The sequence below is a fragment of the Pangasianodon hypophthalmus genome, chromosome 22, assembly GCF_027358585.1.
Source record: "Pangasianodon hypophthalmus isolate fPanHyp1 chromosome 22, fPanHyp1.pri, whole genome shotgun sequence".
Classification (NCBI taxonomy): Eukaryota; Metazoa; Chordata; class Actinopteri; order Siluriformes; family Pangasiidae; genus Pangasianodon; species Pangasianodon hypophthalmus.
The window spans coordinates 16,879,845-17,024,023 of NC_069731.1; the positions used below are offsets into that span (position 1 = coordinate 16,879,845).

At 40.0% G+C, this 144,179-nt stretch overlaps 3 protein-coding genes and 1 long non-coding RNA gene across 5 annotated transcripts in view; 2 read left to right on the forward strand and 2 right to left on the reverse strand.

The window, feature by feature from the left end:
* Nucleotides 1-2,253: 2,253 nt before the first annotated feature.
* Nucleotides 2,254-49,416, forward strand: LOC113541353 (solute carrier organic anion transporter family member 5A1). Of its 2 annotated transcripts, XM_026938283.3 has the most exons (10): nucleotides 2,254-2,383; nucleotides 2,895-4,288; nucleotides 30,807-30,939; nucleotides 31,029-31,246; nucleotides 34,761-34,925; nucleotides 39,791-39,989; nucleotides 42,493-42,652; nucleotides 43,513-43,754; nucleotides 44,170-44,234; nucleotides 45,742-49,416. In XM_026938283.3, the coding sequence occupies exons 2-10, from the start codon at nucleotides 3,337-3,339 to the stop codon at nucleotides 46,173-46,175; spliced, it is 2,568 nt and encodes an 855-aa protein (XP_026794084.1). In that variant the 5' UTR covers nucleotides 2,254-2,383; nucleotides 2,895-3,336; the 3' UTR covers nucleotides 46,176-49,416. The 2 variants fall into 2 exon arrangements, with proteins under 2 accessions (XP_026794084.1, XP_053083838.1); XM_053227863.1 differs by lacking the exon at nucleotides 2,254-2,383 and having other exon boundaries at nucleotides 2,390-4,288.
* Nucleotides 49,417-50,968: 1,552 nt separating this feature from the next.
* csrnp1b (cysteine-serine-rich nuclear protein 1b) lies at nucleotides 50,969-63,377 on the reverse strand. The gene is made up of 5 exons (XM_034298006.2): nucleotides 62,979-63,377; nucleotides 56,892-57,092; nucleotides 54,906-55,165; nucleotides 54,518-54,814; nucleotides 50,969-54,257 (listed from the first exon to the last, which is right to left on the reverse strand). Exons 2-5 carry the CDS (start codon nucleotides 57,073-57,075, stop codon nucleotides 53,274-53,276), a joined length of 1,725 nt encoding a protein of 574 aa, XP_034153897.1. The 5' UTR covers nucleotides 57,076-57,092; nucleotides 62,979-63,377; the 3' UTR covers nucleotides 50,969-53,273.
* Nucleotides 63,378-63,808: 431 nt separating this feature from the next.
* LOC128317212 (uncharacterized) lies at nucleotides 63,809-66,565 on the forward strand. The gene is made up of 3 exons (XR_008300761.1): nucleotides 63,809-63,978; nucleotides 64,073-64,127; nucleotides 64,402-66,565. It is a non-coding gene; the product is annotated as an uncharacterized LOC128317212 (long non-coding RNA).
* Nucleotides 66,566-100,217: 33,652 nt separating this feature from the next.
* LOC113541039 (E3 ubiquitin-protein ligase TRIM39) overlaps nucleotides 100,218-144,179 on the reverse strand; it is a 64,726-nt gene continuing 20,764 nt past the window's right edge. The window contains exons 10-12 of the transcript XR_008300757.1: nucleotides 113,580-113,675; nucleotides 112,579-112,621; nucleotides 100,218-101,989 (exon numbers count right to left, since the gene is read on the reverse strand). The gene's annotated coding sequence lies outside the window, so the exon portion shown is untranslated. The remainder of the gene's footprint in view (nucleotides 101,990-112,578; nucleotides 112,622-113,579; nucleotides 113,676-144,179) is intronic.

A 144,179-nucleotide genomic window follows, 5' to 3' on the forward strand; every position in this document is an offset into this window, starting at 1 on the left:
AGGAAAGTCCATTTGTAGAGAATATCTTGTGTTAATCTCCTAATTAGTAAAGTGTAGGTGATGTTAGTTAAAGCAGTCTGATTAGTGTGTGTAGTGTAATGTAAAAGCTATTAAACCACGATGCACTCAGCTCTTTCCTCCAGCACATTGTAATTGAAATAAAATGATGATTACAGAGTTAAACTGCAATCCATCAGCTGCAACTAGAGGCTATTTAATCTATAGTGGTTGAGTGGCCAAGTCGGTTACCTGATCTGAACCCGAGTGAGCTGCATTTCACTTGCTAAAGACAGGACTGTGAGCAAAAAGACCTGAAGCAAGCAGGAAGGGAAAACAGCTACATTTCATTAGGGAAAAAAGCCAGCATGAATAAAGAGCATAGACTGAGCCATTGATTGAATAAGATTTGCAAGCACATACTGAATAGGCCAGTTTTATTTAAGATTTTGGCAATTCTGGATAATTACTTTAGACTTTTGAATAGGCCTTGATTCCTATATGGCTTACACCAGTGGCGTAAGCCATATAGGAATTGTTTTTTTTTGTTTTAAACTATTATTTTCTTACAGTGGTGGAAATCACAACCCACAGTTATCATAATTTTTGAGTACTTATAGTTATTAGCCTCCTAAACTCAGTCTAATCCAAACTTCAACAAGTCAAGAACAAGTAGCCTATATATAAGGTCAAGCTGGACCTAATGTGATCTCTTGATCAAAAATTCAGGAAGTAAAAAACACCATAGCTCCAATAAATAGCCAGAATATTATTGTACACATTTAAATAATGAGCTCATTCATGCAATTGTCTAATCAGCCAATCATTTGGCTGCAGCACAATTCATAAAATCATGCAGATACAGGTAAAGAGCTTCAGCTGATGTTCACATCGAACATTAGAATGAGGGAAAACATGGAATCTCAGTGACCTTGGTTTGAGTATTCCAGAAACTCCTGATCTCCTGGGATTTTCATGCACAACTGTATCTAGAGTTTATACTAAATGGTACAAAAAACAGAAAAAATAGCTCAGCAGATGGAAATGCCTTGTAGATGAGAGGTCAGAGAAAAACAGCCAGAGTGGTTTTAGATGACAGGAAAGATGTGGTAACTCAAATAACCACTTGAGTGACCGCTCTTTACAACCGTGGTGAGCAGATAAGCATATCAAAAAAACGCACCATGTTAAACCTTGAGGCAGATGAGCTCATCAGAAGACTACACTGGGTTCCACTCCTATCAGCCTCAACTGACACCTGACATTCTGCATTTTAAAGATATGTTTTCACTTGCATAAGTATGTGTGATTTTTTTTTTTAATATAGGTGAGAGTGGGATCAGTTGCAGCACTATTAATTATTCCAGTGGGCAGTATTGGCACACACTGATGATATGCTAAGCTGAGCAGCTGGCATATCAGATTTCAGGATGTAGTCAGTTGTAACGGTGTTACCAATACAAGTATTTAAGATATTGTACAAAACACAAAAGAGATTCCACTTACTTGGAAAAAAAAGTTTCCTTCCTGGAAAACTGACACAAGGACGAACCTCAAAGACCCGAGCATATCAGTTGTTTTTAATATGATCGATGTATTTGTTTCCGGCGCACACATTGTACACCGGCAGCATAAGAGATTATTTAGCTCATGATTAAATAATTAGCAAAAATATACTTATATCTCTCACAGACTTAATGAATTATGATGTTACAACTGACCACATACCAGTGGATTCAGTTGTAACATGTTGGTTCTGTGATTTAATTGTGTGTGTGTGTGTGTATGTGTGTGTGTGTGTGTGTGTGTGTGAAATTGATATTTGTTTATTATCATTTAGAATATATGTTTGAGAATATTTTACTTCTAAGATTTACAAAATAATGTGGCAAATGTTACAACTGACCCCACTCTCCCCTGTATATTCACAGAGCTTCTTTCATGTTTTATGTTTTCATAAATGACATGAAATCATGTATACACTCAGTATGAAGAAGAAGAAGAAGAAGAAGCATCCTAACAAAAACAATAGGGTTCCAGCATCTGAGGTGCTTGGACCCCTAAATATATGTTTGTTTGTTTTTTTTTGTTTTTTTTATTATTTCAAATTATTATTATTATTATTATTATTATTATTATTATTATTATTTTATTTATTTATTTATTTATTTATTTATTTATTTGGTAAAGTTATGATACTGATACTCTTGTGTGTTTGGGTAGGCTATCAGCTTGAAGTGCCTCGTTTTGGGTGATTTTTTTTTTCCTCCTGAAAAACACTACATCTCCCAGAATTCCTCAGCACTGACCGCCTCCAAATCCGCAATCTCATTCAGTAGCTCAGTAGCTGAGTGGCCGCGTCGAGGACAACAATATCTACCTCCGAGTGAGTACCGCTACACCTCTCCAGCCTTCTCCAGCCTTCTCCTTCACTGCTTCATCTCTCTTTCGACTCGTTTAACATGCTGTCTTTCAGAAATGGTCCCTGCGCGCGTGCACTCTGCTTCTTTCTTTTCACTGTTATTTCACTGCTGTAGTTTTCAGGTTCATTTGTGTCTGTAAAGTCGTGACTTGAGGTGTCACTGCGGTTTATGGGTACCGGTGTTTGTCGGGTAAATAAGCAGAATTGTTAGTGCACTCAGAATATTGACTTTTGTACGTTTTTGGTTCCATCACTTTCTTTAGGAGTCGTTCTTTTCCTCCATGCTGGACTCCTCTTTGTCTCCTCAGACTACCTTTGTTATACCTCTGGAGTGATCTGAGCACTGATAGAGCTGATAGAAGAGCTTCAGAAAGAGCTGAAGTCATATCTCATCTCACTGTTTCCTTTGTACTCTGCTGAACAGGAATGATTCCTTGTTAATTCAATTATGCCTTCTTTCCTGGTTTTGGTTTAGGAAACACAACACAACACAACACAGCACAGCACAGCATGTTGGAGAGACTCTTGACGTGGTGACAACTGGCCCGAAGAGGAGCTTTTTGGAATAAAATACCAACAGAAGCCCTTTCAGATGATGACGTGATGAATTTTAAACGTGTATATGTTTAGTAGCCTGTGATACACGGGGGGGAAAGCCAATGCCTGGACACTGCTTTAGATATGACTAAAATGTTTTTAAAATTATTCATTTAAACGTGTCCACTTTTCTTGTTAAGACAGGAGGTTTGTTTGTGCAAACATCTTTGCATGTAGATCATGCGTGAAGATTTATTGATTCTGAGCTGTTTGTGCTGTCAGGGCTGTAGATCACTTTCCAGCCTTGTGCACTTTCTTCAGGCTTTAAATCCTAAACCTGAATTACGCCTTTGATTATTCAGGCTCTGAGTTCGGTTAAAATGACTTCATCAGATAATGATGAGACTGGGAGTGACGTGTCAGAGTCTCTGGAAGTCACCAATTTCCAAAGCCAATATGGCGACTCGGGGAGTTACTACAAATCCAAAAGTTTACCAGTTCTCAACGGAGGCTGTCCAGCAGCTGACAAGGCTTTGGAACCGAAACTTCCATCTACATTCACTTCAATCCATACAGACCGAGTTGTATTTAGTGGGATGCAGGGAAAAAGTGACTCCAGCCAGCTGGACTCTCCGACCCAAACTGACTTCTCACCCTCCAGCATGTCCAGCATGGTGGGTCTAAGCGGCTCTACGCGACCCAACGGCAACAGGGCTGGAGGCAAAAAAATAGGCTTCTCTTTAGCAAGGATTGTGGGATTCCCAGCGAGGAAGTACGTCAGGGTGATTCTGGCGGACTCGAGGTGTTTCCTGTTCTGTATGTGCTACCTGACGTTCATCCAGTCGCTGATGGTTTCAGGTTATCTGAGCAGTGTGATCACCACCATCGAGAAGCGGTACAGCCTGAGGAGCTCTGAGTCAGGTCTGTTGGTGAGCTGCTTCGATATTGGAAGCCTGCTTGTTGTGGTCTTCATCAGCTACTTTGGGGGTCGGGGGCAAAGGCCGCGCTGGTTGGCCGTTGGTGGGGTTTTCATAGCTGTAGGGGCAGCTCTGTTCTCCCTTCCCCACTTCATCTCACCCTCGTACCAGATCCAGGAAGTGAACTCGTCTACAGGAAACGAGGGCCTCTGCTTGAATGGGAATGCCAGCAGCAGAGACGGCTTGGGCGTTGCGTCGTGCCCACGGGACCAGGAGGGCAAGGAGCATTCCATCTACGTAGCACTTTTCATCTGCGCCCAGATTCTGGTGGGAATGGGTTCCACACCTATCTACACCCTCGGCCCGACCTACCTGGACGACAACGTGAAGAAGGAGAATGCCTCGCTTTACCTTGGTAAGATAGTTTTCTGTTATCTACATGAGTGGGTGGTTGTACAAAAATACAAATATTCTATAGCTCATTATTAAATAAAGTCTATTTAGCTGCAATGCACAATTTCTTGCTCGATGGACATGATGTGCTGATTGCCCAAGGTGACAGAATGACAAGCAAAGGAGATTAGCAGCTGTTAATGATGCTTATCTGACCGGCAGGAGTCTGTACTTGCAGGCGTAGAGGTCATGGCAGAAACACCTTCGATGTCTCTCTGTGGGTGATTTGAGTTTTATCGTAGGAGAATGGTGAAGCAACTGGAGGCATGTTACCATCAGCAAGGATGACTCATTGCTCCTGACTGAGTAATATTCAATAACCATAAAAAAAAAAAAAAAAATAGCAAGAGTAGAATTGTGAGTGTGTTCTTGCAACAGAAACACAGTCTACACTTTGGCAAGACAAAGGCTGAATGATTTGACAGGCACTTTGGGGCATGTTGTTATAGGACAATAATTCACAATGGGCTGGAGTGATGGGGAGTTACTGTTACCACCCTGAAGTTGATTACTTAAGGAAAAAAATGAACACAGCCATTCATGCTACCCAGAAACCAAGAAGTGCAGACTTCTACCATAGTGGAAAACTTAGTGTTAAGTAATGCTTTCTTACAGATGAAGAAGAAAACAATAGACTTGCCTTGATGTTTTCTGTTGATCAGTTTTCGGCATGTATCAGACTGTGAGAACTGAGGTTCTCAAATATATCACTTCAGTGCACGTTGTTGACTGATTAGAAACTATTTTATTTTTATTTTTTTACTTTTGCACACAGAGGAGGGACCATTTTGTCCTCCAGCAATTTGATTCAGTGAAATTTAAAAGGCCATTCTTTATACTTGAGGTAACGTGGGATTACTAGTGAGGAATTTTATTTATTTATTTTCTTGTAATCAGTGTTGTTTTACTCTAAATGTATAATTTGATGCATTACAGGATAAAGATCAATTGCATTCTTTCTCTTGGTCCAAGATTAAAACGATTGTAGTTTTTTTTCCCACTGGGAACACCGAGTTCATGCGTAAGTGGCTGTACTGGATGTCAATCTGCACCCGTACTTGCTTATTTTCTCTCGCGTTTCCTTCAGCAGAAATAGGAATCGTGATGTGCCTCACTTCGCTGTTGCAACCCCCACAAAGTGATGTACAGATCAGAGCGAATAACAGCGAGATGATGACACCGTGTGTAGACACAGAAAACCTGATTTGTCCCTCATTTCATGGCACTTTCCCTTGTCCTATTAATTTAAACCCTGTTTTAATTTCCTGAAGACCTGAGGGGGAGAAAAACAGGGTTTGAATATCCATGCCAGGAGTGTATGCATGCGTTTGTGAGGCCTCAAGAGAGATAGTTTGCTAAGTTCCCTGTTCTTGCCTAGACTACACACACACACACACACACACGCACACACACGCACACACACCCACTCACATGGGCGTACAATGTGAGTGCTGTTCACAGCTGCTGCTGTTTATAATTTTAATTAATATTTTTAACTCACACACACTTGTGCTTTCACTCTTGACCACCCTTCCTAACCTTGCTGTGCATGTCTATTGAAGAAGTGTATTCAATTTTTTTTTTTATCACTTAATTTCTTAATTGAATCGTTTATTTCTTATGTTTATTTCTTTTTTCTCTCAGTATCCCGGCCTCAGTTTTGTCCAGAGCAAACGCAGATAATCCTTTTCTCAAATAAGCAGTGTGTATGAATACACATTGATTATTACCCTTATCTTTTTTTAGCCCAAATCAAGTCATGTGCATGCGCACACACACACACACACACGCGTGAAGTTCACCTCTTCCACTGCCGTTTAGCATGCAGATGAGGGTGGGCTGCATTTGCTGATAAAAAGGCAGAAACGTAATAGAATAATGTTGAACATTTTTGTCTATTGATAAAGCTTATCTCGTTTTAAGGTGCAGACGTTCTCCTCTGCTGACAGCTTGTACGATGCACAATACAGTCGGGTTCTTACCTCACTGTTGACTAAGTAAATGCATTTCCTCCTATTACTGTCTACCTGTTCGTGTTTTTTTTTTTTTCTTTAACCCAATCAAGTTCTTTACTCCAGTGGGTCTCATCCTTTTTTATGTTCAGTTCGGACTACTGAAAAATCTTACAACCCTCTTCTTCATGACTCGCCCTAAATCACACTACAGCACCTCCGTTTCTCTGTGCAGGGAATGTGAATGCGCTGAAAACCCTTTGGCTGTGTAATCTGCTACGTTACATTGCTACCTCCTAGCGTGTTCCTTTATGTAACTTTATTTTTGCAACTTTATTTGACCAGAATCAAACAAAACAACTATCTAATAGTATCACACTGCTGCACTAGTTAGCCACTCTCTCTTTCAGCAGTCTTAACAACGGGATAAATACTGGCAACATAAGAGATTTTATGGAAAGGCTGTTCTCAAAAATATCTATCTAACAACATTAATTTGGGGATTTGATATTTTTGTTTGCTGGTGAAAGGTGAGTTCTTTTTAGACGATTTTATCATACAGTGAACTTTTCAAACTGTGACCCACAAACCATACACACAGTGTTTACTCCGACTGATTTACACATCAGTGATTTTTCTTTTGTGATGTGGATATAGATTGAAGGCAGCTAAAAGAGGCAGTCTTGATTGGATTGCAGTGCCCTCTGAGAGCGAATGGGCATGTGTCTGATTCTATAAAGAGGATGAAGTACACACTCCAGTTGGCTTTGTGATTGCTTGTTCCTGAAGGTACTGGGAGTGAATCAGAGGTACATTGTGCACTTAGTTGCAGGTGGATTGTCTTGACCTCTAGGTTTAGACTTGAATCTTAGCTGTGCTGTCTTTTGTCCAGTACTGAGGCAGTGAAATGATCAGATCAAGCTGTATTCCTTTTCTAAACAAGCCCTGTTTGTGTGGATGACAGTTCTGAGCGCTTGTTGATCTCCTTGAGGAAGGTTTTGCGGTTAGTGGTTGGAGAAAAAGGCAGTGGAGGGAAGTTTATCATAGGAGTACGAGCCCTCTGGTTTATAAGGCATATACTTTATTTGTTGAGTAAGGGATATTTGATGTAAGTGGGAGGATGCATAGAAAAATAGATGGGTAATATACATAAATGGATGAATGCTGTGGATGGATAGTGATGTATGGATGAATTATTTAGGTGGTCTGGACTGATTGGATGGTGATAATGATAGATGGGTGATAATGCAGGTGGGCGAATGATTTGGATGGATGTTATTGATGATGTGAGTTAAATGGTTAACGTGGATAGATGCATGAATGAATGAATGAATGAATGAATGGATGACATGAATATATGATATGCATGATGTGGATGAATGGCTGTTGTGGATAAATAGAGGATAAAATAGCTGGTTTTGATATGAATCAATAGTAGAATGATGGTGTGGATGGATCAGTGATGTGGATGGACGGATGGATGAAGTGATTGTGAGATATGGATGATGTGGACAGAAGGATGGAGTTTGTGGGTTTTGGTAGTTTGGATAGATGAAGGATAATATGGATGGATGACTGATATGGATGAATGGTTGAGTAAACAGTTTGTTTGGTCGGAATGATGGTGTAGATGTATTCGATGGCATGAATGATAGGGACAGATGGATGACGTTGATTGATGGAAGATGTGTTTGATGCAGATGGATGAATAATGTGGACGATGAAGCTGGATTACTAGATGATAGTGATGGATGGTTGAATGTGGATAGATCAAAGGAAAAGGTGGATATATATTGTGGATGTTGTAGATGATGTAGATAGGCAGATGGTTTGGATGGATGGATGAATGATTGATGGAAAATTTGTTTTAATGGATGGAGGCTGGATGCAGCATGTGAATGGATGGATAATATGTAAGGATGGATGATGTGGAAAACATGGGTGGATGATGAGGATGGATGACATGAATGGATGGTTGATGGAAGAAAGGTTTGGATGTGGATGCATGGATGATATGGATGATATGGATGATGATGATGATGATGATGGTTGCAGGATGTGGATGGATGGGTGAGTGGATTATGTGGATAATATGGGTGGATTATTTGGATGGATGGATATGAGGGTAGATAAATGAATGTAAATGTATGATGCAGATATTTGAATGCACTTTGTGGCTTTGGGAGATGGGGTTAGATGGAGCAGAATATAGCAGGATAATTTTGATATTGGTGGATGGATGGATGATGTGGATTGATGGATTATGTGGATAATATGGATGGATGATGATGTGGCTGGAGCTTTAGAGAGCTTAAGAATAAAGTACTTTCAGGCTGTTCAGTCAATACACTGAGAGCACACGCTGCTTGCATCTGTTTAAATTTAGAAAGAGAACAGCTGCTGGATGTGTGTGTGTGTTCTCTGTTCAAGAGACTTGAGGTAGACCTTCTCTTTCTGCCAACTATGTTTGTCCCTGCTTCACCCTCTGTTTTGTCTTTATCTCCTACAGTCCCCATCTTACACTTCTTCCCAGCATTTCATTGTTATGTATTTGAAATGGCTTGGTCTCTCATTCACACTTCTGCGTACGCATACACATGCTGTTGGGCACATCTGGCCGCTCCTGGGTTTGGTTTAATGTTTCTCCACTGGTTTCTTCCAGTCCCTCATGGCGATCACATTTCCAGAACTGCCAGTGCATCTGCTGTTCTTCAGTCATGTTCTAGGTGCCACTGTTCCAGCGCCGTGGGCTTCCGCTGTCTTTTTATATCCCACAACTGAACCAGGCTACAGTTACACACATTAGTCAGCACTCGGTGGCTCTAGGGCTCTTTATGCCTCTTGCAACACTCCCCCTCTTCATTTAAACACACTGCAACGTCCTTGCTCTGCTCCGAGCGGACAGTAAATGTCAGAGAAGATTTATGGGCTGAACCACTTGATGCGAACTCTCTCCATTTTTAGAGGACCATCTTCTGTTTCGACAGGGAGCTCATTGATATGTTTGAATTTATCATTATAAATACCATTAACACTAATTTTTCACAATGGTATGTTACACCTGAGTGCTGTTCAGGAGGTTGAATTTGTTCTGACAACGTTAAGTCGTGTTAGAAACAAGACCAGAACACGTGTTACGACATTAATCCTTATTAGTGCCTGTCTGAAAGTATTATGGATAATGCATGTCAATTCAAGCATATTGCTTAGGCTTATTCAGCAAATTAACTCTAATGGAGGATCTCCGTGGGCCGTCATGATAATCAAGTTCACTCTTCATGTTCTTTACAGTTGTCCTTCTGGAAAGGATGGTTCTATGATTGTTTAGAGAATATTAGCAGAGCAGTATTGTTTTGTAAGTGCTTCAGCTAATATAAAGTTGATGACTGAAGGAACTCGCATTAGCATATCTTCCTGATGAGACCATCATTTTCTTATTGCTATGAGGCTTCAGTGAGTCTGCATGGTCTTCCTTCTTAAATCGGCGAGGAACTTATGTTTGGTTCACTGGCACACAGAGAACAGATTGCAAACATGCCACTGAATTGAACTAACCATTCTTTTTTTCGCCAACCCAAAGAAGCTTAATATAATTTTTCTGTCTAAAAGAAAATGTATTCATCAAAAAGATTGGCTTAGCACAATCTCTACCTTTTTCAGCCAAAGATCGAATTTGTGCCTAGTGATGTTTTTGGACCCTCGTTGGCTCCGTTCATTTCGGCTTCAGCCTGAAAGACGTGCATTGTTCCCCTGGACTCTGGTTCTTGTATGACAGGGTGGGCTGATGGGAGACCTGTGGAAAAATCTAAGTGAGTGACATCATTTGGGGCTGGAGAGAGAAGAGTGCATGCTTTTCATAAAATCAGTGCTTGGTATTTTCCAAGGTGGAAAACTAAACACACCTGAGATGATGCCCTGCCCTTGGCAGCCAGGGTTCCTGTTCAGTATTTTGTGTTCTGTGAGAATTTAGTTCTCCTTCTTTGGGCTAGAGTTGTTATTAAACCTCTCACTGAGCCCTGTTTTCCTGTAGGCAAGATTTCCTGACCTGTACAGTAGACACAGCCTCAAAGTCGTTTCTGAAAGTGGAATATTTGGGGGGAGCTTGAAGTAGTGTTTATAGAAGATAACAAATCAAACATGGAGTAGATAGAAGAGTCAAGTCTTATTTTTTTGTACAAAAACATTTTTCGTTTGTGTCTTTGTCAGGGAAATATATCTAATGCATTCTCAGAATGTCGTCACATGATGTCACAGACTAATTTCCATAATCACTGACATTCATTCATATTCATTTGCATATAAAAAGAAGACTTTCTGAAGACACGCAGAATAGTATAGGAAAGAATAAAATAGAGGTTTCATCGGAATATAATTTAATACATTATATTTTTAGGAAGAAGTTTTTTGTTATGGCAACACAAACTAACTATTTATATATTTGCATAGGTAATTTCTATTAGGAATGCGAGACCAAAAGAATATCTTAGCCCGTGTATTTGTGACTGGTTGTTGGGAACAACGATGATTAGTGATTGCTCATTGGGAACAATGGTGATTGGTCATTGGGAACAATGGTGATCGATGATTGGCTATTGGGAACAGTGGTGATTAGTGATTGGCTGTTGGGAAGAGTGGTGATCAGTGGTTGGTCGTTGGGAACAGTGGCGATCAGTGATTAGTTGTTGGAAACATCAGCTCGCACAAGAGCAGCTTAGTCAGGTACTACACGCTGGTGGTGAGCCTTCCGAACCTGTGCTCTCAAGTCAACTGTATAACAGCAGCTGTGTTGTGAGATGAAGAGCCGTATCGAGTTCAGGACAATCGCTAATGTCTGCTAAAAAAGTAACTATTATGTAAAGTAGCTATTTTGTGGCTAGAATCAATTCTAATAAAGTCACTAAAGGGGTGTAAAAAGTCCCCAGCAACAAAGTTGGCAGTGTTGGCTCTTCGTAGTCTTGTGCAGGCTATAATAGAGCATGGAATATAAACGTTGAATAAGATGCTCAAAACAGCTCATGCTGCGCATCAGTGGCCAAGCTGACAACTATAGCATTTGGGACAAGATGTGAAAATTTTCTGTGAAATCTTAACACATGGGGGCCGCTCTAATGCTCTATAATTCTCTGCTTAAATTCCTTCAACAATCGTATGTGCTTTAGTCAGAATCCTGCACCTCTGCTTTTTTTTTTTTTTTTTTTTTTTTTTAAGCATAGGAGTCCTGACAGCCAGAGAAGTGCTTAATCACGTCCACTTTGCATTAATTGTTTCACCCTGGATTATGACCCAACTTGTATACAAATGTTGATTAAAAAGCACACATAGAAAGCAAGTTATAGCAGTTCATGGGTTTCCCGTACTCCCAAACTGCATGGTAATAAACTGGCAGAAGGTATCGGACCCCCTTAGATGACTAAATATTACTCTTTTCGTATGCAGTGTGTACATGTAACAGTAGCTGCAAGATTATTTTTTTGTTGAAATGGAGCAGAGTTACGCAAGGATTTGTTTTAGTATTTAAACATCCTGTTTTTATTATTATTATTATTATTATTATTTAAAAATGTGTTTGACTTACAGTCTGGGAGTTGTCCTGTCCTCATACACTTGTCACAAGCACTTTGTATGATTGATAGTATGGGAGACAGAAGTATTGCAGGTGTGTGCACTTTGACCCTTACCTTCCCCCAAAATCCGTCTCCCTGCCCCTGCTCGCCGTTCGTCAGCCACTAAAAGCCTGCACCATGTGTGAAGATAAATACAGTACACCCTGTGTGTACAGATAGCACATTTAGAAAGAATGCACCAGTCCTGGCATAGGGATCATCTGTCGCTTATCCTGAATCCATGTTCATGGCAAAGGCATGCAGAACATTCAGTCGTCACCCAAACTGTTCCTGATATGGCAGAAGATTTTGTACTGGCGTCACTCTGCGTCATGTCTTTGGCCCTTTTTCTGATTAAAGCAGCCAGATAATGCATTACTGTATCTGTAAAATAATATATGGGACAGATGCCTGATGTCCCATGCAGATAATTTGCTCAGTATCTGGATCTAACAGGCAATCTTATGATGACCTGAATAGAACAAGCTTCCATTTGCTCTGAGAATGCAGCACTATTAATAATATTAACACTAATAATAGAACGTTTTGGAAAGTATTTGGGCTGTCACTGGGCCATATTGCATTTTTATATGACGGTTTACAAATATTGGGCCTCATTTATCAATTTTTTTTAATAAAGTTGTGTGTAAATGATTTTGCCAAACAGAAGTAAAAATTTGTCAGGTTTACAGAAGTTTCTGTAATACTGATTTTCTCTGTGCTCGTGTGTATGTTGATAGCTGCCAATCAGCCATAAATTGTCAAGCATATTCACAGCTTTAGTGATGCCTACAAAATACAATGCTCACAGAGAGCTGCAAACGACAGAATAACGAGTAAACAGTGAAAGAGCACCTCCAGTAATGCAGCTCAGCCATTGCAGCAAGTTGACTAATATAGACAGACAATAACGCTTCCTCCCTTTATAGGGTGCCATTTTTTTTGTCTTAATTGAATGACTCCCGTCACCTTGTTTTAATTTATGGAATTGATTTGGATTGCATTGAAGTGATTAACAACTGAGGTGTGTGTAATTGAAATAGGTATATAAGTGATTTAAAGAGATTGAAGTTGGCCGGTCAGTCGAGGTTTACATTAGTGAGTCTCCTTATATGTAAATTTACACAAATTTAGGAGCTCTTGTGGGATGCAAACTTTGAGATTGAACTTTTTTACCTTTATAGATGCTGTCATTTCAAGGTATTTAGAAAAGAATGAATAAAAATCTTCACATGAAATACTCTTGTAATCTCTTCCCTGTTATTACAGCAAAACCTAGTCCTACTCAGTGAGCAGGCAACAACGACAGGCACCTTTTTTTGATGGATGTCCTGTTTTTATTTTGTGCTGTACTGTTGTACCTCAGCCGTTGAAGAAAAAACTCATCCATGAGGCGAATAAAAGAAGGGAGATATATTACCTTTCATCTAAAAGTGTTCCTATATACACAAGCTCAGTATTGTTGCATCATACACCCACATTTCATTTTTAACATTTTGGAATTATGTATTTTGTAGTTACACCGAGGTACACTGTCACTTTTTCCAGTTAAAAACCATAGGGGATGTAAACTTTTGCACCGAGCTGTACCCTGTATCTGTCATCATGTTCTCATTCTCCAGCAATCTTATGTCAGAAGTAGGACTAATGAAATGTCTTAAACACTCTAAGTGTAATATTGATTTCATGGAGTGAGATATATAAAAGCTGGTGTATTTCCTGTTCTATGTAATCAAATATATCAGGTGTTGATAAACAGTGTTACAGTTGAAGAAGAAGCAGTATTACAACAGAATGTTGTGTAACCTGAGTGCAGTGTTCCAGTGATCACAAGCTGACCTTCAAAATGAAAATGTCAAGAGATGTCAAGCGACACGTGAAACCTGAACATCTTTTGATAGAGGCGATAGAGAGGCAAGCTTACAAGAATGAGACTCACAGAAAATAAGTGGAAGATATATTTTAAAAAATATACACACTTTTTTTTTTCTGGAAGCATTATAATAATGTGCCTTGTTTATCAGGCTGTAAATGTTTTTGTGGCCAAACCAAACAAAATATTCCAGCCAAATTTATGCTTTTCTTTTTTTTTTTGCCGGTTTTTTTAATATATTTATTTTATTTTAATTTTTTTGCAGTTTTTTCGTATTCACATTTGTTGAAAATGTCAAAAAGATGACTAAATGGTGAAAGAGCATCTCCTAAGCACAGAGTGTGCTAAATCAGTAATGCAGATCAGCCATTGCAGTGTCGATTACCATAAAAACTCAGGAGCGCTTCTAGGATGTGAACTTTTTTTTGAGCTTACTAGATTTTAATGAATACCACATTTATTGTGCAAATACTCCTGCAAATGATTTATGAATAGATTCTTTTGTATCCAGCTTGATAAATGCAGCCCATAGTTCAGAAATGTTTATAGCCTTCATTTTCACCATTATGTATAAAGTGTAACAGGTAAATGAACGCTTTATCATAATTTTCTTATGTCAAAAGATAAACCACTTCTTTTGTTTAATCACATATCGGAGGCTTTCAGTAAGAAAATTAGTGAAGCCAGATATAATGGAGAATAGATTTAGTGCACTAGCCATTTGTCTAAGTACACTATTAGCTAGGAAATTGCTTTTACAGCACTGGAAATCAGAGCGGTTCTTAATTTTTAGAAGTGACTTAGAGCTGGGGAATGTCTATAACAAATCTGCTCTGTTATTTTCAGAAAATGGAAAATGCATTAGCAAGTAGCATGTTATGTTCATGGCGTATTATTTGTTCTGTACAACTGATTTTTGTGATTCATCTTTGCAACAGCTAACTATGTAACTGAAATAGTTTTGAAAAGCAGATCAGTTGTTAAAAAAAAATGACAGCTTCTGCTGAGTTATGGCAATTTTACGCTTTTTGGTTTTAGTCTAAGGGAACCAGCTGTCCTTCTGTTCTTTGTTTTTTGTCCCATTTTCACATCCAGCTGGCATGTGATGAATTTGTGCAACTGTTTTAAGAGCTGATAACTAAGGATTAAATCTTGTATCCCAAGCAAATAGCTTCCAATTCCAGTAGTATTCTCTTTAGCATTACTGTGGCTCTATTGCATCTATCATAACTTAGATGTCTCTATTCTTCTGTAGTCAGGTGACAAAGATTGACCCTGTGAATAAGATTAGCCTGAGAGAACAACTCGCCTGAGGGACCGGAGAGAGCGAGTGGCCATGAAGGAGTACAAAGGGATTAGTGGGGTTTTCTTAATCGTTCTGCTTTGTAATGGAATTCCACCACTAAGTCCATACGTTAATTTAGATCAGAGGGTCATATGGCACACTTGGCTAACATGATTTAAACTATTACAATAAAGACCCATATAGTCCAGTCACCTAAAATTCCTTGCTTACAACGTTTTGGATAAGCAACTAACATGAGTGAATGGTGGTTACCTTTTAATGCTTAGTCATTAATTATGACTTTATGGCTTTGAATTATACAATTTTTTGATCACTGCCATAGACACTGAACAGAACAGATGTATTGGAACTTCGACAAGGATTGCTATATTTGCAGTGAATGTATTTATTTCACAGGAGCTAAACCTGTCAAAGTATAATGAAGCAGCAAAGGCTTTGCTTATAACTAACATTAGCAAAGTTAGCTAGCCCACTAAACTAACTCACATTTGTCACAGGTTCAGTATCCGAGTTAACTGTGCTAGCTAACTTTGCTAGTAACTAACATTAGCCAAGTTAACTAGCCCACTAAACTAGCTCACATTTGTCACAGGTGGGAATGAAGTGGGATTTCAGTATCCGAGTCTTAATCATACAATTTTTAGAAGTTTCTTTAAGTTCTCTGAGTAGGTTTGCTTTTCCTTCTTTGCTGGGTTTGAGTTCAAACTGGAACATTATAGTTTGCTTGTAGTGGCTGTGAAAAATAGCACATTTGAATCGGACTTCATTACCATAACCTGTTCTTCTGTGCTTATCATAAAACAGTGGCCCATTTTCTTCCCTCAAGCAGAGAAGGTCCGTTCTGTGTGAGCTCAATTTAATGAGCTCCTAACGGCAAATCTGTGCTTTGACCAGTCACTTGCCTAAGCTAAACCCATTTTATTAGCACAGCTCTGTCAAATTTCTCGACTCTGATTGGTCAGAAGGTGTTGATTAGTTTTCTGTAACTGCAGCTCTGACAGTAGTTCCCAACTGCAAGGCAAATCACAGGTTCATATTAATGCACTTGTTCAAATATGTTATTGTTTCTATTGCAAAAGCTTCCACTGATGCTCCACTTAAACAGATTTAAAAATCTGTGTAGACCTTTTTATGATATTTTCTGTGAGGAGATTTTTTGGAAGGAGTCTCCAGTGTCAGTGAGTGGTAACAGAGGTAAAGCTATAGGTTTAAAAGTTTTGGAGCATAGGAGGGCTTTCTGGTTTCTTGGTAATGTGACAAGCTGTATTTTTTGTCTTGTTAACTTCAAGAGAAGGAGAAAAAGGGAACAACCATTTCTAGCTGTAATAACTGGAACTAACTTGTTTTGTGGTCATTCCTCAACAATAAATGTAACTATAAATGGATAAAACCTGTGATGTGTTAAAGAGAGGAATAAAACACTTTGGGACGTGCTGTTCTTGGAAAATAATTAACTCTGGGGTGGTAATTATAATTCCGCTTCATGTCAGACCGCATTGCACCACATTGTCGTTGATTATTTTCCTATAACAGCACACCGTGTCATGTTTTATTCCTTACTTAACTTCAGTGTGGAGGCAATGTAGAAAGTCAGTAGTAGTAAAATACTGTAGATTTTTATTTCCAAATTTGAGAATCTAGATTATCGAAACCTTATTGGATACAAAAAAAGAAACACTGAATTGTTGTTTTTAAGCAATAAATCAAAGGCACCACCAGAGCACTGTTTGTTTGGAGACGAGAAGCTGGATCTGGGGGATGCAGGTCAAAAGGCTTTGCTGTATCTTGGGATTCTGGATTGTAAAAAGAAAGCCATAAGACATAATGGCCTTTTGCCTCAGTGTGCGGTAGTGACCTTGCAGCGCTCTGCTCCTCCCCCATACACTCCTCTGGATTAGCAAGAAGGCAGTGCAGCTCTGTAGTGCTAGGTCAAGCAGGAGCTTGTGTGTAAGTGGAGAAAAAAAGCCAGGCTTTACTACCGCAGTTGTTTATAGTCCAAGAATCCGTTCCAGCGAAGTGAAATTGCTTTCAGTATTTGCTTCTGTGGAAAATCCCTGAAATCAATAGCATCTTTTCTAGTCTCATCTTGTCTCATCTTCTGTAAATGTGTTTTCCACACTCGGTCCGTTTCAGTGCTCCAAGTGGTCTCCATGACTCAGCATTTTTTGTGCATATGTGAACACAACAAATGAACTCAGGGTGTTTTCATGTGTAGTTCTTTTTAAATGAACTATACTCAGTCCTGTTAAAGTGGACTCGAAAGGGAACTAGCTGCAAATTTCTAGTGCCACAGTGTCTATTAGATTATCTGTCATGTTGATGCCTATCACACTGACCTTATTGTGGGACCACAAGACCCCGTGGAAAGCCATTTGAGTTGATTTTCTGTTAGGTGACAGAAAACTGGAGCTATGTACGCACCCCAACCCTCAAGCTCTTTATCTATAAAGTAAAATGTAAAGCAGACTGAGACCGCTTTGTTTTCACAATGCATAAATCAAGTGGAAAATGAATCACAAACAATCCTACTCAGACCAACTCTAAGGGTTGCTGTACATAAATAGGTCTTGCTTTTGACCACAATAAGGTCATCATGTTGGGTAGCAACATGACAGGTAAAAGCTAACAGAGCCACTGTGGCACTAGCAATTATGCTATAGAGCTTACGTTGTTAGGCATCAGTAATAATGGTATTGTGTCAGTGACAGGAACAATAGTTACTTTTTAATTCTATTAGTATACAGTATGTGTGTAATAAATGTAGTGTATGCATGTATTTTATCTACCTCATTCACTCACATGAGCTAAACAGTTAGTAGCTCGATGGCATGAAGCACGAGTTGATTTCGATGGTTCAGCTTAAAAAAAAAAAAAAAGGCTTATGGTGTTTCACTTCAAATTTGTTTTGCCTGCTCTGTTTTTCATCCAAATCACAGCATTTCATGAATGATAGCATCATGTAGTGGTCTGAGAGTCCACACAGTCCTTTTGAGTCCACTTGTATTGTGAACACTGAAAGCACTGAAGCCATTTGCAGCTAGTTCCCTTTCCGGTCCACTTTAACACGACCGAGTACGGTTCATTTAAATAGAGTGAATGTGAAAAGACCCTCATTTTTCAGAGAAAAATTATTTTTTCATTTTTCCTTTTGGACTCCAGAAAACTACTCGCTTTCACTCTTGATGCCATTTGATGCCACAACTTTCTAAACTTAGTGGTCATTGGCCATGATGTTGATAGAAAGCTGTGTTAATGATAAGTATGGGTGGCCGATATGACAAAAATATTAAATCACGATGCTTGAAGGTATTTCTATGATACATGATATGTATCTCATTATATAGGTTTGCTCACAAACTGCCAGCAAAAAAGTACTTACATTTATTTAAAAAAAAAAAAAAAAAAAATCTAATCGATGACACTTTTTTAATGTCTACAAATATCCATAATTTTTTAAATATAAAAATTCTTTTAAAAAATGAACACTGAAAAGTTGAAAATAATTAAAACTCTGTAAAAATGTACTTTTAAAAATTTCTAAAAACAGTTTATATATATTAAAAAAAAAAAGATATCAGGATATCTCACCACTTAATTTCTCACATTATTGATATTATATCATCATATAGCCCAGCCTGACTGGCAAAGATAAAGATTGTGGTTTCATGCTTAAATTTTTTTTTTGTTCATCTGTACCTTAAGTATAAATTTTAGCTTGTTTTTACTCAGAAGTGGGTGAGATGAGACTGGGTCTTTCATTACCATTTGTCCTTAATTTAATTCAACTCAATTCAGTTTTATTTGTGTAGCACTTTTAATAATGGACATTGTCAAAAGCAGCTTTACAGAAATATATAAATTCAGGATATAAATTTTTAATTTATAAATTTATCCCTAATGAGCAATCCAGAAGCGACGGTGGAAAAGAAGAAAGAGGAAGAAACCTTGAGGGGAAACAGAATAGAAAGAAAAGGGAACCCACCCTCCTCATCTGGGTGACACCGGATAGTTATAGGTGAGGGAGTGGGTGAGGGAGTGGGTGAGTGGGTGATTATAAATAATTCCCTTCTATAACCGTGTACTACATGGTCAAAAATTGCAGTTGTGTATCCAGGAAATTCATTATAGTTTTCACATGAAGTCTGTATTTTGAAGTTATCAACTGTTCACTGATGGAAACAGTGCAAAACTGTTCGTGGGAATTGCAGTCCTAAAGCTATCATAGCAAGTGTAGTCCTAAGCCATCGTAGCAAAACTGTTCATATCAATTGAAGTCCAAAGCCATCTTTATGGTTTCTGATTAGTAATCTCACGTAACTTTAGGCTGTCCGTGAGGAACCATCCTCAGCAGCGGCAAGTGGTTTCCAAGTGATGGGAACTCCAACCAGAAGTAGGGCATCAGGATGGATCCGGATCACTGGTATCTCAGGAGTAGCATGTTTAGCTTGACAGAGTGAGGGAATGGGAGAGGGAATGGGTGAGGGAGTGGGTGAGGGAATGGGTGAGGGAGTGGGTGAGGGAGTGGGTGAGGGAGTGGGTGAGGGAGTGGGTGAGGGAGTGGGTGAGGGAGAGGGAGAGGGAGTGGGTGAGGGAATGGGAGAGGGAATGGGTGAGGGAGTGGGTGAGGGAGTGAGATTATTAAGTATGCTAATTGTCACGTAATGGTTAAGGGCAGTGTACATTGTGTGCAGTGTTCAAGCAGGGACTCTGGCAAGACTAGCTTTGACAGCCGAACTTACCTAGTGGAAATGGAAGGAAAGACCATGTTTGCGTTGATGTTGTATGATAACGGATTGTGCTACTTTTTATTTTATTTACAACCACTTTGGCAAATTTGGCAAATTATATAGACGAAGGCTTTTGTGTGTAGAGTGTAGATGTTAGCAGTAGCAATTGGGTGTAAAGCATGTTAGCAGATACCTTTTAAAAACATAAAATGCTTACCTTGACGTTTATGATATGAAATTACAGCGTTGCTTCAGGAAATGTGCTTTAATGACTTGTTGCTGTGGTATAAGGGGAATAAGACATTTTGTGATATGCTGTTTTTGGAAAATAATCAACTTAAGGATGGTAACAGTAACGCCACTTCACTAAATATAGAGTCATCACCCCTTTAATATTTTGTTGTTTTTTTTAAATATATATAGCAAGAAAAGTGATTTTTTAGATAGTAGATCCCAGATAATGTGCTTCCAGTGAGGGGTTGATCTGGGGAAGTATTACCATTACAGACGTGATATAATTCTACGTGACTCTATAGCAACCAAACATGATTATGGGTTGTACTCTGGTTTTTGCTAAGAGTCTCTGAGGACTGATATAAGAGCGCCTCGAGGAACCTCGAAAAGAAAGAATACTGTTTCAAAAAAGACAACTTTGACAAGAATTGCTTACCTGCTAATCCTCAAACAACTATTCCTGTTCTCTGCAATCTTCTGTAGGTGTTCACCAGTCAAACGACTTTTTGTGATTGCTGACTCATTCGCTGTGCTCGGTCCTGTGAGGGGCTTCACGTCAGCATCTAGCTTTTTTAGATTTACCCCAGAAGTTGCTGTCAGTGTTGGATGGAATGCTGTGCGTTGGCGTTGGGATCAGCAGAAATAGTGAATGGAGTCAGCATTACATTAAAAGAACCCCCTGAAGAGCAGGTATAGCACAGTCTCAGCACAATGAAACTGGGAATTTCAGCGTGGGAGTGGATCAGTTTAAGGCTGAAATCTGGTTTGCTGATTTCTCGTTCAGAATTTTTTTTCCTCTTTCCACCAAGGAACGCTTGTCATGTAGATATTTAAAAAATTGTATTGTCATCATTTAATTAGCAGGTTAAAGCAGTTTTGAGGCATCAGTATTCAGGAGAAATTTAGTCTGTACAGCAAAATGTGTAACGTTTCACAGCTTAATATTTGTTATTTATGATGCCTTTGGTGTCTCCGTCAAACTACGGAAATGTTTCCTGTCTTTGAGCACAGCCACTCATAGGCTTAGTTCTTTCTGTGTATCAACACCAGCAATAGTGTTTTAAAGAAGTTCACATTTTACTCTTGTAATTGATTGACTCTTTGGCATAGAGCCACTGCAGTGTGTTTGGAACTGTTGTCATGAATGTTTCATGTAGACAACTACAAGGGGCTTTAATTTCTTGATCAAACATTTTGTTTTCATTATTCATTTAGTGCTCACTTTGTTTTTGGTGCCAAATAAACATTGATTATATAACAATTAGTTCCGGTTCACTAATTTGATTGGTTGAACAGAGTTCCAAAAGTGCTTATATTTACTATAACCACACAGACGTTTCACTGTGTGTATCACTTCACTCGTCTGTGTTCGCCATGTAAAATTCCACGTCCTAGTTCAAAATGGTTACCTCAAGTGTAAAAATGACCTAAGAGAATCTTGATCGCCTGATGTTTATTTGAAAACATAAGTGTTATACCACATCTGCAAAAAAAAAAAGCTAAGAATCTACCTCTGGTTGGTGTTCAAGCAGCTATCAGCTAAAGCAGCGTTAGCTTGAAAGCATATATCACAGCGCAAGAGCATTCTGCCGGGGTCATTAGGTCAGCAGGGCTAAGAGAGGACAGAGTGTTATGAGATGGCAAGCTACACAAAGACTCAATAGTTAAGGGAATTTTGTCTGAACTGCCTTTAGTCATAAAACAAGAGAGCTGCTTTAAGCTGTGTTAATGTATTATGCATGATCTGTGAATAAAAAGTCATTTCAGACATTTATAGGAAGCTTGCTCTATTTACTCATTCACTTTAGAGAAGATCATTGTATGGCTTTTTCTTTTAGTTCATCTTTAGCTCTGAGTCTTATCTAATGGTTATTTTGGTCTGTACATTTTCCGTAGCCACACAGAGATGACAGTAATGCTGAAGTGTGGCTCCTGTGGAACTTTTAGCCCTTGCTACCATGCACACTTGTGTCTTTGAGGGGAAACTTTTTGGAGAATGAGCTAAGGGGTCCAAGCACCAGGAGGAGCCTTTTTGTTTTCCGTATTTCCGAGTCCAAACATCGTGTTTTTGTTAGCAATTGCTTTTTTGCTTTAAGGAATTAAGTACAAAACTTTTATTAGTGAAAATGTATGTAATCCCTTCTGATACTGAGTTACACAAAATCACAAAGATTTTTGGCTCGCCTACTGTGAAAGTGAATTCTTTCCAAACTATGGATAAATTGCCTGGTTCCATATGTCACTTTCGTGCATGTAGGTTTGCAAAATGGTTGGCACTAGGTGTTTTTCTCATTTATTACTTTCCTTTGGTACCAACACACAAGTGGCGACCAGTATTTTTGAATGCATGGTATGTCACTGTGCAGAATTACCTGTCGAAGAAGAAGCTGTTCTTGTATTAGAGGAGTTTTAGCCACTCAAGCCCCCACAAGACACTGGTTTTTCACAGTTCTCTCAGTGCAAGCATTTGCACCAGAAAGGGGAGCCACAGTGCTCCAGTCTGGTTTTATATATCAATGACCATAATAACCCTTTCCCTGGCATCATGAAACTTGAAACAGGAAGTAAAGTGACATTAGCGTGCAGAGCCAAGCGTGGATAGCTTCAACACCTGATGCAGACTGCACCACCAGTGTTATTAAGATGACCAGGGATCAGTTCTCTGGACGGCTTCCATGCTTGAAAACAGCGTTCATACTTTACCGGTCGTACAAACACAAGTGTAAAAAAACATGTGAAAGTATGAAAACAGCGTAACAATCATTGTATTAAGTATAATACTAATCTGTTATTTGGATTAGTCCCTTATCTGGCATGCATTCCTATATATGGGGCCCTTCTGAAGTTCTTCTGCTTTAGTTAAGTATGTTGACTTCCAGTATACGAGAACTGAGTTAGCTGTGGAAATCAGTAAATGGTATCTCTTTCTCTCACTCTCTGTCTCTCTCCTGTGTCAGCTACTCTGCTGTCTTTGTCTGATGGATCACTGCAGCTTTTTGGACTGGGAGGCCCCGGTGCCCACTGTGCAACTCATTAGCCTCAAAGTCACACCTGCTTGGGGGGAAACAAACTCCCCTCTGAAATGATCAGAGCTTTCTGTGCACTCATGCCTCAGGTGAGGCTTACTAATATGAGAATCTATTAGAGACATCTGACTCCTGAGTGATGAATGTGGTCTTAGGGAAGATTTCTCATCTGTTTACATCTGTGGAGTTCCCCAAGGCTCTATTCTGGGCACCATACTAATTTCACTGCTTCCCAAAACCATGGGTGGTGTTAATGGGAAGAAAATACATATGTGTTGAATAGACTTTTCAGAGTTGCTTTTTCAGATTCTGTATCTTCTTGGATTGTTGTAGAGTCTCAGAAGTTGGATTATTTGTGCTCATACTGCTTTTGCTATGAAAATGGATCAGCCAGCCTGTGAATTAAAATATCTTTCTAGATAGATCTCCACTCAGTTCCTACACAAGAGATGTAGGACTAAAAAAATGAGGCTGTGTCCGAATCTCTGATCAGATTAGACTGGAAGCATGTGACGAACAGGTTCATGGGGAATGCTGCATCAGGCCTTGCTCTGGGAAAGAGATAAGGTCGGAAGAAGCCACTGCTGTGTCAGCAAGTGGACAGGACAATACAGTTGTTCCCTGTTTCACGGACCCCTGCCTCTCCGAAATGTCACATAGTTCAATTGATCTGCAAACAGACATTCCTGTTTGGGCAACTTGCTTTAACATACCAGCATATCAGTATATTACCTTTGTTTATAAATAATACATAGCTATCTATGTATATCTATGTGTACATATACATAGATATACACAGACATATATCTATGTGTAGAGTGGAGTAGTTTATTTAATAGTAAAACTGTGCTTCTTTTTTCACACAAGTCCCATTTTAGTCTGAAACTTGTGCAATGAATAGCCTTGTATTTTGTCATAATGGTTTAAGCTGTTATTTATTTCAGGTGCTGAGTGTTTTCAGAGCTTGGGGTAGGATATTTAACTTTCATCTGTATTTTACTGCCTGTGTTTCAGGCAAAAGACAGGGCAGAAAGAAAAATGCCATGAAATGAACATACCACAAGATAGTAGTCTCTGAGGACACTAAAGGATTTTATTGGTATGCTTTGAGTCCTTCATAGATATTAATTACCTCTAGAACCGTGGACTCTAGAGTGTACAGACAGGCTCCTTTTTTTGACCTAAAATGAAAGCAATTCATCAGTTTCTCATAATTATTTTTATAATCATGGACCCAGTTTATTATGCATGGAAGGTGCTTTCACTGTCCCCTGTGGATGCCTGGCTAACCACACCATGTGTCATTAGCCAGCCTCTTGGTGACATTGGGACATAATGTACCCCTGGGTATAAATCGTGTATCCAAGCAGCAGCGCCATGTGTTTGTCTTTGCATTGCACGCGATAACCAGGCTAATGTGCTCGTGCCTGCATCTGTGAGATTTCTGCACAAATGGATGATATTGCACATGCATCCACCTCCTTCTTGTATATTTGCAACATTATTTTTCCATTAATTGCAAATAACCACTTTATTCTGATCAGGGTCCTAGGAATACTGGGTTGAGACAGGAGTACACCCTAGTTGGAATGGTAGGCCATTACAAGGGACCATGCACAGATATTCACAAACTTATTCACACCTAGGGACAAAGTATCATAGCCAGTCCAGCTACCAGCATGTTTTTGGGAAGTGGGAGGAATCTGGAGAACCCGGAGGAAACGTGGGAAGAATGTGGGCATAGACAGTAACCCGAGCTTGAACTGGAGGATCAAAATGTAAACCCTGGAGCTGTGCTACCCCAGTATTATATTTCTCCTTGTAAATGTGTTCTTTTCTCTGACCAGCACCTGTCTGCATGCATTATACCTTTAAATTTTTCCAAAATAAGAAACCTTAGTAGAAGGCTGTCCTTGTAATGCTTTCCAAATGGGACAAACATTATCTCGACTGAAAACATATCCAGTAGTGTTGCCTCCTGGCAGCCTCCTTGCCACTGAAGAAATAATTAGATTTGTACATGATGATAATGTTGCACAGTTTGAATATTGCGATATATGATAATTGGTTAAATAATATATAAATAAGGGCATGCTGACATTGTGTGATCTCGTAGAAGCCTGTGGTTTCATCGTCCTGTGGATGAAAATCACACTCTCTCTCGTGCTTTTAACTGGAGCTTCTACTCCCCTTCGCTTCACTTTTGGACCCTCTGGGGAATTTTCTTTTTCTCATAGTCGTAACTTGCGCTGCAGGTTTCATTAATTCCTGCTCTATAAAGCAATGCCTTTGCAACACTCGACCTTTGTCCATTAATTTTATGTGTCCCTGTGTCTCATGAGAAGGTCTTTTGTGTAAAGGGCCTGGATAGATGCTCATTTGGGATTCACAGCATGAGCCTTAGTGGGGATGGTGGTTGATTATGACGATCCAATGTTGCATAGCCAGCATATTTCTCACTCCAGTGCCTCTGCCGCCCTTCCTGAGGGTGTGTACGTCAGCCCAGGCTCTGGACCATGGCCAAACAGCAGGACACTTTGAAGAACCTTCAGCTATATTACCCTTTCATTGATTTATCCACGCAGAATGGTATTATCATGACAAACTGAAGCAGGTAGTACCTTTCTATAAGGAATAAAGCATGATGGGGCATGCTGTTATCGGAAAACGATCGACAACAGGGCGGCAGAAAACTGGCAGAAAACTTACTGACTTTTGCAAAGTGCTGATACTGGAGATTCCAGACTCAGACACTGGAGACTTCAATAAATGTTTTATGAACATCTCCCAAGAGAAAACTTCACCATAAAAGTTTTATTTGTTAAATAGCATTTTTTAAAATCTGTTATTACTATTATTAAACTTGGAATATGTGGCCCGTCCACCATACAAGTCCTTGTGAATGAGCTGTTACTATAGAAATAATAACATGTTGGAATGAGTGCATTAATATAAACCTATCATTTGAATTACAGGCAGAGGTGCAGTCATCATCTGCTTATTCAGATTCGATAACTCAACAACGATGCCTGTATCAGATATATGATGGGGTGTAATAGTGGCACTTTTAAGCTGTCTAGACTTTTAGTAGATATGGAATCTGTCATTTGATGAAATTACACTTAATGTAATTGTGCACCTTCAGCTTAGCCCTGGAGATAAACTGTCCAATTTGTATTGTTTGGGCATTTTTGTTTTATATAAGGGTCACAGAGACTTCCCAAATTGTGTTGGTATTGTGTTGGAGTTTTGTAACATTTATGAGGCTGCAAAATTCTCCCCGAAGCTCTATACTGCCTGACTTAATCAATAAACTTCTCTGCAGTAGCCCATTTTTTTTTTCTTGCTCATTTTATAGCTTTCATGGTTATATCTTTCTGTCTATTGCTGTAATTTCACAGCGCTGTAATGAAAATCTGTTCATCATGTAATCGAATCTTCAATTAAACTTGCTTTTATGCTTTTACACCAGCTGTCTTCGGCTATTGAGTTAGTTATGTGGATTAAACATCCTCGCAGGCGAATGCAGTGTTTTTGCTCCCTCGCTGTCATTTGAGATGGCCAGTGTTAAAATTAAGCTCTAGAGTTAAATTGCTGTTATGTAAAGAAGACCTCAGTGACCACTTTGCTCTTACAAATACTCATTATCTCTTCTTGTTCTCAATAAATTAGATTAGCATTGAAGCGTTAATGAAATGAGCCAGCAGTCCGGCTCTGGTATATTGTATGTATGAATACAGAAGTGCACTGGATTTTAAATTAAGATCAAGTTAAGGTGTGTTTTCACATGGCTTTTGAGTGAGTGAAATGGAGGAAGTTTAGACTATGTCACAACTGAGATTGTGAGCTGAGCATGTCAGTCAGTCTGATATGGTGAACACTGCTTAGTACAGAGGATAAGAGGATTTATGCTTACCCAGACTGCTCTTTGAAAATATATATTCCCTTCTTCATAATGATTTCCATTTTTAATTAGCTGCCAGATAAACCGATAAGGCTTGCATGTGGTCAAAACAGTGCATGACCCTTGTGTTTTATCATAAACAGCCCAGAGTGAATGAAATCTAATAAAGAAAGCAATGTTTGTGATTCTGCTGACTCTGGGCCGGCAGCACAATGCAAAGTTTTTAGCCTGTTTCATCAAAATCTGACTCGGTCAGAGTTTCAGCTTTCTGGACTTTGAAGTGCCATGGTGTAATGGGAGGATGAGAGAGTTCAAAGAAGCGGAGCAGTCACACAGCATCTATAGCATGTGATCTTATGAAATGAAACCGGCACGTGACAGGAAGCAAAAGAGAAAGACAGGGAGTGGATTTTCTAGTGTGGGAATTCTACCTGCTGTCTCCTCTGTTGAGGATCTGCCAAGACTTCTGATGCAGTGTGCCCAGAAGTGTGGTCATCTCTGACCAGTGGACAGATCCATAATCACGCCTCTCTGTAAATTGAATGCCATTGAAATGTCTCAGTTCAGAGAGAAAGTTATAAGCAGAAGATATCGTGATATGTCACCTTCCTCATTCTGCCTTGCCTTCTTAATTAAATATTGTAAGTCTTCTAGAATTTTTAGGCTTTTTGTCCAAAAGTACACGACTGCAAACAAAACATTCATACATTCATTAGTCGAGATGTACACAGTCATATGGGCACTGGATTTTAATGAATGAAACACTTCAGATCACATCCTGTTGTAATAGATGAGAGCACCTATCTTTATCAACGTTTAAAGGGGCAGTTTGTAATTTTTAGCACCCCCTGCTGCCTGCAGGATGAACTGTAATAGTAGTGAAAACGTTGATGTACTCCTGTTGAAACTGCATGTGTAGAGGATTGCCTTTTAGCTGTAAAGGTAGAACTTATAAAACTAGTCAGGTTCATTGGATGGTAGTATTGCAAATCATGTTTTTATTTTCAGTCTTTTAATTATAAGTAATGAAAGTACTGAAAACATGGACAAGCCTTTCCTTCTCCACAACTACTTATGCCTTGTGGGTTTGAGGACAACACGCAGAGCTAATTAAATGTAAACGGAACCCTGAAACAAAGAAACTAGTTGGATCGAGTGTGTCACAGTGCTGAGAATCACCATTTTTCTAATGTATCGTTTATATTCTAGGAATATTATAGGTCTAGAATCACTTTTAAAAGTTACAAACAGCACCTTTAAAGACAGGCAGCATGGTTGTCTATTGGGTAGCATTGCCACCTCATAGCTCCAAGGTTACTGCTTTGCACCCAGTTTTCATGGGATCCACTGTGATCTGGCAGATGATGAACAAATATACCTTTAAAGTAATATTTGAAATGAGATATATTAACAATTACTTTGTGCATTAATAATTTCAGTAATATTTATGACTCCCAATGAGGTTAACAGTGAAGTAACACATGGGTCTATGAACACTATGCAAATACAACACTTGCATACTGAAAATATGTTAATGTAGAATATAGTCTAATCCAATGCAGCTCACCTAAATGAGCATTGGGAACACCAGAGAGATCCATCTTTATAAGTGAGAAGGATGCACTGTCTGTATAAATCACAGGGAATCTGCAGAGGTGAACAGTCTTACTTATGTTAGACCATTTGTTTTTATGTAAAGCGTAAATGATTTCAAAGAACCAACTGAGCATCCTAATCCTAACAATCCCAACATTCTCACAAAGATTTTTTTAAATGACCAACATTTTTCAATGACCAACACGTGCAGTTCAGCATGCTTTTGGTCAGCTCTGCCTGCAGTTTGTGGTTGAGGACTGCAGCAACCTGGAGTGCCCTAAAATTAGGGTGAGAATTTCTTATACATCATAAATCACATGCCAGCTTATAACATGTAGGCAGAGACATAAAAGTTCAACTTATTCACACAAGCGACAAGACTGATCTAGTTGCTTTGTATGTGTGTACATTAGGGAATTTTGCATATTTAACATATATTCGGTCAACCACATGGAATTAAACAACAGATATCAGCATATCAGAGAGAAATTCTTTTCTCTTAACAATTAAATTCAGTTGAGTCAGTGCCACATATGTTTGTGTGACAAACATACTATAAAGAAGTAATGAATTCAGATCTTGACAGATTAGTTCAGAACAGTTTTAAAGAATATTAGCAAAATAAAAAATAAAAAAAAAAAAACATGCAGGGTTAAGTTGTGCATAACACAGGCTATTAGGTAATTAAAGGAAATCTTGCTTATTAAATAAAGGTTTTCAATGAATTTGTCTTGTAGCTTAATAGAAAGAAATGGGCTTTAAGCCTAGCATGTGATTTTATTGTTTACCTTTGAGAAAAATGATGGACAGAGTACCCGCTACTGCCATTATTTTCCGATTTATGATGTGCACATTCATATCGGACTGAATTGCCTTTTCAAGCTGGGCCACTGATCGTCTTTAATGTGTGTGTTGTTCCACTGCTGGATTGTAGGATCTTTCTTAACTGATTCAGCGTTGACCTGGTTGAAGTGCTGTAAGTGAGTTTGATGTTGCATAACTGATGTTGCACACCACAACACTATTGCTGTATCTGCTTCAAATAATTGCAAGAGGTGACTCTTTATTTTTGATATTTTTGCTCACTGACTTTCCAAACGTAATCAATACTTGAATAGTGAGCTCACTGTTATACTGTTTGCTATTTAATTACATTTTATTTGTATAGAGTTTTTAACAATAGACTGAAACAAAGCAGTTTTACAGGTTGTAGGAATTTGGATGTAGATTTAGATCCCTAACGAACAAGCCAGAGTCAACAGTGGTGAGGTGAAACTCTCTGAGACGACATGAGGAAGAAACCTTGAGAAGAACCAGACTCAAAAGGGAACCTTTCTTCTCCTGGGTGTCACCGGATAATGGGATTATTAATCATTACGGTAGATAGATGTAGAAGATTAAAGGTATACAGTATTAAATTGAAAGGATGTTCAGTATGAGCATATTGTGAATATTGTGAATGGATGAGTGCATGACAGTCTTTATAATTACAGCAGAAGCTCTTGGGTGTAATTTTACAGTATCCAAGTGAGATTATCCACTGAAACAATGGTTGACATAAAGTGGGATTTTGGGAAGTGGAAATATGTAGGGTGTCCATGTGGGACTGGCCACAACAGAAGGTGAGTCACAAGTGCGGAAGTAGGTTGAATCAGGCAGGCCTGAAGGGCGAGAGGTAACGGTGAATGATTAGACATGGCTAAATCTATTTTTGTGGGGTTTGGATTCAACCATCTGAATTACAAAAACTAATGAACAGGCTGAGTGGTTGCGGCTTTCTTCCTGTCTGCATATACTCATCCTTTTGATTGGCTGCATCCTTAAGGACCTGCTACTCCAGCCACATTGCATTACAGCTGTACTCACTTCTAATGAATAAAAATAAGTCAGGACAGGGCATGTGCACACACTTAAAACAGTGACAGTAGATTGACAGTGAATTGACCTTGCTTCCTTTGTCTTGACAGTAACTTTTTTTTTTTTTTTTTACCCAGAAGCACCAAACCAACCATGTTTTTTTCCAGTGAAAAACATAATGTCAATTAAAAGGGCAGTACTTAATTAGTTGGTTTTTTCTGGATTTGTGTAGAGCTAAAAGAGAGTCTTTATGTTAATGGTTAGCAAATTAATGCATGAGCAAATGAATGAGTAACTTAGTTATTAACTGAAGTGGAAAGAACATTTAAAGACTTAATTAGGATTATTATGGTGGATAAAAGGGCTAAATGGTGAATGGTAATTTTGTGTGTGTGTTCACAGCTATCATGTATGTGATGGGCGCTCTGGGTCCTGCGGCTGGGTATCTCTTAGGAGGAGTTCTCATCGGCTTTTATGTGGATCCCAAAACCATAGTTAATATTGATCAGAGTGACCCTCGCTTTGTAGGCAACTGGTAAGATTTTTCTTATTTGTATGCCCTGAGCAAAATAAGGGGCAAATATAGAAGTGAATACATTCTGAGCTCCTTTCTCTTCTTCTCAGGTGGAGCGGCTTTTTGCTGTGCGCCATTGCCATGCTGCTGGTCATTTTCCCCATGTTCACCTTCCCCAAGAAACTACCCCCTCGCCACAAAAAGAAGAAGAAGAAAAAGCTTGGGACTGATGATGATGCAACCAGTGAGGATGATGTCATGAAGGAGAAATCCAACAGCAAAGGTCAAACGGTGACCTCTTCCATGGGCTTTGGGAAGGACATCAAAGGTAAGTCTCTTTCAGGAGGATGAGCCGATGAGGCTTATCCCTGCTTTAGGTACAGAAGGTTCCTTGACTTGTCATCAGAAATCTAGTGCTTTATATGCAGTGCAGTAATGCAGAGGCTTTCCCAAAATGAAGGAAGTTCTCGTAGGAAGGGAGATTCTCAGATAAATAGCAGCCGTGTTATCTGGGAGTGAAACAGGCCGCCTGCTTTTCCTCTAAATGAGCTCCCAGGAGGCCGCCTTCGCATTGCTGAAGCACACGACACTGTTCTCTGCTCCTGTGTTAGTGCTTTTTTATTTCCGATGGCACAGCCACTTTGAAATGGGCCCCAAAGAGAGGACATAAATTGATGATCTGAGGTAAATTATGTAACCAACCAATATTTGTCTCTTATAGTTTGACTTTGAAACTCTTTGAGAAATCAACTAACTTTTGAGCACTCATTAATAGACCATATAGTCTTGAATATGCAAATTGGGGTTAGTGTATGTAATTGTGTTATGAAATGTACAAAAGCACATTCTTATTATCTGTCATTCTTATAATTCCATGCATTTTTTTTTATTTTATTTTATTTTTTTATGAACATTCAGAAATGTGACTGGAAAATTCTCTCAGAGATTGTATCAGGTTAGCTATATAAATATGGCAAAAAACATAATCATCTCATTCTGTCAGGTAAGCTCATGTTAGCCAGCTAGCTAGTATTAGCAGGAATAATTATGAACATTTATAAATATGATTTAAAGTTCTCACAGAAATGTTAGCCAGCTGTATAGCATTAGTAGTAAAGATTGTGAGCATGTATTATTTAACTTTAAAATCTATTAAGGAATCCTGTCAGGCATATACATAGTGTTATCAATTCATGAAATGACTTAAAAATCTTCTCAGAATTCCTGTCAGGTTAGCTCATGTTAGCCACTTAGCTAGCATTAGCAGTATTGTAAAAATTTATGAATATGACTTTTTTAAAATCCTGTCATGTTACCTTATGGTAGCCAGCTAAGTAGCATTAGCAGTTCAAACAATTAAGAACATTTATAAATATAGCTTAAAAATCCTCTTAGAAATCTTGTCAGGTTAGCTCATATTAGCCAGCTAGCTCTCAGTGGCAGTACATATGTAAAAAAAAAAATATCAGTATGACTTCATTGCATTCAAAGAGCTAAGATTTAACCAAATATTATGTTAACTATGTTGGTTAGTGTTAGTAGTGAAGATTCTGAACATTCAAGTTAGCTCATATAAGCTAGCTACCTAGCGTTACAAACATTTCATGAAATGACAGTCTTGACAGGATAGCTCATGTGATAGTAGATTTATCTGGGGTTTTTTTTCATGCTTATGCCTTTTCTCCTTCCTTAATATCTGAGGCATTGCATTAGCATTAAAGCAACGTGTAGATGGTCGTTTTCTGAAATTCTGAAATCTGGTGTGAACTTGTCTGCGTTGTTCTGCAGCTATTAAGAATGTGGTCTATGTACTGCACCACTGTAATTATTTCTGAACACCTCCAAAACACAATTATTAGCCTGCAGTTGGCTGTGTTTCAGTAGAAACTACTCATATTCTCACATACATTTACCACCGTCAGACCCAATTAGCATTACTGGGGCAGAAAAGCCTCAAGCTCCCTGTAAAAGTGTTTTCAGTTTAACCTCCCTCCACAGCCTACAGCATTCTCTGCCCACTTGACAACCTCGCAAAGTCCTCAAGAGCTAATTCTGTGGATTTATGATGTATTTGCAGGCTTTTTTAAAAAAAATTTTATATAAATTAATTACTAGGTAAAGCCTTCAGAAAGGCAATGCACTCTGTCTGATGGTGAGTTGGGATTCAGGAACAAATGAAAATCCTGCAGATTACCATGGTAACCGGAGGGCACAAACCTGCTAATTAGTAAGCGAGCTCGTCGACCACGATGATATGCTTCTGAAAGTGTTTAAACCTAGAGCAATGAAGCATTGCTGTTGATGAGGAGATTTATAATCATAGAACTGCTACGATGTGTTATAACTGTGTTATCATGTTGAAGATCAAACATTATCGAGTTGAACAGCACCTCAGGCTCCAACAGAACATCATTAAGGCGTGACACATCAAGTAAATTAATTATCTGTATATCCACAGTTTGTTCTGATCTAGTGTATGTTCATAAGTTGTTTATTAGAGCACAAATCAAATAACGGCCATCTACTCAAATAAAATTCCCGACACATGATCTGGGCTTGTATTCTTTCCATCATTTCTCACCGCTGAAAATATCGTGTTTCTGCTCTGTGTTATGAGTGGAGTTATTTATATGGCAGATACTAAATCATAAGATGAACAACTGCAGTAAAAGGACTGTCAGCATGAGCAGATCCCGTGCGTCCTCTCATCCTCTCACTGCTTGTGCTTTCGTGATATGCATTTGAAGTGTTCGGATTTATGTGAAATTTTAAAAAATAAGATTTGTTATTTTTAAAAAAATGTCACCATGCACCATGGTGGACTATGGTGGAAAAAATGGTATTGATCCTGTAAAAGTGATGTTTCAAGCTAAATCCCTTTTTATCAGGTTACGATTTGGGCCTTAAACATGAATATAGTTTTTAAATCCCTTTTATCACCTGCCTGCCATGTGTGTCTGCACTATTTTTATATTTAGTAATGAAGCTTATGTTTCTATTGAATTCAGTATTATATTTCTAGGGGAAATGATTTTTATTTATATTTATTTATATTCTAACTGGTCAGGAGGTGTTGATTAATTTTCTACAACAGTAGTGCAGCTGCATTCACTGGATTAAGTTAATGCTCTTGTTCTTTAATACATTATCATTTGTATAGTAATAACTCACACAGGGACTTGTATGGCTCCACATGAAGGAAATATTTAAAAAAAAAAATCCCTGTGTAATTGTTAATATGGTGAAGTTTTCCTTGAGGAGATATTTAGTATTTATGAAAGGAGCCTCTTTGTAACAGTCAGAGGAAAAGCTGCAACTTTCTCTTTTCCAACATGGAAAGCTTAGCATTAAATGTAACTATAAAAGGATAAAACATACAATATGGTGTTCTTTAATTAAGAAAAAAATTTTTACACTACCCTCTTATTTATTATTTTCCTATAATTACGTGCTGTGTTGTGTTTTATGCCTTACATAAAGCCTAAATATGTGATTGCGCTATGGTTGTTAGGTCCTGCAAGTACAAGAAACAGCATTAATAATTGGTGACTTTCCAATGTTATATTGACTCTTTTGCTTTCAATGTAAAGTGGGTGGGGTTAAGCTTAGGTAGAACTTTAAATCCCTTTCTTAACAAATTCAGAATCTTTATTTCAGCTCTTTTCGTAAAATCCAGTTTCTTAGTCTCCTGCAGTCCAGCTTGCGCATTTGATTCAGTGGAAATACTGAGAGACAGAAAAGATGAAATGCAAGTGCAAGGGGACATGAGGGAACGGATACAGCTCTGTAGAGTCGACTAATGAGGCTCAGCAGTATGCCTGACGCTCTTGTTTCTCTCGCAGAGCTCCCCAAGGCGGCCGTGAGGATCCTGAGCAACATGACCTTCCTGTTTGTGAGTCTCTCCTACACGGCCGAGAGTGCCATCGTCACCGCTTTCATCACCTTCATCCCCAAATTCATCGAGTCGCAGTTCGGGATCCCCGCCTCCAACGCCAGCATCTACACAGGTACTGGATCCTGTGACATTACCACTCAAATAACACTGTGCACTTAATTTTAATTTAAATTCTCACCACTTTTCCACCTCCTTCCATCACAGACCCCACACACTCACGACTCTGATCCCACCACAGCATGCTAATTTACACATCAGATAATCATGCACGCACATGAACAGATGCATAGGTGTGATGAGTTTCCTTTTATGGCTCTTTCCACTCAAGCCTGCGTAGGCAGAGCAGATTGCTGCCGAGTAAAAAGTGATTGTGCTGACATTACTGCATGAAATTGTACTCAAAACCCCTGGCCTGAACTGTAGCCAGTCGCTCTATTCCTTCCAAAATCACTTTCTATCTTATTATCTAAAGAGCTTACCACAGAAAGGCGTTAAGTAAATCCCTCAGAATGTTTATCTGGCCCTGACATATGGCTATGACTTAACGAAGCAGCACAGATGCTTTCTCACTCAGACCTGGTGAGTGGCCAGGTAGCAGTGGAGAGGTCACAGATTAATTCTGCCTCTCAGGGTCTCCTCAGTGAGAGCTGTATGTGATCCAATACCAAGGTCAAACACTCAGTACTGTATAGAGTTTCCTGTCTGTGTAAACATTTATTTCAGGCCGCTCTCATTTGTTCTGCAGTGTGTGCTGGACTGTTTGATGTAACCAAATATTTTTCAGTATTTAGCTCTGGTATTAGGAAACATGCTGTTTTGTAGACACTGTGATAGAGAATTGGGAGTATGATGAGGTGCATGATGAGGTGCGTGATGAGGTGCGTGATGCAGGGCAGGTGTTCACATGGCAGGTGCAATCATGGCTTGCACTACTGTAGCAAATGTGGTAACTTTCTTTTCACTACTTTGCTACATCCCTGAAATGTTTGGTACACATTTACAGAAATGCACCATCCTGAAAGACATTAAATATACAGTATTTATATTGAAATATTTGTGATGTGTTTGGTGATTCTGGTGCTAATTTGTTATTGGTGCTGTATTTCCTTCATTCCTGTGAGAAGTTCGAGGTTGCCTGCAGTATTGACAGAGTCACAAAGGGACATTGTGACTAACGCTAACGCAGTTACAATGGTAATTAATAGGAGAAAAAATGTTATTGATCTCAAACAAAGTGATCACGGTCAGGCTTTACTGTTAGCTCCTAAAAACAAAAGAGCAAGAGCTTCTTTTCTCGCAAGCTTCCAGCAACTTTCGATGTCATATTAATGAGAAATCCAACATGGAAGTGCTCAAAGTACTTCTTTCCTGAGCTCAAAGTCTCAGAATGCAGTGCAGCTATAAAATGCAGTTACTCTGAGTTATGCCAGAGACTCGACTCAGCTAGTTAGAGATCTATGAAATGATGAGCACGATGGTGCTGATAGCTGTATTAGCATGAACGTTGAACCTTTGGAAGCTGAGTGTATAGATGAGGAAATGAGAAACAGAATAAGAGACTAAAGCACCTCTGCATTGCTCTCTTTAGGTAGACGTGAAGTGAGGGCTAAAAATGTCAATAAAAGAAGTTTAAACTGAAAAAGTAACAGTCACATGTTCAGCACCACCAACACACCAGCAAAGACTGAAGAGGATGGCGGATGATGTTATTTCTGCTGCTTTTACTGCTGATACTCCAGCTATGTGAGGTTTTCCAGTGTATGTATACAGTCCATGGTCCTGCACTTGCCTTTATGTTGGCTTTGTGCTGTTCTTATCACAAATATCTAACACTGAGAAGTACAAGCACCATGTAACTTCAAAAGCAATGAAGTATGATTTGAGCATTCAGACTCACAGAGCATTCAGAGTCACATGTCCCTAAAAACCTTTGTTAATTGGATTTGAATGTAATTGAATTAGATTATAAAAAGTTAGATTTTATGTGATTGTGAGATATTTGATTGATTGAGCAAGTGATTGGTTGAGTGATTGATCAATCAATCACTCGTTTACTCATTCAGTCATCATCTTTGATTGATCATAGTTTTTATGTTTAAACATAGCGGCTGGGATTTGATGGAGCAGTACAGTGAGCCGTATTGTGTTGTTCAGCATTGCCATAAAGACCATATGCAGTGTCTGAGGTAGGAAAAACAAGAATGAACATGTATAATGTTGCCAACATCCAGCTCATTAATATACCACTTGTCTGTGTGTTATTAGGATTTACTGAGAGGTGAAAATTGATGGTTTGGTTACTATGGCTACTCTGTCTTTATCAGAGATGTTGTTATGGTGTTAACCTGGGGGATGCCTTCTCAGATGGCAGTCTCATAGTTTGGGAAAGGATTATTAAATTCTCATTAACATTCAAAATGTTATCTCATAGTACATGAAATCCCAGTGTTCTGCGATGGAGCTGAAGAATGTCTCTGCAAAATGGTTTCTTGAGGTTATCCTTGAGAATGTACAATTATAACATAGCATTTATGTAAAGAAAACTGCTTAACAAATCTCTGGATTTAACACTTCGCTAAACCGATTTAAGTATTAGGTACTATATTCATAGTTGGTGAGTCCAAAAGTTACACCAATATATGTGCGGGGAAGATAGGTGCATTCCGAGTCAGGTTATGCAGCTGCATAATTGAATTTTCTGGGCTTCTTATTCAGATTATGCCAATGTACCGGCACGTAGTTCACACCAGATTGTTCGTAAGTAGAAGCATCAAAGACAGGGTTTTTCACCACCTTTAAAAGTAATTGCCAAAAACAATCACAGATAGAATATGTGGACTGAAGAAGGAAATAGTGTTTTTTAAAATGTTGTCAAATATATTATGATGTAGCATAAAAGCAAGAGGCAGTTTAAGACTCAAAAATAAAAAAAGACCAGCATGATCCTTTATAGCTTAGAGGATGCCATGTATTAAAATAAATCTAATAGATTCTAGTACACTGTCAATATATTGCACAATGAATAGTCCTAGACCTCTAATTATCACATTAATTACTGCAAAATGGTTTAATTTAACAGTGCAATAGTCATTTTTTTGTAATTTCTTGTACAAATAACCTGAAAGATATTTAGAACATAATAAAAAAAAAAAAAAAAAAAAAAAAAAAAAAGAAGTTTAGGCCATGTCCTTAGCAGAAGTGCATTAAGTGGCTGAGAAAACCATTTGGAAAACTGACTCCAGTCCGGAATGCTTGCTTGTGCTTGGATCAGCCTCTTCTCAGACATTTTATAGATACTCTATTCTACAGGCCACCGTGGATCCTGGGAGTGGAGCTTTGTGAACATGGATGGGAATGAGGGGTGGGTTCAAGGAGTAAAAGAAAATCATTAAATTTTGAACCTATCTACTTTACAATTACAATTTGAAAAAAAAAGAAAAAGGTACTAATCTTACCTAATGAACCTTTAACAATATGGCCTCCATCCTCATTATCTGGCAGCTTAGAAAGTAGCACGTCATCCAGCACATCCTGTTGTTTTGTGTTTTATTCATCAAATAAATCAACTTCAATTATTAGGCACCAAATATCTTTATACTTCTCCTTTTGACACCAGCTGGACATACAACACTCAATGTTTAAAATCTGAAGAATTTCAAAACAGATGTAAGGGTGCACTCGTCTCAGTAGGGTGTCCCTGCTTCATTAACAAATTATTTAATAAATGAAAATTGAGCTACTCAGCATTAGTCTGATTTTGTGTGATTGAACAATTTGGGAGTGTAAATGAACTGTAAGTCAATTTGATCCCTTTTTCGAATGGCACTTGAGACATGTTCAGTTCTTTTATTATATTATATACTCCCTTCCATATTATTAAGCTGTCTTCTGTACAGTTTATCAACCTATTCTTTTTTTATTTGATGTCAGCACTGAGAGGAAAATACTGAGACCGATTGTTTAAAGTGATCTGAGCTCCTGTGGCAGTTGTGCTGAGAACCATACGGAGTTTCACTTAACACACTGGCCTGATCATGAAGAGTTTCTTTGTGAGAAGATCTTTCCGCCCTCTCTCTCTCATCACCAGGAGTTGCATTTGACGCACTTGTGGCTAATTTTAGCCAGAAGGGAGTGGAAAGGGTCTAAGTTGTCTCATCAGTGCATATATTTACCATCTTTTGAGAGTGTGAGTGTGTGTGTGTTGTAGCCTAGTGAAGCCCGACTGAGCACGTGATCCCCACAGAAGCAGGCGTGTTCCTCAGATGATCATAAGCTCAGCAGACTGATGATGTAACTCATCTGTTTTTGAGCTTGCCTGTGTGCGTGATAGAGGGAGACAATGTGGAAGACAGAAATGATAATCCAGAGTGGCACAGCTGTTGCTCTGCACTCCCTCTGAGCCCGTCATACATTTCGCAGATGATGAGCTCGGGCAGGGGCAGGCTGGGAGGCAGGCGTGCAGATCTGCACAGTGACCTCCCAGTGCCAGCAGGCAGCTTTGACTTTCATAATAAATTCAGCCAGCTCACTACTGAAACCTGAAGCTTCTCTTTGTGAACTGTGTAGCTCTTAACGTTGTTTGAGACTCAGTTCACTTACATAAAATTCACGTATATAAAGCTGTAAAGTTTTTTTTTTATGTGTGTGATGTGAAGAAGCAGTGATCATGAATAGGAGACAGAAGTGTTGAATCAAAATTTTCCTCAGATGTGTTGCAAAGTTAATAAGAAAATACTCTTTTTTTTCTTTTTAAACTAAAATATCACTAAAATTATACTTAGCATTGACCAGTAACTGAACGTCCACGGGATCTGCCAACTCCATGGGGTCTGGAGTCTGCATTGTAAATTATAAACTCGGTCAGAGCTATTAAAAATGTTGAACTTTTGAATATCTGAAGAGTGGGTTGTTCATGTGGAATCTGATCGTATTTTAGAAGAAGAAACGCAGCAATACAAAATCTGTCTTCTTTTTCAGGAGTGATTATCGTACCCAGTGCTGGTGTGGGCATCGTGCTGGGCGGCTACATCATCAAGAAGCTGAAGCTCGGCGCTCGTGAGTCGGCCAAGCTGGCGATGATCTGCAGCGGAGTGTCACTGCTGTGCTTTTCCACGCTCTTCATCGTGGGCTGTGAGAGCATCAACCTGGGGGGCATCAACATCCCATATACCACAGGGTAAGGCCTGTTACTGAGGATGCAGTAATACTGATACTGGTGTCGACGTAATGCTGTGCTCATGTGCACGTAATTGTAAAAAAAAAAAAAAATGCTATGCTATAATACTAGGTTATTCATTTTGGTTTTAGTATTGACGAGTACCAAAAAATTTGTACTTGGACTGAAAAAATGGTATCGATGCATCCCTGCATACAACCATCCTTTTCACTGTTTACTACTTTAACATTTCTTCTTGTATGGGAATGTTTGTAAATTGTAAATATAAAGATGTACATCAAAAAGTTTGCTGTCTTGCATGGCAGTAATAAATTGAACCAAATGACATCAAGTGTTAAAAATACTGTAAGCTTTTCAGCATTGTGTGTGAATTCAGCAGTGGAGACAGGCGTATTTTCACTTAGGGACATGTTATTGTCCCTTTTATGTCCTCCAATTCACCACCTTCTATCACATCTCCTCACTGAAACGACAGGCCGAGATTAAATCTTCCTTTTATTTCACCTATAAACGTCATGAAAAGTTATAAAGTCTGGACATTAGAGATGTCGGCAATGCACCAAGGACAGGCAGAACACTCCGAGGTTACTGAGTACACACTGCTGAAAAGGTTGCACTTTCATGCATACAGGATGCAGGTGCAGGTCGTTTTTTTTTTTTTTTTAATCCAAAAACCATGTTGAGTGCAGTTCAGAAAGCTAAATGGGATTGCACTTCTTGGCATCATTACTTTCGACAGGTTAAATCAGTTAGCAGTGTCACAGTGTAGCAGATGGTTTACGCGAGGTGATGTGGTAAGAATGTAGGACAAAATGATTGCATGTACAGGAACGTACTGCACGTGCAATCAGCAAAGTAACATTTTACCAAAATGATATGATGAACTAGCATCAGCAGGATTAGATAAACAAGGAACAAAATATCAAATCTGAAATTCCACACAAAGCTGCTCGGAGGTGGAGTAAGAGAGGCGCCAGCCCAAGTCGTAGATGTGTGTGTGTGTGTGTGTGTGTGTGTGTGTTTGCGGAAGACATAACAGGAAGCTGTGAGGCCCTTCCAGAAAGCAGTGAGCCTGTGGGAAGCAGTTGTGGAATGTCAACAGTGAACCAGCACTTTAAAGAAGACACTTCACAACTAGCTAACGTCCCACGCTAGAAAAGTATACACCTCTTTACCCAAGGTCACAGGGTGAACATTAAAGCTACATTACAGACAATTCTGTAAGACTGAGTCATTGTGCTTTGACTGGAACGCTGCATTCACAGCTATCTGTCGTTCGTTTGCTTGTGTGCTTATGTAATGAAGCATCTGGTGGCATCAGTGTGCTGTATAATCTGAGGTGGATAATTACAGCAGTCGAGGCAGGGCAAGATCCAGAATAGCTTTGTAGTTAGTTGTATATTACGGCTCTTTATATTAACTTCAGCATGTCGAGTTAGTGAAGGTATAAAGTAAATTTCATTACAATAAAGAAAAAATAAAGGATCATTGGTTGGTAAAAGGTGAGACGTGTTTACATCCATAATTTTTAAATAATTTATGTTCCATTTTGAAATGCTTTAACCGCTGTTGACCTTGAGGTAGCTATTTACTGAAGCCTGAGTAATCACCTATAAACACTCACGCTGTAAAAAGGGCCTTGGAAACAGAGTGCTCCATTAAGAGAGAAATCAGTCTTCTGTTCTGCATTTATACCACCACACTGCTGAATGGTCAGAAGATATTTGATATTTGACTTATGACTAATTTTATGTAACTCGGACGGTACTTCGGGCTGCGAATCACAGGTTTATATTAACATGCTCATTCTAACATTATTGTTTCTATAGTAACAACTCACACAGGGACTTGTATGGAGGATGCACCACATGAACAGTTTAAAAAGTGCACAATTGTTTATAGTGAAGAAACATTTATTTAAAATTTATGGAAGGAGTCTCCATTGTCAGCACATTGTAACAGACGGTAAGTTTTCCGACATGGCAGAGTCGGAACAGGGGGCTTTCTGGTTTCTCAGTAACATGACAAGCTGCATGTTTGTCTGTTTTTTTTTTTTTTTTTTTTTTTTTTTTTTTGTCTGCATTCTTAATCTTAACTTCGAGAGAGAAACTAGAGAGGCTGGTATGGGACTGTTTATAGCTGCTGTAACACAAGTGAAAACAGGAACTAACTTGTTTTGTGGTTGTTCCACTACATTAAATGTAACTGAGAATAATTTATTGTTAATTATTGTGTTATTGGAAAACTTCATGGTTGATTATTTTTCTTTAACACACCCCATGTTTTTTCCTTACATTAAGGACCACACAGTGGAGTGAGATGAGTGCTAATTCAATTCCTGAGCACTTTCTCATTTCTGCCCACCTCCACTCCCAGTGTTGTGCTGAGTTTAATCTCTGGATCTGCTCCAGATATAACGCTAAGTCAGCTGGAGGGGCAGTAAGCGCTGTCTGAAATTGCCTCTCATCCCTTCTGACTCTCTCTTTTTTTCCCCCCTCTCTAGGCCAACTCTGACGCTGACTCACAGGAACCTGACAGGCAGCTGCAACGTGAACTGTGGCTGTAAGATAAACGAGTATGCACCAGTCTGTGGCTCTGATGGCATCACCTACTTTAACCCCTGCCTGGCAGGCTGCAGTGCGGTCGGCAACGACAGCACTGGGGTGAGCGCATTGTAATACATGCTCAAAACAGAAAAATGTTGTATGTTCCCGGTTTATTTCATACATATTTCTTCTAATTTATTAATAGCCAATTTACAGTTGTTAGCTGAGTGTCCCTATATCACACAACAGCTAACATGCAGTGAGGTGGCCAAGCACTGAAGGTCTGTCGATGTAAGAAGTGTAACGATACATCATGATGCAATGTAAAATCTGCCATATGTGCATATGCATAGTGGAAATGTGCAATAATCAGCATGCTATAAATTATTAATGAATTGTGATGCAGTGGCACTGTTTGAACACCAGAGGTCCCAATCTGCACATCCCATAGAGTTAAAATATAAACATATAGAGAGCACCCCTGATCACATTCTTCCATGGAGAGCCTACAAGATTCCCATCTGGATACCGGGAATTTTTTTGGGGGCGAATATATAAATTTGTTTATTCATTTTTCAGATATGGTGAACCTGTGGTTCATTTAGTTTACAATATTAAACCTCTGTTTATAGCAATTTTTTAAAATTATTTAGTTTTATACAGACAAAAATGCACATTGTTTTGCATTGTTTATTATATAGAAATAAGCCATAATTTTTCTTCATTCAAATTTTGTTTAAATTTTCTGTGAATTGAATCGAATTGTGAACGCGGTATCGTGAATCGAATTGTGACCAGAGCGTATTGTTACCCTAGTCTGCACTCAGTTTAACTATATTCTTTCTCCTTCTTATTATTATTATTGTTATTACTATTATTATTAAATTCATAATGTGTCAGTGACACAACTCTCTCTCTCTCTCTCTCTCTCTCTCTCTCTCTCTCTGTCTCTCTCTATCTCTCTCTCTCTCTTGCAGATCAGAAACTACACGGACTGTGCGTGTGTGCAGAGCCGGCAGGTCATCACTCCTCCCGCCGGTGGCCAAGGCAGTCAGCTCCAGCTGGTCATCGTGAAGACCTACCTGAACGAGAATGGTTTCGCCGTGTCTGGGAAGTGTGACCGCACCTGCAACACGCTCATCCCCTTCCTCATCTTCCTCTTCATCGTAACACTCATCACTGCCTGTGCGCAGCCCTCCGCCATCATCGTCACTCTCAGGTACGTTAAAAAATTCTGATGCGTTTCACTTCCTGCTGATCACGATTGGCCACGATGTGAGCCCTTTTAAAATACACACACACAATTCCTAAATATTGTGAATCAAGCAGATATAATTTTATAAACTATGTACATGATTTTTTGACGATGTTACATTGTGATAATTTAATATATTAGTAAATGTACTAATGAACATTATTTAAACATTGTCCCCAACATTGATCTTTATGTCTCTGGGATTCTAAGATGAGACGTTGCTCAGTAGGTCAACTCCATTATCAGTGTTATCCTTCATCAGCATGATGAGTAGAGAAAATAGCAGCGAGCTCCAGCCGAGCTTCTGAATTCCACACCCAGGACATGGATCGGTTTCCATGTAGTAACGAGATTCCCACATGTCTTGTTCTGTTTGTAGGTCAGTAGAGGAGCAGGAGAGGCCGTTTGCTTTAGGAATGCAGTTCGTGTTGCTGAGAACACTCGGTAAGTAACAGATACTTATCACGTCTTCTGACCTCCCATGAATGTAAAATCACTGTCAGGTCTAATCTGGAGCTGTGTGCTTATTTCCATACTGATGTTTTACAAGTCACAAAAGAGAGTTTTGAAAAGTCGGCAAAAGGAAATGCAAATGTCTTTGTGTTTCAATCAGCTACAGTTATGCAAATATTTTGAAGACCTGAAACAAGACGTTAGTTAAAAATAGTGCTGAACAAACAGGCAAGAAGAAAACACAAGCCAGTTTATACCTGATCTGTTCATCTGTCTTGGGTATTAGGATTATGTCTGGATTTTCCTGGATTTTAGATATTTGAAATCAGAAATTCTACGTTTCAGTGTTTAAGATCCGACTTTGTTAAAAAAAAGATTTGACCAAATGACCCTTAAAAAAAAATGAAAGGCCACATTGTGCATATCATTTTTACAGAATGCTTTGTTTTCTGTCATTTTTAAAATGTCTCATTTTATAATAAAATTTAAAACAAGTGGTTAACTTTTTCACCAGACTTTTGTGGCTGAATCACAAATTATGTTCCACTGGGCATATAGTGTACTATGTAGGGTTTATAATGCCATTACACCTCATGTACCATGCTTAGAGGGACGTACAGTGCATTAAATTCTACTGCTATACCCTATGTAGTGAGCATATGCAGTGAATAAGAAATGTTAAAATTCAAGTGCACTTTAATAGAATCAGATTCTATATGAAAGAATCATCTTTCATATAAATGCACATCCAACGAATATTTAAAACCAGTTTATATCCAGTTGCTTAGGAGGTCTAAACTGCACTGTAAACTGCACTGTAGCCTGATGTACGTGGTCTCCCTCTCCAAGCCACATTTAAAAAATGAAACTGGTCTCAGTGCATTCAGGTCTATGACCTGCATGCCCACTATATAACAGTAACTGTGGAAAAAACACAGAGTTATACATTTCTCGTTATCTGCAATGCTCTTTGCTATATTTGTCATTCTTAAGAGTGTGCTTCAAGCATCTGTTTCTAGAGGGCCGCAGCAGCACCTGAATCAGCACACTGATTAATTACTAAGGCCTGCGTGGGCTCAGTTTGGTGTATTAGAATAGGGAAAACTCAAATGTCTATAGGGTTGTGGTCCCTCTGTTTAAGCTGTTAGAGCAAAACTCTGGACTCGTTACTGTAGAGCTGTAGCAATGGTGCCATCTAGTGGTTTTACAGTGTGTTACACAAAAGATGCTAGGCTGCGCATTATCCCAATCCACCTTGAGACATTATGGACTAAAACAGGGTTTCAGAAATCCAGTAATGGAAGCATACAGCCCTGTGGAGTTTCAGGTGTTTCCTACTCCCAAAACACCTGAACTAAAAAAAAACATGTACTTCATATTAAGATGTTTATATAATGGTGAGGTAAGATAGCCAATTTAGTTAGTAATGTAAAACAATGGTATAGAATGAATATGTGTAGGTTAAATCATTATTTTCATTTCTTGCCCTCATGTGCAGCCTATATACCCACGCCCATCTACTTCGGTGCTGTGATCGACACCACGTGCATGTTGTGGCAGCAGGACTGCGGTGTGCACGGCTCGTGCTGGGAGTACGACGTCACGTCGTTCCGCTTCGTCTACTTCGGCCTGGCCGCCAGCCTCAAGTTTGTTGGCTTCGTCTTCATCTTCCTCACCTGGTACTCCATCAAATGCAAGGAGGATCGGCTGGAACGCCGGCGCCTGAGCCTCCCTCCGCTCGGCACAGTGAGCGAGCTTGTGTGTCAGGCAGGTGCCCGCAAGTGCCACGCACGTACTCGCTCATGCCCAGCGTTTACGCTCGATCCAACACCTCTTCACCACGGCCACAGCAGCCAGAGCTGCCCGGGAAACGCGCTCAAAGCAATAACGCCCCCAGTGCGCCCCGTGCAGGAGGTCCGCGCCCTCGTCTGAGGTCTAACTCCATCCTCTCCACGTGCCTTCCTTGATTGGGCGCAAACCTTTTCAAAGTTCAGCTGACGCCCTGCTGAGTATCACAGCTGTTTTTAAGGTTCTCATCAGCGCATATCTTCAAAAAAATTTACATATTTGTCAAAGCGTGCATTGTACATTGTAAAAGACATCACATGGTGCTAAGTGGGTTTGGGGGGTAGGGGTGGGGGGTCATTCCTGTTCAGTATCATGTCTTTGATATCAAAATGACTATCAAAACTTCACCACAAGCACAACTGGGAATCTGTTCTATGCAAGCTCTGCCGCTATGCCCCTCTGTGTATTGCTTTCTATTGAGTATCTCTGAATTCAGCCCGCATTCGACATGAGAGGCGACCATCTCTCCTGTCCTCACTCTATTTCTCTCTCCTGCTGTCTCTCTTTGAAAGTCCCTTTGGACGTTAGGCCAGTATGGAGGATAGAGTGGCTGTCTAGGTTGCTGGAATTTTCTGGAACTTTCCGGCAACATGGTCCCTCAGGGTTCAGTGCTGTGGCCTATTAAAGTTCTGTGAAATATGAGCAAGGGTCAGAGGAACAGTTAAAATACATCATGAGAGAACTCTTATCATTCCTTATCATCCCCATCATCATCATGATCATTATCCCTAGAGTGATCAGTATAGACGTAATTCCAGAATAAGATTAATGTGTAACAGTAAGCAGATAGAATAAAAATTGAACACAAAACAACATCCTTTGAGCGAGATTTGAGAGAGATGTGCTGCTCGATTCCTCTGGTTCCGGTCCTCACAGACCCGTCTCTGCTTTAGCGGTTTAATGTCTGATCTGACGGCGCATGGTTCAATCCCAGCAGGCCTGGCCATTGCTCTCACACTCCTTCCCTCGTTGCTGACAGAAATCAGCCTGAGCACTTAAACGCAATAGTGTTACTAAACCGGCAGCAGCACATGGAGCATATTTTGATACTAATGAGAAATTTTGGTGGTATTGATATGTCCTCAGAATGTTGTAGGCGTCACCACATCTAGCACTTGTAGATGTATATTCGCAGTTCTCATGCAGTTAGAAATAGTCTCTGATCATTTCAAGAGATCGGTATGCTAATCTCTATAACAAGCCAACAGGTATTACAGTAAATGCCTACGAAGAATATAAACCTCTATCCTCTGATGCTGCATCATTTTGCATAATATAATGTAGTTCATTAGGCATTTAGGATGGGTAGCACAGCATGCTGGAAATGAAACCTGTCCAAATATAAATCTAAATTTCATCCATGGAATAAGAAAAATTGAATCTCTATGTCTACTTATACATATACTTGTTTTACTACTAAGAATTTATGAATTAAAATTTTGGCCAGTTCTACTGCATTTTGATGAAACCATTGTTTGAGTATAATATTGTCAAGAGAGACTTTAAAAAAATTTACTAAAACAATAGCATCATTAACACCTGACCTTGAATCTTCACTTGCTGTTCAGTCTTCAGTCTCAACCACTGTACTTGAGATCTTTGAAATGCAATTCTTCCTTATTATTAGTCAAATTGTTTCACTGTAAAATGAACAGAATCAAATGAGAAATCTGTGACAGATTTTTTTTTAAAGATATATAAATACCGGATATCAAACCAAACAAGTATTCCCCATCAGTGTTTTCACGTATAGACGATTTGTAACACAGGGCAGTCATGACGTAACTGGGCAGTGTTGCAGTTTTGTTATTTTGGGCTTGGAGCTCCTGCACATTGGATTTGAAATAAAAAAATTTGTTAAAGTTAGCTTTGATTCAAGGAAATGTCTGAAGACTTGAACAGTTACAGAGTCAATCCCTTCATATCCAGTGTGTAGAAAACCAAAATAACAAAAATGCTTTCAGTGAAAAAGTACTCAAGGACTGTGCTGTGAAGTACAAAGAGGATATACTGCTAGTAAATAGATTTTTTGTCTAAAACTTAACAAATTTAGATTACCTTTTGAAAAAGAAACACATAATGAAGCAAAACTTTGTTTTCTGTGCCTAAATTATGTAAGTTATATGTGACATTGTTATAATATACAGCACATAAATTATGTTGTTTTCTTTTTGCTTTGTATTTTTTATATATACTTTTAGGGGTGTTGACATTTAACCTTTTCTTTGGTTTGATTAGCCTCCATCACCAAAAGGCCCTTACATATCTATTATTATAATTATTGTTATTTATTATTATTATTATTATTATTATTATTATAGATGTAACTGTCTGACTATGCCTCTGCTTTGTGAGGAAAGCTCGAGTGACCGTATGATATTAAGGCATGGTGTTTGGGGTCACATTGCTTGCACTTTTCTTCTGCCTGCTGTGATAAATGAACTGGAGATCTCTGTGCCACAGAAAACCTGTTCTCTAACTGGTACTAATGCACATCTCTGTGATGCAACATGACCTGAAATCAGTGGCCACATTGGTGTTTTTTTGTTTGTTTGTTTGTTTTTTTCTGAAATGGTTCTGCTTTGGGGTGTTAAGCAGGCTACGCAGATTCGAAGGTCATCTCCACACCCGAGCCTCTCCACCCTCAGTGCTGTCAGCATGTGTGATGATCAGTGTGAGGCACGAGATGTCCTTAATTTGCTCACGTGGATTACTTCAGGTAGATATTTTACTTTTGTGGGGGTCATTATTTTTTATCAGCATATTATTGATGTGTATTTATTGAAATAAAAAGACAAAGCTGTATTGGAAAGGTCATGCTCCTGCTCTGCGTTCCTCAGGAACAGAAGTGAACACATCATGGCAACACTTTTGTTTACAGATACCTTGAATACTTGATAATTGTCATTAAAAAAAGGAGAGAAAAATAACTGTGTCTATTTTGTGTGTGGAAGTAGAATAAGCAGTTCGTGTAAGGAGTGATGCACTTGAGGGTGTGCTGTTAGAGGAAATTAATCAACAACAGGGTGGTGTGATGTGGTCTGACACGAAGTTGAATATTTTCCCACACATCCTGAAGTGTTTTATTCCTTTTATACCACAGCAGTCTGCTAACAGTAAAAAGTTTTAAATCAAAGAACATCCTGTCTTACTTTTTAAGTGTTTATGGTTACATTTAATGTTTTTTTTTTTTTTTAAAAGCCAAAAACCAGCTCCCGTTATCACTTGTTATAGCACCTATAAACAGTCATTCCCTCCCCAGCCTCTCTTTTTTCATCCTTTTTTTTTCAGTTTTTCATGTGACCAAGAAACCAGAAAGATTTTCCGGTGGTGGAAAACGTACAACTTTACCTCTTGACTGTTACAAAGCTCTGACAGTGGAGACTCCTTCCATAAAAGTTAAATAAATACTTCTCAAAAACTTCGCCATAAAACTAAACATATATACTACATATACTATAGAACATATATACTATAGAAATGATACAATATTAGAACCAGCACATTAATGTGAAGTGCTGGAACTACTGTCCGAGCCGCTCTGTTGTTTTACATTTTACATTACTCCTTAAACCTTCTGACCAATCAGATTCAAGAATTTAACTGCGCCGTGGTGTATTATTATTATTATTATTATTATTATTATTATTATTATTATTATTATTATTATTATATCCTAACCTACCTGAATTTTGTTGAAATGATGACTGAATCCTAAATTGCAGTGTACTGAATATGAAGTGCACTACACATGCTTTAGAAGTCCATTCTTTTTAACACTATATAGTGCACCTGAGTGGGGACCAATGACTCATTTAGGATTTAACCAGTCTCATTAATTCAGTAACGGGCAACGGATGGACAAGAGCTCATTTGTAAATAACTTTATTATTATTATTATTATTATTGAAAAAGAGAGTCTGGACATTTAACATTTAACTTACAGAAGAAGGTTAAAATGTTAAAAAGATTTTGTCTACGCTCGAGTTAGCTTGTTAGCATATTTTCTGTTAGCATATTTTCATATTAACTAAAAAACACGCACGCGCGTGTGTGTGTGTGTGTGTGTGTGTGTGAGAGAGAGAGACATTATAGATAAATTCAGACGTTATAGATAAATTAAACATTATAATCATTTATAAAGTTAAATTCGCCGTGTCTAAGGTAAGTCGAGGAAGTTTCCGCTTTACACGAGGCTTTTTATTCAGCTGTTTATTAGAAATTTCCGGTCCACCTTAAAGCTCTACTAAAGGCGTATTATTCTTATCAGTACGCTATTAATATAATTAATTATAATTATAATCAGATATATACATATTTTTAAAGTTAAAACCTATTTATACATTGCTTTAACAGACTAGTTTAGTTTCTTTACTGAACAGCATCAGTCCTGTATTATTTATTGCATCCCTCCAGCTACACGCTTTATTTCCTGTAAATGACTGATTCACTGTCGCCACCTAGTGGGTGGTGTGTGTGTGTGTGTGTGTGTGTGTGTGTGTGTGTGTGTGTGTGTGTGTGTGTGTGTGTGTGTGTGTGTGTGTGTGTGTGTGTGTGTATATCACACATCACACAATAATCTCACATGAAAGGGTTTCCACCTTGTTCTTTGTTTACCTAAGTAACTGCTTATAATATCAAAAGAGAGAGTCAAAAGAAAGGGAACAGAAACTCCACATAGATACATAGATAGATAGATAGATAGAATGTGATGTGCTTCATCACACCACCCCGTTGTTGATTATTTTCCTATAACAGCATGACCCTAAGTGCACATAAGTTGGATTCAGGTATAAGAATGTACTGTTTTATTGTTATGGGATAAATGTGTGTGTTTTGTACTTGAAGTTAGCAGAAAGATCAGACAAAGAAGCATGTAAGAAAAAGCTGAACTTTTATTTTGAAATGACAAACTACTGTCAAATGACTTGAATGAAATGAACAGCTTTTACCTGTTGAGCGTGAAAATATATTTTAAAAAAAAGCAGCTCGGTTTGCTCTGTAGTACCATTTAAGCTGAAAAATATGTACAACATAACTGACGAAATTAAGAAACACTTTCAAAAGCATTGTAGATCAAAACATACAATAATTATGCCTAATAAATACCCATCATTTTCCATTTCTTCATAAGGAGTGATACATCTTTACAAGGAAATAAGGCGTACTTGCAAAAAGCAGTGCCCTCTTGAGAATGGAAATGAATGTTGTGTTTCAAGAACAGCACATGAAGGCAAAAAGCAAATACGTTTCTGATTGTGCAGTTTTGCGCTTGCAAATCATATACTGAGACGAAAATGTGAATAAATCTCACATGCAATAGCTTTATAACGTTGACACAAGCTGTAGAAACTAAGTGTGGGAGGTGGAGTATGTACATCATGTCTACATGTTCCTCCATCGAGGACATTACAGCTTTACCACCTTCATTTTAGGTTTGAGACATGGGCAACGAAACGCTGTGGGTTTTTTTATGTTGTTGTTCTTGCATAATATGATACACTTTTGCATAATATATGCAGAATTTATCCAAAAGATTTTTTGAACTAATCATTTACACCCACAATCTATGTGGTCAATCATTTCTGCTGAAACATTCTAATACAATCGAATTTAGCTTAAACTCAGTCTCGGTTCAACTGAAAAAGGCATTACAAAGAAATAATCTTTTACTTCTGGCCAGAATAAAGTTTAGAAGTATAACTATATGCGTAACTATATTAATATATTACAAATGTTTCAATATTTGATGAAAATTGGCTTTTTTTTTTTTTTTAATAAAATAGTTTGTCACTGATAGAGATTAGAATTCTCTCAAATCTACATAAATTAGAAAATTTTAGTGTAATTCTCTATATTGTAGGCAACATCAAGGGCAATAATGCAGTTCTGATCTTAGGAAATAGGTAGGTTGTTTTTTTTAGTTGTTTTTTTTTTTTAACGCTTATCACTTAGAAAAGAACTTTCTTTTTTACAATAGACCAGCAACCATGGCTCCTTAGATTAACAGGCACATAGAGTAAACTTTTTAACACCGCTCTTTTTTTATTGCGCAACTATTTAATAAATTAGTATACTACTGAAATGAAACGTGAAATAATTTAACTGAAATTTGTGTCACACAAGTTAGTTAATGTGAATGGATTGAGCGTCGAGAAACGGCCCAAAAATCTCACAAAGAAGCTGCATGTTTCTCTTTTCCAGAGCTCAGAGTGGCTCAGATACTCAGTTGGTGTTCAGAGATAAATAAATAAACTCAAAACCTAAGGAATAAATAGAGTAATAAGTAGTAATGGTAAATAGATATCACAGTTATGCAATGATTCTCCACAATGAGTATTTAATGAGATTTTAAAACTGAAATATTCATGGCGTGTTAATAAAATAACACAAATGCTCGGTATCTTAACTTTTGTGCTAACTTTTGACGCTCCAAACACCAAAAAATGGTGCGGCGTCTCTACTGAATGCAAAGGAGTCAACACGTCAGCAACCCATCCGCCCCCCACTTGAGTTTCATCGATATTTTCACAGGTAAAGTGCTAATTGAGGAGCCTTTGGGGAGATTCGTGTACCATTATAGATCCCAATGAGCCATTTTGTGGAAAAAGAGGAGTCTTCCTCTAGCTTTGTGATTACGTACAGACCGTACAAACGTGACAGAGACGGAAAAACCCTAAAGGGGTCTTTAAAATGCTGTTTGAGTTTTGGTGGAAATTCTCAGAAGAGCCAAATAGTGTCCATCACAGCGATGTATGGTCACAATACATTGCTTCCAAAAGCTAGAAAAAGTCCCTGAGGTGCATAATCAGCATTTTTTAAAGACTCCCATCTGTGCCCTGTGTAAAGTTCATATAAATAATCTTATCAATAGTAATAATATTAGTAACACCAATGTGGGTGACAAATTCAGCTCAACCTTCCTGGCCATATGTACAAATATTCTTAGCCCGGCAGCCAAAGACTTTAAACCGAAATATTAGCTGCCACTTTGATGGCAATAATAATAATAATAATAATAATAATAATAATAAGACTGCTAACATTTTCAAGGCAACTAATGCAAATTTTGATGGCCTTGATAGCCAGAGGCTGCCATAAATTACAAAATTACATTAAAGCTGTATTCATTTACAATTGTATACTCTTTTTCATAGTGTTTAATATTACACGTCCACCACTTCAGACTTTTACATACTCCATCACAGACAACTTCATGGCTTCTTCCAGCATCTGATTGTCTGTGAACGTAGCAGGTGGTTCTGGTACAGATTCTGACAAACCAATCAGCGACTCCAAGAGACCGGTGCCTTGGTCATTGACTTGTGGAAAACTGGGGTGGGCAGGCAACTGAAACTGAAAAAAGTTGTCCAAATGTTCATACTCCTTGAGAGAGTTGTACAGCGAGCTGGGCCCTAGACAGGGGAAGCCGTCAAAGAACTCCAAGTCAGACTCCGAGGAGAGGCTCAGGTCCATGTAATTATCGATCGTAGGAGACGGTGTGTTAGGAACTGATCCGCTGTGAAAGAGTGTGTCGTCTTGATTTGCGTTTTCATCCAAGAGCTCGGACACAGCCGCCGCTCTGTCTGTAGAGTCTGTTTGTGGTGTGCAAGCGTTATCATCACTGTCCACGTTTTCCACAGTACTGAAGATGCCGTATCCTACAGACGACGGCTCAGTCCTTCTCTGCTCTTGGCTGCAGCCGGCATCCCTGCATTGTAGAGAGCATTCATCGTTATCAGTGTCGCTGAAGCTCAGGATTTGTGCAAGTCCGTTCTCATCCACGTCCAAAGAGGACTGTTCACTCTGAGGTGCGTCAGCCGCTTCCAAGTCCTCGCTCTGACCCGAAGAACTAGAGGAGTCCGTCATGTCACTACTACAGCTGTTCTCTTCAGCTGCTGCCAATTCAGAGTTGAAATGAAAGCTTGAGCTGTTAGGCTCACCGCCACCCTCTGCTGGACAGAGGTCTCCAGAGCTCATCTTGGGCTGCTCATCTGAAGTGGCCTCATTTTCAGAAGCATGCTCCTCCAGACGCTTTTCTAGCTCCAGCTTCATGATGGTGTGAATGTAGTGGGTCTGAACACGACTGGGGTTAAACTCAATGCGGCCCTCTGTATTCCCACAGCCATCCTTGGTGCAGCCACAGGGGAAGGATGAGTGGTCCATCTATGAGATAAAAAAAAAAAATGCAAATACTTTATAATCACTTCTACAAATACTGTTAATTATATTCATTTGATTAATTAGTAGATAAACACAGGACTATGGTGTCCATTTCTGTTTAAAAAACACAGCCGTGTCAGGTCAAGGTCAGTCTCTGTTTGGAATTAGAGCTAAAATGATAATGAAAATCTCAAAGGACTAGATTGAGAACCTCTGACCAGGGCTAATGTACATATGAAGCCTTAGAGGACTATGGTCCCCACCTGACACTTGATGCCAGCCAAACTGCAGCTGCAGGTTTCGGGCTCGCAGAAGCCCTGGCAGTCGCAGCCACAGTCTTCCCGTGACATGCGCAGCTCATGCAGCTGCCTCTTCTCTTCCTTGTCAATCTTCTTCACTCCGGCTGCTTTCAGGATGGCGTGCCGCCTCTTGGATGGGTAGGGGTGGAGGAATGACCCACTGTCCAAGTTCACACCGCTGAGATCGATCTCTTCCTCGGGGATATCATCCACAGTCAGCCGGTCCGCCTCTTCGGACTCCTGTGTACCATTCTTAGTCAGCTGTTAGAGAGGGCAAGGGGACAGTTAAAGATCTCCTGTTGCTTGTGTTTTATGCAGTCTCTTCATGGTCTTAGGAAACTATTTTACATACCTTCTGTTTCAGAGCCTCCAGTTTCTCTTCTTTCATTCTGTTCTTGATCTTCTCGCGCCGTAGGCGGCGCTGTTCAATAGCAAACTCTGCCAGCGTGTAGCGGCGCTGTGCACTGTGCCTCTGCAACATGCCCAGTGTGCATCCACCTCTACTAGGTACACTGGTAAAACCCTGGCACCGTGGGAAGAAGAAGACGGTCACCTGATCAAACTGCACATTGCCCCTCCGTGGTCTTTTGGTCTTTTTGAGGATTGAGGTGGCTACAGGAAAGACAGAAAAAGAGAGCTTTGTGAGAGGTTTGCGTCAAAAAAAGAGCAAAGGGAAAACAAAAATGTAATGGCATTCCTGGAAGAATAAAAAGGCACGTCTGTGCATGTAGGTGTTTTTGAGAGATGGCACTGAATTGCTTTTCTTAGGAACTCATGAGGGAGAGTGCCAGGTCTAATGGTGTAAACATCAGGATTGCAGATTTATAGTGTATGCTCTAACTTTCATCTACCACAAGATGGCAGACAATGCAAACACTACAACCACTGACATGCAGTGAGAAAAAGTACACACCATCAATTATAAAAATAATTAAGAGGAGAAAAACAAAAAGAAGTTTCATATATATTATCAGTGAATTGAATAGATGGGCACATGGCCCAAACATTAACATCAAGCCTCCTTCTGGTTGGATCTAATATATGCATTGCTTTATTCTTATCAGCTACCCAGGAATTTCCCTTTGGCGGCGATGGGTAGAAGAGAAACTAAGCTGTCAGATTAATTGTGCAGTGAGTAAATATGTTGGAAATTTGAGGCTTCCTGCATCAAGGAGGACTGTCATAGCAATACATTTCACCAGATGGAGCCGAGATTGAGCAGCGCAGCCACTTCAGATACACACAGCTGTCTGAAGCCTACTTAGTGGCTAGCTCAGTGTCACCAGCCAAACGTTCCTCTTGTGTTAAAGGCACTGGAATGAGACTTATGCAGAGAGGAGGCGTTCATAACAAAACCACAGAAAAACCAAATGTGGGAACATGACTTTTGGAAATTCCACTTCCTCTGTGCCTCTGAGTTAGACAGGGCTGCTTTTCCCTCAAGAAGATGCAACACTTCTTATCTGCAGAGCAGTGTGTAGAGGGGATGAACATGCTAATAATCTCCACAGATGGCTCCATTAAAACACACAGCCTGCTGGGAACCCTGCCGTGTACATATGCCTTGGCTATCAGATTCTTGTGCAAGCATGCTCACATATAATAATAATAAAAAAAATCTGACCTTCCAACTAATTAAAAAAAATAGTGGTCGGTTCACATCAGATTTGAGAACCTTTTCATTACTGTTATGCACAAGCTAAAGTTACTGGTAGTCCTCTTCTGGAAAAAAAAAGAAAAGGTTAATTTGGACTAGAGTAGTTTCCAATTACCTCACTTTTATTTCAGATTCATTAATTAATCAAAGTCTAGGTTTCAGCTGAAGAGCTGAATCATCTCGCTTTCATTTTTTCATATGCCTTTCTCAGCTCTCCCTTAGCACCTGTACTGAGGATATGCCAGGTACGGACAAGGCTCTGTGTGTTCTTTTTCTCCCTCTCTCTTTCTAGCTCTGGCTGTCTCTACTGGCATCCTGCCCATTCACTGGCATTTTGCCCTGCCATCCTGGGAATCTCACAACTGTTTACCCTGCTTCCTTCACCTCACTGCTCCCACAATCTCCATCAGAGAGGCAGAGGAACAGCAGGTGAGTGTGCGGGATACACGGCGCTGCACTTTCCAAGTTCTACAAAATTTGCTCAGAAGGCAGAAGGTGACCTTGTCAATGTTCAGAGCCTGATTCTGCTTCAGGAGAGCAATTTAAAAAGGTAAAGATGTTCCTAAATATGGTTGTGCAGTTCATTCCCAGAGGACCCTGCCTACAAGAGTACTCCAGAACTTTTTTTTTTTTTGAAGCTGAGAGATGACAGTGATAGAGCAAAATGGAAGCCAAACTCACTGTTGAGCGACGCTGCTGGTGAGCTCGGGTTACTGGGCGTGGAGTCCAGGGTGTCCGAATAGCAGCTCTCGCCATCTGAGTCCCAGCCGGAGTAGGCAGAGGAGGAGAGAGACGAGGGAGAGGATGAAGAGTAGCATGGGTCCTCCTCCACCTCCTCAAACTTCCTCTTGTGAAGCCCACTCATGGCGCTAAAGTGCTGATCTGTGGGACACAAAACAGGCCACAAAGACTTATTACCATCATGATGATCATTTAATATCATATGGTCTAATTGTAAAGGCTGCACCATTTGCATGTTCATCAACTTGTGGTATGACAATGATGAAGAGTTCTTTCCCCACTGACCCTCATCTACATGCTGTATTTTGCACATTGTCTTTCACTTGTTCCAATACACTACCTGCATGGCATTTCAAATAACAAGCTGACTGTACTATACAACTGGCCCTGAGCCGTGAGGGGAACAGGAAGCAATCAATCAAGTCCCTCCAGCACAAGTCAACAATTATCAGACCCTTCACCCACTTCCAAATTCAATCAGCCGAGCAAATACATTGATCAGCAGAAACGGAGTCCACAGAATACACAGGCACACAAGCAAGTAGGCACGTTTATTATGTAGCCCTTGAATGCCCTTCTTTCCAATGCTCCCATGGAGAGACTGCTTGTGCAGTGATGAAGACAATCAATTCTTTGGACAGAAGAGAAAAAGCTGGCCTATGCCTCTGGCTTTAAGGAGCTTGAGTAGGAGGAATGCAGCGACTCACACGCTTTTTGTGCCCCTGGTGGCTGTTGGCTCATGCAGCTATTCTGCCCTGAAGACATTCCCTGTCAGTTAATGCACCTCAAGCCCTACTGTGGGTTGTTGCTCTCTGCTGACACGTGTGGAGGAAGACAGGATAAGAACAAATATACCTCTGAGCAAGTTTTTAAAAATGCAAGATGTACACACATTGAAGTAATGCAATGTGATTCACTGAATAAATACAAAATGTAAACAAGATACCTTTAGCTAGCAAGTAGCTTTCACAAGTGCTTTTTACTTCTCTTCTATGTTCCTGGTAAGCTAGAGCAGAGCATTACAAAAACAAGTCTAGTTCCCACTAACAGGGCCACTTCCGAGAAGTGACAGACAGTCATGACTGGAAGATGATACAAGTCTGGAGCACTGTCTGGGTCATTAACAAGTCTGGGTGCATCTGAATAATACTCAATCATCGCTTCCAAGCAGATCTTCGCTAAAGGCAAGCAGTTATCTTTAACATAATTTCTCATCCAAGTCTAGATCTAGAACCGTTTGAATATGTAATATACAGTGTGCGAATGAATTAAAACCGGGCCCTTGGATGAGATTTTACAGCTCACCCAAACAGATACAGCAGTAAAGCACAGCTATAATTAGACCCCAGACTAAAAGTGCTGACATCATTAATGTGTTAGACATTGAGGCATAACCTGTGCACTATGCCATGTTCCTTTTCACAGTGGCATCTGCTGCCAAAATACACAACGCACAGTACCGAAATCAGATGTGCCCATGACTCTACAAAGGAACCTCCACATGCAAATTCATGCTTCGTCAACTTTATCTCACCCTGTTATGCAAGTGTGTGCTGGGTAAACAGTAACGTCTACAACACGTCCATCAAGGCAGTGACGTTTTCCTGTTGCATGAGCAGTTACACAATAAGAGCATACAAGGTTCTAATAAAAGGTGGCTGTACCCTGTTGCCTACTGTGCCGCAGTCCTGAGATCAACCTCCATGCACAATACTTATTACTGATTGGGTCTAGAAAGATTATTATTTGCATGCAAAGCACAGACAGTATATCTGAGCCCTAGAGTAACCCTGACATGTCTCATCTTGCAGCAGTGCAAGTAATACTTTGTCTTGACAGGCCCTGTGAGGCTGCATCCAGGCCTCTGCAGTAAAATCTCTAAGAGTTTGCATATATAGAGAACAATAAGCAAACTGCTGTGTGCTTGCAGAAATGTGCATGAAAATATGATCAGGCCACATTATAAAGAATTATGACCCATTATTGCATTATTGTCTTCCATTGTTAGTATTTAGCAGCGTTGGAGCACCTGGACACAGCATCTGTTGCTTATCTAGCCCCCTTTTAACCTGTGCCTATGCCTCAGATACACATAGCTGCAAGGACACACAAGATCACCTTACACCTTCCCGAGATCTCCTTGTGTGTCTGGCAGAAAACAAAGCCTTGAAAAAATCCCTGAGGAGGCTCACCAGAGAAGCTTTAATTAAGAGCTGTGGACAGAAGGATTGGGAGGGGGTGGTTATGAGGATAGTAAAGGGAGAGAAAGAGCTTGGGACCCTGGTGTCAGAAGTGGGTCATTGTCTCGACTGCAGCCTACCTGACAGCCTGATTTGTTAATCTTGTTTAACAGGCAGAAACAATGAAGACAAGCTCATTCCAGTAAAGGGGGTGCATGTGTATGCGCACATACCCCTAGGCAGGAGCAATCCTGGAAGACATCCAGATTGACATTTAAGCAGAAGTCAATCTTCTACTCCACCAAACGCTTTCCATTAAAAAACAGCTTTTATATCATCCTTTATATCAGATGGACCGGGCTCTTTACCACCGGCGGCAGCGTAGAGCTAGGCTTGCCATCCATAAAGAGTCGGGAACCATCACCTGATAAATCTCACCACCCAGAGGGATGAGATCGGGCAGGCAAGATAGAGTAGACAGTGTGTTTTTTCGCAGGACCATCAATTATGCAGCACTGTCATTCCATTAACTGCGCAGTCAGGAGGAGAATGGCAGCGCCGCCATGAGGTATTCCCCACGCAGTTGTCAGTGGTGCTCAGGAGGTAAATCTCACACAGTAGAGAAAAGAGAAAAGGCTGTTCACTGAAGCAGCTTGCCGCAGAAACCAGATCTACCACCACAGTCAGCACTGAGTGCTGATAAGATGTTACTGATACGGTCCACACACAGCCTTACAAGGCTTTAGCCAAAAAAACACTGTTTTATGAAGGAAATGAGGGGAGCCTTTTCAGATTTTAAACAATTTTTAATCACAGATCATCTGTAGTCAATAATAGCAATTACCATATTACTAGTATTGTACTGGTATTTCTATAAAGTAAAGCCCAGAAAGTGTTTTAAAGTGACAAATGCAATATTAAAGTTTTTAAACTCACCTGCTGCCCTAGTTCTAATAGGAGCAAAAGAACAGCACACAGCAGGAAAAGAGCAGAGCAGCCTATCTGAACTACTCTCTATTGCCTCACACACTTACACACACCAGGTGCTGGAGAATTGACTTTGCCCTGCCAGGTTGCAGTGCAGCACGTCCACAAAAGATAACGCAGCACAAAGCATGCACTTGACATGTGCCAACTACAGCAAGAACAAAACCTGCGTAACACTTTGAATTCCTGCGTGCACAACACCTGTATGTGTAGATCAGCGAGGATCTTGGGGCATGTTGACGCACACAACACTGATACTGACATACTTTGTCGCAGGTGTGAATATTACTGGAAATGCAGCCCACAGTATAAGCAGCCACAAAGTTTGCACCTTTACACAGACAGGGACGCACTCCACCTGCTGGTGCAGCCATGAGAACTGACGCCGTCTGAGCAGTGTTTCCAGTCAGGCAGAACACTGAACAGTCAGCTGTGCCAGAGACATTCTGTTCCTGTGGTACAACCCATACACAGTACACAGCCATTCCAAATAGTAGCCTGTACACTCATGTGGGAGGGAGGGAGATGGAGGGGAAGGAGGACTTTAAACAAATAAATAAAGTGATGGCTCCAGCCACAGGAATTCTTCTCTGGCAGGGTGACGCATTTTACAGAGCATGGCGGTGCTATCGAACCCAGATGTGCCGGTGATCTCGCTACAGAAAGAGAGACTACGCCTAGGACAAAAATCTGTCTTTGCAAAAATAACCCGCGATTGACCTCATGAGGTTCAGAGACATTCCACATAACTGTTTAGAAGGTTATGTCACAGATGTACTTGCCACAGGAGTTCCCGCCAACATTTTAAGCTTGTGTGTGTTTTCCACAGGCTTGCATGGCAATTAGGGCTAATTAAGGAACAAGACATACACCATGTCAGGAATGCTTAGAACAGGGACACTGCAGACCTCAGCTCAATTAACAGAAGCAAATTAAGAGTTCAACACCTTCTTCTGAGTCATTCAGCAAGCACTGAGAATCAGATATGCCTACATGTTACACACTTGTGTAAACAAACCGTTCAATGCAGGAACATGGTGTTTAATAAAATTCTACCTGGGGAGCATTAAGCTGCCTAATCTTCGTTGTTCACAGAACAATTTGCATCAATATCTGAAATGCAAAGTTAGCAAAGTGCAGGCACAGGATGTCTTCCACGTGAACACTGTTATGATCCCTAGACTCGTTCACTCTAAATAGACTAATAAAGGACAAGCAGCATCTTTCCAGAGTACTGCTAAGAACCTCCCCAGGGAGTGGGTCAGCTTGGGGAAGGAAGGGAGGGAAATGGGATGGACTCATGAGTCAACCACAGTCTGGGACACTTTCTATCCAGTACATCACAAACCAGGACTTGAAACTGACAAAACAGATGGGACCCCTGGGTTACAGCACTTTAGAGACAACAGTCTTCCCCACCCCCTCTGTCCCTCAGCAGTGTGTGTGAACAACTTGTCTAAGGAGGTACATTGATCTGTACAGTGGCTACCACTTTAGCACACAGAGACACAAAGATGAGCTTCCAGCATGCTGGGATCTACAGATGACAGCATGTACTGCATCCAGACATGTGATGTGATGTGAAACAGAGCAACATGTAATATCAGTGAACTGATTGGTTGGAGTGAAAGTGGTCTCAGATCACTGACTTCACCCGGCAAACAGACTCAGTACAATACAATACTATTAAATTTGATTTTGCATAGCACAGTAAGTGGCACAATAATTAAATATTATGTGAGCTAGTAAAAATAAAAATAGGAAAATAAAAGCAAACACATTGTGTATTCTGGATAAAAGGCTGCAAAAAAGTGTATTTGCCTCCCGGCACAGAATCTAAACAAAGGCTCAGGCGCTTCTCATCACTGGAAACATGATTCCCTCCAACAGCCCGAGTGAGGTCGCGCGAGAGACAGCGGCATCACACCATTTAACTGAGTTCAACAGGAATTCACACTCGCACAATGGAGCAGGAGCCAAGTGCTCAGCATTCACCAAAACGCATGATGGTAACACGGCTTCTCAACAACATCCCGCACCTCTCATTCACACCATCGCACGATTTCACACTCATTCAGAAGGGAAAGTTTTCTCCCATTGGTTCAGCATTTAAAGCTCGTTCATTTCCAGGATTCCAGCTCGGATGTGTATCCGCGTCCCAAACCTCCAATCCCAGTCCATCTCTGGCTTAACCGCTGAGACTGAGTGGCATAAAGTCAAGCAAAGCCTACACACCACCGAGCCCTTCTCCCACACGCTGACCCCAGTCACCCCAAAGTGTTTAATGCTAATGACAATTAACACCAAGTCATCAAGCCACTGAGCTGCCTAACACACTCAGCATAACGAACACTGAATGTATCCACAAGATTCATTCAAAGTACTGAAATGTATCCGACTCAAATGGAAACTCCGACAGCAGGTTAACACATCTGTTCTTTCTTTTCTTTTAGTTATTATTATTAAATACTATCAGCTTTAAGGTTCTATTCATACCCACCCGACAATGTTTATTCCAGTCCCGTTTAAGACTAATAAATAAACAAAGAGTTGTAGATTAGCTATTGTAATTATTCTTCTACAGGAACATGATCTCTTAACAACATATAGGATTTGTTTCCGCGATGAACGAAATCCACCTCTCACATGAAAATCATCATCATCATCATAATCATCATCGTCATAATAAGAAGTGATGAGCTCAGTGGATCTTTCCCCTGTTGCAGTGACGAGAGGAAACATTCACAACTCTGTGGCTTTCCTTCACCCAACCCCGAGCCTGGCGATCAGAGGCACCACACAAGCGCGACGTTTCAAATGTTAACAATCATTCTAATAAAAAAAAAACACTTTTGCTTACCAACCAAGGAACTGAGTATCCGATCACCATTAGTGAAAATCACAATAGAGTTTTTGGTTTTTTTTGTTGTAAAAAATGACGGAACAGGGAGAAGTAATCCAGGCAAACACGGTCGCACAGAGGCTGGGCTTTTGTGTCTTTCTGCTGTAGCAGCTGAAGCGTTTTTGCCTTGTCTGAGGCGGACCGCTCAGCAGCGCAGCCTTTTTCGTCAGTGGAAAACTCCCTCCTGGCGTCTGACGCAGGCGGTGACACACACACGCACACACACACACACACTGAGTGTGTGCGCGTGTGTGTGTGAGAGAGAGAGAGAGAGAGGGAGAGAGAGACCTGCCCACGCCGCTTCCTGCTTTCCCGGCGAGCTGTCCTCACATAACATCACTACTTCCAATCATCTAAATATAATGAGAACAAACCAAACACAGGACGTACTGTAGCCCAAAACAAGCTGCTCATCACACCCTGTAGTAAATATTTTGCCTCCACATTGCCTCCAACACACACCCGAGCAACCATGTTTTTATTCTTCATGGATTTTTAATGATCAGTGTCACAGGGCTCATTTACTGCGACTGGTGCATCTCATAGCCTCAGCTCATGGAGATGTTTCATATAAAAGGCACTGTTTTGCGTAAACGTCCAACTGTTCTTTTCCAGTTTGTGACTCAGCCTCAGACGAAATCATGAGTCACAAAAAATCTCGTAAAAAAAAAAAAAAAAAAAAGCTTTACATCACTGATTGCCAGTGATGCGATTGCACTGTGATGACTCAATGATATTCACCAGGTTCCTTAAGTTCCTGGTTTGCTCCAAAGCTGTAGAAGCTGATCTGTTCGAGCACATGAGGTGAGAAAGCCGGACAGACTAAAGGAGTAAAGCGCTGCTGCATCACTCTCTTAAAGTATAGATGAAGTGAGGGCTAATGCTGCAACTGAATAAAACTCATAACTCAGAATTTCCGACCTCTGACTAGAGATACACGGTTCGCAGATTTGAGGAGGTAAATACCCATCACTAACCACAGTTAGCTGGCTAGACTGTTGCTAACAAACGATGAACACGAAGGCATTCATGGTTTTTCCCCCACTTTACAGCTTGACCTCACAGAGGTGGAAAGTGACCTCTGATTTCCGACTTCCTACCCCTGAGGTAAGCTGAATTCAGCATAAATCCCATCACTATCAGCAGGTAGTCCAATGGCATTGTGGGTAATGTAGGAAACCATCATACATACAAAGGCAAAAAAGTCAGAATTTCATTACATAATACTTCTTGGACGCCACAGACGATGACCTGTTAATTATGAAGATTACTGTGTAAGTCGGTCAGGGCGGCTTTTTCCTGTAAGTGTGTGCATTTAGATATCTAATCATCAACACTAATATTATGTGCTGTTTGAAGTGATACTCTGCTCTCATTACAGTGTCCTCAGAAAAACGATTCTTAAGTTCAATTAAAACAAGAACTACATGGGCGCGGAGTGGAACAAAGCACGAGTGCCACATTTGACGCATTTAGCGCCATTAACATCCCTTCTGGGCATGAGGGAGAATTCCTCCTTACTGAGCAGAAATGACGCCTCCTGTTTCCTCCTACTGAGAAACCGCCTCTGCTGCACTGCCGGTGCAGTGTTAATACACAGGAAAGTGTTGAATGCACACCCATAAAGAGCTCGGCCAAATCCAAGCCGCACACACATGAACATAGTAAGAGTGAATTCACCACTGTGTAGCTGTGTAACATTATTTACAAGCCACATCTGTATGACCCAGAATTCCAGCAGTGCAATAAAATGGCTCTGGAGGAAGAAGAGGCTCCAAGCTTTTGTATTCTGTGGATCTGAATTAAGCAGCACTTCCTGCCAATGTCAACACAGGTGTAGAGTTCAGCTGGAGCTTGGGGTGGGGCTTTGGACAAACTACCAGTGTGTACACAGCTCACTAATCGTGCATTCCTAATTGAGAGGAGTTAGGTCTTCATGTCCTAGTGAGAACATTACGCACAGTAAACAATCCGCTCACACTTGAGTGATCATTCCAGCACAAGTCATTGTCCGGATGCTCTGGATGTTATCAGTTAAACCCGAGCAGCTCTTGCTGTTATTGCATGATTTCATTAAGTGATGGTGTTGATGTTTACCCTCAGTGTTGTCTTCTTATTTGTTTCTGTGGTGGGACCGTAAAGAGATGTCTGGCTGTGTAGACAGCCCCGGCGTCTGAGCAGGCAGACAGTCCGTCTGTCTGTGATTAACTCACTGTCTCCTCTGTGCTTTTAGGCATTATTGATGCTTGTCTGCATGACCAGGCATAGCAGTGTGTCGCACAGTTCTGGATATCACACACACACACACAGTCTCTCCAGTGCACACAGTATCCTCTGCTTTAGGGGGTTTATATGTAAAGAATAAAACACGCCGAAGCAGATTATTTTCCTATAACAGCATGTCCTGAAGTGTTTTATTTTTGTTATAGCACAGCAATTTGCCAGAGCTAAAACCTTGTACTTTTTAACTGTTTATAGTAACATGTAACATTGAGGAACGTCACTGCCTCTCTTGAAAATAAAAAAAAAGGGCAGCTTGTCATGCTACCAAGAAACCAGGGACTTGCTGTTACAAAGCACTGACACTGGAGACTCCTTCCATGAATGTTAAATAAATGAGCTGTTACTATAGAAAAGATAACGTATCAGAACAAGCACATTAATATAAATGTATAAAAAAATTACGAGCAGCACTACTGTCAGAGCTGTTACAGAAAGTTAATCAACACCTTCTGTCCAATCAGAGTTGATATGGTACACGTAAAGTGTTATTAGCATCTCAGGATTCTAATGTAATGCATTAAGTAGGGATGTGAAGGTGAAGAATGCAAATATATAAAACTGGGAAATGGGGCCATGTGTAAAGCAGTGACTTGTATGACAATACATCTATAATAATAAACACTTAACGATATGTAAAGAAAGACCTAACTTTAAATAGTCTCTACACACAGCCTACAGATTGTGCTTCTTTTTCCAATGAGTAAAAAAAAAAATTAAAGTGTTTGTTAGGTCTTCAAGTTCCTTCCAGCAGAACAGGTTTGCTTAATTTACATGAAAGAATTAAAATGAATTTTTTGTGCTTGTTGGTGCTCTGCCCAGAGGTGATATGCTGACTTTCTCTCAATGTTGCTTCATACAAACTGCCAAGGTTCAAGAGGTTGTGTTCCCACAAACAAGTGGTAACAATTAATGATTGTTGTTACTGAAGGAAAACACCAGCATTGCATTCATATGGACAGTGACAGGCTCTGTAGGTGTGTGAGGAAATGTGCTCACCTGGAAATTTGCAAGATCTTTAGCAATTTGCATATTAATAGTGAGCAAACATCATCTTAGTGTACATGATTTATGCACATCTCCAAAGCTAGAATGCCGCCATCCTGCCAAGTTCCTAATGCACCAAACTGCAAGCACACCTGATTCAACACATAGAGTCAGATTATTAGCGAATGAATTAAATCATGGACAGACTAAACTGTGTAGTGCAGTGCTGTCAGTATCCACAACTGGACACACACTGTATAATTTTGGAGCATTTTTTTGTGCAGCTTAGTTCAACTAAACAGCAGCAAAAAGAAAAACTCTGATCATTATTTATTAATTCACTATGATACACATAAAGAAAATTAACTATGTGAACATGTGTTGTTGTACCTTTCTTTCCTTTTAAATGACCTGCTTTTTTTTCATTAAGCAGAAAGCAGTGAAAAAAGGAGAAAATTTCCAGTGAACACTGAGACTCACAAATATTTGCCTTCTCTTTCAATAAAGAAGTTCCAGTCGAGGGGGAGGGGGACCCTCGCTTACAGCCACTGAATCAGTCCTGCATATATTAGCCACTCTGTCTTTAAAAGTGTGCCAGAGTCTTTGCAGTGGACGACGCCCCACAACGAGCACAATAATGGCCCTCAATGCTTACCATCTGCAAGGAGGGGAAAAAAAGCCACCGCTGCACGTGCTGTGTACAGCACCTCGCCAGTGTACGAATTTATTCACGCCAGACGGCTTCATAGCCTGTAATGAGTGCCTCAGTATACTAGTTGTGAATCATAGCTTTCAAGTCCTATCTAAAGTGTTGTACATCAACTTGGTGTTCAGGAACACTGGCATATTGTTAGGCCGTAATTACAGGGTACAGGAATGACAGGGTCCGGGCAATAAAAGGAAAACAAAAGCCTCAAGTTTTCATGAACTGAACAGTGTATGGAATGGCGATGTGTCCGTGAGCAAGTTTTGATTTGCTGTGTTGGCAGTAGGGAGGAGGGAGAACACATGTGAGGTGGTCACGGTGAAGTTCTGGGAACAGATTGATGGCACCAGCTGTCCCTGAGAGAGAAAACAAAGCCGGACAGCTGGTCACCTGTAACTGCAACTAGTGCTGAGAGTGCAACTCTGGACAGCTATTGAGTGGGAGGGTCAATTAGTGACACATGACACACACAGCTTCATGTCTCCTTAGTATTAATCAAATCTATTAAAATGCTGGGGCATAAGGCGTGCTGATTAAATACAGACATACAGTTGTAGCACCTCTTTGTCAAAAAAAAAATCCTTTCTGTTGAACAGGAAAGCTGAATACATTTCATGTCTAAATAAACAGTACAGAGATGAAAAACCTCCTCCAATTTTCCCCTCAAACTCTCATGCATTTAGTTTCAGTTAAGGAGAAATAGAAAGAAGAGCTCACTCAGGGTTAATGCGCAGGCAGCTCGGAGAACAGTGACGCCCTCCTCCCCCTCCAGCCCGTCGCCAACCAATTACAGCGCAGCCACTCTGCTCTACTCAGAGACAGAAGAATTCAGCCAATGATATGACATCATCAGATGCCCATTAAAGGAGAGGTTCTCCTTTTTTTTTCCTTTGAAGAAGAGCAAAAGAAATGTGAGGCCTTTTTTCCCCCTCCGGAACTCTGTCATTGGGGGTTTAGAGACAAAGCACTGTTTGTTTTTCCTTCCTTTAAACTTTTTCTGCCTTAGGCACTATTAAAAGAAATTGAACCAGTTTTCAATTCACAAAAAAAAAAAAAACCTTTATTAAATAGACATGTGTAGCTCTAATAAGATGATCTGTTGGGCATTTTACAGCGTAACAGTGTAAGCACAGCATTAAGTTACAGTATTCAGCATTACCACTTCTTGTCCCTCTATTTTCTTGGTTACGTTTGCTCCGTGACCAGACGCTCACTGTTTCCAATAGTCCCTTTCAGCTCCAACAAATGCTCATTATTCTTAGGCTGACCTCAGTGTGTATGTGTGTTTTCCCCTTCACAGAGTTTCTGCACATGTCTTCAGCAGCAGGGTGAAGGAAAAAAAAACGACTTGAGTTGCTTTGTTTACTTGGCAACATGGTGAGCCTGTCTGACTAATGCATTCATGAGTCCATCTCAGAGGAATTTTGTTCTACGTTTGCTACGTTGATTTACAGATTGTTAGGGATTAAGTCTGTCATGTTACAGAACACTCAGTAAGAGAGTTTGAGGTATGACTTCATATGTTGAAAAGAAATCAGATGGATACTTCTTGGGGAAAGAAATCACAGATGTACTTATTCAGATCTGAAAACTTTAAAACTTGTCTAAATAAAAAAAAAAATCATCACTAGAGTATATAAGAGAGCACTACATAGAAGTGCACGTCTTGGAGAAAGTAAATAGAAGGTCATGAATTTACAGCTGCACAGGTTAATGATAAGCGACAAGAGGATGACCGTACATCCCACGCTTTTTCCGCCACACCACGCCAATCCTCCCAGCCTTCTTTCATCAGGGTGCGACGTCGCTGTACTAATTACTGAACAAACTCTTAACCTCTCTCTTGGCTATTAGATCACAGCAGATCTCTCCTCTCTGCTCAACATTTTCAATGATCAAATTACAGGCATTCCTTCAAACTGTGCTATTGCATATATCCTTTAGCTTTGTAAACTGGTTTGTTAAAAAGTCTAATCACTTAAGATAGTGTGCCTATATTAATCTGGCATTAGTGTACAGCAGAAAAAAAGTTGTATACAGTTGTATATTGTCTCCTAAGGCTATTAATGAGGTAGCTGCACCCAGAGTGTTTTTTCATGTTCCCAGAGAGCTCAGCATGGCAGGAGAAGTCAATAGTCTGCCGAGTGTACGTCAGTTCATTTGTGTGAGACTGCACCACTTCCTCTCTGCAGTGTTTACATGCTGCACACGTGTTCCCAGAGTCTCCTCCTCGCTTTTGTTGCTCAGAGAGGCCGTTTAACACATCTGATAACTGCACGCGCACCTGCAAAACGAGCTGTTTGTATACGTGAGCTCTTAGAAAAACAAAGCAAACGTGACACGGCCAAATGGGACAGCGCCATGAACCTGTGCTCTACAGAGCAGAGAAGTGCTTATACACGCTGTTTCAATTTTCAGACTGATAATGATCACAGAATATTATTTCATAAAGTCATTACCTAACTCACAGGGTTAAAGTGAAATCCCCAGTGTGCTGCCCAGAAAAACAAGTAGCTAGAATAATTTATAACCCCCAAGTAGTGAACTAGACAAATGCATGAATACTGACTAACAGAAATAAGTGAATAGTCAAACTGCTAGGATGGGGACGATTCTGTTAGCTGTATGAAATTTTCACAAGTGCACTTCTCTCTAAAACGTCCATGGGGTGGAGTCAGACCTGATCCAGCTCCTCCTATCTCCTCCTATATCCCTACAGAAACAGTTGCACTATGAGAAAACATTTTTTTGCACACTACAGCTCTGTATATGTGTTTTTTTTAAAACATATTCTATTTATGCATATTCATATTCTACATTTCATTCCTCTAAAGGCTGCTAAACATTCTTAACATATAGTCTACTAGATTTTATTATATTCTGTTTTTATTATGTATCATTGTTGCACTGTGGGACGAGGCACTTAAGGAAAAACATTTCACTACATTACATCAGAGGTATGTAATATGCATGTGACAAATAAAGAACCTTGAACTTGAACTATCTGGGTGGAGTCGGACCAAAAGTCCAGGTGTAGAGTGCGTTTCATGCTGGATAACTGTGTTTAATGTGTTGTTTGATGTTGTACAGCATTGTGTATATTAGGGTTAGGGGCTAGGTGTTAGGGTGAGGGGTTGAGCTTATGGGAGAGGTTGGATCAGATCCAACTCCACCCCCTTGATTTTTGGTTCTTCAGCGAAAACTATCTCCATTTTTGCACTGCACTGTTCTGTGTTTTGCTTAGGTTTATTAACACTTCCATATCCCTGTGTGTTGCTGAGTCATTTGCCCACCCTGGATCTGTATAAGAAAAATATAAACTGTATTTGTGTAATGTATACAAATACATTATAAACTGTAAACTGTAATGTATATATTTCACATATAACATTATACAGTATGTAGTATATACCTGTCCTCTGTCACTCGCAAAAACTCAATCAATACAAATTGTCATTTTGTTTAAACACTAGAAATGAAGTTTATAGGAATGTTACACTAACATTACTCATGCTGCATTCATTCAACAGTTTGAGTAGTTCACTTTAAGAATTTAGTGTCCTCACTCTGCACAGGGTTTTTTCCAGCTAAATTTCCTGATCTTAAAGCATAATTTTCCAGCGAAGCAGCAGCAGATTGCTAATACTCGTTACAGTCTCTGAGAAAGGGAAACTAAATGCAGTTTCCCGTCAAACCAAAGCCACTTCCTGGTTTCTCGGGCTGACGTTTTTGCAAACTCTTCTTATCACCTTAAATAGACACTCATATTACACGCTATATCCATAAATGTTAATAATAGGGGGCCTCTCGTGTCCCTCTCTCACAGTCAGCATATTAAGAATAAGAATATGTTACTTGCACACTACTTTAATTTTAGGGTTTTAATCTCAAACAGAAAATGCAAGGTTTAGTTTTGTGGCTTGGTGCTATTTCAGAATATTGATTGATACAATTCTTAGCAACTTTTGTGCCAGTCGTAGTAACTCTGGTTACACTGAGACCTCATGCAAACACAAATGCTTGGGTCTCATTTACAGCTGTTTTGAAAGAAATGCTCCCTAGAGAAATCTTACTTGAAACCACACGGTGTAAGATATCACAGATAAAAGGAACAAACTAACAGCCATACACATGCTCAGACCTTTACAGTAGTTCAAGTCAATCTAAAAAAAAAAAGTTCAAGCTTTTGAAACTGAATGAAAAAGCATTCTGAGGAACTGTGCGCAGTTCAGACTGCCAGGTGATAACCTGCTGCTTTATTGCCTTAAAACATCCTTAGTGCTGAACCAAAGGGTATGGACACTGTGTGTGCACGTGTGTGTGTGTGTGTGTGTGTGTGAGGGGTTAGGAAAAAGGAACCCAACGCTCAGCATGCTGCTGTTTCCAAGGCTACAAAGATGCAGGCCAACTGCAGGTGCCGAGCAACAACAGTGTTTCCCAATTAGAGCCCCTGAGAGAGGGCAGATAATGAAATCTGCCCCCGGGCAGCACTGGGTTAACTAAATGGATCCACAGTCATTTAGAGTTAACAAAAGGCCTGCTGGGGAGGCGTCCAAAGAGCCCGCAAAAGAGGTGCTTACCACACATGGACCCCCACGCCTGGTCATTCACACTGGCATGAGTAAAGACACACTTCAGCGCAGGACACAGGCTCAAAAGATGAGAGATGGTCCCAGGAGGGAAATTGATCGTTGATAATTATCTTATTTTATTAAAACATTTGCACAGCTAGGAAATTGGTAAATTAAAGAGCACATTGGGGTAAAATGTTTTCTCTCTCTCTCTCTCTCTCTCTCACACACACACACACACACACACACACACTCTATAGGCCAAAAGTATGGAAGCAAGCAGAGTTTGAAGAATATTCTACAGTTAAATTAAATTGTCAATAATCCAACAAAAGCAACGTTCTTTGTCAAGATGGACTTTGATAAATAATCCAGTGCCCTCAGTCACCAGAGCTCTCACCAACCCACCTCCTGTGGGATGAACTTCAGTGAGAAAAAGCACACTGCACTTAGCGAAAAAGTTGATTATGTTCCTGTAACAGCACATCCCAAAGTGTTTTAATCCTCTTATGCCAACGATTAAAATTTTTTATTTATCACAGTCGTACTTTTTATCCGTCTATAGGAACATCTGCGAGACATTTTATTTCCTGTTATCATTTAAACAGTTATTACTTCACCAGCGTCTGTTGTTTATTTTTGGTCTTTTGAACACAATAAAAAAAAATGCAGCTTGACTTGGTACTGAGAAACCACAAATGTCAAGGCTCTGTCCTGAAGAGTTTCCTATGGCGGAAAACCTTAAGATACAGCTTTACATCTGACTGTTACAAAAAAGTGCTGACACTGGAGACGCTAAATAAACATCTGCTCAGCACATCAACGGTTTATGTGGAACATGTGCCATACAAATCCCTGTGATTGACATGTTACTATAGAAACAATGGCCTGTTAGAACGAGCGCACTAATATAAACCTGTGATTTGCCTTGAAGACGGAACTACTGTCAGATCTGCTGGTGTAGAAAATGAATCAACACCTTCCGACCAGTCAGAATTGAGTATTCAGAAGTGTTGGGGTGGAGCTTCCAAATGTGTATTACACACCTAATAAAATTGCCATTTCCTTTGGATTAATGTTATTTATCCATGTGTTATATAAAAATGCTGTAGGATATATTTTCAGAAAGGGCAAATTGATGACTTCAACAAGATCTAGCAACTTCTTTTTTTTTTTTTTTTTAAAGGAAGAAATATGATGATATTACGAGTGTTTATCCAGTGAACGATATCTGTATGTCAGCTATGTCACATGCTATCAGTCATTAGCATAGTAGACTAGATTTAGCACCTATCTGATTCATATGTTCTTGCATAGTGAGGTTTTATATGTATTGTACTGTATGTATATAGCATTGTCTATATTTGTATATATTAGTACTGCACTAATATTCTTCATGCAAAAGATGTTTCAGACAAGTGTCTGATACTAACAATACAATACCACCTTTTTTGCCACCATTCCTACTAATGTTGCATGGTCCCTGAGAAAGGGACCGAGTTGTCCTGTTTGCTGAAGAGCAATGTCCACACATCCGTTCCCACAAAGGCCCCATTGAGAGGGCAGCCAGGTTCAAACCTGTTTGAAAACCTTGTTTAAGGACACAGAAAAGGAGGCACTGAGGAGAGGAGCCACAGATCCTCACGCTGCCTGCTTTCCTGCCAGCCACATACACACACACCGTTGCTCTGCTGACACTTTCTTTTTCTCTTGGGCTCACTCGCTCGCTTTCTTTCTCTTTTCTTTTTTTCCCTCCCTCTCTCTTGCTCCCTTCCTGGCGAACAATATGAGGGGAGTCGCTGCAGAGGAAGTGGCTGGGCCGGGTGTTTAGTGGGGAGGGAGGGAGTGGGCCTCGTCTCTTTCCCGTGTGAAGGACAGAGTCTGGGGCTGTGATTGTGTTCGGCGCCTGCCTGCATCTCCCACAGGAGCGCCATTAATCACCGCGGCAGGTCTCTCTCTCTCTCTTTCTCTCTCTCTGCCCACACTGGTGCCTCTGCATGCAGGAAACACACACAGTGTTCTCTTACACATCAAATTCTGACATCAATTCCTCACTCATATACACACACAGACACACACAAAACATACACTCTCACTCGCACAACCATTTATTTACATAACATGTGAGGCCAAGTCAAGTGTGGTGCAGAAGTATGCCATGAATGCAATAAAAGTCAGACTTACTGTAAATACTGTTCACTGGGAAGAGCAGTAGATGTACTATATGTCCTCCTACGTAATGCGTTCTTAATCACAGATACAACACACACCTTGAAAATATTTTTACAACAAGCCCAAATAGTTAAAGTAAATGTAAACTTTCTAAAATTACTGAATTAATTTCAGTGAGCGGGGTGGTCTGAGAGTGAAGACTTTTTCACAAGAAAAATTCAAAAATCTGTTAGAACTCAACATGTGAAATGTGAATGTTATTGTGTCACAAAATATAGGGGCCAATCACCTTCATGGGGGCGGGACCTCTACTAGATGATTGTAAATATTAACAAATGGAGTACACAGGAGGACAGAGGCTTGTCTGATGTGATCTTTCACATCAGAACAAAAAGAGAAGGGCTTTTAGCAGACAATGGACAGAACTTCATCTGCAGTGCCACTTCCGTCTCAAAACAGTCTCTAAATTGGTAATTGAGAGTACATTTACACAAAACACTGTCAGATTTAATGAGCTATGCACATGCATTTTAACATCATTTCCGTTATTCCACTAATCTCATAGATTATGAAGAGACTGGGCATTGCACACATTACAGCTGGAAAATTGGAGACAAATAAGAGACAGCAATCTTGTCATCTTTTGACTTTTTCTTAATCTCATTTTTAATAGGAATCTATTCGCCTTGTAAGCTACCAGATTTCATCCTGGGGCTAAAGAATCAAATATGCTAAGTGTACTCCTATTTCCTCAGCTGGCTTAAAAAGTCAGTGTTTGCTTCACAAACACTATTCAATTCCATGTGTTGACCATTGGTCCCAAAAAGAAAGACTAGTACAGAGTCAGCTTGACTGTAAATCAATTCTATAATTGGGATTATAATAAAAGGGCACCATTTTTATTTAATCAGACACATACACCAGCTGGATAATACCTGATATAGAATACAGCACGTTTTTTTTGCACCATTCTGTAAAGACTGCTGTGTGTGAATTCTTTTTCCGAAATACTCAAACCAGCCCTTTTAACACTAAAGTCGCTGACATTTTTCCGCTTTCTGACGCCTGATATGACTATTAAAGGTGCATTGGGTACGATTTTTTTCAAGATTAGGTCTCTAACAGTTAAGTAGGTGGGTATAACCTTTGAATGATTTTTTTTTTCTTAATCCTGCCCATGTTCAGGAAGCTCCGCCCCCAGGATCTAGAGTGTCTATAAAATGACTGACAGGAGGCCCATCCAAACATAAACCAAAGCATTCCGGACCAGAAGTCAGCTTTCCAAATGGCTTTTCTTAGCCGCTTAATACACTTGTGCTGAAGCAAATGGCTTAAACAATTATCTTTCATCATGTTCTACATACTTTCCAGGTTATTTGTACAAGTAAGAAATTTTGAAAATCATCCATTGCACCTTTAACTGAAGCTCTTGACATGCATCTGCATGATTTTCCGCATTGTGCTGCTGCCACATGATTAGAGCAGGTGTACAGGTGTACCTAATTAACTGGTTGGTGAGTGTATATCTGGATTTCTTGATGAGGGTAAAACAGTAGACATGCCTTCTGCTGTCTAATGACATTTTGTGAACTGCAAAGTCAAGCGATTTAAAAATAATCACAACCACAGTCTTCGATGAAAGCTTGGGTGAATCAAGAGCTCAGTCTTATGAGCCCCTCTGTGGTAGATGTTAGCATGATATAGACAGATAATAAGCAAGATTGTTTCACTATCAGTGGCTGTGCAGAGGGCGTGAAACACACACACACACAGTGCAAGCAGAGCGATGTTTTCCAGGTCATCTGGTTGAGAAATCCCTACAGCCATTCTATTTCCATCAGCTGCCTTGAGTCAGAGTGCATGTGTACAGACAGGCTGTCTACATGAGAGGACACCTCTGAGGTCATTTTCTATAATAAGTCAAGAGGCTCCTCTTACCGTGACTCCCCGATGCCACCTGATCAACACTGCATGGACAGTTACAGGCAGAGATCGAGTGATCGAAATCAAAACAAAAGAAAAAGAATAGATAGATAGAGTAATTAAAACCTGCACAGAGAACTTTGCTCATTATAACTTGCAGGACACGGATGTGACACACTCCAGTCTGTCAATGCTTGATGTTTCATAATTTCCTCTGTGAACTGTGTGAGCGTGTGTGTGTGCGTTTCATCATACTCTACTTTTCACTCCACTGTCGTCACATTTGACTTAATATTGGCAGGTGTTTGTGTTGCTGTGCAACTGCCTTAAGAAATAAAACCTTTTATTATTAACAAAACGCACAGACCCTTTTACACCACAGCAATTAAGCTCCACATCACAGTTTACTCATTATATACCAATGACTATAAGCTAACTGAAAAGAAATGTGTGAAATTATTCACACTCACAGGCCAATGTGGATTATTAATGCAGGGCCTGAGGCATAAAGAGTGAATTTATTTAATTATTTGTTTGATTGGTTGTTTATTAAAAATAATATATATTGCGTAATAGTGGATAGCAGTAGAATAGTAGATACTATAATAATAATAATAACAATTATTATCAATTACAAAAAGGTCTACTTACTGTTTAATTACAGTAGCAAATACAACAACTACAGTAATAATAGTCCTGTGAGTAGTCCTAGCTCTTTCTTTCTTTCTTTTTTATTTAATTTAAAATAAATACTACTAAACAGAAGATATTTGGGTTTAATAATAATTATTACTAATAACAAAAAAGTCTACTTACTGTACAGCAACAACAATAATAAGAATAGTATTTATTTATTTATTTTATTTATTTTCTTATTCCACTGAACTAAAAAAGCTGTACAAGTAGAACTTGTTTGCAGCTGTTCGTACACACTCTCCCCAGAGAGACCTTTACTGCCCAACCATTACATGAAACCACAGGGTGCAAGTTCTCACGGACAAAAGTGCAACAATGAATTCATACAGAGACTCAGACTTTTGTAGTAGTTTAAGTAACACTGGAGATATGTTAAGGAAAACTGTGTGTGTGTGTGTGTGTGTGTGTGTGCGCATGGGGCCCTGTGTGGTGTGATGAATGAATGTGAGCTAAATGTATTGTGCTGTCAGTGTGTTGTCAGAGAAAGCTCCCAGTCCATCAGTGGTGATTAATCAACTCCTCTAAGAGTGTTAATCATTTCAGCGACTCACCAACACGACTGATTGTGATCTGTCTGAAACGGCCCACAGATAAACCTAATGACACTCATAAAATGCAGAGGGATGTAAGAATGCTAGTCATATATGTTTTTGCATTTGTAAGACCAATAAAATGGAGCTTTGGCGATAAATTACGAGCCAAATGCCTGAGTGAATAACTTTATTGAGGAGGAACCTTGGATGAATGGCAGTTGTTTAATCATGAGCGGTGGATTCTATGCTAATGGTGATTGTGTGAGAGCCCTTTGGCACTGCATTATTCTGCTGGAAGTGCAGAACAGAGAGCGTTGATTGATCTCAACACCTGAGAGGTACAAATTTATTTCCAATGTGATCAAGTAAAAAGCCACTCAGTGCCTAGTGCTACAGTTTACTGTAGATACTACTGTATATAAAATTTAATTTATCACAACAAGAGCAACAAAATGTCTGTTATTATTTAAATAGGCTAGAGTGTGTTTAAAAACACGTGTGTATCTGAGCAACATATGCTATATTAACCATATGCTATATTAATACATGAAACAGAGATTTAGTCCACCTGTCTAATATGAAAACACACTATTTTCACTCTCAAACAGAAATCCCAAGAGCTGCATCTGAAGTGGGCTGCAAGCAAATAACACGTTTCCTTTTCATCTGATTAATGCATCACTGACAGATGCCGGGAGGATTAGGGTTAGATTAGTGTCCTTTTCTTCTGTCTCTGTTTTCCTCCAGTCCATTCCAATCTAGCAGCCTGGACTCTTTAATAACATACACTTCCTACAAAACACACATAAGCTAAAAGGCTTCATCAACATGTTTACCGTGTTTCTCTTACACTGACACAAGCATTCATCTCACTGCAGCAAAATAGCAATTTCATCATTAGGATTAAGCGATTAAGATCAGCGCTGAGCTCTCTTAGAAATTTCTGTTGGAAATACAGCAGGTGATGAATTATTCACACTCAAACCCTCTCAGAATGCTGAAGCTATATTTTCATTATTTTAATTAGCCTCCATCAATTAGCACTACACTGGCTATGATCCAGCGTTGACCGAAAAGTCCATCTGTCCTTCTAAGACACCCTAAAGTACACTTGGCCCCTTTTAACCAGCAGAAAAATCAAATTTACACAATATTCCACTTAGCCTAAATCTAGATGATCACTCAAGACATGTTTGGTGTCTGTTTGGATTCCATCTTTAGTTTTGCACTGAAGCTACAAAGATAATCGCTACGGTAAATAACATACTTTATGACTTATCTACAAACAGGAGTGGAAAATACTTGCGTAACTGTACTTTGTTACGATACTTAAGTATTATTTTGTCATATTTACACTTTGATTATTATTGAAATTGAATAACTGTACTCTTACTTTATTCGTCCAAGAAAAAAAAAAACAACTTTTTACTTTATGGGCTCATCAGTGGAGAAGAAACTAGAGGGGGAAAAAAACCACAAAGAATAATACCAATTCATCATTCTGCACAATGTAGTTAGCACTATAGCTATCCGTGTGCGTAGCCACCGCACTACAGCGTGGAACTTGAGGATGAGCACCCCTGGCCCTACGTCAGCATATTGAAATATTTTACTGGAGTAAACCTTCTTCCCTAGAAGGTATGGACTCCATCTGATTTGAAAAAACATGTTAAGTTGCGCTAATTTGCTAACATCAACTGATTATATTTAACTAAATTTAACTAGCCCGGTTTCTTTGCTAATACCAGGTTAGACTAGTATCGATTCCAGTTGCTAAGATAATTGGTTGGGCAGCAAGTCAAATTCTAGCTAAAGGTAAATATTACAAACTTACAGAGATTGAATGATATTTTCAGGTAAAATGGTGTAGCTGCTTTAAAACAAAAAAATCATCTTCTAACAGTTTTAGATAATAAAAGTGACTTTTCACACGAAAATGTGGCATTAAATGTGCAATAGTCAATATTTCTTACTTCTTATTCCTTTCTTACTAGCACGAATAATGTGGAAAATTATTCAAATCTCATTCAACTTCACCTATGTAAGTGTTAAAGACCCTTTTTTCCACAAATCTTACCTACTGCACCTTTAACTGAATTTTACTAGTTAAAACCTACTTTTAATACTTGAGTACATTTAAAAAGTAATTTTTTTACTTTCACATGAATATATTTTTGATTGGATTCTTCCTCTTTTAACTGAGTAAGATTTTGACACATCTACACTTTCACTTAGTATAATTTCTCAGTACTGTAATGGTTATAATGGTTCGTGGGCAGACGTCTTGGACAAGAGTTACATGTTGTGGTCATGTGTTTGCTAGAACCGCCTACTTTCATAGTAAGAATTAATTTGATTAACACTGCAAGGAACTATGGTTACTCACTTTTAACTTTTTAAACTTGGTATACAAAAGGTTGCATATGGAGTAGTGTGCAGATTATGACCTTCAAGTCTCTGAAGTGTGTGGCAGCTTGTGTACAAAAGATATCAGACTTTTATATTAGTGATATTTCACAACACATCCCCTAGGCCCAGTCTCCCAAAATTTAAAATGGAATTGCGTAAGATGCTAAGGTTATAAGGATGAAAGTAACATTTCAATTTTGTACCTGCTATTTTACAAAATTGCTTATTTAAAAATAAAATGGTGTAGCTTACCCATAGCTGTAAGCAATGTTATTGGAACTAAATATTTAAAGATGTGGGCATCAGTAGCTTCCATCACAAACGATCAACTACATTTGGGAAAATGGAAAAAATTTAGTAAATTTTACTTTTTCACCCCAACCCATTCGTTTCACCCCAACATTTCCACTACTTTATATTTTGTGAAAAATATTAACAACTTTGCTAATTTTTGTTTTTATTATTAGAATAATTAAAACGAATTCTGATAATATTAATTAAATTAATTAACATTTGACATATTATTCAGTATTAATATTAATACTATTAGATATATAAACTGATCAGCCATAACATTAAAACCACTTATTGTGTAGGTCTCCCTTATGCTGCTAGTACAGCTCTGACCTGTTGACAAGGTCCACAAGACCTCTGAAGGTTTGCTCTGGTATCTTCCAGCAAGATGTTAGCAGCAATTCCTTTAAGTCCTGTAAGTTGTGAGGTGCGGCCTCCACGGATCAGATTTGTTTGTCCAGCGCACCCCACAGATGCTCGATCGGATTGAGATCTGGGGATTTTGGAGGCCAAGTCATCACTATGAACCCTTTGTCATGTTCCTCAAACCATTACTTATTACTTACTTACCCATCGCCAGTTCACCAGTTGTCATTCCTTGGACCACTTTTGGTAGTCTTTTGGTAGGTACTAACCACTGCATACCAGGAACACCCCACAAGACCTGCCATTTTGGAGATGCTCTGACCCAGTCATCCTTGCTTCCAACACATCAACTTTGAGAACTGACTGTTCACTTGCTGCCTAATATATCGCGACCCTTTACAGGTGTCACTGTAATGAAATAATCAATGTTATTCACTTCACCTGTCAGTGGTTTTAATATTATGGCTGATCGGTGTATATATTATTTAATTTAACCTGACACTGACATGTCTATCAGTCTTATGAACGCCCTGCAATGTCACCATGAACCCCAGTTGGGAAACCCTGTTTTAACAGTGCACTCCTACTTAAAAACAAATCAGCATTTTTTGCCTTTCCTAACCCCGACTAGTGTTTTTCTCAACCCTGACTTAGGACATGGCTGGGACAAATACACGAGAAATGGGTGGAAAATACAACAGAACTGCAGCCAGAGATGAAGAGATAAAACAGGAAAAGAGTAAGCTGTTTTTCTCCCTCATGGTAGATATGAGATGTGCTAATTTGGGCTCAAGTGTGGTCAGCAGGCATTGCTCTGTGTGTGTGTGTGTGTGTGTGTCCTCTCTCCTACTAACTGCCACTGTAATAAGTCCGTTTTTGGAAACCACACACTCAAACAGATGTGTATTCTCAGGGCAGATGATAACAATGGCAGATTAAAAACATCTAATTCTCACACTGCAGCATCTCTCCTCTTTGTAAGAATTTACGGGCGCCGCGCTGAAAAATCCTCACAAAAAGGCGCTTGGCAAATTCCTATCTAAGCAAGCGATTCCGGATTAATAAAAATGCTAATAATCATTCCTAAAGTCTCTGAATGGAATGATTCCATGCAATATTTGCTCGAGTTTGATGGTACAGAAAGGTGCCAGGACCCTGAAGGTGGTTTCATTTCCTTCAGCTATGTGAGTGGCTTCTGCCAAACATTTACACCAGCTGAAGATTTATGATTCATTTGAATATCAAGGCAGGTGCGAAGTGGAGATATGTAAATGATGGAAGATGATGAGATAAAATATCTACTGCATGAGAAGAAATATTCAGCAGTACTGAAATAACACCAACAGGAGTATAGCAATACACAAAAGGTTTATTTTTGCAATGAGTATCTATAGCTGCTATAAAAGAACTACCCTAATAGATTACGCCATTAATTTCTTGTCAAATGTCATCTTGATCAGTGCAATGCAGCAATTTTTGATGTGATATTTGCAAATCATTATCCACACATTCAGTTCATACTTTACATCACTTTATGCCTTTACCTTATGATCACACAAGCAAGTCTCTTGTAGTCATACTGTTGTCACTTATAGGCATGCACTTTCCTGTCCAGGGTTTTTTTTTTTTTCATTCAGATTAGAAATGGTAGTAGATAAAAAAAGGTATAGCCTACAGCTCAATATACAATTTATACTCACCACATTTGCTTAAAATGTATTCAAGTTACATGAGTTACATGTTACATGCTAGACTTTATAACTGTACTAGCTACATGCACTCAGCAGAGAAGCTTCATTTTTCTTGGTCTAATGTCTATACACATTTAATGAGAGGTTGTATATGGCAAGGTAAAGACGAAGCCCTGTTGTATGATTTTCTTAAAGCAATAAATGGGAACTAAATGCAGGTAGGAACTAAAGTTGTACGAGGGGAACTGAAGAACCGCACCCCATACGTGCCATAGGATTGGTCTGAGGAATTCGAGCAAATCAATTAATTCTATTTTGCATAGAAATGAGAAAATCTTAATTCAAATGCCACTATCACTGAAATCATGGCTCGGTGTCACGCACGTATATGTACGTGTCGCACTGTCGCTTGGTAGTGTGGACGTAACATTACACAGGGATTAAAGTTCTCAGTCGTTACTATGGATTTCCGTCAACTGGACTGCAGAGAGGCCATGTATGAGATCAGTGCAGATCCGAAGGAGAGGGAAACAAATGGTGGGGGGTTGGGAGCTACCAGGTACCAGGTCATTCAGGTTAGCTAGCATGGACACACTTCTAATGAAGGACGGCTCTGAAGTATTGGAGATCGATAAAAGTGTAAAAAACAAATGGAGATGGGCTTGGCTCAGCAAAATGGGGGAGAATAGCAAGCCTTTTAGTTCATGGGCTAAAAAAATCAAACAGCCAGTGATCATGTGATTTTGCACAGTATTCCACAAGAGACAGTAATGGCAAAAAAGTGCTAGCTTGCCGTCAATCAGAAGCTAGTCACAAGGCTGCTGTTCGTGCTCTCCAGCACACATCCTCCCTGCCTGGTGCAACAACCACCACAATGGAGGAACATGCGTCTATGGCCGACTGTGTGTGCAATCTGAAAGTGCGCATATGTTTTTTCATGGCAGAGTGTGACCTGTCCCTCACAGTCTCACAACCGCTTGTTAATTTACATTTACATTTACATTTATGGCATTTGACAGACACCCTCATTCAGAGCGTCTTACAGAAGTGCTTTGGAGTCTCTATCAATAAATGCATTCTCATACTGGTTAGCTAGGTCACAGACTAAGAATACCATCAGTCTAAAAACTCTGTTGGGGAGGTAATGTAGTTTGTTTGTTTGTTTGTTTGTTTGTTTTTAAGTGCTAATTTAAGTACCTTAGGAAGAAGTAAGTCTTTAGACGTCGTTTGAAGTTGCCGAAGACCAATGTATGACCAAAAAGTGTGTCAAGCATTGCAAAAAGTATCAGTTTTATTTCATAGATTGAAAACAGCTTTGAAATTACACAAATTTATGCATTGGAAAAGCTGTTCTAAAACACCTTCTTCCCTTAAAACGCTATTGGTCTCAAGTATTTAAATAAAGTGTTGGTTAAAGGAATATGACTTAGCCTGAAAAAAGTTTTCAGTCAGAAGAATTTTTTTTGCTTTAATTCCTGATTACAGATTACTATTTTAAAAAGTTTTGAGTTTGGACATGCGACTTGTAGAACATTTTATTTTAGCCCGACCCCCTCACATCTCTTTAGCCATTCACTTGGATTAACCCTTGTTACAAAATGTTACAATAGTGAGATTGTATAATGATGATCGCAATGCATTTACACACAATTACTCTTGGCATGAAAGTAACTCATAAATCAAAAATGTTTTCTGACACAAAAGACCAGCTGTAAACTGTAAGTGCCTGAAAAACTGCTTTGTTTTCAGATTTACAATAAAAAAAAAACAGGCTGCTGAAAGAGTACGCGATTTCATCATCAGTGCTGAAGTGCGAGAGTTGAAGCAGATCAGATATCAGGGTGTAGGCTCACTTGACCTGTTTGGGATTTTAAGACCTCTGTTCTCCATTTCATGCTTTCACCTGCTCATTCACCATGAGGTGTGCCGTCACCACACCACTGCACACCAGTGTAAAGATATAAAGATACAAAGCAGTGCAGTTGTGTTATACTGCATTTCAGCAGTCACAGCACATAACCACATAACCATGTGGAATATTTCTGGAGTAAGACATGCTAGCCGAGTCCCGTCAGCCAGCCTTTGTTTATTTAATAAATGACCGAGGCAGTAAAGAGATCACCTAAAATAACACTTCCTTCCCGGGCTGTAATTTAGGAATAGAGCTGCCGGATGATCGGAGCCAGCCTGAAGGCAGTGAATGAGTGGCTTTGGACTGATTTCTCTACAACTTTACCATTAGCCTTTTGTGCAATCTGTGTTTCGGAGCCAAATGAATACAGTGAGGGTTGAAGTCAGGACAGTGCGGTCCGGTGTCCATATCAAAATGCCTTCTCAACAGGCCAAGAGCCAATCACTATATAACATTCTCTTGTCAATGACGTCTATATATTTGCATTTCTGATGCACACTTCGTGTATTCAAACAGCTCTCCCGAGTGGGGGCATTAAGCGATATATTGCTGTGTCGTCACAAGGACACCCTGTGCTCGAGACAAACCCTTGCTTTGTTTCCAGTGAACCGTCGTCCTCACCTGCAACCAGAGCAGGCCTGGCACGCTGCCATGGCTGTACTTGGCGTCAACCCCTGAGACGCTGTACCCTGTGTTCTGGAGAGAGCAGGCCCCTGACAAGGATTTGTGAGCCTCATGGGATTAACCTCCCTTTCTTTACACAACACTGATGAGGATAAAGAGGCTACACAGTGCGGGAGCACTTCCAAAGCTTTCCCAATGCAAGTTTCAGAAAATCTCAGACACCACCACTCCCCATCCACCACCACTTGTACAATACAGAGAGGGCCAAAACAGCTGGAGTGGACACATGTTTCTGAGTAACACTGTTTTGATTATTCAACTACAAACTAATAAGGCTGTGTAGTATCTAATGGGACATTTACTCAGCATGCACCACATGCCTCATACTGCACATTCTGATCCTAACATAAATCCTGGTAATACTTTTCTTGCATCCTTCAGCGGGAAGCTACTATAATCTTAGACAACTGAAAGTAATTGTGATTAAGAAACAAATATGGGTACACTTGGGTAAGGTACCGTATAATAATACTTTTATCACACTTTTTTTCACTAGACAGCGGTAAAAAAAAAATTGGAACCCTGAATTATTCAGATCCTGTTCGAGGACTTGTGTCTGTTTCCCAACACATAACATTACCTGTTAATGTGGCAGGGGATCTCTGGAGGTTGCAGTAGGGTGACCAATGTTCCCTCTAATTTCTTTTTTTGCTGAGCTAAGCCTACTTCTACTAGACTGACCCTTCTTCCATTTGAGCATAATACCTCATGAGCCACACTGATTGCAGCTTCTCTGCCCCTGCCTAGTTAACTTTAGTTAGCTAGTTTACGAAAACAGCACTGCATTGCAAATAAGATGTAATGGGTGACAAATTTGAAAAGACCAAAAAAAGACATTTGAAAAGAGAAGGAGCTCTCACTAGAGCAGTCACTAGAATACTACTGAATACTGATGTGTCTGGAATTCTAGCTAGAAACTTCAGGTTGATTCTGTTTGTGTTTGTCCAATCAGTGGTCTGCCTTATCGGATATGCTCATGATACCTGGGTAAGGAGTTTAATCAAATTTACTATAAGTATTTAGTTACAGTTCTCACTTAGAATTACAACATCTCACAATATTCATTTACCAAGCTGTAATGCTGTTTGTAACAATGGCTCATGTATGAAAGATGATAAAGATACTTTTAAAAAATATATGTGCACCTCTTCCTCAGCATCTTCCACAAAAGGAAACGCATATCAAGATAAGGACATCATCCAGAGTGTCAAACTAAATGATGCAAAAGGAAAGCTCTCGGTGGCATGGGTCATTAAACATGCAGAAGGAACACAGTGCCTTTTTCAGCAACACTGGCCAAAGGTGAGACTTCTTCAGGTGCAGAGGCTCAGGGCAAAGCTGCAACCAGGCTAGAAAGAGGCCACTCAAGGGTGCAGAAATCAGGCTCAGGTCTCGCGTCGGTTTCTCAAGAGCATGGGGCCATTTAAGACAGTTATGCTCTCCTGTCAGATGAGATATGAGTCGGACTTTGATCTTTCCCCTGAGCTTTGATCAGGGCCTTTGAATGCAACCGTGTGGCTCTCATTTGGACATTAGACAGAGCGGTGGGGAAAAAAAAAAAGCATCGTAGCAGAATTGATGTGAAATACTACTTTGCCTCTGGTCTTTTGTGCACTGTGAGTAATTTAGTAAGTAGTGTTTTTTTTTTAACCAGTGAAATATACAGCCTGCATTTCAGCTGAGCCAGAAATGTGTTCAAATGTGTTTTCTCTTATCATTTAATCCAAGTTGCATGCACATGACAGTTGGTGGATAATATGAGGATATTTAGCAAAATTCGAATAACCGGAAAATATCATGGCTGAACATGAGTCAGGATGATGATTAACAGTTGAAGAATTCATTACTACATCATAGAGAGATCTCATTTTAAACTAGCTGCTGGAGCAAAATTGTGCTCAAAACATTCTGAAAGCAGATAAATTCCTTATGTCCATCCTTTTGAAAGGATTGAGCCTGGATTGAGCTAAAGCTCTGATTATGTGCAGCAGTCTGCTAGAAGTTATTAGGACAAAGTAGAGGTGTGTTCAAGACTGGGATCCAACATGACCCAACAAAAAAGTCAGGGGAGCGAGTTGCTTTTACTCTCCACATGACAAAGAAATGCCACATTCGGTTCGCTCAACAGAAAAGCATTCATCCAGTCGTTTGGAGATTGTGAGTCTGAATCTTGCCATCTGTGGCTGGGAGCCAAGGGAGCAAAGCTGGCCATGCTGTCTGGGTGGGTGGGATGACATACTCTGTTTCACTTTTCAATTATAGCAACACTAGCCAATCACAGGCATCTGTGAGATCATGTATGTGGAAAAGTGCAGATAGAGCTTTGCCCTGAATGTGTTGTGCTGCCCTGTGACACAGCATGAGCAGCATTTTGAAAAGATGTGGTTGGTTGGCTTCATGTTTCCTGTTAACCTTCACGCTCCCCAGTTGGTAGCTAGTGTATGACAGGGGAGAGCTGCCTAGTGGGCGACCACATTTGGGAGAAAATAGGGGTGAAAAAAGGAATGCAATGTTCGTTAACCTGGGAGCCTGTTGGATGAGGCAGTTGCTCACATGGCACTGCACAATACATTCATTCATTTTCAGTAAATACTTAATGCTGGTCAGGGTCGCTGTGGTTTAAATTAATTTGCTAAGTTTATTAGAGAGGCAGGTGGAGAAAAAAAAAAAAACAGCCCAGCAGACACCTCTAGTACAAACTGCTGAACATTTTAAGATTCAAGATTCAAGATTCAAAGAACTTTATTAATCCCAGGGTGAAATTGCTTTGCCATGTTACAGTTGTTCTCAAAAAGAAAGAAAGAAAGAAGAAAATAAATATATACCTATTTTATAAATATATATACCTAAATTTCTATTGCACATGAAAGTACCTTACTGCACATGAATTGAACATGTATTGCATATGCATTACACATGAAAGTCCCAGCACTTATAGAGAGGAGTTGTACAGCTTGATGGCCACAGGGATAAAGGATCTTCTGAAGCGCTCAGTGGAACACTTGGCAGTGATCAGTCTCTGGCTGAAAGTGCTCCTCTGGTCGACCAGCACACTGTGTAGTGGGTGAGAAGGGTTGTCCAGGATTGAGTAGAGTTTTGACAACATCTTTCTCTCAGCCACAACAGGAACAGGGTCCAGCTCCATGCCAAGTACAGAGCCAGCCCTCCTGATTAGTTCGTCAATTTTAGGATTGCATCCAAACCTCCCATGTCACCCTTACATCCTTATGCTTCAATCATGGGGCCTTGTAAGTGCTCATTTGCAAGTCGTAATAACGTCATTTCCCACCTCGGGACATTTCACGTGCAAAGTGGAAAAAAAAAAACATGGACGCCTCCATGAAACTGTGTCTTTTGTTTGCTCTCACAAAAGCTACTTTAACTGCACTTTTACAGTTACAGGCCCAGGTGTCTACTGGTTCTGTTCTACTATAGTGAACTTCGAATGGTCAAACTTGCAACATTTTCGACTGAAACTGCAGACAACAAGGAATAGCTTAGCAACAAGTTCGTCGGCTAACATTAGTGATAACTCTAATGTTGATGATTACCTTCTCAAAACAGCAATTAGTATGGTCAATATTATAGATTTCACCAACTACTGTATGTATATTAACTGATCTAAAGCCAATGCTGCTATAAACTAATTTAGTTGTGTTTTTGGTGGCTTTTACTAGTTGCAGGCGGGGAATTACACGTTGCAACATCACCTTGAACGCAGCTTTAGTTTCTCTTTGTGCCTCACCATTAGCTTCATCTAAAATCCACCCACTCTCTCTCACTATTTATATTTATAGAGTGACATCAAATCAACATGGCAGCACACACTCTGACCAGTGTAAAGCGCTATCTATCTATCTATCTATCTATATATATATAACCCCTCACTTTCTTCTTGCACCACTGTAGCTGCTTCCTGTCTCTGATCCAAAACAGCAGGTCAGCAAAAAGGTCATTTCCTCACATTCAACAAAACACTAGTAATTATTTCCTGCATATTTCAGGAGTAAACCATTAGAGTACCACAGCACTACAACACAGCACAGCACTAAGAAAAAGAACATCTCAGTACTTGGTCTGAGGTCTGTTGGCGTGAATACTGTGTTGACTGTATTTATGTATGTAGAACTGGCACTTAATCAGTAAAAACAATAGAAATCAAGACAGATATTAAGTAAAAAAAGGAAACTTCAGTAGAAACAAAACTTTAGTTGATGATCTACAATGAAACAATTGCAGTAGAATATCTGTTAGACGGCTGAGAAAATAGGAGCATAATGGAGTTGTAAATGAGGAAGCATGACAGCCGTTCTTTGAGAACACTAAAAAAGCTCCAAGCACTCCATCAAACAAGGTTTTAAACTGGAGATCTTATCAGGTGTTAAAAGGAACTGAGGAACAAAAGCGTGGGCCATCCTTTTGCTCTGCGCTCTGAAACGTTAACCCACAGAGAGGCTGAGCGGATGGGGGGATGAAAGAGAGTGGATGTTACGAGTTTAGCCAGATGTAGAACATCTCCTTCTGTCCAAAGTCTTTGTGTGTGGTTCATTAAAAACATTGCTACGCTGTCTATGCAAACCTAGTAGAAACCAGGCCCCCTTGAGAGTCACTGTCTGTACTCCCGAGAAGGCTTAGTTACAGTGTCACACAATACAGGGACATCATGCTAATATTAACCTTTAAGTGCTTTAGCGCTTCTCCTGGACAATTCTCCTGTGATGTGATTCACAAATACACAAGGACAGGACAAGTCCGTTTGGGTATCTGAATAGGCTTCTGTTCAGGCTTTAAGTGGAAACCTTTGCTTAACAATGACATTTGCCTGAAGCTAACAGCTTTAAACAAACTGTGACTGAGCAGAGAGGCTGAGCGAACACCTGATTAAATCCTCAAGGATCTACAGTAAGTTCTTTTAGACTTTTCCAAAGCTAAGCGGATAATTATTCATCTTGCATCTCATTATAACCCGCTCCAAATTTTGGAGGAAAATGTGGCCTGCATTCAATCTATAAAAATTTAGTCTAACATATAACAAACATCAGAAGCACTACACAGATGCTCCAATCACAGGAGGTATGTAACTGAAGCCTCTCTAGGGAGCACAGACACACAGAGAGAGAGAGAGAGAGAGAGAGAGAGAGAGAGAAGCTTCCACCTGGTTTGCACTTATTTGCAGAGAGGAGGAGGTTGTAAATCAATCCCACCCTGAGAAGCTTTAGATGGGGAACTAGGAACATCTAGAGGAAGTGTATCCGTCAAGCTCAATTAGATCCACACTATAAATATTTCCTCCTAAATGTAAGGATCTGAGTAAGAAATAAAGCTCAGCATTTCTTCATCAACATCATCTCAGTCTTATTCCATGGAGTTTAATCTCACCTATCATCAATTCCACATTATTTGCATTTGACCAGAAAGTTCTTGGTGTTTTTTTTTTCTTTTTGACTGCTTCTCTGAATAGACGTTATAGCTGGTTAAGACATCATTCAGCCCTGGTCTCTAAAATCTGTGGGCATTTTAGATGCTATCGTCATCTCTGTCGACAAATTAGAGATCTTATCAAGGTAGCGAGAGAATGTTTTCACTCTCTAATTCTTGTACTACTAGAAGATGCACACACCCGCACACACAGCTCAGTGGTTAAAACTGTACTGAGGAATTACAGACCCATCAAATTTGAATCAAAAGGACAAATCGAACCCCAGCATCATCCATGCCTGAGCTCATCAGGAGCGACGAGGAAGACAACAGGCTTGTAATTGCCTCAGAAATAAACAGGAGCCTAAAGAAGCCATTATCTGTCCGTCCCCAGGCAACTGAAGTGCTGCTTTAAAACAGGGAGCGCCTGCGAGAGTGTCATCCAGATCAACTCTCTCAGCGTTAACGGAACGAGGGGGGCTTTCTCCTTTAACTACTCCCTCCAACAGGGACAATTCGGCTGGCGCGGTGCCAGAGGAGTGAAGGGAAACACTGTGCCCTGGGGATGCCTTTGACCCCCACAGGCTGGGGAAAATTATAACGTCTTGTAATATCAGTGCTGCAAATTAAAATAAATTAGTTTTAGCATAAATGGTAAGTGATCTCCTTTTTACACACTTTTCCACAGGATAACTAATAGGTCTATGAAGTTGAAACAAACAAAGAAACAAACAAGAACCATAAGATATTTACACAAGTCAGTGTGTTTTGCTAGTATGTTTTTCCAGGGCTTCTTCTGGTCAAGGCCAGTAACACTTGGTAAATTTAGGTTGCTGGGAAACAATCCACAAGTTGCCCAGATACACAGCTGGCAGGTTGGAAACAGAAACATGGAATAACCTTCTCCTAATTCCACTGAGAGGGAGCGGCCAGTAATATGAGCTCAAACTGGAGAAATCTGCTGTAAAGTGCCGAGCGAGGACTGAGGACTGAGGAAATGGCTCACAGAGATTCGGCTCTATTGATTGTGGCACTGCTTTAACAATGTTTCCTCATGTAGGTCAATGAGACTCCAGACTCATGTAACATCCTATTATGTCCTGAGCTCGAGCTGGAGAAATCTGCCACACTCGAACCACTGAGGACATGACTCACGGACAGTCGGCTGTACTTATTGCGGCGCTGCTTTGTTATGTCGCCCTACATATGTAGATCAGTCGGGTTCCAGACTTGTATAACCTCCTGTTAAATAGGTCTGGGTCCAGATACATATCATTTTTTTTTATTTCAAAGAGGCTCAGGAATAGCAGTGCAACAGGCAGACAAGACTGATACTCACAAGCTTTGAGAAAATACTTGAGGGGGGGGGGGATTTGTGCAGCTCTGTCTGTAACCTATGCAAATGACCAGACCAGTCCAGACCACCCATGTCCAACTTTTCAAGCCCTTCAGTTCTCTCATCACCAGGAGCACAAAGAGGACAAGGTTAATTCATGAACAATATCACAGAACAACAAAGTCTTTCAAATCTGTGCAAAGAGATGTAGCAACCAAGACCGGCTGCAGTGTGCTATTGGTCTTCGAACATCCAATAGCAAGATGGAGCTGAGAGGCTCCAATCAGAATTAGACTGTTTGGAACAAAGGAATGCTGCCCTGCATTTGATTAAACCAGAGCCAAGGGACTTTCAAGTAAAAGTGTAAGAGGGTGTGTATTCAATTCAACATACACATTTCCAACTAACGGTGCTGTCTTTGTTTTAAAAGGAAGTCTGTAAGTCTAGGTAAGGAAGTACCTAACACCTAACATGCATCTATGCCCAAAGTCCTTTCCTTGGTCTAAGGATTTCAGAAGCTCTTAAACGTGCAGAAAGATTCATGAAATGAGTTATGGAAATGACTATGAGTGGAGGCATTCTTCAGACTTAAGAGGTGAAAAGAAAGCATGACAGAGACCGTCAGTCATCCTGGAGAGAAAGCAGAGAGGGAAGAGAGAGACAGAAAAGCAGGGGGGAGTGTGTATTCACAGACTGGTGATTAGCGTGACATATTTAGCACATGGTGATGAGTGGGCATGCTCTTTTAATTGACGAGCTGAATTTTGCATGCTATTTTAGTGCAATTTGTAAAAAAAAATAAATAAATAAAATAAAATAAAATAAATAAATACAAATGCCAAAGTGTCACTTCCACCCACATACAGTAGGTCTTTCTGTCTCTGATAGCTCACTAACACAATTAACTCATACTAATAGCAAAACGCAACCTGATGCAACTGCAACGCTTTGCTAGAAATCTTCACTTTTTTTTTTTTTTTTTTTTTACAGCTTTCGGATTTGCATTCATTTTTCGCTCAGTCGGCCCTGAATCAACAGCGTTCACCCAAATCCACCTGAGCATATTTTTAATCTCTTGATACAATAAGCTCTATATAACGCTTGTGTTCTGAGCGAGAACAATAGCGCAGGGTTGCATCGGTGTGATTAAGGTGCTGTGTAGGTGTGTTCTCCTCACTGTGCTCTGCTTAGGGAGCACTGACAGTAATGGTAGAGCCCCGTCCAGACCCCCACTGTGACAGGAGTGACACACTCACACACCTCCATTCTCTCCTGAAACTAAGTGCATCTGTCACCAGAACCTGTCAGACCTCTCTAATTACTGCTCTAATTACCACCAAACGTGTATGATTACAGTCACCTCACGGACAAAATGAACGTAGGGTACATGGCTCTGCCTTATTTTATCTATTTTGACAATGACAGTGCTCAAGTTAGATGTATTACTTTAAACACTGTGTGTTCCATGCTGGAGTTAAACACGTCTGTCAGAACCGGCTGTTAACCAGAGAAAATAATATCAAACATTTTTAAGGGTTAAGGATTGAATCATTCGGTTTTACTGTATGCTGTACCAAAAACACTCTGTTTTTATTTAAGCATGATGTCCGTTTTTTTTTTTTTTTTGGAAAGTTCCCTTACTGAAATTGGACTTCATATGGCATAACTTTTTCTGTATTTCTGTATCATTGACCCCAGGGGAAACCCTTTGATGAAAAACCTCAAACCTCTGTGGCATTCATGTTTTTTTTTTTCACTATTACATCTATCAAATGATGTCATGGATGCACAGAAAGTTCCCAAGCATCTTCCAAAAGTCCCTCTTTGCCCATCCAAACAAAGATCAATTTATAAAAGGAAACGGGATCTAACCTCAAACTGCCTCCAGCCTCTTATCTGTTATTTTTCTGTATTAACCATACTGACTTGATTATTTGGATAGTAATGTCCTCTCTACCATGTAAACAAATCCAGTGAGGAAATGTGCAGACATGAGGGACCCTAATTCAATTCTGAGTAGTTCACAGTCGAGGTCCAGGACACTAAGGGGTTTTTTCCCCTTTGCAGTTATTGCTGTCATCGGCCTTGTGAATATTTTAATAACTTTCCAAGAACTGCTTCTGTGATTATGAAATCTGTCCTATGCCTATAGACAGTACATTCATACAGGCTACATGACTATATATGGTAATTATCAAAAATCCCATTATAAAGAGGATGAGTTCTCTTTTGAGTTTGGTTCCTCTCATTTCTTCCCCTGGGAGTTTTTTTTTGCTTCACCATCACCACTTCTGGTTTGCTTAATATGGACCTACATCTATGCAGATTTCTGTGAAGCTGCTTTACAATGTCAATTGTTAAAAGTGCTATGCAAATTAAATGAACTGTTTTGTAAATGGATCCCACGTGTGAAAGTTACCTTTAAGCCACTTACAATACTTGAAATTGTAACCGTTCAAAGGTTTATAGCCAAGCATTTCAGTAGAAGCACGCTCTTCATACAGTGAGATCAGATTTTGTCAGAGGGTCACAAACTGAAAGACAAGCATACGCCATTGGTCGGGGTATTTTACAATCTGACGGGTTGATAATTGCACGTGGAGAGCCTGCACAGCCGCGTAAACACAGCAAGCATCCAGAAATGGAAAATGTGAGCGTAGTAAAGATCAGAAAGCTGGAGGGTGGGGCTGCCCCAGGAACGCTCACATGCTTTTACTTCTGCCGAAGTTGGAAACTTCAAAGAATTCCTTGAATGGAGAAGGGAGAGAAGGAATCTGTGTTGTTTTCTCCCACTTCCCCTCCTGCTACCATGCGACTGGCTTGGTCAGAGGCCAAGCACAGCGTCAGTCACAAGGAGACAGAATTCCTCAGGTTGGCCAAGGTTGTGCTTCTTCACTTCTCAGCTTCACGCTGATGTCACTCTCTGTGACACCTAGCCAGGTCGGAGCTGAGATAAGCTTATTCTCTAACAGCTGCAGCCGCAAAAGCCGAGAGACCGAGGGGATTATCACTGTCGTATATCACAGGCGTGGAACCAGGAGAAACCTGTCACCTTGCTAAGAGTGCTTTCCTCTTTGCTTTATTTCGAGAAGAGAGCTCAAAACCTCTGGCAGAGCCTCCTGGCATTGTGTCACAGACTCTGAACTTAGAGAAGAAGGGAAGGGGGGGCGGGTGGAGGGGTTGGATTTTTCTCCTGCCAAACCCTTTAGTCTAAAGTACAGAGAGTGAAATAACTAATTTGCTCCATTATTCCACAGTTACAGCAAGATTTATGGCATTGTTTATAGCAGATCTTACACTTTATAGTACATCATACTCCACTACCACAAAGGAAAACACACATAACACATCAACAAAACATCAATCCCACCTTCCAATCAACAAGCAAGAAAAAGATACAAAACAACAGCTCGTGAGAAAGGCAGATGAAATTCCGGTCATGGAAAGTGCATGTAAAAAAAGGACTCCACTGTTTCCTTATATGCAAAACTCAGTTTTATAATATTGTCTCATGCAAGTGAACATAAATGAGTATTCAAATGTTTTGACCTTTGCTGTAGCGTAATGATAAAAAAAACACTTTAAAAACGAATATAAAAGCTCAGGTTACACATTTACAGAGTCACACTCCTGATGCATAAGACTTAAGACTAAAATATGCAAAAACCTGTTTGTTTTTTTTTTAAGGAAAGATCAACACCTTACGTTCTGACTCCTGTGATTCTCTGCGATTCACCTGATCAAAGCTACAGCGCAGATTTATCCTCTTACAGCAGACGAAGGAAGAGGCCTACGTTCTGCCTCTCAACACACATTAATCTACACACTTCCTGTAAAATGACATGCATTTCTCTGCATGTCTTAGTTAACAAGTGTTTTGCTAACATTTTACTGGTGGGTGGTGTTCATAGGGCTATATGACAACTGCATAAGCCCTTCACGACAACTGATTTGAACCTACATTAATATAAATAAAAGGTTTATTACAACAGGCTGCAATGCAAACTGATTATAAATGATCTTTTCTGATATCAGGTTAGGGTTGGGCAATACAACGATATAATATTGATATTATGACAATTATGTCAGAGTATACTTTTCTGTTAAAATTTTTAGATTGAATTTTTTTCTCTTTTCTCCAGTGATAAATATTTGTTTATTTAGTGCAACACACCTAAACATTTTCTTTTAAAATACATAATTGTAAGGAATAAAACACTTTGGGATGAGTTACTTTTACTACCCTGAAGTTGATTATTTTCCTATAAAAGCATCTCCTGAAGCATTTTATTCCTCATATACCACAGGAAATTGCCAACATATACATAACTCTTTAATATAAAAACTAATACTTTTTAGCTGCTGACAGTTACTTTAACGGTTGTGAAACAAGTTAGTTCCTGTTCTCACTTACATTATAGTCACTATACACACCCATTCCATCACCAGTCTCTCTGTTTTTCTCTCTTGAAGTTCAGCTTGTCATTTTACTGAGAAACTGTGGATAGTTACAAAGCACTGACATTAGAGACTCATCCATAAATTTTAAGTAAACGTCTCCAGACAGAAATCTTACCATACCAATGATAACACACTTTTTAAATCCATTCATGTGGACTGTCCACGTATAAGCTGTTATTATAAAAAGAACAACATATTAGAATGAGCGTGTTAATATAAACCTGTTATTTGCCTTGCGGCTGGAACTACTATCATAGCTGCTGTTATAGAAAATGAATCACCACCTTCTATCCAATCAGAATGGAGCATTCAACAGCACTGTGGTATAAAGGCACATAATGGTGAAATCTCATACACTACAACCAGTCTAATTAAGGGTCAGAAAAGTCTATATAACTGTCATTTAGCTTAGTACACATCTTAAAGCAGAAATAAAAATATCAATACATAACTCTGGTTTTCCAAGTCACAGCCTTACGTAAAAAAAAAAAAAAAAATCTATTCTGTTTGACTCGGGTGTTATGAAAACCTCAAATCAAAATTGACAAAGGCAGCCTGTTGGATTAAGACTGTATAAATGTTTATATAGGTTTGTGTGAGGTGTCCTAAGGGGTTTAAGGGCTTAACACTTCCCTTAAGTAAAATGTTACAAAGTGAAGTCTTCTAAAAATATCAGAAAACACACCATGTATCAATTGTAGGTTTGTTCAAAATGCATGCTGTGGTCTGATTTAGATTATTGATCGATCGTGTGATTTTTCATAACTGACAACTAAAAAACATCCAACAGCTGGGGTCAGAATGTTCCAAGCAGGAAAAAGAGCAAAGTTCAATGTTTCTAAATTACACAATCCTGTCCTACTGCTTATGTAACAACTCCCAAAAAAAAAAAAGAGAGGAATGTCTTCACATGGTCTGAAGATTATAAAATAATTACAGTAACGCTGTCTCATGTTCGGCAGTTATCTAATCAGATACTACAAACTCTAACAAATTGAAGAAAGTATGAAAGAGATGAGGTGTAAAAGAAGTGCACACGGAGAGGCCCCAGCTGTCCCTGTGGTGTAGTAAACAGCTTCTGTATGAACTCTATCTGAGCATTGTGTCTGATTTGACATGCTTCTCTGTGACTGCCTCCCACTGCAGGTCCTCACTCGGAGAGACAGAGCGTGTAGTCAGAGTTGCTGTGCTGATACTGGGTGGTCCTCTTGACTGCTGGTTCACTGTCACACAGCTCTGTGACATTCCTGAGAGGGGTTATGTATAGGTCTGCCATTTCACTGGCTTGTTGCCGAACGCTATTGTAGTCGCAGGTGTCCTGGGAACACCTCCACTCACACAGAGTACTCAAGAAGAGAACCAAGCAAGCATGAGGTATTTGTAGTACGTCTGAAAATGCAGTGACTATGGATATATTTTTCACAGAAAAATGATTATCCAGTCATTCGGCACAAATGCTGACATTAAATCAGGACTTGCACTGCAGTTTATCTGAGAGAGGCTCTTTTATTGAGACCCTTTGTCTTGTTTTTTCAATTTCTTTTTCCTACAAGTCAAGCTCTGTGAGTGTGTCCTGAAGGAAAACAAAATGCTTATGAATAGGAGATGCAGAAGGTCTGCCGAGTGCCTCCACCAGGCTCTAATGTCTTCTGGGGAGGTTCTTTTTGAAGCCTGGCACTTGCTGGCACTCCCCGACACCCCCCTCCCTTCAGCGCACGCCTCCCCGGGCGAAGGGGAGCCCTGCTTGGCACAGAGAGGATGAAACGCGGCAGTCTCTGCGCTTGCGCCTGCCCCACTGACTGACTTTTTAATAAATGATGAGACGTGGTTATAAATAACACACGAGGCTAGGCTCCTGGCGAAGGCCTGCTCCGTATCAAGGTTACGTGCACAGGAGGGGAGATAAATAAGTAAACAGTGACTCGTTTGCACTTGCTGGAGTTTCAGGGTTTGTTAAAGTGCCGTGTTGAGCAGCACCTCAGACATGAGAGGGAGTAGGAAAGATCTGGGTGCGAGAATGGACTGGCATTCCCTTCCTGATCAATCAAACAAGATTCCAGCTAGCCCCTTAAAGGGATTTTCACAGAAACTCTTCAAGGGCTTTCCTTTTAGACAACGTTCCTAGTAGAAACATCAACTATCTGTAGAACCCTATTTTTCTAAAGTTTTATTTATACTTTTGCATCTTTGTATCTGCGAGTATGTGCAAGTTTCATGCGCTGACATTTGAATAGGTGTCTCAGATACTACTGAATAAACTTTCATGCTCAACCAATCAGCATTTGCCCGACAACGAGCACTGCAGATCTGCACGACAGCTCCACTGTAAGCTACACTTACCCACAATCACTTTATTAATATTAATATTAACCTCGCAGATTACAATACTGTTACAATATTATTATATATATCATTACATTAAAATATTATTTCTGCCACTGAGAGCTTTAAACTAGCTTTCTTAATACCATTTTTGTCTTAAAAATAAATGTAAAAAAATATATATATATTTTTTTAAAAAAAGTGGGGAAAAAATAATTGACAAACTATAGTTAAAACGTGAGGGAAACTGATAGCTACTAGTTTAACATTCTGCATGTATAAATCACACACTCACACACAAAACAAACAGTTAGTACTGAATAGTCCGCGATGCAATAATTAAATATACAAAAATAATATCTGAACTAGTATAAACTGCTTTGGTTACAGCACAGAAATACTGCTGGTCTATAAACACAGTCTGTTGAGTGATGAACAAGAAATAGGCTGTGTATAATACCTGAGGGATTCAGCTTTGGATGTGGATATGTTCTCACATATTCTCTCGAAATAAAAAAATATGTTAAATGCAATATCATGTTTTTGGGTCTTAACCTGGTGGAAATGTGAGCTAGTTCTTAAAAAAAACATCCGCTAGTTCCCTAAACCGAGCGGAAAAGTCAATCCTTGGTGTGTTTCCAAACTGCTAGAGTTCTTCACGGTTCTGTATGTACATATGACTTCAAAGTGGCCACTATGGCTCATAAAATGTAATTATTTCAGTCGGAGACAGAAAAGGGCAGCCTGCCTTTTCAAGCTACACCAGAGATGAGGCGACATAACAAATGAAAGTGGAGGAACATTTTAATAAGCTACTAGATAACACTGCGAGATGTGCCACTCCAAATTAGGAAAACAAAAGTGACCTTTCCGGAGCAGACTGGGGGATGCATCATGTTCAGAGCGTCGTGCTCTATTCTTGGTATCTCCTGTATCACGGAGCCATGGGTGATCCATCAGGAAGGCGCATAACTGACAAGAGATACGGGGGGGGGACACAACCAAATAGCACAACATCACAACATCAATTTCTCACACTTCCACCTGCAGTTTATGCAATCCTGCTACTCGCTATGGATGTGAAATGGCTACTGGGTTTTTTTTTGCCCCTCTTCTGGTGAACTGACCGTGTTATGTGACGTGACATTAACCTGCATTTTTCGGCAGTTTTTCCTACCCTTCTTACGTCTGTAGTCAGCCACTTACCCTGCCCTACATTCCTACTGCCAACTATATGAGTGAGCGTTTGTTGAAAGTGTGTCACAATGACAATGACCTAATTTTTTTCCCCCATTCATATTAGCTGATTTTACTTGGCAGCTGATGGTGCAGGGAATCAGGCAGATTGATAGGATTTTAATGGTGACTCTGTAAATACCAATCTCTGTTGTAAAGTCCTCGGCAACACATCAGGTGTAGTAATGATTTCATGGCACAATCTATCACGATGCTAACATGTTCAATGTGATGACACAATGACACTATCTGCATCTGTATAATGCTCCAAAAATGTGTATCTACAGTATATCTGTATTTGGATTTAAACTAAAAGTGGACATGGCCTAAACTGGATACTTTATATATTAACTGGAAATGTCTGTGAATTCTTTGACACTTCCTCGACCTAAGCTACATCACTCCATTTCATAATTGGTCTAGAGATGTGTGCTGCTTGTTTTTAATCTTGTTTGTGCAGTTTTTATTTTTGTTTATATCTATCTGATATTTTCTAACAAATTTACTTGGTTCTATTTCTCAAAATTGAAACAAACTAGTAGTCTAATTCAAAACACCACAACTCTGACCAGGCATTATTTGCTGCATTCGACTTACCAAATATTTTCCAAACCTCTGTGAGTTTGAGCTATAAAGTGCCTCCATGTTCATCTTTTGATAATTAGCCTGGTAGCCTGGTAGCCTGGGAACTGTGACGAGTGATGTATATGAACAGCGAAGTCACAGTTACCTTGTGAAGTCTGCATAGTCAGTGTTATAGATTTAACAAACAATGTCTGTACGTTGATTGATAGAAATCAAATACTTGTGCATATACAGTGTAACTCATTTAAAGGTAAGAAGTGCTACTTTGTTTACTGTTGATGCTCTGAGCAGCCATGTTGCTTTGACGTCACTTACTGAACTCGGGGTTGAGCAGACCATCCCGAGGTTACAAGTAGGAACAGGAGTTGAGGGGGCATTTTCTTCAGAGTTACGGGTTTTAGTGACTGCAGCACAATTATACACGTGGAACAAGATCTCATGAGCTTTCATATAAGACCACCCACTCATGCCTGCATGAAAGTAACAACCTCCCACTCATGCAACTTTATTGTTGCGTCCTGGCGCACATGTCTAGTCAACCAGATGCTGTGTGAGTTGAAACTTCACTACTTGATTATACAGAAACACACACTTTATTTTACTGAAACAGACAAGAAAGGGTTAAACCAGTGACTAAGATGCATCTGAAAAGGAGAGGCAGTCAGGGACAGATTAAAAATAAGACCAGTGGATTGATAATAGACAGAAACAGAGAGCAGGCGCGAGGGCACAAGCAAAAGATCAAAAGTGATGAAAGGATGATGAAAAGAATGGTTGAAAAGCTGCTCGGGTGGAAGTCTCTTTAAATGCCCTCCGTTTCATCAAAGTAATTATTGGAGGCACTTAACAGCTTTCATATTAAAATGATTAAGCAGCTTCTGAAGCAGTGAGAGGGGGCAGGGAGGAGCATCGCTCTGCAGGACATTTGGAGTGATGAAGGCGGTTCAGAAGTTACACCAGAGTGAGGGATGAATACCAAAAAAAAAAAAAAAAAAAAGCAGATGTACAAACCCACATGGCTTGTTACAAGATTAAACCATTCCAAAGACCTTTAACACTATTTCAAAAACCCTACTGCAATGGATAAGTTTCTCAGTTTTACAAGGTTGTGTTTGCTCATATGCACTAAAAATAGTGTGTTTAAAGATCTCAGAGATAATGTTCTAAAAAAATTAAATATGTAAGGAAAGGCTTGGCAAAAATAATAATAATAATAATAATAATAATAATAATAATAATTAGCCCAATTGTAGTCAGTCAGTCAAGGCATGTTTGACACACTTGCTTAGATTTACAATATAACTAAAGGTAATTTAGCTAACAAAGCTAATTTTGATAACAATAATGGAAGTCTATCTCAGACAAAAATTTTAGGCTGTGCATATCTGCCAATATCCAGTGTTTCAGTAGTCTCACAGAGTTTTGCTCTTTACGCTTCAACTCCGAAAGTTTGAAAGCTAATGACAGTAGTTTGACTTTAGCTTCAATTTGTATATGATAACTCTTCCTTACATATACATATCCATTTAAAATGAGATTACATATAATCAGATTCCAGACACCAAATATGTCTTGGCTGATTGACTACATTTGGCCTAAGCTGAAAATTGTGTAAAGTTGATTTGGGAACCCGTCCTGTGCATTAGTAATATCTGGCCAGAACTGTTCTGTTTGTGTTAGCAAAACTGAAATGAAACAGTTGCGGCACTTTATGATTGATGATATGATTTATGGACAGCTGATATTCGTAAACAGTGGCCATATGGTTAATGAATAAACTGTAAATGACTGATGTTAAGGCGGAACCATGCGTTTTATTAAACTACACTATATGGCCAGAAGTATGTGGACACCTGAGCACCACACCCGTATGTGGTTCTTCTCCAAACTGTTGCCATAAAGTTTAATACACACAGTTGTACGGGGTGTCTTTGCATGCTATAGCATTACAGTTTTCTTTCACTGGAACTAAGAGGCCCAAACTTCCAGCAAAAGCCTTCTCAGAAGGGTGGAGGTTATTATAACAGCAAACGGGGACTAAATCTGGAATCGGATGTTCAAAAAGCACATATGGGTGTGATGGTCAGAGGTCCACATACTTTTGGCCATATAGTGTACTTGCCAGAAATAAAAACACAACAACAACAACAATGTCCCTTATGCTAATGACACCCACATTACACTATCTAGTATCTGTGGTCCTTTGTTTCTTCTCACAGAGTTGAAATGTTTGCTGTATCCACCCAAAGATGCTCCATCATGCTGAATATAGGTGGGATGTGTTAGTTAACACACTAGTAATAGGTGAGTCTATACCATGTTTCAGGGCCATGACACAGCAAGCCAGCCCTCGTCCATAGTTGGCATCAGTCGGCCCTTTTGAGTGCCTGTTAAAGAGAAAGAAAAGTGCACAAGAAAAAGAAAGTATATAAAAAGAGAAAAGTGACTCAAGCAAACAAAATCAGTCGACATGTCAGTCTTCAATTTCAGTTCATCTATCTAACTAGATTTTGCAACAAAAGAACTGAGCACAACAATTACACAGATGGTGTGAAAATTGTAGCTAGACTAGTTTGTTTGACTACGTGCCAAACCACTTCCTACGGCACTAAAAAGTGGTAAGGGTGGCAGGGTGGTGCAGAGAGCTGCACTGCTGTCTCACAGCTCCAGGGTTCGATCGTGAGCTCAGGTTACTGTACGTGTAGAGTTTCACATGTTCTTGTGGGCTTCCTCCATATTCTCCGGTTTCCTCCGAGAGGTGGACTGGCTATGTTCAATTATCCCTACGTATGAATGAGTGTATGAATGATGTCCTGGGACACCCAGTTTTCCTGGGATTGGCTCCGGGTCCACTGCCACCCTGACCAGGAGTACGTCGAAAAAATGTACTCATTTAGTACAGAGATTTCACATAACAGATGGAAAAATAAACAAATAGCCATAACCATTGACAGGAGTCGAACAGTACACAATGTGGCTTGACTTCACTTACTGTTGACTCCACATTCCATTCGACCAACAAACTGTACTAATGCAGCTGGTAAAGACCACATACCACACTGCACACACACAAATATTTAGTTCTTGGACATAGTTGCTAGGTGACCAGCAAACAACTTTCCCAGAAAAAATCCTCAGTACTGACCATCTGGGAAGGTTTTTAGTCGGTCGTAGTTGTACTGGATGTAGTGGTTCAATAATGAAAATCTTTCACCAGTAAACATCTGAAGATCCCTTACTACAGCAGTAGTACTACTAAACTATGACAGAAGTAAGTGCCAAAGAGCTGGTCAGGTGTGTCATGGAAAATTTTCCTTCCTGTGCGTTCGAAATGCAGCTGACATAGCATAACTGCTAGTGTTTCTCATGCGGCGAGTTTCGGTGGTGACCAGCTCGCCTCACATCTGGGAAAGATCACTAGTACATTACTAGAAGAAAGCTGAATTGGTGAGTCAGCCATAGTGACTACGTGAAAAAAGGTACATTTTTTCACATACCCTGACATGATGTGGGGTTAATGTTGTGCTTTATTGGATTATTGTCCTTTAAAAGACATGCCTTGGCTGAAAAAAAGGTTGAGAAACAGTGTAACATGAGACGCTCAGTGCTGACTGACTGATTTGTAAAGAAATTCTCATCAGACTGTGAGTGTTGTTAGTGGCTGCTCACAGATGTTGGGGGTCTTCAGAAGAATAGTCCTCAGGACAGTGTCACATGAGTTGTGACTAAAGAGAATGTGAAAGGGGTCATGACCTTTTACAGAGAAAAAAGGGTCTGAGCCAGGGCAACAAGGAAGAGCATTGAAATGCGACAGGCCCAGGGGCAACATTTCCCTCGCAAGTCTTCCAGTGAAGCTCCAGTAGCTGAGGACAGGGCCATCTTGTCAAACTCTTGTGCAATCCTTAACCTTTGACCTGCTCTATTGAATTCCAAATGCTAAATCTGGACAGAGCAGGTTTCTTAACCAGGCAGAACCAATAATGCTGTAAGGCAAACGGGGTCATTGCCGTTCATAGAGCTCTCAAATAATTAACCAGGAAAAAAAAAAGAACTGGCAGAGCACTTGCTAAAAAAATTCCTTTGTGTAATCTGAAACAAATGATATTGCTTGTAGAGAGGCAAAAAATTTGGCACCCAGCTGCAAGCTGAGTCAATGTCTGTCTTAAGCGTTGCACCACAGGGCTCAGTAGTGTGTAACCTTGTGTGAACTTCACACATAGTATTTACACCGTGTTCATACACAACTGGAACAGTCTTACAGTTTAGTCCCAGTGATCAGAGCAGAGCCTCGTGTCCCAATTTCACCTGAAGGTTGAGTCAGAGCTTCTTGAGAATCTTATGCTTACACAACCAGCCTCAACCCAAATGCCCTAAAAGACAGCGCACACACATACACGCTAACAACCACAGCCACACACACAGAAACCATAGGGTGCAATTCTATTGGTTTCCCTTTGTGAGCCGTTTTGCCCTGACCACAGCGAAACCTGGTACAGGCTAATGGGGAAACCGTGAGATTTACTACCTAGCCCATAATTCCAGTGTACTCCAGATGTGGAAATATATACAGTACATTGTAAATAATGCCTACAGGAAAGATTCATGTAACAGTTCATAAAAATGTACATCCATAGCAAGCTGCTGGCAGCGATACTTTATTCGTTCTTTCCCCTTATCTCCTACATCTAGCTATCATTGCACTCCTATATATAGAGGCTCTGTGGGACTTCTGCGAGATGCACACACAGGCTCCAGGATCTTCTCTGCTCAGCTGTAATGTGTAACTCGACTCCGCTCTCAAATGCATATCAAATCTGCACATATATAAAAGCACAATACATTCCCGCACAGAGCTACCGACGCTAAAATAACATCTTGTCCGTTTTTTTGTGACAGTGTTACCCGGGCCAGTAAGAATGGCTCTCCAATGTTGTTTTGACTAAATCTCTCATGAATATGAATCAGCCCACTTTGCTTTCCCGGCTAAATGGGTGTTGACGGAGATCTTGAAGAGCTTTTGCGAATGCTAACTCCCACCGAGTTTGCTAATGAACAATCACCAGGGACTCCCTGGTGGGTATTGTGGAGCTCCTGACACAATGTGAATGCAGGATTAGGGTTTTTGTCGAGTCGTGTACTGCATCACTGCTCCCGAGTGGGCAACGTAACCCTCCATTACCTTTTTATATATTTACTAACTGTGTATCAGTGTCTATCAGTGCTGCTGTTTTATTACATTTATAACATCTGTGCAAGGTCCTTTCTTTATTTCTACATAAGGCTTTTGTTTGAAATATGGGGATAGATGAAGTGATGAAGCTTCTCAGATGATACTGATTTAAAGGCTTGTACAGGGTTCTCACATGGATGAGTTCTTGAATGCACGTTTGTCAAATGTAAGTACTGTCAAAACTGAAAATGTTAAAAACATGCTCCAGGTATAAGCTTAAAATATGTTTAAACATTATGAATCTATTAGCGAGGAGTGTAAATCTTTGACCTTTACAATGATTTGATTTGTTGTGCTTTCTGAAAATCATGAAAACTTGAATTTCACAATGATTTCATTTGAGCAAATCAGACTTTATTTTATTTTATTTTATTTTAAAAATATCCTTTCTGATAGGGGAAAAAAAAGAGTGTACCAAATACACAAATATGATTGTAGGAACTGTTAAAGCAGTATAGAATTGCAGACAATTAATCTAATCTGGGGATTAATGGATTTTACTTTTGAATCTAACATGAGAATTTTCACCAAATATGCAGCTGATGTGCAGTTTTATACACACACACACACACACACACACACACACACACACACACACACACACATATATAGGTATAGGTGTAGATATGTAGTAATTGTGAGTGTGTGTGTGTGCTTGTGTACGTATATGTATTTTTTAGGGTGCTTACAGATGATCAACGTTTTTACTGCAAAGTTTGAAGCTACTTCATCAAAACATGTTTGAAAACATAGATGATTCATACAGCTAGCCCATTCTGCATAATTCTAAATCCGGCATGTATCTACATCAAACTAACTCATTTGTAAGTTGCTTTGGATAAAAGTGTCTGCTAAATGAATAAATGTAAATGTAACGGGAAGTTCAACCTCATCCGACAGCTACGGATCCATGATTGACATTTCACCACAATGTAGTGTGTTTTTCTGCATGTCACAGTACGTCTTTAAGGTTATATTACATAGCACTGGATTAGCATAAGTTGGGTCAACATTGAATTTGATTGAACTTTGAATGCAACACCAAGGAGTCAAAGTGGCAGTGCTTTCTCTATAGGGAAACGATGGCTTTGCCTATGTAAGGCCGTTTTGCTGCTGTAGGCGGCCTTAAGGTGTTACAGCTCAGAGCAGTACTAAGTGCTGTCCAAGACAATGAAAATAAACTCTTGAATCTTGAATAATCAACCTGACACCTACGCTGAGTTTATATTACTTGATGACATAACAAAACAATGTGTGTAAAATTATTTGCTAATATGTGTTAAATACAAGTTTAACTAAGCCTGGCTGGAAAGTGATGCATTGTTTGATGGAAGACTCTGTGGACCAAAAAAAAAAAGTCACTGGGCTTCTGATTGGCACAATTATTCATACTAATATCAGGAGACTACAAGTTCGAATCCTGACCGTGCCACAGCCATCTGTGCCTGAGACACCATAACTAGGTGGGAGGGATGGCATTAGTCTCTCCCCTGTCAGTTAGAGTGGCACTAACTGATCGTGGGTGTCTGTGAACTCGTGTATACGCAAGAGGGCAGTTAGCATCTCCACCAAATTTAATTTAAGCCATGTTTTCTTTCTGGGATTTGAACTCCCAACCTCTGAGTCACTGGCAATGAACCTTCATCACTAAATGACCACTGGCCACAAATAAGTATGTAATTATGTACAACTTCATGCTGGATGATCTGCAAGACTAAAAACCTCCACAGACAAGAACTGAGGTGTTTCTCGTACACAGTTTCGGTGTCGCAGCAGATGGAGTGGAAGATTTGGCTCAGCACCAGGGCAAGCACTGGGCATGTCGGTGCCCTTGGAGGTCAGTAGGGTGCAGGGAGTGACTCCACAGCAGCAGTATTACACTGTGACCTCTCCTGCTTCCCTCAGGCCTGGATACACTCATCCATGTGGAAAGCGGAGACGAGGCCAACAGCGGTCCCTGCCATTCCAGCCATCAATTGCGAGTAATTTACCGCACTGTGACTTTGCTATGGTTCTGATCGATAGAGTATGTTTAAGAGCCCTTTCAGTCATCTGATCAGCACACGGGGGAATTGGGTCATAAATTTAGGAGGTTCAGGATTGCGCACAAAGGAGATTTCTCAACTCAGTATCCATGCTAGTGACGTTTGCCTGATGTTGCTAGAACTTAATGTGTACAGAAAGAAAAGTAGGTTTTAACCTAAGTTGCTTATCCACAACAAACTGCAATTTGAGACAATCATCAGAGCGAGATATTCAAGAATCTACTACCTTTCTGGCTTTAGCCAAGCACTCAGTATCTGGGGGTCAATCAATAATTAGAGCAAATCAATTACAAATCCTTATTGTACTGACTCCAAATTAGTGCATATTCAAAAAACGTATTGCTGTAATTGGCAGGCATTTAAAAATCTCAAAAAATGTAAATGATTACATGTCTACCTGCATTGAAGCCTGAGGAAATAATTAAGAAAATTCATTCAGTTCCAAAATGCCCTCTTTACACCAATTACTGGTGGAATAATCTCAGAGGATCCAAGTCGTATTAGCACAGTGACAAACACGATCATTTAAGCTATTTTCATGAAAAGGACGATTAATGAAAACACGCTGATTAGCATATTTAATCAAAACCAGAATAAAGCAATTAATGGGAAACCCATTAGGTGACGTTAATAATTGGCACTGATCTGAGCTGTGACGCAGTTACAGTGAGGTACTTACTGAAATGAGCACAACAGACTTGGCCTTGTTTCCTGTGGTAGTTCTCGAACCTAAGGCGTCAGATAGGCTCACGGCCAGCAAATGACCAAATCCAGAATGACAAGTGAGCAAGAAAGAGCAACACGAGGCGAAGGCATTATCTCGCCCCGAACACTAAAATATATCTTTATGCATGGTACAAATTTCAGGCCTTGTGAAGCGGTGTAATGTCTTTATGCATGGTGTCACTGTATATCTAAGTGAACATGGCAAATAACTCTTCTGCATGACAATAAGCTATCCGTCTTGTCTTGTCTCTCGGGCTGTAGCACTTCTACTCACATTCAGATTAAACAGGAAAAAATGTTCGGGAAATTGAAGTCTACTGAACAGCGTGTTTGGGGGAATACTTTAAACGAGGAGGCGATTACAGACCGCATGGTGATTAAGCTCATTTGAAGTATAGAGGAACCGGCTGGGCATTCGCAGGACCCGCGGTTTAATTAATCCCATAATGCTTGCAGGGAGGGAGGAATATGCACAAGCTCTTACACATATCAGCGTTTTTTTTATAGGAAAGGAACAAAAAAGAAGGAGGCAGGAAGAAAAAAAAATTTAAGCCGGCAGTGGTAGTGAGCTTGAAACGGAGCGCATCGCCTACAGGGAAATTAGCAGCGAGTGCACGGCACTGAATGCTCCATTGTGTCTTCAGAGAGGGAAAGAAGAAAAAAATTATTAAGTGTTCCCCTTTTCATCATCCTCTTGCCCTTGTCAGGGAGTTTTCCCTGGAAACGGAGTACATGGAAGTGTTTGTAATGATCCCGGGGAGCTGAGGGGGGAAGGGAGGGAGAAGAAGAAGCCTGGATGCTTGTACACACACCAATCCTGAATCAAGTGTGCACTGCCAGCTCTGCGACCTCACCATTATAAATTCATGAGCAAAGCTGTTCCCATGGCTGTCCATAAAAAGGCAGCTTTGCCTGTGGAAGCGTCCCTGGGTCTCGTTCATTAAATTAGTCGGGAGGAAAGCAGCTCACAAAAAGTGAATTTGTACAACACGTTGCCTGTTTAATCGAAAGGTCAGGGGACAAACAGTCAGACATTTTTATCGGCAGTATATTTCTGCATTCTTTGTGAAGGCAACGTGTGTGTGTGTGTACAGCAGGCCAGCTGCCTCCTGCCCGCACACACACTCAACACTATTTATTTACTCATGTGTCATGTGTCAGCAGAATGGAAAGTCACACTGCAGTGCTGAATACCTTTTCCCAGTAGTTAACGCATGTGATTTGGGTCAGACTCATTCCATCACAGGACCGAATGTGTGTGTGTGTGTGTGTGTGTGTGTGTGTGAAGACAAAATACTACTACTACAAAATACACTGCTCATAACACTCATCAGATATATCAGTATATCAGCTTTGACAGGCAGTTAATAGTGTGCTCTGCTTTCACATCACTTATTTGTGTGTTTGTGTGTTTGTGTGTGTGTTGTGTGTGTTTGTTGTGCCCTGCAGGGACGACTGTCAGTTTATTCCCGTAGTGTTTCCTAAAGCAAGCTGGAGCTTGTTAAATAATTTAGTCCTCGGAGAGGAGCAGGCAGAGTGAGGTTTGGAAGGAAGCCTGGTGGTCTCCATCTGTGACTGCACAGACCCCTGAGACGACCTTTGACCTGAAACAGATCCTCTTCACATAATTGTGCTTATGCTCCTTAAACATTTAATTATAGCTGCCGGGATGCCGAATGTGTCTAATCCCGCACAATACGGTGGGATTTGATGAAGATTATGGAGATTATACAAACAAAGAAAAGACTGTCTTCTGTCCTTACAAGACTTTCTGGGGAATTTGTGAAACGCTATCATAAAAGAAAAAGTAAAAGTTATAATAGTGTAGAAATAAGGGGCATGCAAAATTTCACTGTCAGTCTTTTCATATAAAGCAAGAAGAAAATAGTTTGTGTAAATGAACTGGAAAGAAAGAAAGGAAAAAAAACCATTTTTTAAAAAAAGGATTTAAAAATGTTTTTAAATAAATAAAGAAAGAAAGAAACAAACAAAGGAAGGAAGATTATAAAATATTTTTTTTAAATAAGGATTTAAATTTTTTTATTTAAATGAATACAGAAAGAAAGAAAGAAAAAGAAAGAAAGAACATAATTTAAAAAAAAACTAAGGATTTAAAAATTTATTTAATGAAAGAAAGAAAGATTTTAAAATGTCACAAAATGTCACATGTTTTTATTATTTTGTTTTTCTGAGGTTACAGCTGTAATGTGGATGTAAGTAGTAATGACACGTGTAATGTAAACCACTATGAGATACAAAAACCAATATTGTGTAATATTTTTGCATATTAATCATTTTCATGTTTATCTTTCACCATTATAAGAGCACGTCTATAGCAGTTTTAATAGCACACAAAACAACTGGTTGTAATCATTTCATATATTTTAATCTGTACCTAAATATTAGGCCTTACAGAACCAGGAAGTCCAGTAAGTGTTTATAGCTGCAGTGTTCCAGCTGCACTTCTGTATCGTCCAAGTCAGAATTTGCATTCAGTGACCTTCACAAAAAAGGGGGAACGAATCCCGTCTGGGCGTCGTACCCGAGCTAATGTGAACTCTCAGGAAGCTCTGCGCCACTCTGAGCAGTTCACACACATCAGCATAAAAATGTTTTTTGAGGGAGATCACACACATCCTTCACAGATGTACAGATGGGTAATGTGGCACGGCAGGCATCACTCAGATCACTCTGCAGCACGCTGTGAACACTCAGCACTCATTTCCACACCCGTATATCCAGTGTCCGATGCAGCGGCTTGGTTTCCTTGCTGCTACTTGGATTAAAAAAAAAAAAAAAAAAAAAACAAGACTAGGCAAGCCTAGTTTTGCCAGACAGCTGCGTAGCATTTGTCACACAAGGTTCAACAGCATTTCAACAACGACGTCATTTATGCAGGGTCTACAAGATACATACGTCGTTTTAGAAGTCCTTGAGATGTAATTTATAGTTTTGGGCAATGCCCTGTCTTTCAAAAGAGGTGCTACGGCACCATTAGCTAGCTACCTAAGCGCAGAACATGAACTCATGTAAATAAACAACACAACGATCAGAAACATGGGCAGTACGTAGCTACAAACGCATTCGTGCCACAGTAAATGCTCACACCTTCATTAAATAGAAGATATTCACTACAATAATATTTCAAGCATGGACACACGTCTATGAAACAACACAACTTTAGCCAACCCACCTCTACTCTCAGTGACTATCGCTAAATGATGCACATATATACGAATCATTCACTGCTTGCTAGCTAATGTTATCTACATTGAACCGTGACTAACATTAGACAGATAGCTAGCTAAGCACCGAGCACGTATTCATGCAGGTAAACAACATTAAGGGTCGAGATAAATATGGCCAGTATGTAGCTACAAAAGCATTCATGCCACAGTACATCCTCTCACACCTTCACTTAACAAAAGTTATTAGCTTCAATAATATTTGAAGCAAGGACACACACCTATATGAAACGACACAAGTTTAGCTAACCTACCTCCCTCTCTGCAACTATCCCAAAATGACATAGAGATAGGCTAGTTTGCGGAGGAAAAAACCCAGTATATGTAAAATAACACAGTATATGCATGTATATCACAGAATGGCCCTGGTATCGCTCACCACTTGCTAGCTGAGGGTAGCTAGATTGGAATTCGGCTAGCTAGACTGCTTAAGCATGAACGGTTCAACAACGGGACTCAGTTAGTCAGTCAGTGAGCATCAGTGAAGCCTCTTCTAGGCATTAAACTATAATACTCAAGTGCCCTACTTATGTTCTCCCACAAATAAGGTCTTCTTGGTGAGGTTCCTGTCTTCAGCCCTGGGGAACCAAACCTGATGCTTTCTGCGACGTCACCGGACATGAGGTATTCCTGAAGCACATAAGACTTGACCCGGGCAGAGATGGGACATTTTTACAAGCACTCAAAGTCAAAGAGTCAATCATATGACCACCACACACACACACACACACACACACACACACACAGATCAGTGGATTTGTCTAACTATGCAGCCACGCTCATGTACAAAGTGTTTATCTGCATCCTAATAAATAGCACTTGTGCTTCGCAGAATGACAATCAGCTCCATCCAAATGAATTCACTATAACAGATCACATGACTAACACTGATAATACTGTGATTTAACACTGACACTTTACTTGAACCCCAGTCATGAGTTTGCTTTAACCGTGTCATGGACGATGTCACATGCAGCCGTCAGCCTATGGGAGTATGAGAGTCATCCTAGCATTACCAATCACTGACATAATGTTTGATGCCATGACAGAGTGTGTACTGAAGTTACACTACTTGTTATGACACATACTACAGGAAGACTGTCATAAGATATTTTATACCACCACCACAGAAAAAATACGCTTCACAAAATGGCTGCAGACGTGCTCTTTTCTTCTGTTGAGTCACCACTATTCATTCATTCACTCATCTTCGGTAAGCGCCTTAAGGATAAATCGTTTACCGAAGATCAGGGTTGCGGTGGATCTGCAATACACCCTGGATGGGTTGCCAGACTATCGCAGTGCACCATGCATGTGCGCGCACGCACACACACACACACACACACACACACACACACACACACAAACACCCCTAGGCATAATTTAGCATAGCCAACAGTAAGCCAAGCTCAGGATCGAACTGGAGACCATTGTGCTCTCAGGTCACCCCATAGACTAAAAAGTTTAATCCTGGGTCTGAGTGAATGTTTCTCATATATGTAGCCATGACAAATACCAGTGTTACTATCACAGCAAACATCAAAGACACAGACTTACACAGAAAGGAACTGCATAAAGCTACATATTGATATGTGGCTCATTAAAAAGTTAAACAAAATGACAGAGGTGCTATTTCACATACGAGGAAGCAAAACATGCACAAAAGGTCAAGGCTAGGTATCCATGGCAATTTGCATTTGTTACAAAACAGGAGCGTAGATAACACTTACCTCATTGAGCCTTACAGCAGGTGTCATGTAGTACATGTCATAACTAGAGCACACGGGAAAGAAAATAGCACATGGCATGAGCTATCATGACATTAAACATTATGGCAGCTGCCATAACAATAACCAGAACTTCTACAGCAACTTCTAATAACTTACGAGAGCTACAGTGACATGGTTGTGACACAGGGTTCAAGCATTACCAATTCATCATTAAAACTTTTTAAAGCAAACACAATCAAATATTTTGTTTAGCCTCACGTTTAATCAGTGTATTTAAGCTAGAGGTGTGAGGATGTACCCGTTAACATTAAATAGTTCCATCATCAACACTATGCTATACAGCTGTACGAACACATGCTGTATTGTGCACGGATGATATTCTAGTATCCTATATCTGTTCATGAAAATATCTACTGATGTTCTGAGAGCACTTGAGCATTGATGCCTCTTTCTCTCTCTGATTTATATCCAGGTGTGATGTCTTTTTCCAAGCTGCTACATTCAAGGTGACTGATGATCTGTACTCTTCACGGTTGCATGTATCACTCTATTGTGGATTACTGTTATTATTGCAAGCTAGTCTTTTACAGTTCGGTCTTCAGAGTGTTTCATGAGTGGTGTGTGTAGCTCTACAGAGCACCGGCACTCACTCCAACCTTCTCATTGAGCCGTGTATCTCTCTACAACTTGGTGGTGACACTAAAGGCGCCTTCACACCTATTATTCTGTTTGGCGAGTCTGAATCAGAGTGACATTTATACTTTTGGTTTGTTTGTTTACTTCGTTTGGTTTGGTTGCACATTGCAGATAATTAAATAAACCAAGATAAACAAATCAGAAATACACCTGAGCACGAAGAACACGGAGCTGGCGCTCAAATGATTAGATAACATTTTATGTATCACATGTAGATTTTTTTCTTTTTCCATTGGTGTAAACATCCAGAACACATGGCATTTCTACAGAACTACATCCACGAAAAAAAATCACCACTTTCTCACCGCTAGAGTTTAACTGGAAGTAGACCTTCTTGCTCAGATGCTTTCATACTGGCTGTTTTGGTCCGTACCTGAGTGAACTTGCTGTGTTTTCACTTCCTAAAGGACAGCACGGAGGAGGGAAATGAACAACTGTTTGATTTAAACAGACTAAACGATGCAGTCTGCTGTCACAAAGACATTTGTGTACGTGTCAAAAAAAGTACCTCTTGCCACTGCTCCAATAAGTACAGTGTGTTAAAAAGTTCATACTCTATCATAACCATCCTCAATACTCAAAAAAAACTGAAATCTTTGCCCACAAACATGCCTCAAACATCCCTGCAACACATCAATGCTGTCTCTGACAGATGTCAAAGTGTCAGTTTACGTAACAGCTCTGTGCTTGACTTGGACTCTGACGCACGTCTGAGTTGCTTTGCATTAAAGCTGCTGCTGAAGGGAATAAATGTAAATGTAGAATGTAAATGCTGGGATGTTGAAACACTGCATATGCCGTATCCAGGAAAGCAAAACAACGGGGGGAGCTTTTCAAAGTAAGACCAAGAGGAAATGTTTGAAGGCAAGTAGAATAAAATTGGTGTACCTTCCTGGAAACAGAATGAATAATAATTACATTTAGACATGCATTAGACACAGTTCCTAGATGGAATCAAGGTGCCATCAAATTGTAGCTTGAATAAAGCAAAACTGCTGCCTCTAACACGCTTTGCTGTACTGTACCTGCTCACAGTCACTGCTGGAGAGCGGCTCTGTGTAAAGCCATTTATTTTGGCTCTATTTTTACTTCCTGTCCCGCTGCTCCTATATCGCACTGTGCTTTTTTGATACTGAATAATTCAACAGGAAGAGCTGCTCCTGTGAAGCTCGAGCTCAGATAGGGAGCTGGATGTAGGTAAACTCTGAGCGTGCACACACACACACACACACACACACACACACACACACACACACATACACACACACACACCAACCATGTGTATCTGACCTCCATGACAGCCTTTTAATGTGTGAAACAGACTTCCTAGAATGCTCCGGAAATAGGCTCTCGCGGATGTCCGGCAGAGCACTCCCACTCATCCCATCTGTAGTAGAGGTGATTCTCATTCTCTCTTTCTTTCTCTCTCTCTCTCTCTCTCTCACACACACAGAGAAGTCTTTTACAAAAGCTTTTACTCAGTCACCGCACATACACAAAGGCTATGTCTCAAATCATGATCTATGAACTAGACTCTGCTACACTAAGCACCTGATCATCTATAACCTGAGCTTCTTAAAATCCAACACGTAAACTTTGTGCTCCTTGGTTATGTTTTCTGCGTGTCAGTGCTCTCACTTGGTGCCTTAAGTCATTCAAACATTCAAACTTCCACAGCCTCTGATGGCTCCGCCCCTTCCACATTATACTTGGCAAGAACTTGGCAAAATAATATATCTGGGATATAATAATATATCTGAGAGACCCCACACTCATTATTTAATTGGCTTCACTTGTCCCCTTAGACAGAAGCATCCATGCAAATAAACGCAAAGGTTTCACCTTAATGTTATGATGAATCATTTCCATCCTGATGGGTGTGGTCTCTTCCAGGATGACTCCGCCCCTATCCGCAGTGTGCAAGGGGCTTGGTTTGGGAAGGGATTGGTTTGATGAGGATGAAAATGAATGTAAATGATATGCTATGATCATCACAGTCATCAGACCTCAGCCCAGCTGAACACCTCTGGTAGATTTTGGAGTGATGTGTATAGACAGTGCTCTCTATCACCATCATCAAAACATCAACTGAGAGAATATCTATTGGAAAAATGGTGCTCATTGCTCCAGAGACTTGAAGAATCCATGACAAGGTGAACTGAAGCTGTTCTGGTGGCTTGTGGTGGCCCAACACATTATACATCTCTTGACATTATGTCTCTTTCTCGCTACTCTCAGTAACCTTTGACCTGGACTCACTGTGATCCTCAGGAGGGGAGAAAAGTGAGAGAGAGAGATGAGCGATACCTTTTGCTAGACTGCGCCGTGCCACACGGAGTCCTCTCAGTTTCACACACCGGCACTGGCATTTAGCTAGGTAATGACTATCCATTAAAGGGTCATCGATGCGAGGAAATCTATTCGCAGCGCGTGGGCCAGTGGACATGAGACACAGGAGAAAAGTTCAGCGACACTGCAACGGCACCGAGCGCTCGTGCACATTAATGGCTCTCTGACAGCGCCGACTCTTTCACTCGTTCTCTCTCAGGCCATATCATTAAATATTCATAGAGTAACACTTGCACAAAGGATAACAGATGAAGCTGTTTGTGTTTAACGTACGGTGAGCATATTTTCCACAAATGCAAATAGGGCCTTAATTGTTTTTTGTTTTTTTTTGGTTAATAAAAACATGGTCTACAGAGGAGCTCTAACATTCTGCAGCATCTCAGTGCCAACATTTGGTTAATGGTGCACAAATATTACCCTTGCATGGAGAGAGAGAATGAGAGAGATCTGATTTAATGCAGTAATAAATGCAGGGACGAATCCTCTGCAATTAACACTGCATTGTTTTATGTAGGGAATTTTTTTTTCCTGAGAGGCTAATTATAGACTGAGAGAGCTGACTCTCAGAGAGGGACATAATAGAGTGTGATGAGCCTGCAGCCTCTTCCCTGCGCAGCAGCATGAGCTCTGACAGACAGACAGAGAAAGACAGAAAGACAGACAGAAGCCCTGGTTGCTGCCTGGATCTACAGCAATGAGCTGATTGAGAAAGAAAGACACGGCATGCAATCCTTAAAATACCAGAACAAGTTCGCATCAAATGAACAAATCAGCTAACATTCCATTTGTGAAGGAGGTGTGGCCTCTGTGCTGTCAGTCCCAGTGAAGGAGGCGTGGTCATCCATTTTTCAAAGCTTTTTTTTTTTTAAATATTATCTGTACAATACTAAATTATGTTGGCTCACATCGCATTGTCTGTAATAATCTTAGATACATCAGACTGTTGATCACATTGAGACATCAAGTGCATTATTTTGTCTCGAAAGGACACACACACAAAATAAACACATATAAAAAATAAATAAAAATAAAACATACTGCACAAGTGCCGTCAAGGACAGGCTGGTGATGTCAGAAACTTCTCTCTAGAGATTTCCAGAGAATCTCCATGTTCTCTAAACCAGCTCACACCTCTGAACAACAAAACAACAAAATGTTCCAGTTCACAAGTTCACACATAGACACACACACACACACACACACAAACACAGTTCGCTCATACAGGTAAAGTAGACACCAGGGAGTTTATTGTTCAAACAACACCTGTTCAGCTCATATAATCACACCGGTGCCTAGCCAGGTGTCTCAACACAAACACACACACACACACACACACACACACACCCCCACACACACAGGTGTGTTAGTCACAGCTGAGCAGGAGCTATTTGAAGCACTGCTATAGGATAAATAGGTCAAAAATGGACCAGTGGGAAAATTCAAAAGAACTTCTGAAAATGATTTAAACCAAATAACCTGTTTTTGTGTGTGTGTGTGTGTGTGTGTGTGTGTGTGTGTTTGATTAAATATGTTTCCTGCTGTACACTAATGCAGATGAGTATGGTGTATCATGCAGCACTGCTAAGTTTTATGATAACATCAACACAGTCATGTGACATTAAGCATATGCACTGACACACATCCTTTAGCTGAGCAAGAGACTCTCAATTCCTCCCACACACACACACACACACACACACACACACACGCGCACTGTATGCTTGATTACTAGTAAAACACTCAATAATGATGTGATCAGTGTGCATGTGTGGTACATAAATAGATCTCTAATCTCCACATCACACTCCTCTCCACTCAGCTTTTCTGACCACTTATCATGCCACTGATCACGCCACTCAACCCACCACTGATCACGCCACTCAACCCGCCACTGATCACACCACTGATCACACCACTCAACTCGCCACTGATCACACCACTCAACTCGCCACTGATCACACCACTGATCACACCACTCAACTCGCCACTGATCACACCACTCAACTCGCCACTGATCACACCACTGATCACACCACTCAACTCGCCACTGATCACACCACTCAACTCGCCACTCAACTCGCCACTGATCACACCACTGATCACACCACTGATCACACCACTCAACTCGCCACTGATCACACCACTCAACTCGCCACTGATCACACCACTCAACTCGCCACTCAACTCGCCACTGATCACACCACTGATCACACCACTGATCACACCACTCAACTCGCCACTGATCACACCACTCAACTCGCCACTGATCACACCACTCAACTCGCCACTGATCACACCACTGATCACACCACTCAACTCGCCACTGATCACACCACTCAACGCACCACTCAATGCACCACTGATCACGCCACTCAACTCGCCACTGATCACACCACTCAACGCACCACTGATCACGCCACTCAACCCGCCACTGATCACACCACTCAACGCACCACTGATCACGCCACTCAACCCGCCACTGATCACACCACTCAACTCAACACTGATCACACCACTCAACTCACCACTGATCATGCCACTGATCACACCACGCAACACACCACTGATCACACCACTCAACGCACCTGATCATGCCACTGATCACACCACTCAGCCCACCACTGATCACACCACTCAACTCGCCACTGATCACACCACTGATTGCACCACTCAACGCACCACTCAATGCACCACTGATCACGCCACTCAACTCGCCACTGATCACACCACTCAACGCACCACTGATCACGCCACTCAACCCGCCACTGATCACACCACTCAACTCAACACTGATCACACCACTCAACTCAACACTGATCACACCACTCAACTCACCACTGATCATGCCACTGATCACACCACGCAACACACCACTGATCACACCACTCAACGCACCTGATCATGCCACTGATCACACCACTCAGCCCACCACTGATCACGCCACTCAACCCGCCACTGATCACGCCACTGATTACGCCACGCAACACACCACGCAACACACCACGCAACACACCACTGATCACACCACTCAGCCCGCCACTGATCACGCCACTGATTACGCCACGCAACACACCACTCAACACACCACTCAACACACCACTGGTCACAGCACTGAACACGGCACTGAACTCGCCACTGAACTCGCCACTGAATCACCACTGAACTCGCTGAACATACAGAATTCGCCACTGAACACTTTAAAACTTTCAATGCCACTCCAAAAGTAACTGCACTGGTGATGTACCAAAAAACTTCCACAAAAGAAAAAAAAATGTTTATTCCATATGTAGTAAAATTACAGAACTAACAAATCCATCTTCCATGGATATCACACAATCAAAATGTGTTAAAAACAGTATACAGTGAGCTTCATAACCAGTGAGAGAATTTACTAGTTTCCCAAAATTGATGTCTGTCTGTATGCTGACCAAACAATATGAAAGTAACTTCAGCCTCAGTTTAACACACACACTGCTGCATCGTGCGTGCATCTTGGTTAAGTTTCAGTGTGTCTTTATGCCAAATGTCATCAAGATAGATTTAATCATATGTGAAAAGGACACCAGATTATGAATATTTGTCATTGCAGATGTGTTAATTCAAACTGAAGGCAGTATAATATATATCTAAGTCTTTAATTTGTAAAATGTAAATTCACACAAATTAAGAAAAGTAATGTAAAAAAAAAAGTTAATAAATGTAAATTCACACAAGTTAAGACAAATTATTCACACCTTTTTGGACCAACATACATTCCTGCTCTATATATTTCACTGAACTCTTCATACTACATAATCTAATCTGTGATCTCCACAGTATATTACTCGTCTCACAGTTATGCATTACACAATACACTATTTAACGCACTGGACTCTCTTCCTACAATGACATCATATGCTATCTACTGTATTCCATTCTTCACAATTCCACTGATTACATCATACTCTTTTTGCAATTTACACCCTATTTACCCTCCTAAACTCCTCATATACATCATTTCAACACCTTTCCCCACTCTAGATTTATATTTCCTATATGATTGTGTGGCTTTCTCAGTGCTTTCAAGGCACAGATATGAACAAAACCCACCAAAAAACCCAGATGAGTAACCTTGACAACATGCTAAACAACAACAGTGCCAGAAGTCAATGGCTGGGTTGTTATATGAGTTGCTAAGCTTTTTACCCCATAACAGTATGAGTAATGATGTGCCACGCCCACTGCTGCCACACTGGATTAGGAGGCTGAATTATGGTTAGTCCCCGATGCTATCGACTCCGCCCCCCCCCCCAGCTACAGCTGACGATATCCTCCTGCGTTGAGACCAAAAAGCAGTGGTTGTGCTGCCCACCGGGCACTCATATAACAGCTGAGTCACTCTGTGCTCCAGGACTCCCCACACAAACACACACACACACACACACACACACGTACAAGATGACTCAGTAAGAGTGGGCGAGGATGTACAGATGAGGGATTACAGCTGAAAAAGCTCTGCGCTCCTGTTTATTAACTCCAGACCAATAGCACTTATAAATAATGAACAGTGTGGTTTTTGTGATGATGCCGAGTCACGCTGAGTTTCTGTTCAACACCTCTTACAGTTCGATTTCAGATGAATGTGAGAAATCAGGATTTAAGAGGATTACGTCATTTCACAACACTTGGATGGATTAAGGGCTGTAAAATGGTGTTAATGAAGTTGTTTTACTGCTATATTTGCATGTAGAGATGTAGATGTAAATTTACAGTAACAGCATTTGTAGTCTGCTTTAGCCCCTCTACAAACAGCTAACTTGTCAGAAGACCATCATTAACCAGATATCAACATTTGCTTTTGTTTCATTTGGATTCAGCAGATAATCTATAGACTGCTATAAAAAAGTTTATAATGTTGACCAAATATGTGACATTTTATTGAGAATTAGTTTAATTACTGGTTGGCAGAATGATGCAGCAGGTAGTGTTGCTGTCCCACAGCTTCAGGGTCCCTGGTTTGAGTAGCCATCTTAGTGAAATTACCTATTAAACTCAACAGTTTGGTGTCACTTAGTACAAGCCTCTGACTCGGATAGGAGGTGTGGCCCAAAAGATTTTATGATATGAAACTGTACATGTACAACAATGGTATTATTTAGTAAACGTGTAAACATTTTAGAGATGCAGAACCCAACAAAGAAACTGAAAGAGAAAGAGAATAAGAGAGAGAGAGAGAGAGAGAGAGAGAGAGAGAGAGAGGTCTTAATTTTCAGGAGTGGGCTGTTATTTAAGAAGCTCATAGGACAAAAAAAAATTAGGCACGGGTTGTTTGCACAGCACTGCACAATGTGTTTGCAGCAGTCATTCATTCATCTTTAGTAAAAGCTTTGTTCTGGTTAGGTTTGCTAGAATAAATGACTAATTTGTTTACATTTTGGGAATTATAATCAACTAAGTCCATTAAAAAAGAGGCACACACAAATAATAATGAAAACCCGAACAAAAACAATAATGTTCCAGCACCCCTGGACCCCTAATTATAACTGCAAGAATGGGCAGCATTGAAGGGAATTCCTTCAGAAGCAGAAGCAAAAAAAAAAAAAAAAAAAATAGGCACAACTCTACTTTTGATGCCAAATGTCTTGAGTAATTGAGGACATTTAAGATTAGTTTGGGCTGAACTACGGCTATAATGGAATTGAAGTCAACACCTGCAGCAGGTGAATAGTTTTTAGGTGAAGTTGGTGAATAAGGATTCTGGGCCTGTGTCTCCTGCAGGAAAACACCTGGGTAGTGTTGCTCAGAACGACAGAAACAAACACACAAAAAAGCCTGATGGCAGATCAGAGGAATCTCCCACCCAGTCCAGCATGCACACAGTCACAGCTTTTAAACCAGTCAAAGCACTACAACCTTTCTTTCTTTCCCCCCCCTCTTTTTTCTCGACGGATAACTGGAAACCACACAGCGGGATGGAAACCGGCTCAGCCCCTGAGCAGCGTGAGTGTTCAGTGGGAGATGAATCACAGCTCACCCTCTGTGCCAAGAAACACTTTGTGCAATTTGTTGCTGTTTGGACCAGCGGCTGTAGGAGAAGGCGAAGTCGTGACCGTGAGGGAAAGTGTGTGTGTGTTATAGCCATGGAGATATCTCCAGCTGAGGTCGGTGTTACACAACCCCATCCTGATGAGATGGGGAGGTTGGGGGTTTGGTGTTGGGGGTGGGAAAAAAAAAGCCCCACTGATTGTTCCACTGGTCTGAAGACCTTTGTGTGGTATAATAGGTTAATATCTCTTTACCTTCTGTGCTCACCTGGTGCTTTGTAAAGCTCCTATTGAGCACCCCATCAAATCAGGGACTAATCACTGTTGTTCGCATGGCAGCGTGACATAACTGAGACTGCAATTCCTCTGAGAGGATTTTCTTTTGTCAGCCTAGAGGCCCCTCTGCTTCAGGATTAGACTTTTTCTCAGGCAAGTGACTGACCATTAAGAAGCCTGGTTTCACCCAGATACCAGAACGATAAACATTTCCCTGCACTAGTTGATCATGTTCGGTCATTGGGTAGGAAGTAGACATGGAAGAGATAAGAGATCTCTCAATGCATAAACACTAAGAGCTTTCTTTGCATTTTAATGGTACAATCAGTAATTTTGGTGGATGTTAGCTGAAGATAAACATGTGCACACTGTTGCCTACACTAGAAGGCCTAAATGCTTGGAAAAGAGGTTGGGCATTCAGGATTGATTAGCAACATGATTGAAGGGCAAACAGAGACACCTCCTTGTCTTGATTGGCAGTCCATTAGTAGTCTTTTGATTTCTGTTTTGTTTTGTTTTTATTGTACAGAGCCTGGGATGCCACATGTCTATTTTCTTGAAGCTGCCAGAACACAGATATATTACATAAGTGGTCTGACTTGAAAAACTTTAATACCTACAAATCAGGAGTCACTGGAACTATGGCATCTAAGTCAAGACACAGTGGGTGTAGTCTAATGATTCTCTTTTTACCACATTTGATGAAAAGCCCATCCTTTACACTGATTACAGACTCAGCCTTTTTAAGCACACTGTATGATCTTCGGACAAAAAAGTAATGATCCTGTAACCACACTTGCTATAAAGCAGAGGGAGGAGCTGGAGATGAAAAGGAAAGACTCAGGCACATGCCGTCCTCTCCAAATTCACACCCGAAGCACTGATAGTTCAAAGGTTTTGTTTGTAAACTGTATGATAAAAGAGACCTTTACACACTTTCTCTCTGAGTCTCTAAGAGCTCTTAAATTACTGCGAGGAATTACCTCCAAGAAAACCAATCCAATGTGATACACATAAGAGACAGAATCTAATGCTGAGAATAAATTCAAAGGAATTGTTAGGCCAAAAGTGAAATGTACACAATTTTCCCATTTCCCCCCAAATGTGTCAATCAGCCTAGTCATGTCTGGTATACAAACCTCTTATCTAGTTTTGCAAGTTAACAGGCTAGCTTAGCATCATGCAAACAAACTGCATGTCTAAATCACACACTCACCTTGAACGGCTTTGCTGAGTTGTGCTGCATCTCAAACAGAATGCTTATGTGGTTTTTGACATTATTATCTATACAAATGAACAAAAAAAAAAAAGACATCACAGTGCTAAAACAGTCATAGCACCACCTTGAAACCAAATCCAATAGTTTGGTATCACTCCACCCCACAATCAGATGCAGGTAGGGGGCGTGGCCTAAAGTTTGAAGGCAAAATTATATGTTAGTAGTGATTCAAATGATATAGCTCTATTTTTATTTGCAAACTTAATTTTTTCATATAGACTTAAATAGACTTAAATAGACTGCCAAAGTATTTATGTACAAATCACACACATTATCACGCACACTACTTAAACTACTTCTTCATCTAAGATTTTTTAGGACAATATTAGGAAAGTGGAACGGATATCAATATCCAGCTCCATTTTAATTAACTTTAATGTGACAACATTAAAATGACTTGAATAAAGCCTGGCACTCAAGGTTATGTTACTATGTTACTGATCATCATGCACACTATCAAGCCAGTCTTTAAAGCGGTGCATTTCTCCTTTTTCAGCTTTTATAAGGCTGACATTGCCAAAATAAACACACAGAATGAGCTAAAAGGTTAGTCATGCTCTCCTTCTGCATACAGAGCCACTGTTGTAAGCCTGGACATAAATAACTCAACGCCTATTAATAGAGTTTGAATAAGAACACGGAGGAGATATAAGCATCTCTGCACATAGAGCAGAGAGCGGAACTCACTGTACTAATCCCTCTTTTCATTCATATGTGGTTTAATTTTCAGGATTAAACAAGGAGACGGGAGGCAAAACAAGTCTGGCAGGGCTGACTGATCACGCTCATAAGACTGAAGAACACGAGAGCACACGAGGACACTCCAAGTTGTCCAAAATAAACATGCCATGTACAGACTGTCCTGTACTTTTTTTTGCAGAGTAACAGAGAGGAATGGGTGCCACCTGTGTGTTCGTGGGTTCCGTCTGTTCAGACTCGTGCTCTGCTAGTTAGTAGGCAGAGTGTGTGTCACGACCAGTCGTGTGTAGGACGGCTCCCTATGAGATGCGCTGATGAGAGAAAGAGAAAGAGGGGGAGGGCGAGAGAGAGAGAGAGAGAGAGAGAGAGAGGACACTCATTCATAACTACGCTGCCAGCTGGAATCATAAAAGAGGCGAGCCGGGGGGTAGAGCGAGAGGAACGAGGCTGAGCATTGCCCCTCTAAGCAGTGGGAGAATGAATGACCTGCTTCTGAGTCATACTGTCTGTACTTCGATAAAACCTGTACAAGTGTGTGTGGGGAGAGTAACAGCATCAATACTCCACGTATCTTCACTTGTGTGTATGTGTAGTAATATTTTTTACATATTTTCTTAGTGTGATGATTATTCTTCTATCAGACTTTGTTATATTATCTCATTTATACCACAGTGCTGTTAAATTCTCCAATCTTGGTCGGAAGGCACTTTTGACAGAGGTTTCAGCTGCAAGACAAGGTGGTTTAGGTGGTTTATATTAAGGTGCTTGTTTTACACACGGACTTGTATGGCAGATACTTCACATAAATAGACAGTAAAAAGTGTGTAATATTTTATGGTAGTGATTTCTGTGAGGAGCATTTTGGAAGGAGTCTCCAGTGTCAGTGAGGTAAAGATGTAACTTTACATTCAAAATTCACACTCAAAAAAAGGCATTTTTTTCTGCTACATGAAGTACCGGAAGTTTTGGCACTGGTAATCTGCAACTGTGCCTTTTTCCATTAGCCACAAGTCCAGTAATAAAGGATACAGATGTAAGGTTTGTAGTGTTAGACAGTAAGGTATTGGGTAATGTTGAAGATCAGCACCAACAGGAAATAACAGGTGCTAACAGCACAGTTCATCACTGGTTGGTTTAACATCATAAAGTAATGCCATATAGAAAAAGAAAATAAATAAATAAATAAATATTTGTGGCTTGTTTGTGGGTAGAACTCTCTTTTTCATAGTAGCCACCTCATAGCTCCAGGGTCAGACATGTTCTCCCCATGAGCCACCTCCCAAAAACCTGCCACTAGGTGGACTGGTGATGCTCCCTAAATTACCCCTAGGTGTGACTGAGTGTTTGAATGTGTGTGATGGACACTCCCACTCAGGGTGTGTTCCTCCTGCACTTTAACCACGATCAGGATAAAGTAGATACTAAAGATGAACAAATCAGGGTTTGTTGGTGCTGTTTGTGCTTGGACCTGGACAAACTAAAATAAAAAAACAGATTTTTAGAGAACAAGCAGTACAGATGATCTGGTTTCTGATCATACACTGATAATGTGCCCGCACTGTTCATTTATTCATTCACACACATTTACACACTCATTCTTAAATAAAAGAGATATAAGCCATTGCTAGTCACATTCAGTCCAGCTCCATTAAAAGTTTTAAACTAGACTACACACATATGAAGCAATCAACACCACATAAATCCACAACCAGGTCCCCTTCCTAAGAAACCACCAATCAGCACTCTGCTTCCTGATTAGCTCCACCCACCTCATTATCATTCTCACTATCAAACTCAGGTCAGTACTCCTGTTTCAGTGTGTTACTGAACCATCCCGTATTTTTGTTTCTTGTGCTGATGTGTATGTTCACACTAGCTGTGTTTACACTCTACGCTTTGTGTCTCTGGATATGATTTCTGCCTGCGCCTTTAGTAGTAAATTCTGCCACACACACACAGACACACACACACACAGACACACACACAGACACAAACAGACACGCACACTCCATCTCAGTCTGCTCTGTCTGCACCCGATTTCAGGTCGCCTAGCAACCACTCCCCTGCTATTTGAATTTTCATGCATCACTATGTCAAGCGCTGATGTCACAGTTGCCACGGCAACCATATAGCCGACTTCTTGTGACGCTCCTCACTGTAAAGTAGCGTGCTCATCTGTATAAAGACAATGCCTTTGCATATTTTGAACCTTTACACTCCGCTAACTGGGTCATCCATCCATCCTTCCATCCATCTGTAGAGCACTGAGGAAAATGTGGACGTTCCAAATTAACACTAACATAAAATAACGGGTCAAGCTTTTTAACTGGTCGAGGCCATCTTTACCACCATGTTATTCATCTACATGTGTAGAGTGGGATAAAATATTGTGGCTCAAAAACACAGCAGCTCAATATACACAGTAACACACACGGCAAATTGTATGACAAGTGTAGGACAAGAGCAATGTGCAAAACTGAAACGTTTAAAGTACACATGATGATATAAGTAACTACTCTGTTCACACATCTTGTGTGTGTGTTTTTTTTTTTTAATTATTTACACAGATTTCAGGGTACAATGTCTCTACTGTCAAATGATATACTTTTACTGAGAGCAGCATATTTAATCTGAGAAACTCAGTAAGATGTTGTGTAAAATTTATACTTGGTTGATACATCAAGGAAAAATGCACAAACAGAGCACAATGACAAAATGATTGTGTTCCATCTGATTTGTTATTAATCTACAAACACCCTACTGGCACTCAAATACATAGTGTATAGGGTAGGAATGGACTTGACTTGACGTGATAGTGCGTAGCAAGTCAGTAGGGAAACAGCTCATTTGTCTCAGATGACCAAACACATTTGCATATCCTCATATATTATGAAGAAAATGAAATACTTTCTCCAAGACCATGCAAAGCACACAATTCACAATAAACTGTTTATATATAAATGGCTAAACATGCATTTATGTGAACATAATGATATGAGATGTTTATAGACAAACTTAATTTACTTTGTAGTTTCTACAATAAGTATTAACTGTTGCCACAAAGTACATTATATACACAAAAGTATATAATGTCTTTGTATGCTGTAGCATTACAGTTTCCCTTCACTGGAACTAAGAGGCCCAATCTTGTTCCAGCAGGACACTGCTCCTGTGCACAAAGTGAGCTCCATGAAGACATGGTGTGTGAAGGTTGAAGTGGAAGAACTCGAGTGTCCTGCACTGAGCCCTGACCTCATCCCCACTGAACACCTTTGGGATGAACTGGAACGCTGACTGCACCCCAGACCTCCTCGCCTGACAATCATTGCCTGACCTCACTAATGCTCTTGTGGCTGAATGAACACAAATCCTCACTGCCACACTCCAAAATCTAGTGGAAAGCCTTATACTGTTATATTATAACAGAAAATGGGATCTGTAGTGTTCAAAAAGCACATGTGGGTGTGATGGTCAGGGGTCCAGAAACTTTTGGCCACATAGTTTGCACATCACACTATCATGTTAATGGCTGAATGCAATATACAAGGAATAAAATACAACATGCATCCTGTTATATGAAACTATTCAATAATGGTGTGGTGTGATGCTGTTACCATCCATCTTTGATTACATCCCCACAAGAGCACAGCGTGAAGTGTTGTATATCTCTTACACTACAGCAATATGCCGATGGTAACAATTTATACAATCCATTTATAGTTACATTTAAAGTTGTGAAATGTCCATGAAACAAGTTAATTCCTGTTTTCACATAAGTTATAATGGCTATAAACACTTATATCCATATAAACATTTCTCTTGAAACGAATAAGACAAAAAAAATGCAGCTTGGTAAAGAGAAAAGTGCAAATTGCAACATCCACCATCGTGAAGACTCTCCTGTGTCGGAAAGTCAGAACACCTTTACCTCTGAGCGTTAAAAAGCGCTGTCACTGGAGACTCCTGACATAAATGTTAAACAATCTCTGCACTGAAAATTTCAGCATGTCAAAAACCATCAACATTTATGTGAAAGTGTGTCATAGTCCGTGTGTCATACAAGTTGTTACTCTAGAAATGATAACGCATTAGAAAAATGAATTAATATCATATAAAGAGCAGCTGTTACAGAAAATTATAGAATTGTTATAGAAAATGTCTTTTGTTTCCACATTACATGAAACATACATATAAAAATATGAAATTCTAGAAAAATCTTTTATCTCTAACTCACAAATGATATACTATAGACATGTGCGTATGACTTACAGAACAATAAAGTGTATATTAAAAAAAAAACGATTCAGTGTTTGCCCTGGTTCTTGATCTTATGCATTTTAGCATTTCTAAAATATATAATTCTGAGTTTATTCTGAAATTTTATCCTTAAAGTGTGTGAAGTTTATATTTAAACTGAACTCTGGTGAAAAAGTGTTTAAAATTTTGTGCCACTGTCACAGACAAGGATAAATAAGCTTCAGTTATTGCGAATCATGTGCCAATGTAATACCAACGAGTAAACAATGAAGAAGCAGCATAAGAATATAGCACGGAGTAATTATACCAGCTGTACGAAGAGTCCAGAGGGGTAATGAGGGCAGTTCAGAATGTATTACTGTGTAATCATACAAATGACATGTCTGTCTGGTGTCCTTGTTTCTTCACCTAAGTTGTTTACTTGCAGAGTCAAAGCACTCAGAGCATTTTCATTATCTGCAGAACACATCAGATCATCCTGTGCTTTATCAGTCCCTGTCCAAATAAACTGTACAAAATGGCTCCGTTGTAATTCAGCACATATGCAAGCTGCCTACAGTGAAGCACTGGCGTAATGGCCTGAACGCCCAGCGCTGCCCAGTCAGCCAGAAAAGCACGAGACTGGGATATATATAGAGCGGCACACTGGGAGCCCGCGCTCTACAACACACTGGCCTTTTTCGCTTTTAACAGACTAAAACCCACGCAGGCAGAGTTCCTCTTTTTATTTTCTTCTCCTTGACTCAACAGGATGTTTGTCTGCTCCTCTGTGTGTGTCACAGCCTACGTCTTTTGTCAAGCTTCTGATTGTTAGACGTGCAAAATGGCACATGGCCAGAACTAAAACAAGAAGACATGGTGTCTGAGAGCAACAGACACAAGACACAAGACATGTGTGCTGCCTGTTCTGAATTCTCATACAGCGTCGTGACCTGAGCCCATCTCCCACAGGAGTGCTATTGATTCCTGGTCTGAGATCGGAGAACAGCAGGCATGTGTCTCTCCTGATCGATAACCTCAAGCACAACAGACTGGCTTGTCTTTTCACAAATCAAAGCTGGAATGCAGTGTGATGCACATCATAATGCAACCTCTCCAGATATCATATTTTTTTCCTGCCCAAGCTCGCTGCAGACAAAATGTTAGCATCGACCTTTTGTACACCTCTTTACTTAAAGGTACTGTTTATCAAATAATCAATAAAAACGATCAGTTTTGATTTGTACAAGTTCCCACAGTTTATTTATGGATATTCACCAATCCAAGCCTAGAGATCACTTTCAGATGAAGTGGCTTGGGGAATTGACTTTGACAGCGAGTCATGTGATCTCATTACACTTTACAGTCTGAGAATGCAACAGCACAATGCATGTCTTGTGCACACCACTATGTGAGTCATTGGATTATGTTTACTTCCTCAAGGGGAGTAAACAGTGACTGTGAGGACAACAAGGTGCTTCTGTTTTGTGGGAGAAAGATACAAAAGAGTGATAATGTAGATGACTCGTCTAGATCATCACGTTGGCAGATTCGTCTGGTTCCGAGTGTACAGTACAGAGACAGAATGTGAGCCAGACAGAGGCAGAGCATGCTGGGTGGAGATGGAGGGAGCAGCTGCACTTCTCCGCCAGGCTGCCAGTGCCCATAGGCCTCAACTGTTCACTGGGACAGAGGCCCAGAAAAATAAGCTCCCAGCAGAGGGAGGGGAGAAAGAGAAAGAGAGAGAGGCTGGAAACAACAGAATAGCAGGTCAGTTCGTCTGGCATATTCAGGCAGGTCACATGGTTTAAAAGTTCTCCACATTAAACAATGAATTGCATAGTGGGCTCAGTTAATTTTAAGATTTTCAGACCATGCCATGCCTTGAGTGCTACTGTGTAATTGTTAAAAAAAAAAAAAAAAAGAAAAGAAAAGAAAAGAAAGAGACTAAGAACTTCAGCTTGAGTTTCTGCAGCCAGCCATATATGCAATTCCACTGCAGGAACTTTTCAGCTGAGTCACTGACTATCTTCAAACGAAGCACTTCACCAAGCACTAAAATGAGCAGTAATTTAAAAACAAATACACCTTGACATCTAATGTTTGTCGCTGTACTAACTCGTACTAACACCTTTTTACTGGGAGTTAAACAGTCCAGAGTATAAACCAGAGGGTAATGAGGGCAGCTCATTAATTGTAGACATTTGTAAAGTATTTGTAGACTCTGACCTGTTTGCACTAGCATGAGAATATGCATTAGATGGAGACTACAATGCATATCTTCTTTAAAAGTTTACAGGAAACCAGAAACTAATGTTACCACCACCATATTTGGAATAAAGTGGCATATCTTATGTGAACCATAACTAAAAAATGTAAAGTCAAGCTAAATATCAGGAACAAGAAGAAAACACTGTAGATTAATGCACCAAAACAAATCTGAAATGTTAACTTGTAGGATAATTGCATACATCAGAGACAAAAGAGAAACAAACTTTGGCAGACCATCGGTACACTACTACTGAAGATTTCTGTGCTGTAGTGTCTGGTGGAAAAGCCGGCCAAGCCAGAGACATTCATCTGGACAATTGTGCCGACTGCCTTTGACCAATTAATGCACTATTTCTAGCTCCACCCACATGCCCCTGCTCAGGTCCTGTGGTACCTGTGCTAAATGTGGAATCTCCTGTGCTGTGCTGCACTGTTTGGTGAAACAGCACTAATAGTTGTGGGTTGTAGGACTTTTTTTTTAGTTCCTACTCCAAAGTGGTTACTTTTCTGTAGGCCATGGGTGGTTGGGGTGGAGCCTGTTGAACTACATGTCACTGATTGGTCAAGGCGAGGTTTACAACCTTTATGACTAATGCTCTTACTCTGCGTTTTAGGAACATGCATTTAACTAACAAGCGACTCCTAAATTTGGTTTTATATGGAGGAGTAACAAGAAGACAGGGAAATGTTTGTCACAGGAAATATATACGAAGTTAGCTACAAGGGAGGTGGAGTTTCAGCTGTCTTTCTATGCTTCAGTTATTTCATAGCTCCAAGACCATTCTTCTTCCACCAGTCTTCTGAAGTTTGGTAGAAGTGATGAAACCGCAGACAGCTGGCACAACGCCTGCGAGATTACAACACAAGTCCAGCTTTCTTGACTTACCTCCTACTACTGCAAAACATTTAATCAAATAGTTCATCCAAATACGCTGATGTGCTAATGTGGGTAATAGTGCATGCAGGCTAGCAAAGAACAGTAAGTATAACACTGAGTCACTTTTATTTATTTATTTATTTAGTTCATCAGTGTTTATTGAAGGCAGCACATTCAATGAAGACATGACATTAAAATATATATCACGTAAAACGTGATATAAAATGACAGGCATAATTTCAGTGCACAGAAAGCTCATTTGTCGCAGCTGGCCAAGGCAGTTTCCAGAACCAGCCTATCGATGGCTCGTCTTTTTACTGCATTACCCTAAGTGGCTAATTGTCTCCTTCTGTTTGTTTTCATGAACAGACACATCAAGGCCTCGCACCATGCAGTACTCTTGTGAATATTTAATGTCTCACAATGAAAATACAACATCGTAACAACAACAGTCATTGTTCTGATGATTTATGGAACTCTTTTTTGGAATTTGCATGTGCATGTGCAGAAGCTTGATGTGCGTCGTATTAGAAGTGTTTATGCTTTACAGTGACTGGCATACTGAGACTGCCTGGCAACCCGATTCATTCACTGCCAAGTCATGTGCTGCTGGAGGCATGCTGCCAAACTGTAGGCACTGCCAACTACATGTCATAACAATCCATTTAAACAACCACGAGCGGTAGCGTCACTGCCAGCCCTCGGTACAATGCACAATGAACAGAAGCATGATATAAGCAAAGTTAATTAATGGGAAAGTGTTCAGTGCATCGGTGGACCGGATCTTTCAGCTGTGTATCTGACAAGCTGTGAGCTCATTTGTGCTTTTTACAATTTGTACATAAAACGGATACTCCAGTGTTTTCCAACCAAATCTCTACCCTTTGCATCTGTAATGTGTTTGTAATTACCACAGGAAAAACCCTGATGCATTTCCCTGCAGTGAAAGAACAGGACTTTTTTTTTTCTTCAAACTGGAAGTCTAAGGGCACTTGATGATTTCTGTCCGTCAATAAGAGCCTATAGAGCAAAACTGCAACCATCATACTCTAACAGTTTTACAACACTGTGTGATTTTAGAACTATTCTTAAGGAGTTTCAGCAAGCTTTGAAAGTGGAGCAACACTGTAATTCCAGATGTTTATGCTTACTGGAGTTTTGATGGTCAACTACATTTACATTTCCAGCATTTGGCAGATGCTCGTTTCCAGAGCGACTTACATTCACTATCTCATTTATACAACCGAGCAGTTGAATGCTAAGGGCTTTGCTCAAGCTTTTGCTCAGTAGCAGCTTGGCAGTGCTGGGATTTAAACTCACAACCTTTAGAGCAGTAGTCCAACTCTTAACCACTGAGCTACCACTGCTCTATTACAGTCTTTGCTCTGAAAAAAAGATGAACTATACTGATTTAGAGCTTAATTTACTAATACCTGGGGGAAAAAAATCAAGTTACAAAATACAATAATATGAGTGTTACATGCATGTTTACAGAAGACTGCCCCTAGACTTCCATTATAAGTGAGTTTGGGGTAAAAAGCTTTTCTTTCTGATCTTTTCTCTTTTCTCAGGGTCAAATTGTTGTCCATGGAAATCATCATCAGAGATTAATTAGTTATAAAAGTCGAGTGTTTAAGGAGATTATTTGATCATTTTATGTGATAAATACTGCAGAAATGGGTTGTACTCAGTTGCTCTAGGTTTCATTCACAGGACAAACTCTTGCATCTGATTGGACCCTTATCCATGATCTTCATCTATTTTGAATGTGCGGTTGAGAACATGCAAAGCACATGCCCCTCTAGGAATCCTGGAGCTAAAAGACTTTCCATTGCGTTACAAGAGACAAAAGCAAATTGCAGACATAAATTTCCATTTCCATTCATATGACAGACGTTTTTATCCAAAGCGACTTGCGAGTGAGTTCTACAAAGGAATCAACAGAGTGAGAAAAGTTCATCCCACCATCAAAGTTCATCCCACCATCAAGGAACCAGTAATGAAAAAGGAATGTAGACTCTGATGTCTGATGAGAGATGCCATCAGAATTACTAGCATCCTCTGTGAAAATGAGCAAGAATTAATATATAAAAAGATGCAGTAACACATGCAGTAATTTATATTTCAAGCTCAAACATACAGGGGATAATGACGTATCGTATAGGTTTATTTAAAGGTGCACTACTTAAAACGCGATTAAGTAGGTGGAGTCAAATAAACTTTTAAGTTTTTTATATAACACCATAAACATGCAAAATTCAGTTCATAATGATTTTTTGAGAATAGCCTCGAGTGCTGTTTCCTTTGCAGTAAGCTCTTGGAGTGAAGAGGCGTTGGGTGACTGACAGGAAGCCCACCCAAACACAAACAAGCATTCCATACTGTAACGCAGGTTTCCTGATGGATTTTCCCAGTCACATAATACTTTTGTCCTGAGGTCATGGCTTAAACTATTGTTTTTTATCATGTTCAAGATATTTTTCCAGGTTATTTTTATTAGTAGTAAGAAAAGAAATGGACTATTGTACCTTTAAAAATTTTATTTTCAAAGTCAAAGTTTTTCAAGTAATTTTTTTTCTATAAAACACTTGTTGGCATCCTCAAAATTAATTTGTACATGACCAAAAATCTTAAGCCTGACTACAAAACACAATGCCAATAATGAGTATTTCAAGTGAAACATATTTAGTGTTTTCACTCGATAGTAGATTTAGCCTTTTATATGACTGATTTCAGGTTGTGTTTGATTAGTAAAATAAAATAACACAAAAATAAAAAAAAAAAAAACTACAAGATAAAATTGAATATAATGGAGTAATGGTATTTTCCCTGACATTGAAACTACACTTACAAGTACAATTTATTCAAATAGTTGTCATTATCCACCTCTTTAACACATCACTGATAAAACCTGGACAAAATTCTGTCCCAACGAACTGGTTGCACAAATATTAAGTTAAGAGATGACAACAGTGATTCCATCAGTTATGAAATATCAAACATAAGCACACATGTCAATATCAATAGCTTGTGTAAGCACAGAGATGGCTCTATATGCGATTACATTACTAATGGAAGTCAGCTGTGCAGCGTTTGCAGAAACTGGGCGAAGCCTCTGCCATGTAATAGGCATCATGTTAACTGTTACCGTTAGCATCCAGCGCTGGCTAGCAAGTTGAGCTCGACAGCACCAATGCAGTGAGACGTACGACGTGAAATACAGTGCTGGAGGAAAATGATTAGAGAGAGAGAGAGAGAGAAAAAGAGAGATGAAAAGTGAGGGAAAGAGAGAGAGAGAGAGAGAGAGAAATGCAAAGAAAGAAAGAAAGAAAGAAAAAGTGGGGCAGAAAGAAAGAAAGATAGAGAGACAGAGAAAGAAAGGAAGAGAGATGTAAAGAGAAAGAATGAAAGAAAAATAGAGACAGAGAGAGAGACAGAGAGAGAGACAGAGAGAGAGAGAGAGAGAGAAAGGGAGAGAGAGAGAACAGCATGTTCTCACATGTGGCACCATGTGAGTCTGGCTCCTGCAGAGAGAGAGAGAGGTAGCGTGAGACAGAGGAAGTGAAAGTGAGAAAGAGAGAGAGTGTGTGAGAGTGTGTGAGAGTGTGTGTGTGTGTGTGTGTGAGAGAGAGAGAGAGAGAGAGGTGCTTTATATAAGTGGCTGGCAGAGAGGCTGGCTGTTGGGAGACTCGTATGCCGGTGATGTGGTGTGTTCTGCACATGCTGTCTGTGGGATGCCCTCCATCATCCTCTCTCTTTCTCTCTCTCTCTCTCACACACACACACACACACACACACACACACACACACACACATACTCTCTCCCTCCCCTCCTGCCTCTGCTCTATGCTTCACCCCTGCCCTTCTAACTGCAGTATGGACAGGAAGTGGTGCGTCTTTATGTCTGCATGTGTGTGTACATGTGTGTACGTGTGTGTGTGTGTGTGTGTGTGTGTGTGTGTGGAGGGGGATCAGAGGCACTGACTTTGTATTAGAGAAGCCTGAAGAATAGGCATGTGTCCAACCAGGCCCCTCACGCTCCACCCTCTCTCCTGTTTGGCGGCAGATGCGCACACACACGCTCCTACACACACACACACACACACACACACACACACACACACACACACTCCCTTTTCCGAACTCCCAGCCCTCCCCTCCTCTCAGGGCAGCTGACAAAACACAAAGGAGAGAAGTGTGCAACTGGTGAGATAAAGGCAGAAACATCTCACCATTATTTAGGCCTCAGCATAATAAACTCCAGGCACAGCAAAAGTTCAGACAAGAGGGACGGAAAAACTTTTGGTTCTTACACGTGTAAAGTGTAGCCAGATAAGTACAAGACATCTGAGCAAGGAGGACATCAGGTTTTGACTGGGAGCTCAAGCTTCCTGGATGGTACACCTGTCACGTGTTCAATTCAGCCTCTCTTTGTATTGATGATATTTTCCCATCAGGTGATTTTCCCGAGCACAGAACTTGTGAGCAAACAAAAGGCGTCGCAATGAGTGCAGCAGCAGCTCAGCAAGTACACAATATAATCGAGTGCAAATGTTTTTATAATTTAGCCCCAAAAAACAGGATTCAAAGTTGTTAAAAATGAAATGTAGTTATATCCTGCAACAAGACAACAATCCAAAACAAAAAAACAAAACAAAACAAAAAAAAAGTTAGACCTGATTTAAAGAGTAAAACATCTGGCAGAGTTATAACAGGTATTTCTTCAAGAATCACTTTTAAACGGATGCCATTTTTCATACTGTTAATATCTTAACATACACAACTTGCCTGTTATGTTATTTGTCACAATACAGAAACATCATCTGAAAGCAAACATACGAAATTTCTTGTTGCCGTAAATTAAATATATTTCTTTTCTTCATTGCCCTAAGGGCGTGCAAACTTCTGCAGTCATCTTTATTGTAATATCACAAATTACCTCAATTTTCATGAGTACATTGACCTGCTTATTTTTTAATAAAAGAGATTCAGATAAATCAACTGCATCATATTAAACCTGCGTAGCAGAACACAGCTGATTGGACGTTAGCTCATTGCACTGGTTTTATGTCATGTTCCTTATTAAAATGTTTATTTAAAAAAAATGAAATAAAAAACTGTTGAATGTGTAGCTTTTCTATAATCTTTATTAAAATGTTTTGTCTGTTACTTTGTTATTGTTAAGGAATATATCATGACGAGTCGTGTTGCTATAGAAAGATAATAAATGGCAGGGTAGTGTGAAGTGGCACGATGTCATCACACCGAAGTTGAGTATTTTCCTACAACAGCACATCCGGAAAGGTTTTATTCCTCTTATACCACAGCAATTTACCAACACAATGGCTGTGGGACGTCCATGAAACAAGTACCTGTTCTCACTTATATAGCAGCTGTAAACAGTTGTTCCCTCACCAGCCTCTCTTTTCTCAGGTGAAGTTTATATGACAAAAAAAATGCAGCTTGTCATGTTACTGAGAAACCAGGAAGTTTTTTCTATTCTGAAGACTTTCCAATAACATGGTTATAGAGCGCTGACACTGGAGACTCCTTCCAAATATGTAAAACAATCATCCACCACATCAACAATTACACACAGCCAGCACTATTGTCAGAGGTGCTGTTACAGAAAATTAATCAACGCCTTCTGACTGAGGTCATAATGTCACGGAAGAGCTTTTGGATAAAAGCATCTGCCAGATTAAGAAATGACGTAAATAAAAAAAACAGGAGAACTAATTTGGATTCAAGTCGAACGGGACAATGAAAGAGAAAGTAATCTTTGTGTGGCAGAAATGAGAATATGTTAAAAATAAATAAACAAACAAACACTCCTCACCGGGGTGGGAATGCTGCTGGAATTTGTCATTCCATGTCAGGGAGCAGCTGCTGCATCTCTGGCATTTGTGAAGAGGCTGAAGTGCCGTCCTCTGGGCGTCTTACAGACCATTCCACGACATGAATACAGACACGGCAAACTTGTGCATGTGTCAATACCATCGAGGCCAAACATAACATGGGTTGAATAAAATCATGCCGTGTATGACCATCACATACATGACAGCAAACTTGACAGTGAAGTTGAACAAAAGCACCAGGAGCGAACGGTGTTATGAGACCAAATAAACAGAAAATGTTTTTTTTTAATATTCCCCATGCTGTGCTCTCTGTCTTTTCCCCATTTCTGTCTGACTCCAGAGATCAAATCACACACAATAGTGCTGGAGGGGTGGAAGGGTGTGTTTTTAAAGTGGTAATCTACTCGTCTGCCTGATAGCCCAGAGAGGTCAGTAGGCTAAATAGGTTCACCTCTTGGTTGGGGTGGGAAATATAATAAATTCTTTTTAAGTGTCTTGAACAATCATGTATGTAAGGCAGTACCAAATATCACTGATGAAAAATAAATAGCTGGGGCTGATTTTTTTAACGCTTGCATTCTAATGTTAAACACTTAGCAATCAAACCCATATGAATTTTCTACACCATGCTTTCACATGACATTGATTCATAAGCAAAGAATCATGAGGTAATATCACGCTGGCATCATTCATTCAACATTTACAATAATGTCTTCGTGTAGCTGATAAATAGCTCTACATTTCCTAGGATAAACATCTGCCATCATTCACACTGCAATAACTCACACAGTAAGGCAGAATCTCAGTGACTTTCTATTCCTCTCTACATGTTCATAGGCTATAATATAAAAAAAAAAAGTTGGTGCATGGTGCCACTTAGATACCCTAAAGATTGGCAGTTACCAAAAATAGTTTATGCCCAAACCTCATCTTTTCTTCAGTGAACAATTTCACCTGGATACTGTAGACTTGTGCCTAAAAACCTCTGCTGTAATCATCAAGACCCTGCCGCTCATACCGATCATCCGTTCAACACAACGTAGTACTGATGGATGCTATAGAATACAGTTGTAATGATTTCTAATCTCAGTGTCCGTTCTCACAGAAGAGGATGGATTCTACTTTGAGTCTGGTTTTTTCTCAAGATTTCTTCCTCATGTCATCTCAGGGACTTTTTCCTTGCCACTGTCGCCTCTGGCTTGTTCCTCAGGGATCTAGATCAATATCTTGATTTCTCTAAAGTTGCTTTGTAACAACATTTATTGTTAAAAGTAGCGATATAAAACAAAAACCAGATACTAGCTCTCACATTCAATATGAACTAGCGATATAAAACAAAAACCAGAAACTAGCTCTCACATTCACATTATCATTAATAACAGATTCATGGTCCAAGATGAGGACGGCGTGAGACGGATTGGTCGAGTAGTGTATGGGGAGTGTGTTCCAGACTGTAGGGCGCTCTGAGACCTGACTTGCTCCCTCGATGCCCAAAGGAGGCTGGTACAAAATCTGCCTGGCTGTTCCCATGGCAACGGCCAGGTGAAGCTCCAGGCTGGGGAACACACAAGGGGAGCATGTTCCTCTCCACACACACACACACACACACAGATGGGGAGACAGACACGCACACATCCCCTGCTCAAAACAGCAGTCAATCACTCGGATCTCACACTATGCAAAATCTGAACAGAGCAGCGTGTAGCCCCCTGTAGGCATGACACAAGTGTGTGCACGCACAAGACAAACAGTGTAACCACCACAGCAACACTCTACCCTGATAAATGTACAATCACTGCCTGTGTGTGTGTGTGTGTGTGTGTGTGTGTGTGTGTGTGTGTGCATCAGGGAGGGATGGTGAGGAAAAAAAGAGCAAGCTGCTTCGGGAAGGAAACAGAGAGGCGTCACAGAGGCTACAGTCATGTAAAGTACATCATTCCTACTGCAGCACATACACAAAGAGAAAGGGAGAGAGAGAGTAAGAGAGAGAGAGAGAGAGAGAGAGAGAGAAAGATGTGAATCTACAGATCATTAGGTGGGAATCTCGAGGGATCTCAGGATTTGATTCAATTTTGATTCTTTGTGCATCTTGATATTTGATTTCTGTGGCCTAGTAGTCTGATTAAAACCACCAGACATAACGTATTTCCATTAGTGCTGTCAGAACAAATTTCGCTACTCATATACTATTAAAATGTTCATGACATTCACCTATTCAAAGGCAAAACGTCACACTTAAAAGGGTTTATAATCCCATCTCTATATTTAACCACCTTCTGTAAATCTACTGTCACTTTTTGGCTAGATGACCCTTGTGTTCCTTGATGTGCACTCTTCAGAGTTAGAGATCAAATCTAAAAGCTGCAAGCGTTTTTCCGTTGTCCCTCTAAGAAAACCCTTCAAGGCTTATTTTATTTCTCTATATTTTAAAATTTTAAAATCAGGGGTGTGTGTCAGCAGTAGGGAAAACGTCCCTACTTTCGTTGTAAGTTGTAGTCAGCGCTGTGTCAGGTGGTCTGGTTGGACTTTGGCAGAGAATATGTTCACACAGATATTTCAAACGTCATCACACCCCAAATTTAGGCAAGAAAACATCTAACCACAGCCACATGCAGCCAGTCAGGAAAGAGAGAGAGAGTGTGTCAATAAAGTCAATAAAGAAAATGTAGGAGTGAAAGAGATTTAAGTTATTAAGTTATTAAGAGCAGTTATTTATTCTTTAGTTAGTGAATGATGATCATCTGTTTCCTTGTTGTGGAATTTGTATCTTTATCCAGTTGCAGAGTTTCCAAGTAGCACACTGTCAGAATACAAAGGTTTATCCAGAACTTATTTTAGCTAGTTAGCTAATGTCAGCTGATTAGTTCATTCTGTTTTTATATGCTGTTTACAGTCTTGCAGAATGAGCAGTTACATTGTGGCTTTGGCTGACAGCAGGTAAAAGATAAGCTCTTGCTGAAACCTCTTAAGCGGTTTTGCTCTTTAGCAGTCATGTTAATATGTACAATGAAGTTGTTATTCTCATAACACTACTGGAATACCAGAGGCAGCAGATTATTTATATCCTCAGACTCGTGAATAACTGGAACATGTCCCAAATTGCATACCACTGTAAGCACCACTAAACAGTATGCCAATACACCATTGGTGTCTGTACTATATAGGCAAAATACACAGCCTTGAATTCCTGCTGATTGTGTATTATTTGGCACTCACAGCTATGAGATTAATCCAATTAAACCTACATTATGGAAAGATCTACGTCAAGTAGATTAGGACAGCATTTTTCTACCAGAGATGGTGAAATTCCCAAATCTTACATCCTACAAGCTTTAATTTCCAATAAGTAATTGAGTGCTGCTGTTCTAAAAAATGTAAAATCAAGCTGAATATCACAATGGGCAAATAAAATAAAAACGAATCCTAAACATTATGATAAAGCCATCCATTCTCTGTACTGCTTATCCTTCACAGGGTCGCAAGGAGCTGTCTTTGGAGTGAAAGCCAAGGAAAACCAGAGGTTACCCAGAGGAAACCCCCAGAGTACGGGGAGAACATGCACACACCGCACTCGAACCAGCAACCCTGAAGGTGCAACGCAATGTGCTAACCACTAAGCCACCGTGCCCTTTATGATAAACATTTATGATAAAAGTTATCTGCTTTTATGCAATACAAACACAGTGTAGCAGTACTGCGAATGTTTATTGTCTGTGGCAGTATATAATTGTAGAGTTCTTAAGAAACAATATTCAAATGCAGATCCTAAAACACTTTGGCAGCCTAGCAGTTTATTTTCCATCAGAATTGTTTTTATAAAGACATTTATGAATAAACCTATGCAATTAAATTGAAATGATTTATGCACTGATGCAGAATCCCCAAGCATCTAAGAGTTTTTTCCCCCATCATTATAGATCATAAATAAAGGGTTTGGATAGTTCAAGCTTCTTAACTTCCTAAAGGGATAAACCCTTTCTTGAAGCCCTTCACATAGATGTGTATTTCTGACCTTTGGGACAAGATACTTTACTGCAACGTACTAAAGCATCAAAATCCATTTAAAAATCAAGGAGGACAAACACTTTGAATATGGAGTCCTTTAACTGCACAGCCACAAACATCCATCATCATTTGGGCCTGTCAGCAAAAGTGTCACATTTTATAGTGCTCATGGCTCACATGTGACTCTTTATTCATAATAGATGACGGGGCTAGATGTGGATGTGCATCTCCGCTCTGCATTATTTATTGATAGATTTCTGTTTGCGTCTGCTTCCATAAGCAGAGAAAGAGCTAGAGAAAGACAGAGAGAGAGAAACCGAGAGAGAGAGAGAGAGAGAGAGAGAGAGAGTGAGAATGAGAGTGCTGTGGCCCATCACAGATGAACCACACAGCCAGAGGTCTGTGTTGCCCTGGGGGCAGAGAACAGCGCCGCCCGCGCTCCCCCTCAGCATAGAGTTTCAAAGACATATTCGGCTCAGGAAAATCCTCCTCGCAGTCTCCAGAGTCTCGTTGTGGTTCTGCAGGGATGGCTGCTGCTATTCCAAAACCATGCACACTATTAGATCACGATTCGGAAGTGATTTCCAACGCCGGCCAAAAAATGAGCAGGGGGTCAGCTACTTTTAGCGTCGCAGGCTCGGGTTTATATGGCCATGTTTGCAAACACAGTTGCTGGAGTATGTTTGCATGTGGTATTTTTAGCATTCTTTTAATGAGTACTCTGAAAGTAGCAGGTGGCAAAATAGAAGCTGCAGTCCGCTCCTGATATGAACATGGACTTCAGGCTGTTACGACATCATTCGGGGTGAGGAGAATGACACAGCCATATACAGCATGCAGCGCTAATTTGATGCATTTATAGAAACTGTGCTGAACGTTCCCACGCTGGTCAGCAAAGTTAAAATAGGATGAACTAATCCTCGCAATGTTGGGATGGAAATGTTTCTAACCATATTGTCCAAACAGTTAGAAAAAAAAAATGTAACACAACAGCCCAGGGTTATTCTAATCCTGAAAAACAGTCATTCTATTGTATTATTAATTATAAAGGTGGAATGGTGTGAGAGACTCACAGGATACGGTGTGGTGCATGCTGCCATTTAAGCACCACATACACACACTGTGTAAATATTTTTGGACATGCGCAATTGATGCGTCAAATGAAGGCATCTTGCGTATGTGCGATTAAGAGCAAGAATAAGCTTGACCTTGGGGACAAAAGGAATCTTCAAGGGTTCTTTGGAGGGTTAGAAGACAGCTATTAAAAATTAAATTCATTTTCACTGATGTTCAGATTTTATTGAAATGGGAAGTGCATTCTTTTCAGGGCAAAAAGAGGTGACAGAGGTGGCTTTTTTTGCGAATGGAACATCTTTTAGGATTTTCTAGCCCTATCTCTGCAGCTTTATGATCTCCATGCAAATTCAAACTGATTTTAAAATCCTACATCCAACATTTTTATAAAGAATAAGACTCATCGATTTATAACTTTTTGATCTGACATATGAAATTAATACACATCTGCCAGCCCATCATAAATATTCTCTATGGCCATGGTATGAACCTGTTTAGCATGCCAGGATAATTATAGCAACAGTATAACAACAGTATAATTATTTTACATTACCTCATGACTTTACTCAGAGTCACAACCATATTTAAACAATTTTTCTGCTCTTGTGTTCGAGTGCATTACTACAACTACCAAAATATTCACACATGGGCCATGACCCATGACTTTTTCCATGCTGGAGGCTGTCCAACAGCTGCCACATCTGTTCCTCAGTCAGGAGACCATCCACTAGCGGTTGTAACACACCTCACCTTGTTGAATTACGCAGCAGCACAAGAAACCAACTAGCACGCTGCACTGACTGAGGTCTTTCTCATGAACACTAAAAAAAAAAAACTAGGCTAATCAGAGAATAATGCAAAGGCACCCTGCAGCTGGAACGATTTTACTAGCAGACTCAAGGCTATAAAATTTCATATTGTTGGTATATTTCAAAGGATTTACTGGAGGTGCATTTTCTCGAAAGCTCCATGTGTTCTTAATGATACATAACTACTGATAATTGTCTTTTTCTCCTGTTTATTGTAAACTGTTTCCCTGTAGCAGTGCTCTCTCATAAATATGATGAACCCACAAACCGCCTTGAAAAAAATAAAGGCGAGTTGTTTTCTCGTCGCAGTGGCATAGTTTGTATTATTTTCATGTCCATGGGTCACTGACTGGGTCTTTCCTCAACCACACCTCATTTTCCAAACTGTTGGCTCATTCAAGTAATAAAAGTAAGGCATAAGCAGGGCAAAGTTAAGTGAAATGGAAAATGGCAAGAACACTGCACAAATTGCGTACACTGAAATCCTGTTTGTTTTCATAAGTGTATCTGGGGATTTTTCACGCTGTTCTTTCTCAGTGTACCCGTACTTGTCTCCACTTGTGTATTATAAACACTCAGTGAAATTGACTTACTGTTTGTGCTTAAAGGAACAGCTCAGCAAAAAAAAAATTCTCACTTCCACATTGTAGTTGATGAGCTGAGAGATTTTTGGTGTCTGACGTTTGGATGTTCAGTTTGCACTGGAACTATGACGCTAATGTAGCTAACGAGTAATGAGAGCCTAACTCACCCAAAAGCGTTTCTGTAAATATCTGCCTCAAATCACGTCCAGTTTTTTCAGTGTTGTCACACAGACTTACTGATGTGGTTTAGGACACAGTGTGACTTATTGTAATATAGAAAAATGAACAGAACTTTACCTCGTGGCTCAGGGGTATAGTTTGCTTTCAGTCAACTTTAGGAGAGCAGCTAATAATTTCCAGTGAGGCGCTCAAAAAAAATACTACAACTGAGATATTCATTATATGAAGCGACTCTTGTTTTCTGAACACAGAAGTACAACACAAAAGAAGCCAAATGTCTTGGCTGACTAACTACTTTTTTTTTGGTCCTTTTTTTTGCTGAACTGTTATTTTAATAATGATGACTTGTGGGTGACCTTGTTATTAGATACAGCACCACTTTCTT

Bases quoted from the DNA above. Each gene is read 5' to 3' on its own strand.
- LOC113541353 (XM_026938283.3), top strand. From the start codon at position 3,337: ATGACTTCATCAGATAATGATGAGACTGGGAGTGACGTGTCAGAGTCT. The intron at 4,289-30,806 runs GTAAGATAGTTT...GTGTGTTCACAG, and splicing joins GAATGCCTCGCTTTACCTTG to CTATCATGTATGTGATGGGC. The intron at 43,755-44,169 runs GTACGTTAAAAA...TTCTGTTTGTAG, and splicing joins GCCATCATCGTCACTCTCAG to GTCAGTAGAGGAGCAGGAGA.
- csrnp1b (XM_034298006.2), bottom strand. From the start codon at position 57,075: ATGAGTGGGCTTCACAAGAGGAAGTTTGAGGAGGTGGAGGAGGACCCA. The intron at 55,166-56,891 runs GTGAGTTTGGCT...TCTTTCCTGTAG, and splicing joins ACCAGCAGCGTCGCTCAACA to CCACCTCAATCCTCAAAAAG. The intron at 54,258-54,517 runs GTGGGGACCATA...TTTATCTCATAG, and splicing joins TGGCTGGCATCAAGTGTCAG to ATGGACCACTCATCCTTCCC.